At 55.4% G+C, this 138,759-nt stretch overlaps 6 protein-coding genes and 1 long non-coding RNA gene across 11 annotated transcripts; 5 read left to right on the top strand and 2 right to left on the bottom strand.

Moving 5' to 3' along the window:
* Positions 1-5,360: 5,360 nt before the first annotated feature.
* On the bottom strand, positions 5,361-19,170 carry LOC123347454 (alpha-1B-glycoprotein-like). Its single transcript, XM_044984869.1, has 5 exons — positions 19,075-19,170; positions 18,934-18,972; positions 14,138-14,431; positions 6,374-6,673; positions 5,361-5,395 (listed from the first exon to the last, which is right to left on the bottom strand). Exons 1-5 carry the CDS (start codon positions 19,103-19,105, stop codon positions 5,361-5,363), a joined length of 699 nt encoding a protein of 232 aa, XP_044840804.1. The 5' UTR covers positions 19,106-19,170.
* A 20,274-nt stretch (positions 19,171-39,444) lies between these two features.
* Positions 39,445-54,385, top strand: LOC123348979 (alpha-1B-glycoprotein-like). 3 transcript variants are annotated; one of them, XM_044986705.1, is made up of 10 exons: positions 39,450-39,588; positions 39,714-39,746; positions 40,660-40,959; positions 42,782-43,111; positions 43,853-44,155; positions 46,111-46,431; positions 47,140-47,460; positions 48,674-48,994; positions 50,233-50,337; positions 53,933-54,385. In XM_044986705.1, the coding sequence occupies exons 1-10, from the start codon at positions 39,558-39,560 to the stop codon at positions 54,028-54,030; spliced, it is 2,163 nt and encodes a 720-aa protein (XP_044842640.1). In that variant the 5' UTR covers positions 39,450-39,557; the 3' UTR covers positions 54,031-54,385. The 3 variants fall into 3 exon arrangements, with proteins under 3 accessions (XP_044842643.1, XP_044842641.1, XP_044842640.1); XM_044986708.1 differs by lacking the exon at positions 48,674-48,994 and having other exon boundaries at positions 39,445-39,588; XM_044986706.1 differs by lacking the exon at positions 47,140-47,460 and having other exon boundaries at positions 39,448-39,588.
* Positions 54,386-58,129: 3,744 nt separating this feature from the next.
* On the top strand, positions 58,130-66,785 carry LOC123347304 (alpha-1B-glycoprotein-like). Its single transcript, XM_044984723.1, has 6 exons — positions 58,130-58,167; positions 61,899-61,937; positions 62,530-62,829; positions 64,564-64,884; positions 65,387-65,488; positions 66,307-66,785. Exons 1-6 carry the CDS (start codon positions 58,137-58,139, stop codon positions 66,474-66,476), a joined length of 963 nt encoding a protein of 320 aa, XP_044840658.1. The 5' UTR covers positions 58,130-58,136; the 3' UTR covers positions 66,477-66,785.
* Positions 66,786-85,397: 18,612 nt separating this feature from the next.
* On the top strand, positions 85,398-92,999 carry LTB4R2 (leukotriene B4 receptor 2). 2 transcript variants are annotated; one of them, XR_006573111.1, is made up of 3 exons: positions 85,398-85,715; positions 88,571-90,652; positions 92,895-92,999. XR_006573111.1 is itself a non-coding variant. In XM_044985091.1 (2 exons), the coding sequence occupies exon 2, from the start codon at positions 88,605-88,607 to the stop codon at positions 89,718-89,720; it is 1,116 nt and encodes a 371-aa protein (XP_044841026.1). In that variant the 5' UTR covers positions 87,017-87,130; positions 88,571-88,604; the 3' UTR covers positions 89,721-90,760. The 2 variants fall into 2 exon arrangements, 1 of the variants encoding a protein (XP_044841026.1); XM_044985091.1 differs by lacking the exons at positions 85,398-85,715; positions 92,895-92,999 and adding an exon at positions 87,017-87,130 and having other exon boundaries at positions 88,571-90,760.
* On the top strand, positions 92,712-96,945 carry LTB4R (leukotriene B4 receptor). Its single transcript, XM_044985092.1, has 2 exons — positions 92,712-93,085; positions 95,335-96,945. The coding sequence occupies exon 2, from the start codon at positions 95,352-95,354 to the stop codon at positions 96,396-96,398; it is 1,047 nt and encodes a 348-aa protein (XP_044841027.1). The 5' UTR covers positions 92,712-93,085; positions 95,335-95,351; the 3' UTR covers positions 96,399-96,945.
* Positions 96,946-98,060: 1,115 nt separating this feature from the next.
* ADCY4 (adenylate cyclase 4) lies at positions 98,061-126,633 on the bottom strand. Of its 2 annotated transcripts, none has more exons than XM_044986479.1 (25): positions 126,439-126,633; positions 124,432-124,629; positions 123,581-123,742; positions 123,022-123,171; positions 121,520-121,662; positions 121,214-121,325; positions 118,388-118,515; positions 118,093-118,251; positions 117,306-117,438; positions 116,810-116,992; positions 115,789-115,832; positions 113,139-113,225; positions 112,680-112,749; positions 112,398-112,495; positions 111,893-111,977; positions 111,579-111,713; positions 109,803-109,907; positions 109,471-109,655; positions 108,049-108,133; positions 107,356-107,514; positions 103,142-103,288; positions 102,833-102,940; positions 102,456-102,570; positions 101,748-101,872; positions 98,061-100,149 (listed from the first exon to the last, which is right to left on the bottom strand). In XM_044986479.1, exons 1-25 carry the CDS (start codon positions 126,592-126,594, stop codon positions 99,997-99,999), a joined length of 3,225 nt encoding a protein of 1,074 aa, XP_044842414.1. In that variant the 5' UTR covers positions 126,595-126,633; the 3' UTR covers positions 98,061-99,996. The 2 variants fall into 2 exon arrangements, with proteins under 2 accessions (XP_044842414.1, XP_044842413.1); XM_044986478.1 differs by having other exon boundaries at positions 98,062-100,149; positions 111,579-111,716.
* A 5,750-nt stretch (positions 126,634-132,383) lies between these two features.
* On the top strand, positions 132,384-138,450 carry LOC123348581. Its single transcript, XR_006573216.1, has 3 exons — positions 132,384-132,428; positions 132,537-132,627; positions 138,266-138,450. It is a non-coding gene; the product is annotated as an uncharacterized LOC123348581 (long non-coding RNA).
* The last annotated feature ends 309 nt before the right edge of the window (positions 138,451-138,759 follow it).

The following is a 138,759-nucleotide window of genomic DNA, read 5'->3' as shown; positions in this document are numbered from 1 at the left end:
CTAGAACAGCTTCCCCCCTAGTAGCTTTTTCAACCTTCTGAAATAAAAAGTTGTCTGCAATGCAGTCCAAGAACTTATTGGATAGTCTGTGCCCCGCGGTGTTATTTTCCCAACATATATCTGGATAGTTGAAGTCCCCCATCACCACCAAAGCTTGGGCTTTGGATGATTTTGTTAGTTGTTCAAAGAAAGCCTCATCCACCTCTTCCACCTGGTTAGGTGGCCTGTAGTAGACTCCTAGCACGACATCACCCTTGTTTTTTACCCCTTTAGCCTAACCCAGAGACTCTCAACACTTCTGTCTCCTATGTCCATCTCCACCTCAGTCCATTTTTAATATATAAGGCAACACCTCCTTCCTTTTTCCCCGTCCATCCTTCCTGAGCAAGCTGTACCCATCCACACCAACATTCCAATCATGTGTATTATCCCACCAAGTTTCAGTGATGCCAACAATGTCATAGTTGTATTTATTCATTAGCGCTTCCAGTTCTTCCTGCTTATTACCCATACTGCTCGCATTCGTATATAGGCATCTAAGATACTGGTTTGATCTTGCCTCCCAGTTTTGCCCTGACCCTCCTTTCTCTCTGCCATTATAGCTCACGCTCACTCCTATTTTCGACCCATCTCCCAGGTCTCCATGTTCCCCACTTACCTGTGAGACCAATGCATGACCTAGGGGTTACAGTGGATGAGAAGCTGGATATGAGTCAACAGGGTGCCCTTGTTGCCAAGAAGGCTAACGGCATTTTGGGCTGTATAAGTAGGGGCACTGCCAGCAGATCGAGGGACGTGATCATTCCCCTCTATTCGGCATTGGTGAGGCCTCATCTGGAGTCCTGTGTCCAGTTTTGGGCCCCACACTACAAGAAGGATGTGGATAAATTGGAGAGAGTCCAGCGGAGGGCAACAAAAATGATTAGGGGGCTGGAGCACATGACTTATGAGGAGAGACTGAGGGAACTGGGATTGTTGAGTCTGCAGAAGAGAAGAATGAGGGGGGATTTGATAGCTGCTTTCAACTGCCTGAAAGGGGGTTCCAAGGAGGATGGAGCTAGACTGTTCTCAGATGACAGACCAAGGAATAATGCTCTCAGGTTGCAGTGGGGGAGGTTTAGGTTGGATATTAGGAAAAACTTTTTCACTAGGAGGGTGGTGAAGCACTGGAATGGGTTACCTAGGGAGGCGGTGGAATCTCCTTCCTTATGGAGGTTTTTAAGGTCAGGCTTGACAAAGCCCTGGCTGAGATGATTTAGTTGGGGATTGGTCTTGCTTTGAGCAGGGGGTTGGACTAGATACCTCCTGAGGTCCCTTCCAACCCTGAGATTCTATGATTCTATGATCTCTGGCTTCAGTTCTGAGTCTCTGGACCTTCCAAGTTCAAACAGCTGAAAAGACGCAATTTCTTCTTGTCAGGGATTTTTATTCCCTTCCCCCAGAGTTCAAGAGGCTGGGACGAGTTCACGTGCACATCTCCTCTTCGTGGTGTGGGGACACAATCAATAAAGTGTCCCGTCCTCTCATGTTCCACAACAGTATCCCTGGTGTCTAGGGGCCTCCTTTTGCTGGGCAGGAAATAACCCCTCCTGTGGCAAAGTCGTATTTCACACTTGGCCATGCCTCTTTCCAGACTGTGTGGGCGTTTACAGTTTCAGAGGAAACACTTAAATATCACCTTATAACCACAGTTGCCAACTTTCACGTGGTAAATAAGCCCCCCAACTTTCGTAATAAGCCCAAAATCCAGCTAATCCCATTTCAAAACAAAGCCAAGACAAGCCAGTCCCTAAGAACTCTGAGTAGATCTGCCCCCGGCGTGCAGGCTGGGACTGTGGTGGGCCCGCAATGCACCCCTGAGTCTCTCCCCTCTTGCCTCTCCTTGCCCCTGCTTGCCAGGAGCTGATTAAAAAAAGAAAAGAAGCAACAAGCTACAAGCAAAGAAATAGCCAAGAAGCAACTCACAAGCCAAGAAGGAAAAAATAGGCCCAATTTCTCTGTTTTTTTGCAGGTTTGGCATGTCTGGTGCTGAGCTGCTGGTGGTTCTGCCATGGGGACAGGTGGGTTTCAATAGCAACCAGGCTTCTTGCCAGAGAGCACAACAAAACCAGCTGCAGGTGATGTGGTAAATGCGTTGCCCACATGAGAGGAGCCCAGGCAGCCGTGGTGACAGAAGCTATTAATAGATCACTGTGAGCAGCTATAAACAAGGTTGGAAGCTCTTGGTGACAGAGCGAGGAAGGAGTCCCCGAAAAAGCCCAAGAGAATAACACGCCTTTCCCCCAACCAGGGATAGAACCCAGGAGTCCTGGTTCCCAGCCCCCCTGCTCTAACTCAGTAAACTCCCACACCCCTCCCAGAGCTGGATGAACACCCTCTTCCCAGCCCCCACCCTTGCTTCAACTACTAGACTCCATTCCCTTCCCAGAGCTTGGGCCACAACCCAGGAGTCCTGGCTGCCAGCCCTGCCTGCTCTAGCCCTGTAGACCTCCTTTCTGTCACAGAACTGGAAACAGATCCTAAGTGTCTGGCCCCCTGCTCTAATCCCTGGGCATGCAGCCTCTGAAGAACCCTTTCACCCATGGAAGGACGCAGCTGGGAGCATGGAGAATTCTTGGCCCTTGGCGTTCACCAAATAAATGGACTGCACCGTGAAACGGAGAGACTGAGAACAGCTGGCAGCCTTTTATTGATCCAAAATCCCCTCCCCGATCCTGCCTGGGAGCGTCCTGCAGACCCTGGGAACACAAACGCAAGAAGCAATGAGCATTCTCTGCCCCATCACCCAGTGCACTTCAGCTACTGCTCTCCTGCCCCCAAGTTGGGACCTCGTAAACACCCCCCAGCTAAACAGGGTTGGCTAGACCCACGCTCACAGGCAAAAAATTGAAGAGAGGAGGGCGTGGGAGGACTCACTAGGGGCGCTCTCTTCAAGTCTGTTCCGGCCCCAATTCCCGCATGCAGCTCTAGGGGGCGCTGTGGTGCAGGGAGCAGTATGGGGCCCTCAGGAGAGGTGCTGTCCTAGTTGGAGTCAGTAGTGACTCCAGTACCCCACTGACGTGCTAGTTGGCGCTATGCTGCAGGGAGTGTGTTGGGGGCTCGGTGTGGGGTGCCGTCCTGGTTGAATCCTTCCTGACTGTAATACCCCAGTGTGCTGCTGGGGGCACTTCACCATGCAAAACCACCTTCTCCACCACTCATGGTCATTCTGGATCCCCTGGCATTTTTCATTCATAGCTTTCGTCTCCCAACAATTCCTCCTGCAGGTTCCAGTGCATGCAAAAGTCTCCCTGTCCCCACCTCATGCACAGCTGTTGCATGGTCCTGCTCCGATTCCTGGCCTTGGATCTGCCCTTTGGCCTCTGACTCCAGTTCTGACCCTTGCCTCCAATTCCTGATGGCTGCTCTAACCACTGGCCACAACTGCCCTTGTCTCAGACTCTGGCATTAGGATTGCCTGCAGCTCAGAGGGCTGGTGATGTCTCACAAGTCACAGACTTCCCCTGTAAACCCACTGCTCTGAGCTGAAAATGGGGTGGGGGTGGACTTTTGAGCCCTCTAAAGGTTTATTTTCTTGGGAACAGTCCATGCATCAGAGCTGCCGCATTTCAGATATCTTTTCAGAAGCTGGTTTACCTGCTTGTTCCTCCCTCTTGGGACACAGAGAGAGACCAAAGAGCACAAACAACACCCCTCCCCCCATCATTTGAAAGTATTTTCTTTCCCCATTGGTCCTTCTGGTCAGGTGCCAACTAGGTTACTGATTAATCTGGCCAGGAGGGATTTGATATTATTGCATACATAAAGGTTGTTACCCTTCCCTTTATATTTATGACACTAGGATTGTCTGCAGGTGAGAGAGTTGGTTATTTCGCACAGGTCCCAGACTTCCCCTGTAAACCCACTGCTCTGAGCTGAAATTCTGGAGGGGTGCCCAGCGGCGGGTGGGGAGAGGGGACATTTGAGACCCTAAAGGGTTATTTTCTTGGGAACAGTCCATGCATCAGAGCTGCTGCCTTAACCAGTTACCTGAGTGCTACAAGCAGCAGTGGGAGATGAGGAAGATGAGGCCATTGATGATGAAGAAGGAGCCACCCACCACTAGGAACCGAAGCAGGAAAACTTTATCCGCTGCAGAGACGGTAGAGAAAAGAATTCCTCTGTGAAATGATGCAACAAATCTTGTATTTGGTTATCTGCTGCCCCCTAAAGGAGGGATTGAGACTCTTTCTCTCTCTCAATGTGTGTGTGCAGGTGCAGGTATGTGCTGCCCCCTGGTGGAGGAAATGTGGCCAGCTCTCCAGGTGCGTGACTGCAGCAAAGAGTCTTGTGGCACCTTATAGACTAACAGACATATTGGAGCATGAGCTTTCGTGGGTGAATACCCACTTCGTCAGATGCACCATGACTCACTCTGTCGTGTGGATGGCCATTCAGAATATACAAGTATTAACGCTGCTGCAGTGACTTCAGTTGTTATACAAGGGCAGGGGTCCGTGCTGTGGGATCAGTGGGTGCCGCCGGGTTCTGCCCCTGATACTGCACATTTCCCCAATACGCTCATTGTGTTCTCTGCTCTCCCTTTGCATCATGTGACATTGTGGGGAAGTCTTTATCTTGGTAGATAGGAAGCAGGAGTTTCCTCACCTGTCACATTGATGTTCACAGCCTGGCTTCTGGGGGACTGGACCCACTTCCGGCACACTTTCTCCTCATACCCGCAGGTGAATTTCCCAGTGCTGTCGGGACCAGCCCGGGGGATGCTGAGCACAGAGACATTCATAGAGCCAGGCCCTGGTCCCGTGGTGTTGATCTGAGATGGTGTGTTCCCAGGGATGAACTCAACTCCATCCTTGTAGAAGTGGAACCTTCGCTCACCGGCGTCCCTGGGGGCCGTGCAGGTGATCAGCAGCGGGAACCCTTCCTTAATCACTCCAGATGGGGGATCCAGGCTCAGTGTCGGTTGGGAAGGAGGATCTGAGGGGAGCAGCAAAAGGAAGGGGTTAGCAGAGGCAGGTCTCATGTGGCGTGGGACACCAGGCTAGTGGAGGAGATTAAAGAGGTGAAATGGTTTTTATTCAGAGGGACTTTGGGGTCTCTGGAACCCAAGAGACTGGAAGTAAATTTAAATCCCTTCTGAGTCAGTGTCTTTCCATTGCCACCAGCATTGCCCAACTCCCTGGTGTCCATGGAGACCTTCATCGATGGGAAAGCATTGAGCACATACATAAGGCCCACTCCCTGTGGCCAGGATGACTCTCAGTTGGAAGGTCCTATTGGATTCTGCAGTGAGCTGGACTAGCCAATGAAGGTGGCCAAGTTAGACAGACCTGTCTTTGGTATTATTGGAGACCATATCGCTAGACATTGGCCAGCATATAGATCAGCAATGTTGCTGGAAATTGGCAAGTCATGTTGTCACTTGGGTGCCAATCTTGGGCTGCTGGTTTTGGCTATTGTCCCTTTTGTCAGCCATATTGTTGGCTGTTGGGTTGCTATGTTGGCAGTTGCATTTCCATGATACTCCACTCACATTTTGATCATTGGCCATATTGAAAGGCCATGCTAGGCAGCCATATCGTTGGTTGTTTGGCAATCATGTTGGCAGTTGGGTTGCCATGTTGAGTGGTTTGGGCCTGCTCATTGGCCATATGGAGAGGCTGTTAGGTGAGGCTGTTAGGTGGTCATGTTGTCTATTTTGGGCCCAATTTGATACCGCGAGAGATTCATCAGAGAATGGAAGGAGTGGGGAAAAAATCACAGATCAGGAAAGAATTCTTACCAGGTTCTGGAGAGGAAAGAGGAGAAACTCTGGAGACAGGCTAATGAACAGAAATTAGTTCTGCAGGGTCAATTTCACCCCAACAACATGATCTCACCCTCTACGGCTATGGAGATAGGCTTACTCTGCTGGATGGGACATGCCCCCAGCTTAGTAACATTCACTCCTACAGCTGGTCAGAAGAATTCCAACTAAACAGGTGTTTCATTGGAATTTGCCAATTTGTCGCAGTTGAAATGTTTCATGCAGATGGTTGGATTTCAACCAAGTTCTGATGGAACCCGAGCCAAGTTCCATCAGAACCACCTGGCTTCCTTCCCGCTTGCTCACCCAGCATGGGCTCCAGCTTCTTGGTAAATGAGAAGCTGAAGCCTTGGAAGATTTAGCTCCCAGGGCTTCCGGGCTCACCCGGTGGATGGCCCCAGAGTCGCGACTCCATTCCCTTCAAGAGAGAACTTTGAAATTCTTGGCTTTTGTTCCAAACTGGAATGAAACCAGATTTTGAACTATGGAGATCCTCAGTGAAATGGGATCAGCTTACCCAACCCATCATCCAGCTCCATCGAAGAGCAGCATGAATGGGGGACTCACCCAGCACTGAAACAGAGACCGGTTGGCTTCCCACCGACAGTATGTCTTGCCCATCCTGTGCTGTCCAGTATTTGCATGTATATGGTCCAGCATCAGCCATGTGAAGTGCAAGGAAGACCAGTTTGTCTCCCCCGCTTGGGCCAGGGCCATACGTGGACATCTCCTCACTTCTTTCATTGTAAAATCTGTATCCTGTCACCTTTCCGACTTTGGGATCTATGCAGCTGAGTGTTGCCTGTTCCCCCAGCAGGTACTCGAGGCAGGGGGGGTCCAGAGAGAGTGAGGGGGGTGGTGGTCGGTCTGGAATAGGAGCAGAGGGGTTAGTGTAAAGAGAGTGACTCAAAGTGATACCCGATTCATTAGTACAAACAACCCCACACTTTGGTTCCCACCCCCTAGCCAGTGAACTATCCCCAGGACCGCCCAGAGGGGGGGCAAGTGGGGCAATTGCCCCAGGTCCCGCAGGGGCCCTGCAAGCCGCTCCGGGTTTTCGGCAGCACTTCGGCGGCGGGCCCTTCCCTCATTCTGGGTCTTTGGCAGCGGGTCCTTCAGTGCAGCCGAAGACTCGGAGTGAGTGAAGGACCCACCGCTGAAGTGCTGCCGAAGCCTCAGAGCGCCGCCCGGGGCTAGCGGCAGGGGGAGAGAGAGAGAAAAAAAGAAGCCACAATGGGCAGCACTTAGGCTGCTCTACCACCCCTGCTTCATTCTTTAGCGGCTGGTCCGTCCCTCCCTCTGAATCCTGTGGGTGGCCCTGGCTATCCCCTAAGAAACAGATCTTGAGATGGCTCAACAGGAGCTGATTCCTCTCCAAGGGATGTATCTCAAGAGGAGCGGCGATGTGGGGAGCATGAAGTTGTCTCTGAAAAATGTTCATCCCCAGTTCCCATTACCAGAGCGCTCTGTCTGGAGATACAGTTAGTTAACAGATAAAACACCACTAGGTGGCGCTCACGAACATGTAGCATGGTTCTTGGTAGAACATTTTCCACTGAATGGATTTTTTTTCCATTGGAAAATGGGGTTGTTGTTTTTTATGTAAATGGGAAAGAAAATAATTTCCAATGATTTTGTTTCAGTTTCTGAAATTATTACATAATAAGGAAAAAACTGGAAATAAAACCTGAGGGTTTTCCCCGAAAAATGAAAAAAATCAGAATTAAAAACATGCAACATTTTGAAAAATGTGTGTTTCAAAACCATTGAGTTTTCCTCCACATTTTCTTAACTCTCACCACTTTGTTATCATTTTCCATTGGGCAAAAGATGGGAAAAAGTTTTCCAGACACAAATGAATACTCTCGTTTATAAGTATGGAGCAAGAATAATAGAATCATAGGACTGGAAGGGACCTCGAGAAGTCATCTAGTCCAGTCCCCTGCACTCATGGCAGGATGAAGTATTATTTAGACTATTCCTGACAGATGTTTGTCTAACCTGCTTTTAAAAATCTCCAATGATGGAGATTCCACAACCTCCCTAGGCAATTTATTCCAGTGTTTCACCACTCTGACAGGTAGGAAGTTTTTCTTAATGTCCAACCTAAACCTCCCTTGCTGCAATTTAAGCCCATTGCTTCTTGTCCTATCCTCAGAGGTTAAGAAAACCAATTTTTCTCCCTCCTTCTTGTAACAACCTTTTATATACTTGAAAACTGTTCTCATGTCCCTCTCAATCTTCTCTTTTCCAGACTAAACAAACCCAGTTTTTTCAATCTTTCCTCATAGGTCATATTTTCTAGACCTTTAAGCATTTAGTCGCTCTTCTTTGGACTCTGTCCAATTTGTCCACATCCTTCCTGAAATATGGCACCCAAAACTGGACACAATACTCCAGCTGAGGCCTAATCAGCATGAAGTAGAGTGGAAGAATTACTTCTCATGTCTTGCTTACAACACTCCTCCTAATACATCCCAGAATGATGTTCGCTTTTTTTGCAACAGTGTTACATTGTTGACTCATATTTATCTTGTGATCCACTATGACCCCCAGATCCCTTTCCTCAGCACTCCTTCCTAGGCAGTCATTTCCCATTTTGTATGTGTGCAACTGATTGTTTCTTCCTAAATTGGATACTTTGCATTTGAATTTTAATCCTGCCCTCCAAAGCACTTGCAACCCCTCCCAGCTTGGTATCATCTGCAGACTTTATAAGTGTATCCTCTGTGCCATTATCGAAATAATTGATGAAGACATTGAACAGAACCGGACCCAGAGCTGACCCCTGCGGGACCCCAATTGTTATGTTCTTTCAGTGTGCTTGTGAACCACTGATAACTACCCTCTGGGAACGGTTTTCCAACCAGATTTGCACCACCTTATAGTAGCGCCATCTAGGTTGTATTTCCCTAGTTTTTTTATGAGATCGTCATGCAAGACAATATCAAAAACCTTACTAAAGTAGATGTGGTATATCTTGACCGCTTCCCTCCATCCACAAGGCTTGTTATCCTGTCAGGTTGACACGATTTGTTCTTGACAAATCCATGCTAACTCTTACTTATCACCTTATTATCTTTTAGATATTGGCAAATTGCTTAATTATTTGCTCCATTATTTTTCCGGGTACAGAAGTTAAACTGACTGGTCTATAATTCCCTGGGTTCCCCTTTTTCTAGATGGGGACTATATTTGCCCTTTTCCAGTCTTCTGGAATCTCTCCCATCTTCCATGACTTTTCAAAGATAATCACTAATGGCTCAGATATCTCCTCAGTCAGCTCCTTGAGGATTCTAGGATGCATTTCATCAGGCTCTGGTTAGCTCAAGACATCAAACTTGTTTAAGTAATTTTTAATTTGTTCTTTCCCTCTTCTGATCCTACCTCATTTTCACTGGCATTCACTATGTTAGATATCCAATCAGCACCAACCTTCTTGGAGAAAACTGAAACAAAGAAGTCATGAAGCACCTCTGCTATTTCCCCATTTTCTGTTATTGTTTTTCTCCCCTGATTGAGTAACAGGCCTACCCTGTCCTTAGTCTTCCTCTTGCTTCTAATGTATTTGTAGAATGATTTCTTGTTACCCTTTATGTCTCTAGCAGGTTTGATCTCGTTTTGTGCCTTGGCCTTCTAATTTTGTCCCTACATACTTGGGTTATTTGTTTATGTTCATCCTTTGTAATTTGACCTAATTTCCACTTTTTGTAGGACATTTTTTTAAATTATTTTTAGATCATTGAAGATCTCCTGGTTAAGCCAGAGTGGTCTCTTGCCATGCTTCCTGTCTTTCCTACGCAGTGGGATAATTTGCTCTTGTGCCCTTCATAAGGTCTCTTTGAAAAACTGCTAAGTGTCTTCAATTGCGTTTCCCCTTAGATTTGCTTCCCATGGAACCTTACCTACCAACTCCCTGAGTTTGCTAACGTCTGCCTTCTTGAAACCTATTGTCATTATTTTGCTGTTCTCCCTTCTATCATTCCTTAGAATCATTAACTCTATCGTTCATGATCATTTCACCCAAGCTGCCTTCCACTTTCAAATTCTCAATCAGTTCCTCCCTATCTGTCAAAATCAAGTTTAGAACAGCCTCTCCCTTAGCATCTTTCTCCACCTTCTGGAACAAAAAGTTGTCACCAATTCATTCCAAGAACTTACTAGACAATCTGTGTCCTGCTGTGTTATTTTCCCAACATATGTCTGAGTAGTTGAAGACCCCCATCATCACCAAGTCCTGTGCTTTGGATGATTTTGTTAGTTGTTTAAAGAAAGCCTCATCCACCTCTTCTTCCCGGTTAGGTGGTCTGTAGTAGACCCCTACCATGACATCACCCTTGTTTTTTACCCCTTTTATTCTTACCCAGAGCCTTTCAACAAGTCTGTCTCCTATTTCCATCTCAACCTCAGTCCAAGTGTGTGCATTTTTAATATATAAGGCCAAACCTCCTCCCTTTTTTCCCTGCCTGTCCATCCTGAGCAAGCTGTACCCTTCTATACCAATATTCCAGTCATGTGTATTATCCCACCAGGTCTCTGTGATGCCAACTATGTCATAGTTGGGTTTGTTTACTAGCATTTTGAGCTCATCCTGCTTCTTCCTCATACTTCTTGCATTAGTATACAGACATCTAAGATACTGATTTGATTCTTCCCCCAGTTCTGTCTTGTATCTCCTTTATCCCTGCTATAACAGCCCATGCTCCCACCTAAATCTGAACCTTCTCCCAGGTCTCCTTGTCCTTGACTTACCTGTGGGTTTTGGTCACCTGCTTCCTTCGAACCTAGTTTAAAGCCCTCCTCACTAGGTTAGCCAATCTGTACCCAAATATGCTCTTTCCCATCTCTGCAATACCATCCTCGCAGCCAGGCATTCACCTCCAGGATGCATCTGTCTCTACCTCACAGTATCATTAGTGCCCATATGGATGAGTAGCATGGGGTAGTAGTCAGAGGGCCAGATGATCCTCGACAATTCCTCCATAAGATTTCAGTTACAGGCCCCTGGCAGGCAGCATACCTCTCGGGATGCCATGTGGGGGCAACAGATGGGTGCCTCCATCCCCCTCAGAAGAGAGTCACCAACCACCACTACCCTACATTTCCTCCTGGGAGTGGTGGCTGCGATTCTCCTAGCCTTGGGGGTACATGGCTTCTCCTCCTCCTCCTTTGGGGGTGATTCCTCATCGCTCATTGCCAGGGCAGCATATCGATTTTCCATCACCATGGTGGGTGGGTTGGGAGTAGGGGTGGAGCACTGCCTGCTGCCAGAAGTAACCAACAGCCAGTGTCCTCCCTGTGACAGAACCATATCCTCCTCCCCCGGTGGTGTGACAGCAGTCGTCTGTAGCTGGAGAGTTTCCTAAGCCTTGGATGGCTCCATATGAATTCCTCATGGGCACGGATGCTCCTCAGCCTAGCCACCTCCTCCTGTACCTCTTCCACCTGCTTCCTGAGAGATTCCACCATCAGGCAACTTTCATAGAATCACAGAATGTCAGGGTTGGAAGGGACCTCAGGAGGTATCTAGTCCAACCTGTGCTCAAAGCAGGACCAATCCCCAGAAAGATTTTTGCTCCAGGTTCCCTAAATGGCCCCCTCGAGGATTGAACTGACAACCCTGGGTTTAGCAGGCCAATGCTCAAACCATTGAACTATCCCTCCCCCCTCCTCACTCTGGATGCTCCTCCCAGCCTGGGTTTCTGTGAGTGGGAAATGCAGGCCACAGTCACTGCAAATCCACATCAGGATCTGGGTAGAGGCATCCATGGTCAGGTTGTCTGTCTGGATGCAGGTGGAGGAGACAGGAGCAGCATTGGCAGTGGCGATGAGGCCCTTCCTAACCATAGCGACTATATTGCAACTCCCTCCTACAAACTCCCCTGAGCACTAGCTCCCCTTGGTCGCTTAGCCTCCGGCTTTTAAGGCTTCTCTCCTAGGTCAGCCCTACCCCCTCGTTAGTCACACGGAGGGGGGAGGTGATCACAAGGTTGATTGAGGCTGATCAAACATGATCAAGGATGATCCAGGGAACAAAGGCTCAAACAGGCCCCAGACACACACAATCCCACCTGACCCAGTAACTGAAATAACCTGAAACACACAAGCAGTCAAACAAACTCACTCACCCCAAGGTTAGTACTCGCACTTCGTTCATTCAGCTGGGGGATCTCCTTCTCTCCCTCTCAAACTGCCCTGTTCGCGGTCCCCTGTTTGCTAGCTGAGGTGGTAGGTGTGGGAATATTGTTTATTGAACCAATTGTCTGTTAGTGGAAGAGACAAAGCAGAGCTCTGTGTAGCTTGAAAGCTTGTCTCTTTCACCAACAGAAGTTGATCCAAGAAACAATATTACTTCACCCACCTTGTCTCTCCAGTGTCCTGAGACCAACACTGCTCCAACCACACTGGTACAGCTATTGAAATGAAACATTTCACAGAATCCTCTAAATGTTGGGCTGGAAGGAAACTCAAGAAGTCATCAAATGCAACCTCCTGTGCTGTGACAGGACCAAGTAAACCTAGACTATCCCAGGTGGATGTTTGTCCATCCTGTTCTTCAAAACCTGTAGTGATGGGGATTCCACAACTATCCCTGGAAGCCGATTCCAGAGCTTAGATCCTCTTTGAGTTAGAAACTTTTTCCTACTGTTTAACCTCAATTTCCCTTGCTGCAGATTAAGCCCGTTACTTCTTGTCCTTCCTTCTCTGGACATGGAGAACAATTGATCCCCATCTTCTTTCGCACATCCCATAATATATCTACAGATTGTTATCTGTTTTGCAGATATTTCCAGCCCATTCCCTCCAGTCCTCTTTTCTGAAGACTAAACATGCCCAGTTATTTTTTAAACCTTTCCTCTTAGATTTGATTTTTCTAGACCTTTCATCATTTTTGTTGCTTTCCTCTGGACTCTTTCCAATTTGTCCACAACTATCCTACAATGTGGTGTCTAGAACTGGAGCAGTACTCCAGCTGAGGCCTCACCAGTGCTGAGCAGACCAAGACAATTACCTCCTGTCTTACATACGACCCTCCTTTAATGATATTTTCCCACCCCATAATGGTATAAGGCTTTTTCTCAACTGCATCACACTCTTGACTCATCTTCAATGCGTGATCCACTATGTCCCCCAGATCCTTTTCAGCAGTACTACCATCTAGGCAGTTATTCCCCATTCTGTAGTTGTGCATTTGATTTTTTTCCTTTCCTGATGACTATCTAAGTGTTGCACTTTGCACTTGTCTTTATCGAATTTCATCTTGTGTATTTCAGGGCAATTCTCCAATTTCTCAAGGTCCTTTTTAAATATAACTTCATCAACCTACAATAAAGTTCTGTCTGCTTCCTCTTGAAACTTCTTGAGATTGGGACGTTCCCACAGGGTGTTTTGATTTCGACAAAACCAGATACTTCGATAAAAACATCTCTGGTTGAAACTTTCCAGCCAGCCCTGTGAATAGCTTAGTCTTGTACATAGGAACATAAAAACAGCCATACTGGGCCAGACCAAAGGTCCATCTAGCCCAGTATCCTGTCTTCCAACAGTGGCCAGTGCCAGGTGCCCCAGAGAGAATGAACAGAACAGGTAATCATCAAGTGATCCATCCCCTGTTGCCCATTCCCAGCTTCTGGCAAACACAGGCTAGGGACACCATCCCTGCCCATCCTGGCTAACAGCCATTGATGGACCTATCCTCCAGGAACTAGTTCTTTTTTTAACCTGTTATAGTCTTGGTCTTCACAACATCCTTTGGCAAAGAATTCCACAGGTTGACTGTGTGCTGTATGAAAAAATACTTCCCTTTTTTTGTTGTAAACCTGCTGCCTATTAATGTCATTTGGTGACCCCTAGTTCTTGTGTTATGAGAAGGAGAAAACAACACGTCCTTATTTATTTTCTCCACACCAGTCATGATTTTATAGACCTCTATCATATCCCCCCTTAGTCATCTCTGTTCCAAGCTGAAAAGTCCCAGTCTTATTAATCGATCCTCATACGGAAGCTGCCCCATACCCATAATCATCACCTTTTAACATCTCCTCACTGAAATCTCTCCTTACCCCCATTCATAGACTCATTATAACGTCAGAAGGGACCATCTGTGATCATCTACCCTGACTTCCTGTAGTATAAAGCAGGCCAGAGTGTTCCACCCAATCATTCGTCCATTGAGCCCATATCTTGTGGTTGAGGTAGAGCATGAAATACTCTTCCAAGCCCCAGTGACAACTGAAATGCTAACACATAGTCTATAAGAGCAAGGCTCTAACCACTGAGCGATGGGGCCACTGTAGCTGGAAGACTCTCCACCTGATAACATGGACTCACCGTAGACATTTAGAGTGATAGGATCACTCAGTTTGGATGGGATCTTCTGCCCAGGTGGCCAGTATTTACAGCGGTAGGACCCGGAGTCATGCACATTTAGACTAGGCAGATTGTAGGTATGGGGAAGCTGACTTTGGGTCTCTGGAGAGTCCACTTCAGCTTCATCCCTTAGAAACTGGAACTGCATGGCCTGGTGCCCTTTGGGTGTTAAGCATGTGAAGGTAACAGAATCGCCAACACGGTAGGTGGAATATTCTGGGCTCACAGTCAGCAATGGCTTCAGGGAAGCTTCATCTGGAAGCAGAAAGTGGTTTAATAATATTTCCTAGCGATTTTCATCAGTCAGTCTCCAAGCATGAGGGCGGTCTCATTATCCCCACTTTACAGATGGGGGAACTGAGGTACAGGGTGTGGAAATGACTTGTCCCAGGTCATGCAGCTGGCCAGGACAGCTCTAGGCCACAATACCCACAAATGAATAAAAGCTGCAGCAAGTAGCATGTGACAGAGGTTAGACACCTGCTGCCACCCCTACCACCAGGCCATCCCAAACTTGCAATCTATGGAGTCATCCCAGCCCACTCCCTAACCCGCCCAGGAACCGAACTTCTTCAGCTGACCCCAGGGCACAGTCCCATAGCAACAGCGGGATTCCCACCTGGATCGGACTCCAGGTCCCCAGTGCAGTATCTCATCTCAGACACTTTGCAGATGTTTCAGGAGAAGCTGCATGGGACCTTGCAGATGTGGAATAATCTCTCCTCCTGATCGCTAAGAGTTACTGATTGGCCTAAGCCCTGAAGCATGAAGTTTAATATCCCTTCCAGTGTTTTTTGTTAGCATTATTCTAACTCTGGCTATTCTTATTAAACATACAACCCCCTCTTTGCATCTTGCTAAACTTGTGTTCTCAGCCATGTCTTGTGGTAGTGAGTTCCAAAGCCCAGTGATCTGTTGTGCGGAAAAAAAAATATTTCTTTTGGCTGGTTTTGAATTTGCTGCTTTTCAATTTCACTCTTTTTATTGCATTATGGGTGTTTGAAAAATGGATTTTTTTGGTTGGAAAAGTCAAAAAGAAAATGTTTTGCGTTGGACTGAACATTTCTGAAATATGTGGCACACCGAAAAGTAACAACAGCAAAAAATCATTTAGCATTGAAGGAACCATTTAGCTTAGACAAAATCAAAATGTCTCATTTTAACTTAGAGCATTTTTACACATTTCTGGCATTTAAAAAAAATTAACGTGGAGGGAAATTTCTTTCATTTAGAAAATACCAAAAGAAATGAAACATTCTTTCATTTAGAAAATACCAAAACTCTCCATTTTGTTTCATTTCCCTAAATGAAAAATGGGATGAAATTGACACACAGTTGCGAAATGTTTTGACATCACTGTATCTGCCTTTCTGGATGAAATAAAATGTTGTATGTGGCAAATGTTTGTGCAGCCCGAGTTGTTATAGAATTGTAGGACTGGAAGGGACCTCAAAGGGTTTTCTTATCCAGTCTCCTGCGCTCAAGACAAGACTAAATATCAGCTAGAATTATGAGATAGGCAGAACAGAAGCTCCCAGCGGAAGAGAAAATTCCAGTCTCCTTCTTTACAATTTGATATGTCTCATTCTCAAACGCACAGCTGCTTCCAAAGGCTCAGGAAAATAAGGTCAGTGGAGCCGCAAGGGTGTACTGAGCAATGGCTGGAACAGGGAACGTGCAAAAGCTCTGGGGTCATGGTGAGTCATCTTTTAAACCATGAGCTCCTCCTGCGACTCCGTGGCCAAAAGGACTAACGTGATCTTTGGAGGCATAAACGGGAATCGTGGAAGGGACTAAAGAGGTTAGTTAGCCCCTGTAGTTGAGACTGGGGCGACGGCTGCTGGAATCCTGCATCCAGTTCTGGTGTCCCCAATTCAGGAAGGATGGTGATAAATTGGAGAGGGGTCAGAGAAGAGTTACGAGAATGATTAAAGGATTAGAATGAGAGACTCAATGAGCTCAATCTATTAGTTTACCAAAGAGCAGGATAATGGGTGAGGTGATTACAGACATCAGCACCTACGGGGGGACCAAAAATGTGATAACGGAGTGTTCACTCTACAGCAGGGATGGGCAAACTTTTTGGCCTGAGGGCTGCATCAGGTTTCGTAAATTCTATGGATGCCCGGTTAGGGGAGGGGGTCGTGGCCCAGCCCCCACCTCCTATCTGCCCAGGACTCCTGCCCCATCCAACCCCTGCTGTTCCCTGATGGCCCCTCTGGGACCCCTGCCCCATCCACACACACTCCTGCTCCCTGTCCCCTGACCACCCCTGGACCTCCACCACCTCATCCAGCCCCTCCTCTCATTCCTGATGCCTCCCCCAGGACCCTTGCCCCATCCAACCACCCCTTCTCCCTGTCCCCTGATTGCCCCAGAACCCCTGCCCCTGACTGCCCCCTGCCACCCCATCCAATCCCCCCTCCTTTCTGACTGCCCCCCTGGAACCCCTGCCCCCATTCAACCCCCTGTTCCCCCCCGACCCCTATCCACACCCCTGCCCCCTGACCACCACCCCAAACTCCCCTGCCTTCTATCCAACCTCCCCGTTCCCTGCCCCTAGGGTGATCAGATGTCCTGATTTTATAGGGACAGTCCCAATTTTTCGGTCTTTTTCTTATATAGGGTCCTATTACCCCCACCCCCTGTCCCGCGCTGCCTGGAGCACTGGTGGCTGGCAGAGCTACAGCCAGGCCACGACGCCGACGCCGATGCCACCATGCAGCACAGAGACCGGGTCAGGCCAGGCTCTGCAGCTGCGCTGCCCCAGGAGCTCACAACCCCACCGCCCAGAGCATTGCGCCAGCAGCGGAGCGAGCTGAGGCTGCGGGAGACGGGGAACAGTGGTGGAGGGGCCGGAGGTAGCCTCCCAGCCCAGGAGCTCGGGGACCAGGCAGGATGGTCCTGCAGGCCGGATGTGGCCCACGGGCCACATAGTTTGCCCACCTCTGGTCTAGAGGACTAAGGTCTAAGAAGATCTAATGACATTAATCCTGATAAACCCAAATGCTCTCGAAATCCACATACAGGTCCCTCCCCACTTTGAACCTTGTTAACTCTTGGCCTTTGCGACATCCTGTGGGCAGGAGAGCCGCAGTCTAACCACAAGTTTTATGTGCGTGTGTTTGAGGGGGAAAGGCCCTGCCCCACTCCTGCGGCCCCTTTCTCTCAGGGCAGGGCAGGGCTAAGGAAGGAATTCCTGTCTTGTGCAGTGCACCAGATTTGTCAATACTAGTCCTGGCCATGACTAGGAACAATGAGGAAGCTGAGTAGCGAGTGCAATGCACAAATGAGCTTTCCTCCAGGACTGTAGACCGGGGGCGGGTGGGAGCAGAAGTCTATTCATAAACCATTTTAAACGTTTCCTTTGCAGCCGTGCTAGCAGCCCCTGAGGAACAGACCGTCTCCTTCCCAGGACAGGCGTCAGCTGGGTAAGCTGTCCGTACGCCAACCTGCTAACATACAGAGAACTCCCAAAACTGAGCCATTACGTGACTCACTCTTCAGCCGTTGAGCATGCTTGTGTGTGGGGAAATCACAGCTACTCATTGCATGGCGGGGTGGAGAGGGTGTTCGGGGGCAAGCCAGTTTTCCCAGCATGTGAGAATTTGTGACACTTCAACATTTTTGTCCAGTCCCAAATTGTGAAGAAAATTCAAAATCTCTCAAAGTGGGTGAACCTAAAATCTGAGCAACAATCCAGCGGGGGGGGTCAATGGACATGATGGTTTTGAGAGGCCCACATTTGGTTCTCCAACACTTTCATAGTGCAAATTTACTAACATTTCCAAGAAAAGAGGTTCACCTTGGAAAAATGAAAGTTTCCGGTTCAGCCATGTCAAAACTACTTTCACCCGAAATCTCAAAACTTGTTTAACCATTTTTCCCACAAAACTCTTGCTTTCAGCAAAGTGGCATTTCTCAATTAAAAAACAAAACAAAACAAAATGTCACTGGAGAATTCCTGACTATATCTAATTGTGAGACCCTCCAACTCCCTTCCCCCAGTGGCCATCATGCAAGTCTAGACTGCAGCAGGTATAGGAGACACACTAGAAGGGTAAGAGGCAAATAAGACTGTGGAACTCATTGCCACGGGAGGGGACTCCAGCTCTAACTATAAGAGGGGCTGAGACCCTCTGACCCGTGTCCCTCAGGTGCCATCCTGTGAGTCTGCACTGACGCAGACAGTTTGATTTCTCATACGACACTTTGAAAGAGCAAGAGGCAAAGGAGACTGTGGAACTCAATGCCACAGGATGGAGCAGATCTGCGTGTGATAGGACCAGAGACCCTTCAACTCATTTCCCTCAGAGGCCACCTCCTGAGTGTGGACAAAGTGGACAGTTGGCTTCCACAGGAGACGCTTTGGAAGGGGAGTGCGCACGTGAGCCTGTGGAACTCATTGCCACCAGATGGGGTTGAGATAAAGGACTTAACAGGATTCAGAGGGGGCTGGGATGTTTATCTGACTGCCACAAGCTACCAGAATTTATGCCAATGCAAATGTTGCCAGGGGTGTGAAACCTCAAGCTTCAAGCCTTAACCCAGTCTCTACCCACTAAGGATCAAGGTGAGAGATTCGAGTGCGGGTCAGATTACCCCATGCCTTTGGGCACTGGCTGCTGTCAGAGACAGGCTAGTGGAGTCAACAGACCTTGGTTCCTATGCTCCTATGGGGCCCCTTGAGCCATCCACAGGGTGGACATGGGCTTGGGGTAGAAAACCCCTCCTTTCCCTCTAGGAGAGAGCGTTACCTGCGGGGGCCGCCGGCCGGGGGAGGATCTGGAGACAGGCTGAAAGAGAGAAGAGAGGGGATGAGGGCTCCGGATGTGGGACCGAGGGACACAATGAGCTCAGGACAGACAGGCGGGGTGAGGCCGAGGGAGGTCACTTACCCAGCACGGGCAGAAGGAGAGTTAGCGCCATGCAGAGCTGGTGGCTCAGGGGCTGGGAGCTGGGTTCTTAGTTCTGCCACCGGTGCCGTCTCCAAGCTGCAAATTAGAGACTCGTCCCCTCTGCACATCCCCTGTGGCAGGAAATGCAGATGCTAGGCCACACCGCCAGTTTCCCCTCGGAAATGTCAAAACCCTGGGCAGGCCAGCTGGGGATGATGCACCATCTCCCACGAAGCCTTGCCGTGAAGCAATGGACTCTTCTGGTCTTAGAGGCTGGAACCAGCTTTGATTCCCCCCCCGCCCCAGACCAGACGTGGTGCACCCTAATCTCCCCCACACACCCACCAAATTCAGTCAGAATCCATCAAGGTGGGGCTGGATTAGAAAAAGGAACAGATCCCATATCTCATTCCCTGAGCCAGCCAGTCCCCCGCCCTGGGGCTGGATCAGAGCCGGCACCCCCTACAGGGCAAAGGCCCTGTGTCCCATACCCCACATCCACATGCCACCCACTCCCCCCAGTTGGAATCCCAGTTTCCCATGCTCTAACCAGTAGAGCACACTCCCTTCTCAGAGCCAGGGCAGTTTATTGATTTAAACACCAAATCCTTTTAAGCTCAAGTATAAATCAACCCTAGAACAATATCGGCAGAGTTCAGCTGCCTTCCAGAGCTGCTGGGTATTTTGTTAGGAGTTATAGCTGTAATAGTCTTGTCTTTCACATAGACGTGTTCCACCCTATTTGGACTGCTGCTTTGCTCCTGGGCTCAAAATGAGGTCCTGTGGCAAGGAGTCCCACCGGCTAATGCTGCATTGTGCGTTTTTTTAAATGTGACTATTTCTGTGTGTTGGTGCAGACTCAGCCGGGAGATGAGGACAGCAAGTGTCAAAGCATCTGCCAGTGTGAGGAGAGGAAGGACGTGTTTTTGTTTAAGGGATTGGAGCTGGGCTCTGATGACCTCGATTCATCTGCTGCTCTGCCATAAACTTCTGGTGCGACCATGGGAAAAGCTAGTGTTGTCAAAGTGCCTAAATCCCCCATGGAATCCAGTGGGAGTGGGGTGCTTAGCTTCTTTATGCTCCTGTTACTCTCTCTGACTCAGTTTCCCCATTTATCAACTGTGCTCTAGCTCATGAAAGAGAAAGTTAATGGGGGGACTTGATCCAAGTTTGTAAGTACTGTGACAGACCCAGACCAGTGGGGTACAGGAGCCAGAGGAGAGGAAGTGTGTGAGAGGAGCTGGGAATGAGAGGCACAAGGAGCTGAGAGTGAGAGGGTGTTCTACTGGAGGACTAAGGAGTACAAGTGTTATCAGACACCAGGAGGAAGGTCCTGTGGTGAGAATAAAGAAGGTGTTTGGAGGAGGCCATGGGGAAGTAGCCCAGGGAGTTGTAGCTGTCGTGCAGCTGTACCAGGAGGCACTCTAGACAGCTGCAGTCCACAGGGCCCTGGGCTGGAACCCGGAGTAGAGGGCGGGCCCGGGTTCCCCCCAAACCTCCCAACTCCTGATCAGACACAGGAGAAGTTGACCCAGACTGTGGGGAAGATCACTGAGGTGAGCAAATCTGCCAATAAGCGCAGGACCCACCAAGGTAGAGGAGGAACTTTGTCACAGTACCTAGATGGAGACCAAATATGTGAGAATGGGCTCTGCAATCTAGCTCAGAAATGTCTGACATGAGCCAATGGCTGGAAGTTGAATCTTGACAAATTTGGACCGGAAATAATGTGTACATTTGTAAGACTGAGGGTAATTAATCAGTGGAACAATTTCTCCAGGGGTGTGGTGGAGTCTCCGTCACTGGCTGTGTTTCAATGAAGACTGGATATTCTTCTTCACGATCAACTCTAGGCTGAAGCAGGAATTCATTCAGAGCAGTCCTATGGCCCATGTTATACAGGAAGTCAGATGGGACGGCCGCTGTGGTCTCTTCTGGACTCAGAAGCCATGAATTGATGGAAATACACATCACGTTGAGAAGGTCGCACATCCCTTGTCTGAGTGGGGATCTGTGAGGGCAAATCTCCTAAATATTTGGGAGTCATCCAGTATCTTCAGTGACGGAGACCATATCAAGACCTGGGTGGAAAGCTCAAGGAGTGGAGAACATTGCGTAGATATGATCAGCACTCAAAGCGATGGGCTTTCTAGTCTCGGAGATGAGTGGGCCATTTTGGAAAACAAGTTGGTGATGGACCTGGGATTGTGGGCAGCTCCCTTCAGTTGATGCCATGTGACTCAGGAGTTAGTTGTATGACCTTCTCAAGCGCCCTGTTGGGACCTCACCTCTCTACGGGCAGGGCTTCCTCCAGACTTGGGATTTGCAGTCCACCTGCAATTTCTGGTGGTCTCAGGTCTCGTCTGAGCTCATATCCTGCAGCGCGCACTTTCCCAGAGGAAGGAACGTCAGCGAACCTTCCCCATGATGTTGGAATGAGATCTTTGGCCCACACCAGGGGCCAAATCACATTGACAAAGTCGATGCAATAACCTCCAAGATTCTGTGTTCGTCACCTCCTCTTCACCTAGAAGGGTGGCAGGGTACCCCAACTGGAGGGCTTTGTCCTATCACATCTCCTCTTAGCACCATCGGCTCCAGTCCCAACCCACTTTGGCAGTAACCAAGAGTCATTCCCCCACTTCCCCGGCAGCTCCTTGGATGAACTGAATTTGCTGGCTCTTGGCCCAGTTCGATGGCTGCCCATATGGCACAAGTGCCTGACACTCACCAGCTGCCTTCCGTGACTGCTGGTTAGAATGAGCAATGGACAATGTCCTTCCTAGAGTGAACACAAGGACATCAGGTCAGTGGTCCAGCTAGCCCAGTATCCTGTCTTCCAACACTGGCTGTTCCCAGATGCTTCACAGGGAAGAGTCAGAACAGGGCAATCATTGAGTGATCCATCCTTTGTTGTCCAGTCCCAGCTTCTGCCAGTCGAAGGTTTAGGGACACCCAGAGCATGGGGTTGCATCTCTGACCATCTGGGCCAATAGCCATTGATGGACCTACTCTCCATGAACTTCTCTAATTCTTTTTTGAACCCAGTTATATTTTTGGCCTTCACAATATTCCTGGGCATCGTGTTCCATGGGTTATGTTCTTACCATATCCCTCCTAGAAGGGAAGTCCTTCCAGGGTGGGTGGGACTGTGTTTTTCGGTGGAGGGTAGATTCAGTTATTCATGGCCTTCCCCACCCCACGCCCCCATGGCCCCATCTCTACCAGAGGTTCCCCATTTCTCAATCCCTGTAACTCCTTCCAGCCAATGGAAAGTCTCCCCCAAGTCCCATCTGGATGTAGAGCATGAAGCTGAAGATGCAAAGGAGGAGGATGCATCAGAAGCTTGGATGACCCCCAAGATCCCAGATGGGAGATGTCATCTTGCTGGGCTCTTGTGGCTTTCGCCTTCCTAGTGTCAGTCAATCATTCCTTCCAGGAGCTCTGGCTTCCAATGGACCCTGAACGCTCATCGGGAAGTTAGAGAAGGAGAGTATAAAGGGAAGGGAAGAGAAACACAGAGTGGAGATAGTGTCGATCTAAAGGGAAGGACAATGGGTACGTCTATCCATGGTGGCACATCTTAGAGCCCAGGTCAACTGACTCAGTCTCACAGAGCTCGCGCTACAGGGCTAGACACTCCCACTTGGGCTCCAAAACCCGGCAAAGGGGGGTGGGTCTCCAAGCCTGACTAGGACCGTCTACACTGCTATTTTAGCCCTGTAGTGCAGACCCAGATCGAGGCTCTAAGACCTACTTCCATGGGCAGTGTAGACGTACCCAGCGAGGTATTATCCTGCTCTCCCATCTGTCCCTGTCTCACTCTCCCATCAGTCCCTGCCCCACTCTCCTGTCAGTCTCCGCTCTACTCCACCCCACTCTCCAATCAGTTCCCACCCTCCTTTCCCATATGTCCCCACCCTGCTCTCCTGTCAGTCTCCGCTCTGCTCCGCCCCACTCTCCCATCTGTCCTGTCCTGCTCTCCCATCTGTCCCCGCCCCACTTATTACCCAATAATAATCATCTATAAATGAATTTTAGGGACCTAGATGTTTTGAGAATCCCACTGGGCCCCTAAATGGTATGAAATACCATGACGTCCTTAATTTATATGCCATCCCATGAGCCATAATAAAATATTGAATCTACCCTTCTCCTCCCTATCTGTCTCCCATCACTCTTGTATGTGGGACCCACCCAACCTTTAATGCATTCATGCTCACAGCCCACCCCCCCCATGAGATTGGGCAGGGCTACTCCCCTCCATTTTTCAAGGGGGGAAAGTGAGGCACAGGATGTCTGTGGTAGAACAGGGAATTGAACTGGGTTCTCCCACTCCTAGGTGAGCATCCTAATGCCTGGTGCATTCTTCCCTGTTAGTTAAAATACTAAAGATGTTTATCCCAGGCTCTGAGTGACCCACTCACATTCACCACAGAATAAATGTCATTCAATTAAATCCCAGCCCTGAGAAATCCTCAGTGCCTTGGGAGCTCAGCTGGCCACTGACCCCTTTCATCATCTGGGAAGCAGACCTTCAGCTTTCTCCAGAGACCCTTCCCGTCTTTTGCAACATGGCCAAAAAGCCAGCAAATTCGTGCAATTTCAGACCAATGGGGAAAGCTAGAGTCTGAAGCGATCCCTCAGGGGATCAGTCTCAGGATCAGCTGGAAACGGCACGGGCCAAGGGACTTACTGGCCGCCACTTCAGCAGCTCCCATTGGCCCGGAGCAGCAATCCGCGGCCAGTGGGAGCCGCAATTGGCCGGCCCTGCAGACAGGGCAGGTAAACACACCAGCCCGGCCCGCCAGTGGCTTTCCCTACACAAGTGGCGACCCCTGTTTAAGAAACCCTGCCCTAGGGGATGATAATGTAGTTGCTCTGGTTCTCAGCCCCTTGAAGACACCCCCCTGGAGTGGTTCCCCTCTATTAGCTCCAACTGGATTCTCCAGGGAGCCAACGGGCAAAGGAAGGTCCGTAAATAAACCACCTGGTTTTCAGTGGTCTTGGGCCTTTCCCCAACGCACAGAGCCCCTGGGCCGCGAAGGGTCACCGAGCCTCAGGGTGCGGTTGCGAGGACCTGGCCCGCGGGGCCCCCCTAAGCCGGGCAGCTTGTTCTGAGCTGAAGTTGTGATGAACAGAGAACCAGAAGGAAATCCTGTGGGTGAGGGGTTGAAAGAGGGCTCCTGTTGGAGGGGATGAGGGTGTGTGTGTGTGTGTGTGTGTGTGTGTGTGTGTGTGTGTGTGTGTGTGTGTGTGTGTGTGTCACCGCTGCCCCCTGCTGGACAGGCTGATCCCTGCTCTGTGTGTGTGTGTGTGTGTGTGTGTGCAGCGATCAGGTGTGTCACTGCTGCCCCCTGCTGGACAGGGTGAGACCCCCTGTGTGTGTGTGTGTGTGTGTGTGTGTGTGTGTGTGTGTGTGTGTGAGAGAGAGAGACTGCTGCCCCCTGCTGGACAAGGTGAGACACCACCACTCCATGTGTGTGTGACTGCTGCTCTCTGCTGGACAGGCTGAGCCCTGCTCTGTGTGTGTGTGTGTGTGTGTGTGTGTGTGTGTGTGTGTGTGTGTGTGTCTGTCACTGCTGCCCTCTGCTGGACAGGCTGAGCCCTGCTCTGTGTGTGTGTGTGTGTGTGTGTCACTGCTGCCCTCTGCTGGAGTGGCTGGTACCCTAGCGGGAGATGATGGTGAGGACACTGCTCCCCCGCCTTCCCCCGTTGTGTCTCAGGGCCGGGGGTGGCAGCTCTGAGTGAATTATCGGGGTGCGAGCTCCATGGCAGTTTATCTGCTGGGGGCTATTTTACACCAGCAGGGACCGGCCTTCCCTGGTTACAGGGCCATGGGCGAACTCTTCCACTGCCCCAGCTTCTACCTCGGCTCTGCCAGCCCCCAAAATGAGCATTGACCCCCTTTCACCCTCTGTTTTCCAGCCCCCCCATGGACCCTGTCTCTCCAGAGCACCCCCTGGGTGCGGGTCCCACCAGACCTGGGATCTGGTTCTTCTGGTTCTTCTTAGAGAACTGATGCCAGGGAGCTGCCCTCAGCCCTGCCCAGCTGCCCGGGGGTCACCAGATAGGGGGGCAGTTGCCCCCCAACCAACCGGGAGTTGCCCCCATCCAGACTTTTCATAGCTTCCCCAGGCTGTCCCCCACACTCAGACTCATCCTCCCCCCAGCTTTTTGTGCCCAAACTGGCTTGGGTCTGTCTACCCAGGCTGTGCCCCCAGCTGCATGCCCCATGGGGCGGACGGGGGACCAGGGCACCTGATCACTGCTTGTCCCGCCTGACATCAGGGCCCCCTGTGGCACCAGGTGCTGTGGAAGCCCCCTTCACCCTAGACCAGGGGCTCCATTGTGCCTGGCACTGCACAGACACCCCCCTGCCCTAGCTTGGGGTCCCCCGTTGTGCCGGGCTCTGCACAAACCCGCCCCGAATTAAAAAACAATGGAGAAGGAGGGAGCTGTCATTGGAACAAGAAGCAGACCAAGAGGGTGGATTGGGGGGAACACCCAGATTTTCTTGGGGTGCATGGAGGGGGAGCAGGAAACTCCCCATTTCTGGGTTTTAACCTCTCCTTGGTGGGGAGATTTCTTGTGGCAAAGCCTGCTAGCCTTTCCCTTCATCCTCCCAACTCCCTGTTTTCCAGCCTCTCCCCCACCCCCGAGATCCTGGCCCACAGCGATGTCCTGTCGTGAGTGTGACTTGGGGTGGCTGCAGTACCGGGGTTCAGATTTTTTAGGGATGGGCAAGACCCTCTGAACAGGGGCAGCTGCCAGCGACAGCTGTTGGTAGTTGAGGCGCAGGAGTGGGCACCTGCCGGGACTGGGTACTGGAAGCTGGGCGAAGGCTCCCATCTGGGCTCCATCCAGAGGGGCACCTCCATGTCCTCCTTGGGGAATGTCTGTCCATCAAATGTGGGGTGGGGAACCCCGGCTGGCCCCAACCTCATTCTTCTGAGTGCTGTGCCCATTGGGCAACTAGCCGTGTGGGATCTGCCTCCCCCGCCCAGCGGATACTGGGCGGGGTGGTGAATGTTTGTTGGGATTTTGCTCCCCCGTCTCCCCTTCTCTTCCCCTGCTGACGGGACACTGCTGGGGAGAAGCTTGCAGCCCTGGGGGCCCCAGTTGGGAGTTGACAGGGTACTGCTGTGGGAAAGCTCACAGCCCAGGGGAATCTAGTTGGGGGTTGACAGGGTACTGCTGCGGGGAATCTCACAGCCCTGGGTGTCCCCAGGCTGGGCACTGCTTTGGGGAAGCTCACAGCATTGGGGGCCCTGGTTGGTGGCTGACAGGGCACTGCTGTGGAGAAGCTCACAGCCTCGGGGGTTATTCCCTCCTGCAGGGGGCAGCAGGAACACATACACCAGACCTCGTTCCCCAGCCTGGGCAGTACAAGTCAATGAGTGTTTCGCTCTCTCTCCAGCTCTCCGCTGTCCCTGGCTTTGGAAGCTGACCCTGGGAGCAGCTTTCATCAGCATCAGCATCATCATCATCATCCCCTGCTGCCGCCTGCAGAGACAAGGGAACTGACTTGCAGCCACCATCCGCTTGAGGTTTTGCCTTTGCCACTTGCAATTATCCAGGGCATGGTGGGGCCCCCGGCAGAACCTGTTCACACCCAAGTTCCTCTAACTCAGGGGTCCCCAACGCGGTGCCCATGGGCACCATGGCGCCCGCGGGGGCATCTAAATTTCTGCGACATTTCAGCGGCAATGACGCCGCTTGCTGCCGACAAGCGACGTCATCGAGACGCGTCGCCGCCGAAATGCCACAGAAATTCGGCGCATTTCGGCAGATGCTCCACCGCCACCACGGTCCATCGGCTGGCGCCCGCCAGACAAAAAGGTTGGGGACCACTGCTCTAACTGGTTCTCAGCCACACCAGGCTCCTTCTGGGAGTGCATCCAGGTGTGCGAGCCTTGAGAAAAAGACTAGGCGCCTTTCTACCTTGCCTTGCACCACCCTGGAGCTGCCTGCTGAGAAGCAGCTGCTTCTGGGGTGGGGCGCAGCTGCTGTTTAGTAGCCACCCAGTGCCACCGGCCGGGGCTAGACTGCCTAGCACTGAAATGCAGCTGGCTCTGGAGCAGGGCGTGGCAGCTGTTAACAGCCCACGTTTCCACACTGCTTGCCCCAGGCTTAGGGCAGGATCTGAGGTGCTGAGCCCGTGCCCTACTCCCTGCAGCACAGCGCCCCCTAGCACAGTGCTGGGGGATTGCGGTCAGCACTGAGTCACAGGGGAGAACACCCCCTACTGAGACCCCCACCTCACTCCTTGCAGCACAGAGCCCCCATTGGATCAGTTTCACCCCCTTCACCACCCAGGGAGGTCTCCCAGCCAAACGCTGACCCTGGCAGACTGGCTCCACTACAGCTGTGATCACAAGCAGGCTAGGACGGACACAGGCTAGGGGCCAGCCTGGGGGTTTGTCATTTATGGAATCCAAAGAAAATCCCAGGATGGGGACCCGGGGCAAAAAAAATAAATAATTGCAGTGCCTGATCACCTGCCCCGCCCTGTGCCTCAGTTTCCCCACCAGTCACAAGGAGCTGATGAATCCCGCCTCCCAGGGTGGAGGTTGTGATGCTTTACAAGTGGGGCTGGGCTGTTCTGCTCAAGTTCCCGCCCAGCCCTGCTCCAGAGCCAGCTGCATTTCAGTGATTAGCCTGCCTGCAGCCAATCAAGGCAGGCTAATCAGGGCACCTGGGTTTAAAAAGGAGCTCACTCCAGTCAGGCGAGGAGGAGCCAGAGGAGAGGAAGTGCGTGTGAGGAGCTGGGAGCAAGAGGCGCAAGGAGCTGAGAGTGAGAGGGTGTGCTGCTGCTGGAGGACTGAGGAGAACAAGCATTATCAGGCACCAGGGGGAAGGTCCTGTGGTGAGGATAAAGAAGGTGTTTGGAGGAGGCCATGGGGAAGTAGCCCAGGGAGGTGTAGCTGTCATGCAGCTGTTACAGGAGGCACTATAGACAGCTGCAATCCGCAGGGCCCTGGGCAGGAACCTGGAGTAGAGGGTGGGCCCGGGTTCCCCCCAAACCTCCCAACTCCTGATCAGACACAGGAGAAGTTGACCCAGACTGTGGGGAAGATCACTGAGGTGAGCAAATCTGCCAATAAGCGCAGGACCCGCCAAGGTAGAGGAGGAACTTTGTCACAAAGGACACAGCCGAGCTCGTCCCCAGGAATGCCTTGTCTGAGATCAACACCATGGAGCCCGGCATCAGCTCTGTGAATGTCTCTCTGCTCAGCATCCCGCGGGCCGGTCCCAGCAACACTGGGAAATTCACCTGCAGGTAAGGGGAGAACGTGGGTGGGAGGTGGATCCCGTCCCCCAGGGCTCTGAATGTCACAGGTAATGCCATACTGTTGTAGCCATGTTGCTCCCTGGATATTAGAGAGACAAGGTGGTTGAGGTGGTATCATATATTGGCAGGGGCAGCTCTAGACATTTTGCAGCCCCAAGCACGGAGTGTCCAGCGGACCCTCCGCAGGCAAGCCAAAGAAGACACCCTGCCTGCTGCCTTAGTGGCGACCGGCAGAGCGCCCCCCGCGGCTTGCCGCCCCAGGCATGTGCTTGGAGCACTGGTGCCTGGAGCCGCCCCTGTATATTGGACCCACGTCTGATGGCGGAGGTTCAAGTTTTCATGCTTACGCTGAGCTCTTCTTCAAGGCCGAGAAAGGGGCTGAGCATGTCACAGCTAAATACAAGGTTGACCGACTTGTTTAGCAGCGTAAGTAGTTAGCTCATAGCCTAAGGGGCCATCAAGGTGAAGTGATACCACCAACACAACAGGTGAGGTCCCCCGAGAATTGTAGGGTGCAATTTTCAGAGCCAGCCACAAGATCTGCCCCCCCACACATTCCTGGTGATATATCCGGACATTGGGCATCAAAATCCAGTAGGGGTTTGGGGAAACCCGTCTTTAAAATCCCCCCAAATTCTCCCTTTCCCCTGTGCTGGGCTACAAAAGAGAAGCAGTGATAGGTGGAGGCTGAGCAGGGCTCATTCCCTCCAGCAGGGGGCAGCAGGGACACTCATGCACATACAGAGCCAGTCGCATTCCCCAGCCAGTTCATTATTGTTAAATTAGAAGAAAGGAAGAAAAGGAATAAAGGAGGAAAGGAGGAGAGATGAAAAAGAGAAGGAAGGAAAAAGGGGGAAGAGAGAAGGAAAAAGAGGAAGAAAAGGAGAGGGAAAAACAAGGGAAGAAAGTAAAGGAGAAGAATGAGTGATGAGAAAGGGGGAAAGAAGAACGAAATGGAGAGGAAGAAGAAAAGAAAGAAAGGTGGAAAGAAGAGAGAAGGGAAGAACAGAAGAGGGGGAGGGAAAGAAAGGAAAGTGCCCATCTTGGTTCCTCAACTCTGATTCACTACGGTCCTGGACAGCTGGATAAATGTGATTTTTTTATTTATTTCTATTACTGTAGTACCTAGGAGCTGTAGTCCTGAACCAGCCCCCCGATGTGCCAGGTGCTGTACAAACAGAACTAATTCCTTCTGTTCTCATTAGTAATTAATTCCCCCCCCTTTTGCCTCAGTCTCCTTTTCTGAGCGGTTTTCCTTTGCCCCTTGGGTGCCTAAACACCTTCAGCTGCTTTACAAGGCCACTGATGGAAGTCTGAACCCAACACCCACCCTAAGGGAATTTGGTGGTAGAAGTGGGATTCCAACCCACATCCCTAGCGCCTGCTGGAGTGCCCTAGGTTCTCCTTCATCCCCCCCCTTCTCTTGATTCATCTTCAGCTGTGAGTGGTGTCCCAAAATCCCCCCCTCCGCTCCCATTCCCACCCCCAGTGCGTCTCTTCTCCAGCTTCTGCCCCAGGCTGGCGGGCCTCACCTGCACAGCCAGCGGACTCACGCTGGCTGGTTTCTTCCATGACTCAGACAGGTGTTGGTGTCTGGTTAGACGACAAACCACAAGGGATGGTGGGTTGAGTGGGAAACCACAGGGAGCCGACCGCAGATGTTAGATTTCAGTTCCTCTGCACATTACGTGTCTCTAGGCTGGGAGATAAAACCCACAGTGATGCCACTAGAGTTTGTTCCAGTGTCTAAATAACATACCCTGAGTTTGTCTAGTAGGTGGCAGCAAACATGAAGGCACACAGCACAGCTCAGCCCCTCCAGCAGGGGGAAGCAGGGACACATACACACACATACAAAACAGATCCCCTGCCTTCCAGCAGGGGGCAGCAGGGAAACACACACACACACACACACACACACACCCCAGGTCCCAGCCCCTCCAGCAGCTGCACAATAATTTTGCTGATTTTCCTCAACTTTCTGACAGCCCCAACACCAGAGCCAGTTCCGCTGAACAAAGCAAACCCTGCTCTCATCCCTGGCCACTAGCACCATGGCTCTGTGCTACAGCTGGTTCCCTGTTCCCGGTCTCAGAACAATCTGGGGCACTTCTCTTTTCTGGAGGGACTTCTCTTTTCTGGTTCCGTTTGGTTTTCTTTAGAAAAAGAAATTCACAGGCAGCACAACCCCCTTGGTCATCAACTGCCAGAAAATGAATTAAAATAACCCCACTCCCCATCCACTGTGCTGATGCACCAGTAAGATCACGGGGGTGAGGACTGGACTGTCAGGAAGCAGTGACATGGAGACTGAAAACCTTCTGTTTGCAGGCATCGTCCTTGTTCCAGTGGTGCCGGTGTGCCCCAGATCAGAGCAGGGCCTCGCTGTGCTAGCACCATCTATTCACCTCCAGAGAGACAGCCCCTGCCCCAAAGCCCTGACAGTTTAAAGACACAACAGAGGTGATGGCTGGGAGGGAAACTGAGGCACAGGGAGGGTTATGTGCTGAAGGTTCCCCGGCAGAGCCGGGGATATAATCCGTGAGTTGCTTACTGTACATGTGCTGGTCAGGGCTTGTTCCATCCAGCAGGGGGCGGCAGGGATGGGGATACACACACACACAGAGAGAACAGGGCTCATCCCCTCCAGCAGGGGGCAGCAATCACACTGACCTTTTCAGGATAGTTTTCTCCCTTTGCCTGACTTCTGAGTTACGGTGACCAGTTCTGTAATAGCTTACATTGGACGAACCCTTGTTAGTAATAAAAGCTGTCACTGCCCCCACCATGTATCTCTAATATCCTGGGCCCAACATAAGACTGGCCAGACTGGGTCAGACCAAAGGTCCATCTAGCCCAGTATCCTGTCTTCACACAGTGGCCAGTGCCAGGTGCCCCAGAGGGAACGAACAGAACAGGGAATCATGAAGTGATCCATCCCCTGTCGCCAATTCCCAGCTTCTAGCTAACAGAGGCCAGGGACACTATTCCTGCCCATCCTGGCTAATAGCCATCGATGGACCTATCCTCCATGAACCTATCTAGCTACAGCAACACTTCTTAATTACATGTTTTCCCTGCGTCTTCCACGTCCCCTGCCTCTGGTGCAAATAATAAACTGGACTGCAATTTTCAGCAATCCCCCCCCACACACACACACACTTTTTGCATTTAAAATTGGTTTTGAAGGAAATTCCAAACTGATTTTTTATTCTCCCCAACTTCTCAATTTGTCAAAAAACTTCATTATTCGGCTCAAGCCAAAATGAATCTCCCCCTTCCCTGATTTTGTCAGAGCTGCCGCCAAATGGAAGAGAGAAGGAACGCCCTCTCTGAGATTGTGGCTAGGTGCTCTCGCTCTCTCTCTCTTTCATGGGTGATGCTCCACGGTGAGGAGCGGATGATCGTGTTCGACAATCCCAGAGGGTTCTGGAATGATAGAGGTCTGTAAAATCATGCCTGGTGTGGAGAAAGTAAATAAGGAAGTGTTATATACTCCTTCTTCTAACACAAGAACTAGGGGTCACCAAATGAAATTAATAGGCAGCAGGTTTCAAACAAACACAAGGAAGTATCTCTTCACAAAACGCACAGTCAAGCTTTAGAACTCTTTGCCAGAGGATGTTGAGAAAGCCAAGACTATAACAGAGTTCAAAAAGGAACTAGATATATTCATGGAGGATAGGTCCATCAATGGCTATTAGCCAGGATGGGCCGGGATGATGTCCCTAGCCTCTATTTGTCAGAAGCTGGGAATGGGAGACAGGGGTTGGATCATTTGATGATTGTCTGTTCTGTTCTGTTCATTCCCTCTGGGGCACCTGGCATTGGCCACTGTAGGAAGACAGGATACTGGGCTAGATGAACCTTTCGTCTAACCCAGAATGGCCGTTCTTATGTTCTTATGTCAGCAACCCTACGTGATAACAGTCTTCAAATATGTTATAAAGAGGTTTAGTACCTGTTAGTAAATAGTAATACTTTGAGTTCTTTCTTTCAGTATCACGATGAAGGAGGGTTAGTGAGTGAGAGACTGTTGCAATGAGCCATAAATCCAGTGTCTCTACTGAGTCCATGAATGTGGGTGTCTAGCAAAGTCATGAATTGAAGCTCCTGGGCTCATCCTTTGAAGGCACTTCCTTTCTTCTCAGTCCTGGTTCTGAACAGAAACCTGACCGATGCCTTCAAAAGAGGAGCTTAAATTCCTAATTTAGCTCAGCCTTTTCTGTATGAGCTGTGGGAGGGAAGATGGCTCAGTGATTAGAGCAGCCCCCTTAACGGGCGCTTCAAAAGCATGACGGAACCCAACCCCCACTGAAATGGAAATTACCATGCATTTTTAACTGTGAGGGTAATTAACCACTGGACCAATCTCCCAGGAGCCATGGTGGATGCTCCACCACTGGCAATTTTTAACTGGAGATGAGATCTTTTTTCTAAAAGTTCCGCTCTAGGTATTATTTCAGGGGTGTTCTCTGGCAAGGCTGATAGAGGAGGTCACATCAGATGATCACAGCGATCCCTTCTGACCTTGGAATCTATGAAGCCATGAAATCCACAGGAGGTCGGCACCTACCTGTCTTTAGGCATCTAAATAGCTTTGAAAATCATAGTCTCCATTTCTCAGAGGTATTTAGACACCTCAAGAGGGCATCTAGGTCCCTAGTGGGGTTTTCAAAAGGGCCTGAGCCATGTAGGCAGCTAACGCCAATTGTTGGTTCTTTGTGCAACTGTTATAGGGGAGGGAGTCAGGGGAGCCAGAACCGGGGGCAGGGCCCCATCACTGTTATAAGTGGGAGGACTCTGCCCTCCCCCTCTTTACCGGCTCTCCTAGCCCCATGGAGAGCATCGGTGAGTCAGCCACTGGTTGTTCACCCTGCAGTTTCAGCCCTCCTTCCTCAGTATTTGCCGTCCCCTGCCCTTAGCTAGAGATCTAACTAAGAGGTGGAGCTGAAGCGTGGTATAGACTCCAGTGTTGTCACTTTTTCTTTGCAGGATACTAGGAGATCCAAGCCTGAAGAAGAACCTCCAAAGCTCTTTAGCATGAATCTTTCCAATCTGTCTGTGATGCCAAGGCCCAATCAATCATCCCTGCCCCCTGCCTCAGTTTCCTTATCTGACAAATGGTGTTCAGAATCTCCATCTTCCATGCGGGGTGTTGTGAAGCTTAACATATTTGCTTTGAATATTCTGCAGGCTCTTCCCTGGTCATGTGCAGCACCACGAATGCAACACAAAATATATTTTAGCCTGCTTTTGTAATCTTCCATGTCACATCATTGACATTGGTTCCTCTGCTGACGTGGGAACCGCTTCTAAACAGAAAGAAAGAAAGAAAGAAAACTGACCTTCCTTCTCCTTTTCCTGATCCAATCTGCCTCTTGTTTCCAAGCTGCATGAATTCCTGTAAACTCCCCTCCCTTCCTCCTTCATAATTAAATTTTACTCCAATCCACTTCAGTCTCTGTCGCATTGATGGACCTGGTATCTGTGTGCTCTCTCACATGGTTTGTGTCATATCCTCTGCATTGCCAGCAGATGGGGTGATTCTCTCTCCACTTTGACCAACAAATTCTTTCCCACATAGATTCATAGAGTCCAAGGCCAGAAGGAACCATTGTGGTCACCTAGTCTCACCTCCTGGATAACACAGACCATGCGGCTTTCTCAAAATAATTCCTAGAGTGGATATTTTTCTAAAAGATCCAATCAGTCAAGTCCAGTGAGCTCCTCAGTCATCTGTTTTAAAACTCTTGGCTGCAAGTTATCTGAACTTGCTGATTTAAAAATATCTAACTTTAATAGCTTCTGTTTAGCACCCTCCAGAGATACTAGTGGAAAGGAAAGAGTGTCATCATCATCAGAGGAGGAGACTACATCATCTGTATATATACAGAACAGAAATATTTATTGAACACTTCAGCCTTTTCTGCATTATTATTGATAATTCTACCATTTCAATCTAGTAATGGCCAAATAACATTGTCAGGATTCTTTTTGTTGCTAATATAGTTAAAAACCTCCTTCTTATTGTCCTTAACACTGCTGGCCATAGATTTCTCCTTGTGTTCCTTTTGCTTCTCTTATCAATTTTCTATAATTCCTAGCTTCTGTTTTATATTTATTACTATCAATTTCCCTTTCCTCCATTCCTAATATAGATACCTTCACTTTCCCTCTAAACCAGGTCAGGTTTTTAACCAATATGGCCTTCTTGTAGATTGACTGGGTATCTGATCCATTAACTTCAGTGCAGCTAGTGTCAATCAGCCATAGCGACATTGGAGTTCATGGGCCAGATCCCAGCTGGTGCCAATGAGCTATTCCTCAGATGTTGACTGTGATAGTTGATTGTCAAAAATTCTCTATTGTCATGTGTTCACATCAGCTAGAGGTACTAGTCCTTGATCACAGAAGGATTATTGGGAGCCAGGGCTCCTGGGTTCTAGCCTGGGAAGGGAAGTGGGGCCCAGTGGGTTACAGCAAGTGGCTAGGATCCAGGATTCCTGGATTTTATCCTGGCTCTCAGAGGGGAGTGTATATGACATAATACACCCCTGTATCCATGCCCTACACATTATTGTAATAATCTTCGTACAAAGCATGCCTTGTAAGGTGTCATTTGAAAACTCATAATTTGCTGGTCATTATTGTCCTGATAAACTATGCGTGGCACTGCTGTATGTGACATTACAAGATTAACACATGCTCCAAACCCCAGCCCTGCCCAGGCAGGTCTGTGACAACCAAAGGAAGGAACGTGTGCTTGCCTTAATTTGCATTTAAGCAGTAAACAGAATCATCAAGCAGGGAAGTGTCATAAACATACAGCTAAAGGTAGCATAAAATCCCTCTTTACCCTGTAAAGGGTTAATTCCTCTTTTACCTGTGAGGGGTTAAGAAGCTCAGATAACCTGGTTGGCACCTGACCAAAAGGACCAATAAGGGGAGAAGATACTTTCAAATCTGTGGGAGAAGGTTTTTGTTTGTGTCTTTGTGTTGTTCTCTTCGAGTCAGCAAGGAACCAGGGCAGGAAAAATAAGCTCCATCAGCATATCTGGACTAAGCATCTAGTATTGCAGAAACGGTAAGTAATAGCAAAGAAATGTGTTAGGTTATCTTTTGTTTTAGCTTGTGAATTTTCCCTGTGTTAAGAGGGAGGTTTGTAACTTTAAAGTTTTGCCTAAAGGGGAAATCCTCTGTGTTTTGAATCTTTTTGTTACCCTGTAAAGTTATCTTCCATCCTGATTTTACAGAAGTGTTTAGAGTTTAGTGCAGGGGTCAGCAACCTTTCAGAAGCGGTGTGCCGAGTCTTCATTTATTCACTCTAATTTAAGGTTTCGCGTGCCAGTAATACATTTTAACATTTTTAGAAGGTCTCTTTCTGTAAGTCTATAATATATAACTAAACTATTGCTGTATGTAAAGTAAATAAGGCTTTTAAAATGTTTAAGAAGCTTCATTTAAAATTAAATTAAAATGCAGAGTCCCTCCGGACCAGTGGCCAGGGCCCTGACAGTGTGAGTGCCACTAAAAATCAGCTTGCGTGCCGCCTTCGGCACCCGTGCACACCTGGTTTAGTGTTTAGAGTGGGGAAGGAACTCTGAGAGGAGGGGAAACAAAGGAAGTTCAAATCAGTGAAAAAAACCAGCAGGGAACATCCTTTCACAGAGACTCTTTGGCTCCTGGGTCTCAGCTGGAAACATTGTTCAAGAGAGGGAGTGAAACTATCAAAAGGAAGGACAAACACCCCAAGACACCCCCCCTTTCTCCCCCTGTCCACCTCATCGTCTGGACCGGAGAAGACAAAGGAAACAGCTGTTGGACTCTGGGGGAGGGATCCTGATGTCAGCTGCTGGAGCACAGGGTGAGAACGTTTGTTTTGCAACTTTGATAGTTTCTTAAGCAGATACTAGGAAGCATTTTATCTTTATTTTTCTTGGAACAATTTCTGATTTTGATGCTTCATCACTCGTAGTCTCTTGAAAGTCATGGGGGAGGGATAGCTCAGTGGTTTGAGCATTGGCTTGCTAAAGCCAGGGTTATGAGTTCAATCCTTGAGGAGGCCATTTGGGGAACTGGGGTAAAAATCAGGGGATTGGTCCTGTTTTGAGCAGGGGGTTGGACTAGAAGACCTCCTGAGGTCCCTTCCAACCCTAATATTCTCTGATTCTTTGTAGTTAATAATCTTGTTTTAATGTTTTATCTAATCCTGGGCAGGACAAGACATACATTTCTGGGGGAAGATCTGGGACTAGGGGATGTGCTGGGGTCACCCTGCCAGTATAACCCAGGCTGATGAGACAGAATGTGGCTTGCATGCTGGAAGGCGGTTTGTGAGTGAGCCTGGTGGGAGTATTTCAGGCATTGTACGGCACCAGAGGTTGCAAGGCAGGGGAGACTCAACCCTCCAGTGGTCTGTAACAGTGGGTTCTAGTGGGTTAGAGCAGAGGGGCTGTGTGTGAGGACTCTTAGCTTCTATAGACAACTCTGGGAAGGGAGTGAGGTCTGGTGGCTAGAGCAGGAGATTCAATCTGTTCATCTTATCAAGAAGAGAGAAAGGTGACGGATAGGGGCGCATGAGGACATTCACTGGGAGAAAATACTGGTTACTAAAGGGCTCTTTAATCTACAGGGGAAAGAAACAACAGCTGGAATCATAGAATATCAGGGTTGGAAGGGACCTCAGGAGGTATCTAGTCCAACCCCCTGCTCAAAGCAGGACGAACCCCAACGAAATCATCCCAGCCAGGGCTTTGTCAAGCCTGACCTTAAAAACCTCCCCCCTCATTCGTCTCTTCTGCAGACTAAACAATCCCAGTTCCCTCAGCCTCTCCTCATAAGTCATGTGCTCCAGCCCCCTAATCATTTGTGTTGCCCCTCGCTGGACTCTTTCCAATTTTTCCACATCCTTTTTGTAGTGTGGGGCCCAAAACTGGACACAGTACTCCAGATGAGGCCTCACCAATGTCTAATAGAGCGGAATGATCACATCTCTTGATCTGCTGACAATGCTCCTACTTATACAGCCCAAAATGCTGTTAGCCTTCTTGGCAACAGGGGCAGAGTGTTGACTCATATCCAGTTTCTCATCCACTGTAATCCTATGTCCTTTTCTGCAGAACTGCTGCCTAGCCATTCAGTCCCTAGTCTCTAGCAGTGCATGGGATTGTCCTGTCCTAAGTGCAGGACTTTGCACTTGTCCTTGTTGAACCTCATCAGGTTTCTTTGGCCCAATCCTCTAATTTGTCTAGGTCCCTCTGTATCCTATCCCTACCCTCCACAGTATTTACCGCTCCTCTCAGTTTAGTGTCATCTGCAAACTTGCTGAGGGTGCAATCCATGACATCCTCCAGATCATTAATGAAGATATTGGACAAAACCGACCCTTGGGGCACTCCACTTGATACCAGCTGCCAACTAGACATGGAGCCATCGATCACTACCAGTTGAGCCCTATGATTTGGCCAGCTTTCTATCCATCTTGTAGTCCATTCATCCAGCCCATACTTCTTTAACTTGCTGGCAAGAATACTGTGGGAGACCATATCAAAAGCTTTGCTAAAGTCAAGGAATAACATGTCCACTGCTTTCCCCTCATCCACAGAGCCAGTTATCTCATCATAGAAAGCAATTAAGTTTGGCTGATCACTTTCCTCTCCTCTAAGTGCTTCAGAATTGATTCCTTGAGGACATGCTCCATGATTTTTCCAGGGACTGAGGTGAGGCTGACTGGCCTCTAGGTCCCCAGATCCTCCTCCTTCCCTTTTTTAAAGATGGGCACAACATTAGCCTTTTTCCAGTCATCCGGGACCTCCCCCGATCGCCAAGAGTTTTCAAAGATAATGGCCAATGGCTCTGCAATCACATCAGCCAACTCCTTTAGCACCCTCGGATGCAGCACATCCAGCCCCATGGACTTGTGCTCGTCCAGCTTTTCTAAATAGCTGGAACCAGATAAATACAAATTGGAAATAAGGCACTGCTTAGGGAGATCAGCCATTAGAACACACTCCCCAGGGAAGAGGTCAATTCTCTGTCTCCTGATGTCTTCTGATCTGGATCGGATCATTACTGGTAAGGGGCCCGGGTGCTGCAGAGATGGAAATGGGACATTTTCCTGCTCTATCTCGGAGAGAGATTACTGTGTGTAGTCCCATGGTGGGAGTTCACCCAGGAACTAAGAACAGGTTGTAACAACTCCAGAGACATACACCCTCCCCCTCCCCCTCCCCCCCCACCCAGGAGATGCTCCCAAATATTGGTTCAAACTTTATTTTCCCAAGATGAACCTATGAAGAAAGGGCAGTGGGTAAATAGCCTGGTTTTCAACAGGCTCAGGGCTTAGCTGGTTCTGCTCCAGCAAACAGAAAGGAGCTCCGGTCCACAGAGGGCCCCAATCCAGGTCCCAGCAGAGAGGCCAAGCCAAGGATCTGAGGGCTGGAAAGACCGACGCCGGCCAGAGCCAGGGTGGGGATGGGTGGGTTGGTCTCCAGTGAGCCTATTAGCATGTCTGGAGGTTCTTTTGTTGCTTTGATATGTTTTCCCAGTAGTGCTTCCCCCTCAGGACTCAGTGGGCTTGGTTAGAAAGTGCTGTGTGGTCACTGGAAACCACAAGCAATTGTGTTGTTTATAGACTCTGAGGGGAAGGCAAAGCAAACTGGTATAGACAGAGGAACTCGCCGGAGAAGTCCCAGTGAAGGCAGGAGACTGCAGCCAGGAAAATCCCCACACAGGAGGATGAGAGATGTGCATCTCCACCCAAGAGAGGTGACGGCTGAGGAGCTGGGAGCCTAGCACAGGGACCCTTGCTGGATCGCAGAATGGGAAATAGAAGCGCAGGAGCTCCGATCTGAGAGGGAGGGGGCAGCAGGAAAAGGTGTGTGGATGGTCCACAGAACAAGGGCCGGTGGCATTTGTGGCCAGGGAGGCGGATAGCTGGGCTGTGGCGGGGAAGAGCCCAAGATTGTGGTCGCGTCACGTTTCCTGTGGTGAGTGGCAGCCCATGACTTCTCAGAGATCATGGGATGGAGGGAGGGCGGGCCAAGGATGAGCAATGCATCATGTCACGGGATTGTCCATCTTGTGGGACGGACAAAGCAGAAGGGTCAGTTACCCTTCCGGAGGGAGCCCCGGCTGGTGCCTGACCTCAGAACCCAGCTCCCAGCCCCAGAGGGACCAGTTCAGCATGGTGCTAACTCTCCTTCTGCCTGTGCTGGGTGAGTGACGTCCCTTTCTGTCTCTCTGTCTGTCTGTCTTCTCCTGTTACCCACCTCCCCCATTCTCCCCAGCATCCCATCTCTTGTGTTCCTGGAGGTCTCATCAACTCTTCTCTCTCTTTCAGCCTCTCTCCTTCCCCGGCCGGTGTTCCCTGCAGGTAATGCTGAGATGCCACTGCTGGGGGTGGGAATATCCTGTCAGCTGGGGTGGGGTATTTCCCCTCATTGAATCTGTAGAAAGTGGAAGTGCAGGTAGCGGGTATCTGAGTCCGGAGGTCTCGAACTCCCTCTTTCCTCCTTATGCCCAGCCAGCCCCAGTTCATTCCGACCTAACACTGTGCCCATCCCAGAGTGGGTGAGATGAGTTGGGTGGGTCTCAGGTCCCAGCAGAGAGGCCCCGGACAGGCTACGAAAGACAACTGCCCCTCTGCCCTCTGCAGGGGTGGGAGCCATACATTGGCGTGGTGGGGGGGTTGTGTACATGGGTGGAGAGGAACTCAGGGCTAATGATGATAAGCTCAGTTCTGGGAACAGCTGAGCCAGCACCTTTCCCTGGTGGATGAAACTGCACATGGTTAATGCTTCCGCTCAGAGAGGCAATGGCCAGACCCACATCTGTTTGGAGTTCCCAACTCCTCTTTCTCTTGTACCCCCTTCGCTGCATGGGGCAACCCTGAGGGGAGCTGATGCGGGGATGGCCCCCCTCCACCTTGCCAAGGGGGAGAGATTGTGCAGTGTTCACCTCAGCCCTGTCACACGCAGGGCAGCTGCCCCGTCTCACAGTGATGGGCTCAGGCTCTGGGCAGACTCAGGAAGGTCACAGCAAGTCACCATCTTGAGATTTCCTCCTTCGCCATGAGTGCTGGAAGCTGACTATAACCAACGCTGAGATTCTGCTTGAATCCCATGACTCTGAAAGCCAAAGCCCTAAGGGAAGGGCTGTGACACCTGAGCCTCCAGCTGATCCTTCCCATGTTGGAGGGGTGGATGCAGGGCAAATGTGAGGGTTTCTATTTGCGGCCGGGTCTGTGTTGGTTTTGAGTTGATGCTAATGGAACCTTGGTTCCCCAGCTAAACACCCAGCTCCAGTCTTCTCCGTGCATCCCCAGAAGGATGAATACCTGCTCGGAGACACCGTGGGCCTCACATGCACTGCCCCCCCTGCGAGGGATCAGGTGTCGTCATTCCAATACTACAGCAACATGGCATGGGCTGTTTCAGCCAGAGCGTCCTCCAGGCGGGAACACACCTACAACCTCAACATCACGGAGTCACGGAGTGCGGGTTTGTACAGCTGTAGCTATTACACAGGCAAGTCTGGTCATTTCGTCCCGTCCTATGAGAGCAACCGAATCAACATCAGAGTCAAAGGTGAGATAGGTCTATCTATCTCTCTATCTATCCCCAACCACCCCCTATCTATCTATCTATCTATCCCCAACCACCCCATCTATCTATCTATCTCTCTATCTATCTACAGTAACTCCTCTTAACCTTGTTTCATTGTTACGTCGATGATCTATTAGAGAATTTAAAGTCACACACTGCTCCCTTATAACACTGTTTGGCAGCCGCCTGCTTTGTCCACTGCTTGCAGGAAGAGCAGCCATTGCAGCTGGTCTGGGCTTGGAACCAGGGTGGGTCGGCATCCCCATGACCAGCTCCCCTAGGTTCCCTGTGCAGCAGCCCCCTAACAGGCTATCAATTGCCGGCAGTTCAGGTGTCCCTCCCACCACTCCTCTGTGCTGCTCCTGCCCCTCTGCCTTGGAGCTGCTTCCGGGAGCCTCCTGCTTGCTGGGGGTGGGGTGGGGTGAGAGGGGTGCTGATGTCAGGGTGTCCTGTTCCTGTGCCCCCCCTCACAAACACACACACACACACACACACACACACACCACCCGTCACTTTGGAAAGTGGAGGGACTGGTGCACTCCAGTGGGATAGCCCGGGTTCATCATCACGTTCAGTTTCCACCGGGAATGTTTGCAGCCACTGCCATGTGTCTATTGTGTCTCCTCCCTCCATCCCTGCTGCCTTGTAGAGGGTGAGGCTACATTAACAACAATGTGTTAACCCTTGAGGGCTAAGCCAAGTGCTAGTTCATCATTTAGAAGCAAGGCATTCCCTGGGAAATATCCCACCCTCTGACTCCATCATCTCAACCAAGCTTCACAATCAGCATTGTGTGTGTGTGTGTGTGTGTGTGTAATGTCTTTTGTCTGGTGAAAGAAAATTCCCTGGAACCTAACCTCCCCCCCACCATTTACATTAATTCTTATGGGGAAATTTGATTTGCTTAACATCATTTCACTTAAAGTAGCATTTTTCAGGAACATAATTACAATATCTATCTATCTATCTATCCCCATACTCTCCCTTTCTCTCCTTCTCTCCATACACCCCCTCTATCTCTGTACACCACAATGTAGCTATTTAAATATCAAGTGACCCCCCCTTCTCCATTAGGGGCTCCCACCATTCCAGTTGTTGTTGTGAATGCTTTACACACACACAACACACACACTTATCTTTTGAAGGTCAATGACTGTCAAAGTGATGCCGTTATGGAGGAGGGTCTGACTGTCAGGAGCAGGTAATCTATGCCATGGTTTATCTGCCATGGGTTATTTCCCAGCCATTCACTTCCAAATCATGGCCAGCCAACATGGCTGTCTGACTGGCAACTGTATGGCTGCCCAATAGCAGGCAAACATGCCTATCCAATATGGCACTCACATTCAGCAAAATGGCCAGTAAATATGGCCAGTCAACTGGCAACAACTTTTCTGCCCAACATGGCACCCCAAATACTAACATGCCAATCCAAAATGGCTGCTCACATTGGACAAAATGAACATGGCTGCCCAACTGGCAACAACATGGCCATCCAACATTCCTACCCAACTGAAAAGAGCCTGATTGCTCTAGGGTAGCTGCCAAAATGGCCACCAGTCTGGTTGCCCAATGAAAACGAAGACCCACATGGTTCTAGGAGCATGGCTGTCCAACACGGTAACCCAATGGTTAGCAACACCCCAAGGTAGTTTTTTGGGAAGGAATTCCCAATTCCAGCTCCAACAGCTTGTCCAAAGTCCTGGAGGAAGGGAAGACGCAACCGTTCCATTCTCCGAACCACATTTCCTCTTTCCTCCATCTTCTGCCCTGGCTGACCCCCACCTTTTCCTGCCCCCTTCAGACCCCCCTCCAGAGCCGACGCTGAGTGTGGATCCCCCATCTGGCGTGGTGAGCGAAGGGCACCCCCTACACATCACCTGCAAGGCCCCCGGGGACGCCAGACAGCTGAGGTTTCACTTCTACCAAGATGGAGCCAAGATCGTCCCTGGGGACGTTGGGTCTGAGATCAGCACTGCGGCGCCAAGGACCAGCTCTATGACAGTCTCTGTGCTCAGAATCCCGCAGGCTGACACCAACAGCACCGGGGAATACACCTGCCGGTACGAGGCGAAAGAGAGCGGGAGATGGATCCTGTCCACCAGGAGCCAGGCTGTGACTGTTACCTTGAAAGGTGAGGCTGCCCTGGAGAATAAAATCCACTTCTACATACAATCACCACTTCCTACAGCATGGGCACAGACACACCCAAAAACACACCCACACCCACACCCACACTCGAGACCAACAATTCAGTAAGGCAACAAAGCATTCGGCTCTCAAACACTGACACCCAGAGTGGCCACCCCTTCCCCACCCCACCCTCTGCTGCCCCCTAGTGCCCATTATACAGTACAGCCGCCCCTTCCCCGCCCCCACCCTCTGCTGCCCCCTAGTGCCCATTATACAGTACAGCCGCCCCTTCCCCGCCCCCACCCTCTGCTGCCCCCTAGTGCCCATTATACAGTACAGCCGCCCCTTCCCCGCCCCCACCCTCTGCTGCCCCTAGTGCCCATTATACTGTCCAGCCGCCCCTCCCCGCTCCCACCCTCTGCTGCCCCCTAGTGCCCATTATACAGTATATCCGCCTCTTTCCACCCCCCCCCCCTGCTGCCCCCTGGTACGCATTATACAGTATAGCCACCCCTTCCCCACCCCCACCCTCTGCTGCCCCCTAGTGCCCATTATACAGTACAGCCGCCCCTTTCCCACCCCACCCTCTGCTGCCCCCTAGTGCCCATTATACAGTACAGCCGCCCCTTCCCCACCCCCACCCTCTGCTGCCCCCTAGTGCCCATTATACAGTATAGCTTCTGCTTTTCACGCTCAGCACTGTGGTTCCCCTGCTAATCTCTCGCTGTTGCTGCTCCCTCAGATCCTCCCCCACGGCCAGTGCTGACTGTGGATCCCCCTTCAGGAGGGGTGAACGAAGGGTTCCCCCTGCTCATCACCTGCACAGCCCCTGGGGATGCCGGCGAATGGAGGTTTCACTTCTACAAAGACGGAGCAAAGATTATCCCCAAGGAGCCCAGCACCAGCTCTAGGAATGTCTCTGTGTTCAGCATCCCACGGGCTGGTCTCAGCAATGCCGGGGAATTCACCTGCGGGTACGAGGAGAATGTGAATGGGAGGTGGGTCCCATCCCCTAGGAGCTTGCCTGTGAACGTCACCGTGAAGGGTGAGTATCAGGGTCCCCACCCCGAACCCTGAGGTACAGACATGGGGACCCGCATGAAAGACCCCCTAAGCTTATATTCTACCAGCCTAGATTTAAAACTTCCCCGAGGCACAAATTCCTTTCCTTGTCCTTGGACGGTATTGCTGGTACCACCAAGTGATTTATACAAAAATTCAGGGAAGGGTCACTTCGAGTCGCTATCCCCCCCAAATATCCCCCATGCCCCTTCACCCCTTTTCCTGGGGAGGCTTGAGAATAAGATACCAACTAATTGCTTTAGCAATGTGAATACGGACCCGTCCCTTATTTTCAGGACACTAAAATCAATAATGACAGGTTTCAGAGTAGCAGCCGTGTTAGTCTGTATCTGCAAAAAGAACAGGAGTCCTTGTGGTCCAATGAAGTGGGCCGAAGCCCACGAAAGCTTGTGCTCAAATAAATGTGTTAGTCTGTAAGGTGCCACAAGGACTCCTGTTCTTTCTGTAAAATCAATAAGATTTTTAAAAGAAGAAATGTATTAAAAAAAAAGTAAAAGAATTACAAAATCAGGATGGAAGGTAACGTTACAGGGTAATAGAAGGATTTAAGACAAAGAGGACTCCCCTCTGGACTCAGCTTCACAATTACAAAAACAGGACTGAAACTACCTCTTTAGCATAGGGAAATTTCAGAGTCCACATAACGCATTTTCTTGTCTTACTTCCAATTTTTGTAATTTTAGATGGACCATTTCAGGTATGTTTTCAGGAGATTTTGTACCTGCCTGGTCTCTCTCTCTGTCCAGAGAGGGAACAACCAAAGAGAGCCACAAACAACTCCCCCTCCCCCAGATTTAAAAGTATCTTCTTTCCTCATTGGTCCTTCTGGACAGGTGCCATCTAGGTTATTTGAGCTTCTTAACCCCTTACAGGTAAAGTGATTCAGTACAGCTGCCCAGAAGGATTTTATGCTACCCTTCTCTTTGTGTTTATGACAGCGAGGATGCCCTAAAGCAGGGTTCCCCAATGTGGTGCCCACGGGTGCCATGGCGCTCACGGGGGCATCTAAATACTCCTGCGTCCTGGCCAGCGGTCGAGCATCTGCCGAATTTCCAGCGGAGACGCCTTTGGATGACGACGCTTGCTGCCGACAAGTGCCGTCATCCAGAGGCGTCGCCACCGAATTTTGGTGGCATTTTGGTGGATGCTCGACCGCCACCACGGTCCTTCGTCTGGCGCCCGCCAGATGAAAAAGGTTGGGGGCCACTGCCCTGAAGTCTCAAATTCAATGCAAGATATATTCAGTGCTTCCTGAAATAGGGGACAGTGGACACGCATGCAGGGGCGGCTCTAGCAATTTCGCTGCCCCAAGCATGGCGGCACGCCACAGGGGGCACTCTGCCGGTCGCAGGTCCCACGGCTCCGGTTGACCTCCCACAGGTGTGCCTGCGGATGCTCCACCGAAGCCACGGGACCAGCAGACCCTCCGCAGGCACGCCTGCGGGAGGTCCACCGGAGCCGCCTGCCGCCCTCCCGGCGACCAGCAGAGCACCCCCCGCGGCATGCCGCCCCAAGCACGTGCTTGGTGTGCTGGGGCCTGAAGCCGCCCCTGCACGCACGGGCACCTGTGCACACACTCAGCTGTCTTTTGAAGGAGAATGATTGTTGAGGTGATGCAGAGGTGTAATAAATGCCCCCCCAACAAAAGTGCCATTCCTTCTGCTGTCCCATAGTACCTATTATAAAGTAGAGCTGACGCTTCTCTGCCCACACCTTCAGTTACCCATTTTACCGAATAAGCACCACCTCCCCACCCTCACCCCCTGCTGCCCCCTAGTGCCCATTATACAGTATAGCCGCCCCTTCCCCACCCCACCCCCTGCTGCCCCCTAGTGCCCATTATACAGTATAGCGGACTTTTACCAATTTCCCCAATATGGATCTACTGTTGACCCATCCTCTTTGCCCTCCCCTCAGATCCCCTTCCCTTGCCTGTGCTGAGCATGGATCCCCCGTCTGGAGTGGTGAGCAAAGGGCTCCCCTTAGTCATCACCTGCACGGCCCCCGGAGATGCACGAGAGTGGAGGTTTCACTTCTACAAGGATGGAGCCGAGATTATCCCCGGGGACATGGTGTCGGAGATCAGCACCATAGAGTCCAGCACTGACTCTCTGATGCTCACTTTCCCACGGGCTGGTCCTGAGAGCACTGGGAAATTCACCTGCAGTTACGAGGAAAACGTGAGCGGGAGGTGGATCCCGTCCCCCAGGAGCCAGGCTGTGAATGTCACCATGAAGGGTGAGGCTGCCTCCAAACCTCCAAATGCCCTCGGAGATATACTGCGTAGTCCTGCGGTGGGGAGAACAGGGAAACTCACACACCTGGCTGTTTCTGAAGGAAAACGATTGTGGACACGATGCAGCTGTATAATAAATGGCTGATTAACTCAGCTCCCACTCCTTATGCTGCCCCAGTGCCTAAGTATAGTGACCCCTCCCCCACCCCCACCCTCTGCTGCCCCCTAGTGCCCATTGTACAGTACAGCCGCCCCTTCCCCGCCCCCACCTTCTGCTGCCCCCTAGTACCTATTATACAGTACAGCCGCCCCTTCCCCACTCCACCCTCTGCTGCCCCTAGTGCCCATTATACAGCACAGCCGCCCCTTCCACACCCCCACCCTCTGCTGCCCCCTAGTGCCCATTATACAGTACAGCCGCCCCTTCCCCACCCCCACCCTCTGCTGCCCCCTAGTGCCCATTATAGAGCAGAGCCGCCTCTTCCCCACTCCCACCCTCTGCTGCCCCCTAGTGCCTATTATACAGTACAGCCGCCCCTCCCCCACCCCCACCCTCTGCTGCCCCCTAGTGCCCATTATACAGTACAGCCGCCCCTTCCCCACCCCCACCCTCTGCTGCCCCCTAGTGCCCATTATACAATATAGCAGATTTTTACCAATTTCCCCAATTTGGATCTCCTGCTGACCCATCCTCTTTGCCCTCCCCTCAGATCCCCCTCCCCAACCAGTACTGAGCATGGATCCCTCATCCGGAGTGGTGAGTGAAGGGCTCCCCCTGCTCATCACCTGCATGGCCCCCGGAGATGCACGAGAGTGGAGGTTTCACTTCTACAAGGATGGAGCCGAGATTATCCCCGGGGACATGGTATCAGAGATCAGCACCACAGAGTCCAGCACTGACTCTATGATGCTCACTTTCCCACGGGCTGGTCCTGAGAGCACTGGGGAATTCACCTGCAGTTACGAGGAAAACGTGAGCGGGAGGTGGATCCCGTCCCCCAGGAGCCAGGCTGTGAATGTCACCATGAAGGGTGAGGCTGCCCCCAAACCTCCAAATGCCCTCGGAGATATACTGCATAGTCCTGCGGTGGGGAGAACAGGGAAACTCACACACCTGGCTGTTTCTGAAGGAAAACGATTGTGGACACGATGCAGCTGTATAATGAATGGCTGATTAACTCAGCTCCCATTCCTTATGCTGCCCCAGTGCCTAAGTATAGCGACCCCTTCCCCACCCCCACCCTCTGCTGCCCCCTAGTGCCCATTATACAGTACAACCACCCCTTCCCCACCCCCACCCTCTGCTGCCCCCTAGTGCCCATTATACAGTACAGCCTCCCCTCCCCCACCCCACCCTCTGCTGCCCCCTAGTGCCCATTGTACAGTACAGCCACCCCTTCCCCACCCCCACCCTCTGCTGCCCCCTAGTGCCCATTGTACAGTACAGCCGCCCCTTCCCCACCCCCACCCTCTGCTGCCCCTAGTGCCCATTATACAGCACAGCCACCCCTTCCCCACCCCCACCCTCTGCTGCCCCCTAGTGCCCATTGTACAGTACAGCCGCCCCTTCCCCACCCCCACCCTCTGCTGCCCCTAGTGCCCATTATACAGTACAGCCGCCCCTCCCCCACCCCCACCCTCTGCTGCCCCTAGTGCCCATTATACAGTACAACCACCCCTTCCCTGCCCCCACCCTCTGCTGCCCCCTAATGCCCATTATAGAGTACAGCCGCTCCTTCCCCACCCCACCCTCTGCTGCCCCCTAGTGCCCATTATACAGTACAGCCGCCCCTTCCCCACCCCCGCCCTCTGCTGCCCCTAGTGCCCATTATACAGTACAGCCGCCCCTCTCCCACCCCCACCCTCTGCTGCCCCCTAGTGCCCATTATAGAGTACAGCCGCTCCTTCCCCACCCCACCCTCTGCTGCCCCCTAGTGCCCATTATACAGTACAACCGCCCCTTCCCCACCCCACCCTCTGCTGCCCCCTAGTGCCCATTATACAGTACAGCCGCCCCTTCCCCACCCCACCCTCTGCTGCCCCCTAGTGCCCATTATACAGTACAGCCGCTCCTTCCCTGCCCCAGCCTCTGCTGCCCCCTAGTGCCCATTATACAGTACAGCCGCCCCTTCCCCACCCCCACCCTCTGCTGCCCCCTAGTGCCCATTATACAATATAGCAGATTTTTACCAATTTCCCCAATCTGGATCTCCTGCTGACCCATCCTCTTTGCCCTCCCCTCAGATCCCCCTCCCCAACCAGTACTGAGCATGGATCCCCCATCCGGAGTGGTGAGTGAAGGGCTCCCCTTGCTCATCACCTGCATGGCCCCTGGTGACATCAGTGAGTGGAGGTTTCACTTTTACAAGGATGGAGCCAAGATTATCCCCAGGGACATGGTGTCGGAGATCAGCACCACAGAGCCCAGCACTGACTCTATGATGCTCACTTTCCCACGGGCTGGTCCTGAGAGCACTGGGGAATTCACCTGCAGTTATGAGGAAAACGTGAGCGGGAGGTGGATCCCGTCCCCCAGGAGCCAGGCTGTGAATGTCACCATGAAGGGTGAGGCTGCCCCCAAACCTCCAAATACCCTCAGAGATATACTGCGTAGTTCTGCGGTGGGGAGAACAGGGAACTCACACACCTGGCTGTTTCTGAAAGAAGACGATTGTGGACACGATGCAGCTGTATAATGAATGGCTGATTAACTCAGCTCCCACTCCCTATGCTGCCCCAGTGCCTAAGTATAGCGACCCCTTCCCCACCTCCACCCTCTGCTGCCCCCTAGTGCCCATTATACAGTACAACCGCCCCTTCCCCGCCCCCACCCTCTGCTGCCCCCTAGTGCCCATTATACAGTACAGCCGCCCCTCTCCCACCTCCACCCTCTGCTGCCCCCTAGTGCCCACTATACAGTATAGCCGCCCCTTCCCCACCCCCACCCTCTGCTGCCCCCTAGTGTCCATTATACAGTATAGCCGCCCCTCCCCCGCCTCCATCCTCTGCTGCCCCCTAGTGCCCATTATACAGTACAGCCGCCCCTTCCCCACCCCCACCCTCTGCTGCCCCCTAGTGCCCATTATACAGTACAGCCCCCCCTCCCCCGCCTCCACCCTCTGCTGCCCCCTAGTGCCCATTATACAGTACAGACGCCCCTTCCCCGCCCCCACCCTCTGCTGTCCCCTAGTGCCCATTATACAGTACAGCCGCCCCTTCCCCACCCTCTGCTGCCCCCTAGTGCCCATTATACAGTACAGCCGCCCCTTCCCCACCCCCACCCTCTGCTGCCCCCTAGTGCCCATTATACAGTACAGCCGCCCCTTCCTCTCCCATTCCCTCCCCCTCTGCTGCCCCTAGTGCCCATCATACAGTATAGATAACGAGGAGAATGTGAATGGAAGGTGGATCCCATCCCCCAGGATCTGGCCTGTGAACATCACCATGAAGGGTGAGGCCCCCCAAATGCCCCTTACAGCCCCCCAAAATAAAGCCACCTCAGGGTCATACCAGCAGCCCCCTGCTACCTTCAAAGCGAGACCTCGGCTGCAAACTTGAACGGGGACAATAGGTAGGCCCATCCCCCCCCCCATTGCAGTATCCCTGATTGACCCACGGGTGGCAGCATTTCACCATGGCTGATACCGAAAGCATCTGGCAGGCAGAAAATCTTCCCTTAAAGGGTAGGGCACCCATAGGTCCCTGCCCTGGCTGGGGTATAGTGGAGGTAGCAGATCCCTATTCACTGTTCTGTCCCTATGGTTCCTGGTTATTAACAGCTCCCCTTTTTCTCCTTCTCTTAGCTATCGGGTCTCTGCCCATCCCCCTGGTGGCTGGGTGCGCTGGTGCTGCCGTGGGTCTGGTTCTGCTGCTGCTTCTCGTCTGTCTCTTCAAGAGGATGAAGAAAGGTGTGTGGGGAGGGAAAGAGGGGGATGGGGAATGGGACCCAGGCATCCAAGATGGCAGAACAGGGCCCTCACCCTCATGGGGCACCACAGCTCTCAGTCCCTGTCAGGGAGAGACTGAGTTGGAGAATGAGATCCAGGCGTCCAGGATGACCATTCAATTCTCCAAATCCTAGGAGATTCTGGAGCACTCTCTCCTCTCCCCTCCCCTCCCACCTCCAAGATTAATTTAGGATCGCAACTGGAAATAACTTTGGGTAATTGGCTAGAGCAGGACTGCCTTGTACAAGATCAAGGATGATTTAGTAATACAGGACTCCAGTGCAAAGGACGGTGGGTAATTTGGAGTAAAGGACTCTGGGGAGTTTACAGGAGGGAGACTCTGCTTCATAGACTCATAGACTGTGACTACTGAGCCCTGTGTCCCACCAACCTGGGGTATCTCTCCGTGAGGTTCCCCTCTGGTGTTATCTGGACTGGTGATCTGCTAGGTCACTCCAATCCTTGACTCTGGGAAACAGCCTTACCCTGCTCTGCTGTGGGAACCCCCACTCCTGGGCGGTTCACGCACAGCCTCTGGCATGTAAGCTGCTCCTTGGATTGTGTGACCGAATGACACTAGCCAATATCTCCGGTCCCAGACACAACCCTAGGAACCTCCGTCTTTCAGTGTCCAGTTATGCCCGCCGGACACTGAAAGCCTATATAAGTTTGTCAATTTAACAAAGAAATTGATATGTACCAGGCTTGTTAACCCAAGGGGAGTCTCTGACATGCTTCAAACCAAACGCACTGCTTCAGGTAGAATAAACAAACAGATTTATTAACTATAAAGGTAGATTTTAAGTAATTATAAGTCAAAGCACAACAAGTTAGATTTGGTCAAATGAAATAAAAGCAAAACGCATTCTAATCTGGTCTTAACATTTTCAGTGCCCTTACAAACTTAATGCTTCTCACCACAGGCTGGCTGGCTGCCGTTCAGCCAGGCTCTCCCCTTTGATCAGTGCTTCAGTCGCTTGGCGGTGGGGTCTGTAGATGTAGGTGGAAGAGAGAGGAAGAGCAGGGCAAACGTCTCTCCCTTTTATCATGTCCTTTCTTCCCTCTTGGCTTTGTCCCCCACTTCAGAGTCAGGTGAGCATTACCTCATCGCAGTCCTAAACTGACCAAAGGAAAGGGGGAGACTCACTCGAGAGTCCAACAGACCTTTTGCTGTTGCCTAGGCCAGCGTCCTTTGTTCCTGTGAGGCTGGGCTGGGTTTGCCCATACATGCCTTGATGAGGTGTGAACTGCCCCTCTGCTCTTAGAGAGCTTTGCCTGGGCTTGTTTTAAGCCATGAAGACACATTTTCAGCCTCATAACTATATACATGAAATTATAACCTGTAACATTACTATAACGTTACTCTAACAGCAATTACTATAATATCACTATAACAACCATGCTCCGTGCATCATGAGCTTTCCAAAGACACCCAACATAAGAAACTTTGCATTGGATACCACACAATCATTTTACAAAGATCAACATGGGGGTGCAGGGTGTTCCCATGAGGTACCGAATGTCACACTCTCTCACACTCTGATGCTGTTGTCAAGCCACAAACCTCTGATAGGCACTACACTTACACAGCCATCCACAGGCAGGGACATGCCCAACTGAGGTACATGAATGATCTCCCAGGCATTCATGAAACATCAAAAGGGAGGCTCCAGCCAATTCCCCCCAGCTCCCCAACCTTGCACCCCAGAACTGCACCATCTTTCACTGGTCAGAAGCCTGGCCAGGGTAAGCTCATTACCTAGTTCACCACTTCGTCAACAGAAGTGGACATGCACCAGCCTTTGTAACCTGAGCTGAGATTCCCCAAGCACTTGAACCAAAACACGCTGTTTTAGGTAAAATATAGAACAGATGATTAACGACAGAAAGATTTGAAGTGATTATAGGGAGCAAGCACAGAGATCAAAGTTGGTTCCTTAAGAAATAAAAATAAGTTCACAGTCTAAGTTCTACAAACTAAACAGGATTTGAATCAAGCCGTGTCTCCCCCTGAGAGATGATACAAGCAGGTTACAGATCCTCAATACACAGGCTAGGACTCTTCTCCAGCCTGGGACCTCCTTCTCCCAGTTCAAAGTCTTTGTCCTCCAAACGTGTTGCCAGGTGTTGAGTTGTGGGGGGAGTGAGGCCAAGTGAAGATGTCACTTCCCCTCTTTTATACTTTCTTGCTAAGATCTTTGCTGTGCAGTGGGGATCAGGTGGTCCCCATTGGTCAAGCAGTCGCCGGTGTATACAGTCTATGGATAGTGGATTCTTTCCTTGATGGGTGTTGATGAGTCACTAATGCTCCCTGGCTACTCCACTGTTATACCAGAAAGGCTGGTTGTGGGTGTTCCCAACCTCACAACATATTTCAGTAACATATACAGCAATACTTCATAACTTCCCATACAATGACAGCACACGCAATCCAACAGGATATTAATGTTCAACAGATGAAGACTTTAAAATGATACCTCACAAGGCAAACTTTGTACCAAACATACCATCCTTGTATGAGAGTGGTGAACATGGGGGTTCCACGGTGCTACTTTGAGGTACAGAGCATCACCCCATCCCCCTTAGTTCACTGCAGTTTTAGTCACTGATTCATGCGGAGGCAGTGGGCCCACGATCCTCTTTAGGTTTTGACCATACAGCTCCCAAGTGTTGCTAAGCTCCCCCATGAGCGCTTGTAAAGCTCTGTGTATCTTTTAACCCTTTGGGGATCAGTCTGGTCATTTCAGATGTTAGCCAGTGTGCCTCCTCTGGGATGCTAGAAAGCGTCTCTTTGTATCTGTTCAGTATTGATAACCCTTCTGCTTTTCCAACTGGTGTTAACTCAATGCAGATAGTAATGTTTTCTAGAGTGTAGGTAACTTGGCATTTAGCCAGCAATGCCATGAGATAGTGTGCCTCAGTTTCCCCTTCCATGCAGCAGACCAGGTTTATTATGGTTTCTCTGCTGTGACACCCCCCCTGCCCTGCTCCTTGCAGCACAATGCCACCGTGGGCTCAGCACTGACTGGCAGAAGAGAGCACCTCCTGGTGTGGTGAACCCTGCCTGACTCCCTGCAGCACAGCGCCCCCTAGCATCATACTTGGGCACTGGGCTCAGCACTAACTGTCAGAGCAGAGCCCCCTGCGCCCCACTCCCTGCAGCACAGCGCCCCCTAGCACCGCACTGCCGCACTGCTTAGCACTGTCAGGGGAGAGCCTCCCTGCACTGCTCCCTGCATCACAGCACCCCCTAGTGTCATGCTGGTGCATTGCAGTCCGTGCTGATTAAGTTGCAAGAATGACCCTTACTGAGCCGCCCTAGTGACACATAGGGGTACTGCAGAGAGCACTTTTTCCCAGGGGAGTGTGCCCCCTATTGAGCTACCCACAATGCCCCTTCCTGGCTTCCTTGCTTTGCTATCCCTTGTTGGTCTCCCTTCTAAGTGCACCCCACCCTTTCCCCTTCTGAGCCAGAGCCCTAACGTGGAACAGAAACACACTATGAAATGCCCCTGGTACGGTAGCGAAGTGACTGATTTGCTTTTCTCATTGGTAGGTTCCAAGTGGGCGTGGAGGAGGAGAGCCCAGAACGATGGCTCCATCAGCAGTTACTCACCTATGTCTCTGGCAATGATCAACCCAGACACTCTGTAACCTCCAGCGGAAATTACACCCCCCTCAGCCCCTTGCCTCCCTGTCCCCCGCAACATCATAGGACCTACGAAGATCCGTGAAGCTTACCACACTCACTGTGCTTATCCTCCCACGGTCTCCTTCACGCCGGTGGGCACACACCGGGTCTCCAGCCGAAAACATCCCTGGCAAAACGAGATGTGATGGTGTCTCTTTGCCTGCTGCAGAGAGACTGGGACAGTTTGAAAGGAAGGAAGAAATTTCGACTCTCCTAACTTCTCAGCAAATCTCCCCTTTACCAGGAACATTCAAACTGATGAAAATCTCTGTAAATTTCCTGTCTCCTGTTGGTCATTAAACCGCCCTTTTAACCTCCTATGGTCTTTCTGCTCCCCCTCCCCCATGATTCTATAAAATGAGACGTGTCAGGCTGGAAGGGACCTGGAGACGTCATGAAGTCCAGCCCCGTGCACTGAGGTAGGACCATGTAGATCATCTCCAGCAGGTGTTTGTCCCACCTGGTCTGCAAAACCTCGAGTGATGGGGCTTCCACAACCTCCCTCGGAAGCCGATTACAGAGCTTAACTGCGCTTACAGGGAGAACTTTTCCCTGATCTCTAACCTCAATCTCTCTTGCTGCAGATGCTTCTCTAACTTCAGTGGAAATGAGGAACAATTGGTCCCTGTCTTCTTTGTAACCGCCCTTCACATATTGGAAGATTGTTCTCAGGTCCCCTTAGTCTTCTTTTCTCAAGACTAAAAAAGCCAGTTTTTTTTTTAAAAACCTTTCCTCATAGATCAGGTTTTCAAAACCTTTGATCATTTTTGTTGCTCTCCTTTGGACTCTCTTGAATTTGTTCACATCTTTCCTAAAATCCCAGAATTGGGCACAGTTCTCCAGCTGACGTCTCACCAATGCTGAGTAGAGTAGGAGAATGACCTTCCGTGTGTTACATACAAGACTCCTGTTAATACACCCCAGAATGATATTCGCCTTTTTCACAGCTGCATCGTGTTGGGGACTCATCTGCAATTTGTGATCCACCCTAACCCCGGATCCCCCTCAGCAGTACGACCCTCCTAGCCAGTTCGTCCTCAGTTTGCAGCCAGGGCCGGCTCTAACTTTTTTGCCGCCCCAAGCAAAGAAAAAGAGCGCCGCCCCACTGTAACACCCCCCACCACCACCGCACCGCGGAACCCGCCCCGAGCGCCATGCCATGCCGCCAAAACCCCCGCCCCCCTTAGCGCCGCGCCGCCGAAACCCCGGCCCACCCCGAGCGCCACACCGCCAAAGCCCTCGCTCTCCCAAGCACCATGCTGCCTGAAACCCCCGCCCCCCCAAGCACCGTGCCGCCCAAGCCCCCACCCCACCGAGCGCCACACCACCCAAGCCCCCGCCCCCCCAAGCTCCATGCCGCCCAAGCCCCCGCCCCACCGAGCGCCGCACCGCCTGAAACCCCCGCCCCCCCAAGCGCCAAGCCGCCCAAGCCCCCGCCCCACTGAGCGCCACACCACCCAAGCCCCCGCCCCCCAAGCGCCAAGCCGCCCAAGCCCCCACCCCACCGAGCGCCACACCACCCAAGCCCCCGCCCCCAAGCTCCGTGCCGCCCAAGCCCCCACCCCACCGAGCGCCGCACCGCCTGAAACCCCCGCCCCCCCAAGCGCCAAGCCGCCCAAGCCCCCGCCCCACTGGCGCCCCCAGCGCCAAGCCGCCCAAGCCCCCGCCCCACCGAGCGCCACACCACCCAAGCCCCCGCCCCCCAAGCGCCGCACCGCCCGAAGCCCCCGCCCCCCGAGCGCCGCACCGCCTGAAACCCCACCCCCCGAGCGCCAAGCCGCCCAAGCCCCCACCCCCCCGAGTGCCACTCTGCCCAAACCCCCGCCCTCCAAGCGCTGCACCGCCCAAAGCCCCACCCCCCCGAGCGCCACCCAAGACCCTGCCCCCCCGAGCGCCACTTGCCCAAAACAAAAACAAACAAACAAAACCCTCCAGCACCGCCCCACCGAACCAAACAAACATAAAAAAAACCCGAGCACCGCCCCGCCCCAAGGTGCCGCCCCACGCACGTGCTTGGTCGGCTGGTGCCTGGAGCCAGCCCTGTTTGCAGCCGTGCCTTTGATTTTCCTTTCCTAAGTGAAATTATTTGCACTTCAGGTATCAGGGGGTAGCCATGTTAGTCTGTATCCACAAAAACGGCGAGGAGGCCGGTGGCACCTCCTCGTTGTCTTTGCACTTGTCTCTATTTAATTTCATCCTGTTGATTTCAGGTCAATTCCCCCAACTCCTCAAGGTCGTTTTGAATTCTAACCCTGCCCTCCAAAGTGCTTGCAACCCCTCCCAGCTTGGTGTCCTCCGCAAAGTTTATAAGCCTATTCTCCACTCTCCAAGTCATGCATGAAAAGATTGACTAGTGCCAGACCACGACTGAGCCCTGTGGGACACCATACGTTCGCCATCTCGCTTTAATGGCAAACCATTGCTAACTGCTCTTTGAGGATGGTCTTTCAGCCAGTTGTGCACCCAGCTTATAATAATTTCACCCTAGTTTGCTTATGAGAATGTCGTGTGGGACTGTCGAACACCTGAGTAAAATCAAAATACATTTGTCTACTGCTTCCCCCTATCCACAAAGCCAGTAACCCTGCCAAAAGCAGGCAATGAGGTTGCTTTGGCATGATTTGTTCTTGACAAACCCATGCTGGCTCTTTCTTACAATCTTCTTATCCTCTAGGTGCTCACAGATTGATTGTTTAATAATTTGTTCCTGTATCTTTCCAGTATCAAAGTTAGACTTACTTGTTTATAATAATCAAGGTCTTCCTTCTTTCCCTTTTTAAAGATAACTGCCATGTTTGCCCTTCTCCAGCTATCTGGAATATCACCCATGCTCCATGACTTCTCTAAGATAATCGCTGACGGTTCTGAGATTGTTTCAGCTAATTCCTTACGTACCCTAGGATGATTTCGTCAGGCACTGCCAACTTGGATACATCTAATGTCTCTAAATATTCTTTAACTTGTTCTTTCTCTATTTCCTTTGCTGTGGTTATTTCTTCCCCACTGTGGTGTATCATTGGCCCTGTACTGCTGACCCAGAAGGGAGATTTTCCTTAGAACTCCTGTCCCTGCTGAGCCGGGCTGTGGCCGGCCGTGTGCACCCACCACTATCCCCACCATCAAGGAAAAGCCCCCTTGCCCTGAATCTATGAGGCTGTGGGCTCAGAGAGCGGCAGCCCCCAATGAGCTGAAGTCAGTTCCTCTGGATATCAGGACTCCTGGGTTCTCGCCCCAGCTCTGGGCATGGCATGGGGGGACTCCTGGGTTCCTCTCCCAGTTCCAAGAAGGGGTATGATTCCTATCAGTCGGGAAGACATGCAACCAACATTTTCAAAGGTGACTTGTGAGTCCTTGGGATCTGGCAAGGCCCCAGTCCTCCAAGGGCAGCTTCCCAGCTAGTCAGACAGAATCTCTAGGCACTCTTGAAATTTCTGGCCTCTGGTCTTTATCGTGAGATCACCAGCATCTACCACCCCAGAGCCCACAGCCAGTTGCTGCCCATAAAAGCGTCAATCCAAGGCTGAGATGGCCAAAGGGATACAGACACCCAATTCACATCCTCGTTCATGGTCATTCAAACCCCTGAGCCCTCAGCATAAACAGGCAAGTTTGAGCTGCTTAGAAAATCAGGGAGAAAAATTTCAATGCAAATGGGGGGAATCGTTTATTTTCTTATATGTCGGCCACCGCGAACATCTGACTCCCAGTGGAGACTGTATAAAGGCTGGTGCATCGCCCACCCTTGCCTGCACCGTGCCTCAGTTTCCCCACACAGCTGGAGAAGGCCCTTGGGTTAGATAACACCGCGTTGAGCTGAGCTGGCCCAGGGCCATGTTGCTTTTGCAAGATGCTGAAGGGGGGAAAATGCAGGGAGGAGGCCTCGGTTTGTGGTCAGCAACTGCTGTCACATTTCCCAAGAGCCCGGCATGTGACCATCGCTGGGATGCGGAGGAAGCAGAGGCTGGGTGTCACGTCCACACCGGGGTTCAGCTGACAGGAAGGGAGCCAGTCTCCGCCCTGGGCAGAGACGGGGCTGGCAGCTCAGGACCCAGCTCTCAGCTCACTCAGCATGGAGCTAACGCTCCTTCTGCCACTGCTGGGTAAGTAGCCTCCCTGGGCCCACTTCCTCTCTTGGGCTGTCTCCTGTCCTCCTTGCTTTCCTGTTTCTCTTTCCTTGCTTGCTTGCTCACCATCCTTCTCTCTGGCTTTTACTTTCCATCACTTTTCTTACTTTTCTTTCGACGGCTTTTCTCTGTTTCTTCCCTTTTCTTTCTAGTTCTTTAATTTCTTTCTCTTGCTGTGGCTTTTCTTTCTAGCTTGCTTTTCGGATTCCTCTTCGCTACATTGCTTGCTTGCTTTCCTGATTTTTCTTTCTCTCTCTTTGGTTTCTTGACTGCTGCCTTCCTTCCATGCTCTTTTCTTGCGTGTTGGTTTTCTTGCATTCTCTTTGCTGTCTTGCTTGCATTCCATCCTCCTCTTTACTCTCTCCTGCTTTTCTTCCTTGCTTGCTTGTTTTCCTGCTTTCTTGTTCTGTCTCTTTTCTATCTTGCCTGCTTGCTCTTTCTGTCTCTTTCCTTGCTTGCTTGCGTTTTCTTGCTTTCCTTCTCATCTGAGCGGTACTGTCCTGTGACACTACAACCCCATCTTCTCCATAGAGATAGTGTTATGATATGATTAGGGCATAACTATGATGTATTTTATACACGAGAGGTCATGCGAGGTATCATTGGATAGGTTATGGTTTACTGAATATGATTATCCTGTTTGTGTGCATGTATCGTCTTCATAGCTGAAGTTATTACTATTGTCCATGCACCAATTACAACTGTGTTTACACCTGGGGACGCCCACTAGGCAGAACGCACTCAGTCTGGATGTCTCGCTGGGAGGGGCTGTTAGAGAAAACAACAGGTCTTAGACGATGCTTCCCACCCACTGAGAGCTCTGGGAGCTCTGCAAGCAGCCTCTGAGTTGTGGCCGCAGGGTCATGTAACCAAGTCACCCGGTACTGGACTCCATGATAATACCAGTGTTTTTCCACTGACTGGGGAGCGGGGTGAGGACAAAGGATTCCCGCCATATGCAAAAACTATTTAAGGCAGGGGAGTGACATCGTCGTGGCTCATTCTTCACTGCCTCCCCGCCCAAGGAAGCAGACTGTTGAACACACCTGAGAAACAAAAAGACTGAACTAGGGGAGAAGGGCTGATGACTCCAGGCTAGAGGGTTCTCTAGACTGTGAAAGGAATAACTGGAGCTTAAAGCTGAAAGCAAGTGCAGCTTGGCTTCAAGAATCTCTGCAATCTGCCGAAAACAACATTGAGGGTGAAAATTTGCTGCTCATATCGAATTTTGTTAGTACATTAAGCTTACGTTGCGTTTTTTTATTTGCTAGGTAATCTGCTTTGATCTGTTTGCTATCCCCTATAATCACTTCAAATCTCTCTTGTAGTTAATAAACTTGTTTTGTTTTGTCTAAAGCCAGTGTGTGTGTGTGTGTGTGTGGAAATTATAACCTGGGGCACAAAGCTGTGCAGGTCCCGCTCCACACTGAGGGAGGGAGCGAATTTCATGAGCTTATGCTGTAGAGCAGGGGTCGGCAACCTACAGCACGCATGCCACCTTTGGCACGCGAGCCGATTTTGCCTGGCATGCAGCTGCCAGCTGGGGTCCCAGCCAGCTGAGTGAACGGAACCCCAGGCCGGCAGGAGGCTGAGCGGGGCCGGCGGCCAGGACCCCAGACCGGCAGTAGGTGCACCCCCCGGCTTCCCCCTCACTGCACTCGGGTTCTGCGGCTCCCAGGAGTGGGAGCCGCCGGGGCGCAGGGCCCTGAGCCTGCTGCAGGAGGGGCAGCAGCGGCGGCTCACAATCCCTGGAGCCGCAGAGCTGAACGTGGCAAGGGAGAAGCCGGGGGGTGCATGGGGACCACTGCCCATATGCATCCTCTGCAGGAGCCCCCGGCGGGGGGGGCCACTGGGCTGCAGCCAGGGCAGGAGCGCCCCCCGGCTCCCTCCTCACCACATTCGGGTTCTGCGGCTCCCAGAAGTGTGAGCCACCGGCGCCGCTGCCTCTCCCATAGCTCCCCCACCCCGGCGCCTCAGCTCTCCACATAGAGTTTTGCCTCCACGTGGAGCCAGCATCTCACCAGCATGGGCCTGGCAAGGGGAGTCCCGGGGGGCAGTCAGGGAGCAGGGGGAGGGTTGGATGGGTTGGGAGTTCTGGGGTCCTGTCAGGGGGTGGGGAGTGGTTGGATGGGGCGTGGGAGTGCCCGGGAGTCTGTCTGGGGGCAGAGGTGTTCATAAGGGTTGGGTCAGTCAGGGGACAGGTAGGGGGTAGGGTCCTGGGGGGCAGTTAGGGTGGGGAGGGTCTCAGGAGGGGGCAGTCAGGGAACAAGGAGCAGGGAGGCTTAGGTAGGGGGTGGGGTTCTGGGGGGCAGTTAGGGGCAGGGGTCCCAGGAGGGGGCAGTCAGAGGACAAGGAGCGGGGGGGGTTGGGGGTTCTGATGGGGGCAGTCGGGGTGGGAAGTGGGAGGGAGTGGATGGGGGCTAGGGCAGGGCTCTCCCCTCTTTTTTGATTGGTGAAATATGGTAACCCTAGGTGAGGGGGGAGCCAGGGGGCGCATGGGGGCTGGCGCCCACATACATCCACTGCAGCCTGCAGGAGCCCCGGGGGAGGCACCGGGCCACAGCCTGGGCAGGAGGGGTGGGAGGGCGCAGCTGCTCCCCGCTAGCAGTGCCACTGCCGCCTTTGCAGGGCTGCTGCCCCCCTGCACCGCGCCGGCTCCTCCATGGCTGGGGCTCGCTGCTGCCGCAAGCGGGACGCTCTGGCTCTCCGGTGCCTCCGGACGGCAGCTCCTCCCTGCCGAGCTGCTGCAGCGGCCCAAGCCCGGCAAAGCCAGTGAGGGGACTCGGGGTGGGGGCTGCCGGGGTGGAGTGAGGAGGGCTCGCAGGAGGGCTGTGCACCCACCAGGGGAGTTCAGGGGCGGGGAGGGGGGAACCTGGTCTGGGGAGCAGCCCCTGGGCATGGCTGGCCCCTGGGGTCTATAAAGGCTCGTTGGGATTTGCCCCTCAATGAACTGATGTGCGGGGGGGGGAAGGGCGCAAGGTGGAAGTTTTGCCTGGGGCGCAAAATATCCCTGCACCGGCCCTGCCCCAGGGGGTGCGCGCACCCCAGGTTAAGACCCACTGCTCTGAACTGATAAGATCTGCATTTTAATTTAATTTTAAATGCAGCTTCTTACACATTTGAAAAAATCGTGTTTACTTTGCATATGACAATAGTTTATAGACGTATAGAGAGAGACCTTCTAAAAACGCTGCCATGTAGGACCGGCCCGCGAACCCTTCAATGAGAGTGACTGCATGAAGACTCGGCACAGCGCTGCTGAAAGGTTGCCCACCCCTGCTGTAGAGTCCTCTGGGCAGCGGAGGATGGTACAAAGTTGGGCTCACCCTCTAGGGGGGCGGGGTGCACTTGAGTCCTGGGCAATTCCTTAGCTGAGCCCTCCCATGCAGAGCTGATTTCAGCATCTGTGTGTAGCTGCAGCTGGGTGCGTCCCTCCCTGTATGTGTGCTGGTAAAGTGAGTCTGAAGCCTGAGGCGGGGCTTGGCCGGCTTGCCTCAGCAATACAGTGTAAAGGGAGCCCGGGCTTGTGGGTCGGGTGGGCTCAGTGGTACCCCAGTTCCAAGTGGCCCCCCGAGGGGGTGGGGAGCCCATCACATATCCCACTCCCCGTTCTCCCTCTGCCCCCCTGCCTTGCTCCTGGCAGTCCTGACTCCCATCACGCTCCTCCCTCCCCAGATCTCTGACTCATCCTCTCTTCTATCTTTCAGCCGCTCTCCAGATTCTCCCCAGGCCAGTGCTCCCTGCAGGTAATGCCAACTCTTGTGCTCTCTGAGATGACTCATTTTGGGGTGGGGTTGTCTCTAGAGGAGAATTCGCCGGTGCTGGGGCTTGGAATCCCACGGGGTTGGGTCTGTGGGGATCTCCTGTTAGTCCCCCCTTGGACACACCAAGCTCCGGCTTTGTCCAGCCCAGCACCAATGCCAGCCCCACCCCAGAGTGGCCCATAGGTGAGACAAGTTCTTGGGGTCTCAGCCCAGGGAGTCCAGAGGCTGGATGGGTACCCTGCTGCCCCCCAGTGGGGAGGGGAGGGTACATCAGCGGGTCACAATGTGCTTTTGGGGGGGTATCGTCCCTTGAAGTCTTGAAAGGCCAGTTTAGGAACATGCCTCATCATTGCAGAAGATTCTCCTCCTACCCGACCCTCATCCACCTCTTCTCCTGCCCCCACCCCCCAGTTCTGTGCCTGTATGCTCCAGGGGGGCAGGTCCTAATTCTTTGGCCTGGTCTGGTGGTAGCCCATGTCGGAGGGTTGGATGTGGGGCATCTGTGGGCTTTTCTCTTGGCTGCTGCTTCTGCCTTCCTTCCCAACCAATGCCAATGGAAGCTTTTCTTTCCCAGGTGCCCCTGTGGCCCCATCCCTGTCCCTGAACCCCCAGAAGCAGGAGTACTTCCCCGGAGACACTGTTGAAATCAAGTGCTCTGCTCCTCCTTCGGTGGATAGAGTTGAAGGATTCCAGTACTACAGCGATATCGGAAAGGCCATCTCAGTCCCAGCTTCATCCAGGAAAAGCCACACTTACAGCATAAACCTCGCCGGGCCTAAGGATGGGGGGTCATACCAGTGCGACTACTGGATAGGCCAAGCCGGTGCTTGGAACAGGTCCAGCAGGAGTGATGCTGTCCTCATCAGAGTAAAAGGTGAGCTCTGCACTGGCTCTACCATTCCTTAGGGTCAGAGGTGAACACTTCCAAGATGCATAAAGACATAAGCGGACAAAAGTATGGCAAGGAACCAACCAATGACACAGTCCCTCAACATGCCATTCAGTTCCCAACTACAGCTGCCCAACAGGGCTAATCCCCAGTGAATACAGCCACACAGAATGGCTGACCAACTGCCAACAACATGGCCACCCAACATGGCTGCCCAGCTACCAACAACATGGCTGCCCCATTACAAACAACATGGCCACCCATCATGGCTGTCCAGCTGCCAACTATATGGCCCTCCAGTATGGTTTCCCCACTACTGACAACATGGCCATCCAATATTGGTCACCTACCACACTGGAATTCCGAGCCTGGACAAGAGCTCCTAGGCACTATGATAATTCAAATAAATAATAATTGCTACCCAACTGCTGACAACAACCTACTGCCACTAACACGGGCAGCCAACACAGCTGCAAAACTGATATCAAACATCTCAGCTTTCAGAAATATGGCTTCCAAACTACTGACTACCCGCCCCCCCGCCCCGCCCCTGGCCATGACTGCCAAAAATATAGTCTACCAACATGTCTGACCAACTGACAACACAATCTCCAGGCTTCCAGAAACATGACTCATTGACATGCTTACCCAAAAGCTAGGAACACCCTCAGCCACTGTACAAATACTATGCCAAATTATGGAAATCAGGCTGCCAGCAATAGTCACCAAACATGCCCTTCACTTCCCACATAAGGGTAACCAAAATGGCTGCCAAACTATCAACAAAATGGCAACCCAATATGGCTATCCAACTACAAACAACATGGCCACACACTATGGCGATCCAACAGACACAGTCAACAACATGACATCCGAAATGCCTTCCCAACTAACAGGGTCACTGAACATGGCTGACAAAAAGCTGACAAAATGGCCGCCCCACTTGGCCGCTCAACATGGCTGCCCAATGGCCAACAACATGAGACTCATCATGACTATCCAACAGCCAGCAATATAGCATGCCTACCATACAGCCAACAACATGGCACCCAACATGACTACTTGACTGTCAATAGCATGGAGATCCAGCATATGCCCCACACTCAGGACAACCAGTAACCTTACATAATACATAATACATAATACATAAAGCACAGAAAAGGTTGTTACAAGGAGGAGGGAGAAGAATTGTTCTTCTTAACCTCTGAGGATAGGAGAAGAAGCAATGGGCTTAAATTGCAGCAAGGGCGGTTTAGGTTGGACATTAGGAAAAACATCCTAATTGTCAGGGTGGTTAAGCACTGGAATAAATTGCCTCGGGAGGTTGTGGAATCTCCATCATTGGAGATTTTTAAGAGCAGGTTGGACAAACACCTGTCAGGGACAGTCTAGATAATACTTTGTCCTGCCATGAGTGCAGGGGACTGGACAAGATGACCTCTCGAGGTCCCTTCCAGTCCTATGAGTCTATGATATCTACATTCCCAGAACCTGTTCCCCAACATGACAAACTAATGGCTAACAACACTCACCTTGTAGAATCTAGAGGAAGGAGTAAACCCCAGGCTCTCACTCGCAGCTACACAAAGGTCCTCATGTAGGGAGGCACGAGGTACCAGTTTGAATCTTACCAGCGTTGAGTTTTGGGCAACATCTCTGCATTCCCCCCATGTAAACCCCCCACCCCCGATTCATTCTTGTTGCCTCTCCTACACTCAGACTTCCCTCCCTGGCCGGCGCTGAGTGTGGATCCTCCATCCGGAGCGGTGAGCGAAGGGCTCCCCCTGCTCATCACCTGCAAGGGCCCCAGCAGTGCTGGCGAGCGGAGGTTTCACTTCTACAAGGAAGGAGCTGAGCTCGTCCCCGGGGACGTGGGGTCTGTGGTCAGCACAAAAGAGACCAGGACTGGATCTATGATGCTCAGCATCCCACGAGCTGGTCTCAACAGCACCGGGGAATTCACCTGTGCGTACGAGGAGAACGTGAGCGGGAGGTGGATTCTGTCCCTAAGGAGCTTGGCTGTGAATGTTACCGTGACAGGTGAAGTTGCCCCAGACTCACCAGTCTAAGATATACTTAATGCTTCCTGCAGGGGGAAGAAGTCACAAATGTACACACACACACATACACACACACACACACACACTGAGCAGGACTCATCCACTCCAGCAGGGCTCAGCAGACACACACAAACATACACTGAGCCGGGCTCATCCCTTCCAACAGGGGCCAGCAATCTCACACACACACACACACACACACACACACACACACACTGAGCAGGACTCATCAGCTCCAGCAGGGCTCAGCAGACACACACAAACATACACTGAGTAGGGCTCATTCCCTCCAGCAAGGGGGCAGCAGGAACACACACACACAGAAACATTGTGCACATCCCCTACAGGAGGGGGCAGCAGTGATGCGCACACACACACACACATATATATATTGTGCTGGTCTCATTCCCTCCAGCAGGGGGAAGCATAGACACACACTCCTGCCAGTGTAATATTTCTTAGCAATTTGTTCCTTTTTGCAGCCCACAGCTATTACTGGGCCCGGGACCTCGCTGTGGGTGGGTCCTTCTTCACCATCAATGGCTTCATCTTCCTCATCTCCCACCTCTGCATGAAGGGCAAAGGTAATTGCACATTTCCCTCCCCCCTCCCTGCTTTCGCAGGACCTTGGAGTAGCTTAAACAGATGGATCCTGAAATTTCTCCTCCTGAGTCTTACCTGGCAAAGCAGCTGCTGCTGCAGGCAACACTGACCCAAGTATCTGTCACCATCTACACCGTTATATCTCCTCTTCTGACCCCTGAGCTCCACCTCCTGAAATGCAGCCGCCTCTGGGGAGGGGCACCTGGGGAACCGCCACCCAGTAACATTGCCTAGGAATTCCCAAGGCTGAAAGGCAGCTGCTTCTCGGGTGGGACGTGGCAACAGCTGGCGGGCAGCCGCAGCGTAATGCCACAGAGGGATCGCTCCTCCAGATGCAGCCATCTCTGGGGTGGCCTGCGGCAGCTGGACGCAGATGGTAGAGCACTGCAGGCCAGAGAGAAATGTGAATGCAGACTCCCAGGTAAGCTGCAGCAGCTCCACATCTCATCCACAGCTCCAGCATGATCACTGATGGGACAGCACCCCCTGAAGGGTCACGCATCCCTCTAGCTGCAGCACAGCGCCCCCTAGTGCTACACAGGGGCATTGGCGATAGCACCGATAATGAGGGCAGAGCGCCCCCTACAGAGCCCCTTCCCTGCTGCCCACAACACAGCGCCCACTATTGAGATCCCTGCCCTGCTCCCTGCAGAACAGCACCCCCTACTGTGACCCCACAGTCAGCCCCTACTGGCTTCCTCACTTTCCTTGCTCCAAAAAGATACCCCCTCAAAACATGCCCTAAGCCTCTTTCTTTCTTTGTGATCTGAGCATTGCCATGTGCTTTTCTCATTCTCAGGTTCCAAGGAGGAGCACACAAGCAGCTCAGATCCAGTTCAATCAGATTATTACTCTGTCCCGGTTCAGCTGGTCACTGGTCAGTCTGGTCATTCTGCGACAGCCAAGGCAAACCACATCTCCAGCCCCATGCCCCAGTCCCGTGGGAATGAGTACATGGAAGAGATCTGAAGGCTCAGATACTGACTGTGAATATTCCTCCCCTGCTCACAGATGGCTGGCCAGCTCCACAGCTCAACTGGCTTTAAGGGAGAATGTTCTGCTCCTGAAATACTACAGACAAACTGTGTGTCACTTTCTCTGCTACAAAACTGGGAGAAACCAGATGGGTGTGTTTTGAAGAAAGAAAGAAAGAAAGAAAGAAAGAAAGATTATATTCTCATTTCTCCTCAGATCTTCCTTCTCTATGTATATTCAAAGCTGTATGAATCCCTGTAAATTCCCCCATCTCCAGCTTTTAATTAAACCTTTTTTTAGCCCCTTCTGGTCTCTGACTCTTGTTTCCTTTCACTGTGGTTATTTTGTCCCCCACACGGTGTGTTTCATAGGCTCTGCACTGCTGAAACACAAGAGTGATTCTCCTTCGGACCACAGACTGCAACTCTTTCCCCTGTTGAGTGGGCCTGAGGCCAGCAGTTTCCACCAATTGCTGAGCCACCCAGTAGAGCAGAAAACAGCCACCTAGCCCTGAAGTTAGAGGGTGAGAGAGAGAGAGAGGCAGCCCATGAGGGGTAGGGGCCGGTCACTGCAGCAGGCCTGCTACAGTCCCCATCATTTCAGTGATACTCAGGGTCCCAATCCTGCCCCCGAATGTGACACTGAACTCCCTTTCGCCCCTCCGTCTCCTCATCCATGTCATTCATTCATTCACCCCCCCTCCTCTGTCTCCCATATGTGCCGGGCTGGGACATACATGGGGAGCTGACACTGTCAGGGCCTGTCTGGTGCATCCCTGGCTCGGGGAGGGGAGTGGGGTCTAGTGGTTAGGATGGAGACGCTGGGAGCCAGGACTCCTGGGTTCTGTTTGATGTTCTCCTCTCTCTGGAGTTCTCCCATCTCTCTCTCTCTCTCTCTCTCTCTCTCTCTCTCTCTCTCAAGCCGCCCCATCTTCCCTTCGTTCCCAGCCCTGAATTCCCATCCTCTCCCTTCCCTTCTCTTACAGCCGCCCTGCAGAGTCTCCCTGGGCCGGTGTCCCCTGCACATCATGCCGACTTCTCGCCTTGCTGAGATGCCCCATTTGGGGTGAGGCTGGCTGGGGCGAGGGACCCGCTGCTGCTCCCACAGTGGGGTTTGGGGGCCCAGCAACGGGGTGTCTGTTAGAGGGTTTTCCCTTCCCCCTCCCACTTTCCTGGTTCTTGGCACGCAGACAGCAAGCAGCAAAGGACCAGAAGTCCCAAGCGCAGACACTGCGATGTTTATTGGGGTTAGTTTCCAAGCAAGCCTATTCCGAAGCCCTTCCCACCAGCCGGGTTTATCTCTATACGCGGATAGAGTCTGTTCCCCAGTGTTCCCTTCCCAGCTGTGATGTCGCAGAGAGTTTACCTGACGTCCCCACCAGGGCCGGCTCCAGGCACCAGATGACCAAGCACATGCTTGGGGCGGCACCTTGGGGCAGGGCAGCGCTCGGGTTTTTTGGGGGTTTTTTTGGTTCCTCAGGGCAGCGCTGGAGGGTTTTTGTGTTTCTGCGGCCCGGCGCTCAGGGGGGTGGGGCTTTGGGCGGGGCGGCGCTTGGGCAGCGTGGGACACTCGGGGGGTGGGGCTTCGGGGGGCGAGGGCTTGGCACGGCACTGGGGAGGCGGGGGGATTGGTGCGGCGCAGCACTCTGAGGGGGCGGGGCTTCGGGCAGCGTGATGCTTGGGGGTGGGGCTTCGGCGGCATGGCACTCGCGGGGGGGGTAGGGCAAGACAGCGCTCTTCTTTTTTGCTTGGAGCGGCACAAAAGTTAGAGCCGACCCTGGTCCCCACTCCCAGCTCTGACACCGCAGAGCATTTACCCCACGTCCCCCTTCCTGGCTCCAATGCCGCAAAGCGTTTACCCCAAGTCTCCCTTCCCGGTTCCGACACTGCAGAGCGTTTACCCCACGTCCCTCTATCCAGCTCTGACACCACAGAGCGTTTACCCTGTGTCAAGGTTCCTCCCCCACTCTGAACTTTAGGGTACAGATGTGGGGACCTGCATGGACACTTCTAAGCTTAATTACTAGCTTAGATCTGGTAACACTGCCACCATCCAAAAATTTCAGTGTCTGGATCACTTTCTGTCCCCACAAAACCTTCCCCTCCCTGGGCAGCCTTGAGAGGCTTTTTCACGAAGTTCCTGGTGAACATCGACCCAACCCCTTGGATCTTAACACAAGGAGAATTTAACCATCCCCCCTCCCATCCCCCATCAATTCCTGGTGAGTCCAGATCCAATCCCCTTGGATCTTAACACAAGGAAAAAATCAATCAGGTTCTTAAAAAGAAAGCTTTTAATTAAAGAAAGAAAGGTAAAAATTATCTCTGTAAAATCAGGATGGAAAGTACTTTACAGGGTAATCAGATTCATATAGCCAGAGGAACCCCCTCTAGCCTTAGGTTCAAAGTTACAGCAAACAGAGGTAAAATCCTCTCAGCAAAAAGGAACATTTACAAGTTGAGAAAACAAAAATAAGACTAACACGCCTGGCCTGGCTATTACTTACAAGTTTGAAACATGAGAGACTGATTCAGAAAGATTTGTAGAGCCTGGATTGATGGCTGGTCCCTCTTAGTCCCAAGAGCGAACAACCCCCAAACAAAGAGCACAAACAAAAGACTTCCCTCCACCAACATCTGAAAGTATCTTGTCCCCTTATTGGTCCTCTGGTCAGGTGTCAGCCAGGTTTACTGAGCTTCTTAACCCTTTACAGGTAAAAGAGACATTAACCCTACATGATTCCAATTTCCCTTCCCCCACTTCCTGTTTGAGCCCAGTTTATATAGTAATAGTCTCAGCTAGACCGTAACCCATCATTGTACTGAAATGTAACTAACCAATCCTAACACATTGTGAGATAATACTCTAACCCATTATATCCCCCTACCCTAATTAACTTACACCCAGCGAAATTAATTACACAGCAGACAGAAACAATTAGGGACCCAGACAGCTTAACAATAGAAAAGTGGGGGCCATAAAGATAAAACAGAGAGAAATGAGGGTTTCACAACCACAACCGCTGGTAAGTGATTTCTTGCCAGACCGGATGCTGTCAAACTAAGTTCTCTTTAACCATCTTAAGATGTTTATCTGGTGGTGATGGGTCCTATCAGGACAGGATCGTCTTCCTAACAGCCCAATCCCACCGTATTTCAGTGTGACTGGTTTGGGATGGGAGGATGTGACCGTTCGCTTCCCAGCTTATGGCTGCCCCTGCTGCTTAGCCAAAGGCCTTAGCCTAACAACCAGGCCTCAGACTGTCCTAGTGAGCGAAGGCCCAGACACAGGCAGACTGTGATTTTAATTCTTAGTTCTTTGTAACTAGCTAAGTGATAAAAATACACCTACGTTTTTAAAGTACAGGCCTTCGCAGGCAGGCCTGCAGATCTATATCCTAATACTTCCCCACTTCCTTTTTCTTTTGGGCTCCTCCTGCTCAGGTATCTCTGGAAAAGCATAGGACATATGGCGACACATTTCCTGACAGGGCCAGGCACCAAGGTGGAATGTGTCAATGCTCCATCTTTCCCACTGTCCCTTGTGCAGTACAATGCCCTGCCCCGTCTCTCGTACAGTCATACCACACCTATTCCAATTAGTGCTCCAGACTTCCCATTACAGCGGGCCCCAGAAGGCTGGGTCCGGGTTGTCTAGTGCACTGGGCGGGAGGGCTTACTACATTGGGTATAGGTTATAATTAGTGGCCGTTCTTTAGAGGGTTGTGCCCCTCTTGACTGTTTTCATCTACAATATAACACAAGTATACTTATGTAAGCAGAGTCAGGAGGAGCTCTACCCTGACATCTGGTGGTGAATTATGGCAAGTATGGAAAAGAATTTCAGGGGCTGATCGTGTTTGCATAGGCACACCCACCCCGCCTGGCATAGCCCACGGCAGCCTGGGATGGTTGCTTTGGCAGCTGTGGGATCCCCAGTTTCTTTGTTGTTGGGGTGGGAGGAGTGGAGTGTTGTCACCCTGATTGTGTGGATGAGGACCTGTGAAACTGCTTTGTGACAGGGAGTCTCACCATCAATTGAGTGACACTCGCTAGACAAGGGAGTGAGCTCCTTGTGTGAGCCAGGAGCACTAATTGTACTTTCTTCACCCTCTGCTGTTGAATACCAGAGCTGATTTTTGATTCCCTTAAGAATCTAAGTTACAGGTTACTGAGCTGAAATCACTAAAAAGCTGTGCTAATTAGTGGGGGAGCTTGAAGCTATATTGTAGAACAGAGCAGCTGGTGGAGCAGAGCAGATTGTGGGACAGTTGGAGTGCTCGCGGAGCTGAGCAGTTTGTGGGGATGGCTGGAGCAGATCACAGGACAGCTGGTGGAGCAGACCAGCTGGCAAAGTGGAGCAGTTTGTGGGACGGTTGGAGCGGCCCATGGAGAGAGCGGAGCTGAGCAGTTTGCGGGGGTGGCTGGAGTGGATCACGGGACAGCTGGTGGAGCAGAGCAGCTGGCAGAGCAAAGCGGAGCTGAGCAGTTCGTAGGGAAGGTGGGAGCAGAATCCCACGGAGAGGCAGGGCAGTCGGCCCCGGACCATGTAAGGAGCCCCTTTCTACCCAGGCTGGCAGAGGGAAAACCCCTCCAGATAGACTCTTCAACTCTGGAGCTGCAACTGACACAGGACAGAGACTTTTGGTCTGTGGGACTTTTTGGACTGTAGGTGATTTTGGGGTTGTGGGACTCAAGAGCCCAGGGAAAAGGACACTGCCTAGTTGAGGTGTTTTCCCAATTTAATGCTATGCTGTTTCTCTCATGTTATTAAACATTTTCTGCTACCCCAAGATTCTGTGCTTGCGAGCGGGGAAATATTGCCTCTTTGATTTTCCCAGGTCACTGGGTGGGGGCTCGAGCTGGTTTCCATTATGTTGTAGGGAAGGGACCTCTATTTACTGAACCCAGCCCTTGCTGCTATCAATTCGGCCTGGCAGAAGGGTTACACTTAACAGTACACCAGCCGCTATGAAGTGGAATGTGTCTCTTTTAAAACAATCTCTGAGGCCTGGTCTACACTACGATTTAGCAGCGTTAAATTGAATTAACCCTGCACCCCTCCACACACTTTTGTCGATATGATAATCCACAGCAACACCAAGAGTCCTGACCACTGTAGTACAGTCCAACATCCTGGCCACCACCAAAAACACCACTTCTACTCCTTCAACAGGGTTAAAATTTGAACACCATTTTGCAGACCCCCCACCGCACAACATGGCTGGTATCAGGGACGATCCCTGCTAGCCAAATGCGAACAGCCCAGTGCCAATCCCTCCCCCCACCGCTTGGCTAACTGCATCCCAAGTCCTCAGGGCAAATTAATCATTAAAAAATGCTTGCTTTTCAACCATGTTTTATATTTACAAAGGTACACGCACCAGAGGTCCCTTCTCTGGCTTCATGGTCCAGGATACCGCCTTGGGAGGGATGGGAGGGTATTTCAGTCAGGGTGAGAAAAAGATCCTGGCTGTTGGGGAGAACGGTGTGCTGTGTGCTCTTCTCAACCTCCTCCTCTTCCTCATCTTCCCCATCCACAAAATCCTCAGGCATGGCGACTGAGAGTACCCTATCATCAGAGTCCATGGATGGGGTGGGGTAGTGCAGGGGTGGCTCTAGGATTTGCACCACCCCAAGCAGGGCGGCACACTGCGGGGGGCGCTCTGGCGGTCGCCGGTCCCGCGGCTCCCATGGACCTCCTGCAGACATGCCTGCGGATGCTCCACCGGAGCCATGGGACCAGCGGACCCTCTGCAGGCACATCTGTGGGAGGTCCACCAGAGCTGCCTGCCGCCCTCCCGCGGGACGATGCCCCAAGTGCGCACTTGGCGCGCTGGGGTCTAGAGCCGGCCCTGGGGTAGTGGTGGCAGCCCTCCCTAGAATTGCCTGCAGCTCAGCATAGAAGTGGCATGTCTGAGGCTCTGTCCCGGAGCGTTCGTTTGATTCTTTGGCTTTCTGGTACACTTGTCTCAGCTCCTTATGTTTCACGTGGCATGGTGTTGAGTCCCTGTTGTGGCCTCTGTCCATCATGGCCTTGGAGATTTTTTCAAATGTTTTGGCATTCCGTCTTTTGGAACGGAGTTCTGATAGCACAGATTCATCTCCCCACACAGCGATCAGATCCAATACCTCCCGTACGGTCCATGCTGGAGCTCTTTTTCGATTCTGGGACTGCATGGTCACCTGTGCTGATCAGCTCTCCACGCTGGGCAAACAGGAAATGAAATTCAAAAGTTTGCAGGGCTTTTCCTGTCTACGTGGCCAGTGCATCCGAGTTCAGATTGCTGTCTAGAGTGGTGCACTGTGGGATAGCTCCCGAAGGGCAATACCGTCAAATTTCATCCACACTAACCCTAATTCAAACCAGCAATGTCGATTTCAGTGATTATAGGTTACTAAGGTTGAAAGGGACCTCAGGAGAGCATCTAGTCCAACCCCCTGCTCAAAGCAGGGCCAATCCCCAAATGCCCCCCCTCAAGGATTGAACTCACAACCCTGGGTTTAGCAGGCTAATGCTCAAACCACTGAGCTACTCCCCTTGTCGGGGAGGAGTACAGAAATCGATTTTAAGAGCCCTTTATGTCGACAAAAGTGGCTTCGTTGTGTGGAGGGGTGCAGGGTTAATTCAATTTAACGCTGCTAAATTGGACCTAAACTCGTAGTGTAGACCAGGCCTCAGAGATTGTTTTAAAAGAGACACATTCCACTTCCACCAGAGTTCTGATTACTTTCCACTTTCATCTCCTGCTCTAAAACACACACAGATCTGAAAAAGAAAACACAACCTATTGTGGCTCCTTTCGGAGCCCTAATAGGATTTTAATTAAGTAGCCTGTTTTGTTTGCATTGCTTTTACCCCTTCTGCGATATACACTGCACATGTTCTGGGAAAATGCACACTCCCTCCACAGTACAACTCTACAACATTCTATTAGCCACATCAACTTTCACACAAGGTGTAACAGACTCCCCTGCGCCCAGAGTTCTCATGCACCCCCACCAAAGCGACGGTCCAATCACCCAGAGCCACCCCAAGGTTCCCCTTTTCCTTCTCTTCTCCTGTGCACACACAAAAAGATCCAGAATGTCTCCCCCATCCCCTGGCCCTTGCCGCCTCCCACCACAGCCACCACTTTCGTCTTTATTTAAAAACATATTAAACTTTATAAAGCATCGAGGTACTTTAAGAGTTAAATGCTAGATATCAAAACCAAACAACACTAGTTACCTGTGTCTGGTAAAAAGTGTCCATCGGGTTTGCAACTTTGAATGAAAGATTCAAATGGCTTTTTAGTGGTATTATTTAAAAACCAAACCAAACCAATTCATCTTAAACCTACAAAACAAGAGTTTTACAAACCAGGAGTGTTGATTTAGGTCCTTAAAACCTGACATATTTACACACACACACACAGATACATACATATTCTTTTTCTTAACATTCCTTGCACGGCTATTATTATTTTTTACACCGCTGTACCCCGATTACACTCCCATCTTGTGTAATCAGAGACAGTCACGTTCAGATCCAACAGAAACCCCTGACATTCCTTTAGTGATTTTGATTAACTCGTCCAATAGTCAAATAATATAGACCAGAGTATCTGGCTGCCTGCAGCAACCCTTTACAGACCATTTCTTTTGGGAAAAGGACCCATTTTCCTTCAGAATAGCTGCAAAGGCTTCCGGGGACAAAAACACAGTGGTGGTGGTGGTAGCCACTTTACGTGACCCCCTTGTATACGTAACCCTTCTGCCAGGCCGAGCTGGCAGCAGCAAGGGCCGGGTTCAGTACATAGGGGTTCCCTGTCAACAATACAATGCAAAACCCCACCCAGTGACCTGGGAAAATTACACACACCTCCTTGGGTGCCTCAAAGAGGCCATACTTCCCCTCTCGCAAGCACAGAGTCTCAGTGTAGCAAAAAATCTTTAAAAACAGGAGGTAATCAACTCAGCATTAAATTGGGAAAACACCATAACCAGGGTTCATAAACACAAACCATGAACTAGAAGACCCACCCCCAAGCAGATTGGGCCGTGTCCTTTCCCTTTGGTTCTTGAGTCCAGCAACCCAAAAGTCACCTCTCCCACAGTTTCTGACCCTGGTCAGTACAGCCTCCTCCCCCGAGTTCAGAAGTCCATCTGCAGAGTTTACCTCCCAGCCTGGGTAGGAGGGGGGAGTTATGGGGGCACCATACATGCTCCACTGCTTGGGTCAACAGCCAATTGCCACACCTCTCTGGGTGGTTCTGCAGTAGTCTTCACCTCCAGTCATCCTGCCAGTCCACACCCCCAACTTAACACAGCTCTCAGCTCTTCAGTGATTTCAGCTGTTGCTAGGGGAGCCTTGGTATTGGGACACATAGAACCACTGGCCCAAAGTCAATGTAATACTTAAACCTAGATATCAGTGATCTCAGCTCTAGAGCATATAATAAGATACCTAATTAAGTCTTTTATTACATCATGAAAAGAACAAAAAATCAAAATAGCACATAAACCCAAACCCATACTAACCATCTCAACACACTGGGTTTTGGAACCCATGTCCCTTGCCCAGTGAGTGCTACAAGTTGAGGGCGAGTCCCTCTGTCATAAAATGCCAAGTACAGTTCTACCGTCCTTGATTCACATAACCAGGATAACAACATTTTATTATTACTCCTCCCCCGATAACAAAGAACTGGGGATCCCACAGCAGCCAAAGTGACCATTTGGGCAAACAGTCCATCATGCTAGGCGGGGTGGATGTCCCCCATGCAAACGAGGTCAGCCCCTGAAGTCCCTTCCCACAGCTCACCACCAGATGTCAGGGCAGAGCTCATCCTGACTCTGCTTACATATCATTTAACTACCAAGCTTTCACCCAATGGGACTGCACAGAGTTGCACATATAGTTACATTTACATAACTGGATTTTATCATCAAACCAAAAACTTCCTTTTTCTACCACCGCAACTGTGACTCTTTAACATCTTCACAGCTGTTACCTTTTAACAGTTCCACAACTCCCAACCATTTACTTCCCTCCAAATTCCACCCACACTCTGTAGTATTAATTTCTGCAAACAACTGCCTTTTACCCTGGGCTGCCTTTATCTCGGGATTGTTCAGAAGTGCAGTAAAAAACTTTTATCTCCATGGTGTCCCCTGGATCTTTTACTCTAACAATTTCGGCTATCCTCATACTTTTTCCAAAAAACACAAACATTTCACATGAATATCAATAGGACCCTCCATTAAAACTTCAGAAAAACCAAAAGTGTGAGAGAGGAAGGTGGGGTGGAAAGCAACCTATTAACCCTGTGAAGTTATTTTAAAGTACAGGCTAACAGCAGCAAATTAAGCAAACTGAGGCGGAGGAGGAGAAGAAAAGGATCTAGTTAGCTCTGAGCACAGGGTAGGGATCCCTAAGTTTAAAAGTTGGGATCCCTTGGCCACAGGTTTGTATCCTGGTTCTGGGAAAAGAGTGGGGGTTGTTACCCGCTCCTGCAAACCCTGCCGTTTTTCATTTCAAAAGTTTTTTTTTTCCTCCACTCCCCTAGGACCAAGTCCCAGCTCCTGTCTCTTGGGGTTTGGAGTCAAAAGCAGAGTTAACAGACCAGCTTGTTGTGCCAAATCATCTTTAACTACCCCTAACTCTAATTTACAATCCTCCAGTAGCCTTCGCTGGAGTAGCACCAGACTTGAAAGATTACTGGCAGCTTCCCATAATGCTGCCTTTACTCCAAATCTCTTACAAGCAGATTTAAGTGCCTCCTTTCCCTGGAAGGCATCCTGTCCCCCTGGGCACAGACCTCCTTCCGTCACCCATTTACCAAGGAGGGTGGGCTCTTCAGCCAGCCCCCATCCCTCTGGGTCCCCTAACACTGCTCCCATTTCCTTCTTACTTCTTACCCCAGGTTGACACACGCACCTGAAATGGGCCCTGATTCTTCTGTATCCACTTATCCAAAAAGACTATTCCCCAGCTCGCCAGGACCCGCAACTACCATCATGAGAGACTGCCATAATCCCCGCCAAGCAGCTCCAGGGAGGGGAATTTACCGGGCTGCTACTCACCTGTCCAGCATGATGCACCAAGATGTTAGAAGGTTTTCCCTTCACCCTCCCCCTTCCCTGGGTCTTGGCACGCAGACAGCAAGCAGCAAAGGACCAGAAGTCCCAAGTGCAGACACTGCGATGTTTATTGGGGTTAGTTTCCAAGCAAGCCTATTCTGAAGCCCTTCCCACCAGCCGGGCTTATCTCTATACGCCGATAGAGTCTGTTCCCCAGTGTTCCCTTCCCAGCTCCGACGCCGCAGAGCGTTTACCCCACGTCCCTCTATCCAGCTCTGACGCCACAGAGCGTTTACCCCGTGTCCCCCTTCCCAGCGAATTCCCAGTGAATATCAAGAGAGGGGAAATTAATTCTACAGCAGATAGAAACAATTAGAGACCCAGACAGCTTAACAATAGAAAAGTGGGGGCCATAAAGATAAAACAGAGAGAAATGAGGGTTTCACAACCACAACCGCTGGTAAGTGATTTCTTGCCAGACCGGATGCTGTCAAACTAAGTTCTCTTTAACCATCTTCAGATGTTTCTTTATCTGGTGGTGATGGGCCCTATCAGGGCAGGATCGTCTTCCTAACAGCCCAACCCCACCGTATTTCAGTGTGGCTGGTTTGGGATGGGAGGATGTGACCCTTCGCTTCCCAGCTTATGGCTGCCCCTGCTGCTTAGCCACAGGCCTTAGCCTAAGAACCAGGCCCCAGACTGTCCTAGTGAGCGAAGGCCCAGACACAGGCAGACTGTGATTTTGATTCTTTGTTTTTATACCCCTGTCACTAGCTAAGTGATAAAAATACACCTAAGTTCTTAAAGTCCAGGCCTTCGCAGGCAGGCCTGAATATTTATATTCTAACAGTGTCAATGGGGAATTCCCGTCACTCCCGCTTGGAAGGATCAAACTCCCTCGTCCAAAGAAGACCCTCTGTTGGACAACCAAGGTGCTCGTGGATAGAGGTCAAGAATGTGGGGGAAAATCATAGAACTGGAAGGGACCTCAAGAGGTCATCTAGTCCTGTCCCCTGCACTCAAGGCAGGACTCCAGGCCGAGCTGGCCGTGGCCGGCTTCTACATCTGTACTACAAGGCGATGCAGCCAGGGGGGATGTCCCCTCCAGGGTCAGTGCCTCTGTCCAGGTGCTGGTGCTGGATGAGTGGCTGTCAGTTCCTCCTCCTCCTTGATATTGGCTGGGGGGCGCTGTGTGGCAGGGAGCCCTCCCCTGGCAGTTGGCGCTGACCCCAATGCCCCAGCATGGTGCTAGGGGGTGTTGTCACAGTCTCTGAGCCCCCCGTCTCCATGATCTGATCAGGGAACGTCTCCGTAGGATTCCAGCCATCTGCAGGGCCCTCCGTCTCTTTGTCCATCACCTCTCTCTGCCCCTCCCCATCCTGGTGCAGTCTAATCACGCCGTTTATCACCTTCTAGTGGCTTCACATGGAACCCATCCAGCAACCCGGGAACACACACACACACACACCAAGTATTGATACAGAGGTCTATGAATACTCTTGCAGGCCCATGGTGCGTCAAACATCTCAATTACGTTTTCCTGCTTCCAATGTCCGGCTCAGCAGAATGCAGGCGACGTTTACAAAGTGGGTATCTTGGATTCAAAGATACGCCAGCCTGCCTCACGTCTGTCACGCCGTCCCCTGGGACGGTTAACAGCCCTGCAGTGACTCACATCCCACAGCCCTGAAATGCAGCCGCCTCTGGGGATGGGGCGTTCTGGAGAGGGTGGCCACATGCCAGGCGCCCCCTTGTGGGAAGAGATGTTTCTGCAGGAACCTCCCTCTCTCCTCTCGTTTCTCACCATCCCTGCCCTCAGGCTGGGTCGGTAGTCCGACGTAATTCCAAGTAGTGTCCCAAATGCAAGCCCCGGTAGGTCATATCCATCTCCAGTGCACTGGCGCCCACAGAGATCTTATTCTGCTCAGCAGACACCTTTTCTATGGGCACCACCCGATCCCTCTGAGGTGTGACTCTTGTATTCAGGGCTGACTTAGTCCCAGGTTCTCCAGCTCCCCCGGGCAAGCCACCCTGGTACAGGCGTGGCAGCTGCTTAATAGACACGCAGCAGCACAGCACAGGGATCGGTCACCCAGTGCCGAAATGCAGTCACCTCTGGGGTGGAGCGTAACAGCTGGTAACATCCGTCATCATGACGACAGAAAAAGAGATTGGGAAAGGAATCTTGGGTCCTTCAGAGGCGCATGGGGAAGCGGCATTCGCTGTAGAAGACCGGTGCTGGCGGGGCTGGAGTTCGGCGTGGAAAATGGGATTGACAGGCCAATAAAACCAGGCACCGTGGGTAATTTGAGTAACAATGGAATCAGCATGGACTCTGGGGGGAAGCGCCCCCGCTGAGCCCCACAGCTCGGCGCCCCCTATGGCCACAGTGGGGTCAGTACCAACTCTGAAGGAGGAGACCTTCCCCTGCTGCCTGCAGGACAGTGCCCCCTAATGCAATGCTGGGGCCTTAGGGTCAATGCTGACCATGGGGAGAGAGCGCCCCCTCCTGAGCATGCCATGCATCACAGCGCAGCCTCTCCCCAGCTCTGGCAGGACAGTGGGGACGAGGGGATTAGAACTGTGGGGGCTGGGAGACAGGACTCCTGTGAAAACCAGGAGCACCAGCGCCAGAGCCAGAGCACCCATGGAGTTGGCACATGTGATGGCAGGGGAGTGGGCACTAGTCTGTTAGAGCTGGGGACTGGGCACCAGGACTCCTGGGTTCCATCCCCAGATCTGAGAGGGGAGTGGGGACTAGACTTCCCTCCCTGGCCAGCGCTGAGTGTGGATCCTCCGTCCGGAGCGGTGAGCGAAAGGCTCCCCCTGCTCATCACCTGCACGGCCCCCAGCAGTGCTGGCGAGCGGAGGTTTCACTTCTACAAGGGAGGAGCTGAGCTCGTCCCCGGGGACGTGGGGTCTGAGGTCAGCACCGCAGAGACCAGGACTGGCTCTATGATGCTCAGCATCCTGCAAGCTGATCCCAACAGCGCCGGGGAATTCACCTGTGCGTACGAGGAGACCATGAACGGGAGGTGGAGCCTGGCTGTGAATGTTACCGTGACAGGTGAAGTTGCCCCAGACTCACCGGTCTAAGATATACTTAATGCTTCCTGCAGGGGGCAGAAGTCACAAATGTACACACACACACACACACACACACACTGAGCAGGGCTCATCCCTTCCAGCAGGGGGCAGTAGCTGGACACACACACGCGCACACACACAGCAGAGCTCATTCACTGCAGCAGGGGTAAGCAAGAATACACACATGCACGCGCCAGGGCCGCCCAGAGGGGGGGGCAAGAGGGGCAATTTGCCCCAGGCCCCGAGCCCCACAGGGGCCCCCAAGAGAGTTTTTCGGGGCCCCTGGAGCAGGGTCCCTCACTCGCTCCGGGGGGCCCGGAAAACTCTTGCGGTGCCGGGCGCAGGAGCTTCTGCCGCTCCCGGTCTTCGCCGGCGGCGGGGGGGCCGAAATGCAGCTCGGTCTTCGGCGGTAATTCGGCGGTGGGGGGGCCCTTCCTTTCCGGGACCCGCCGCCGAAGTGCCCCGAATATCCGGGGCGCCCCCCCCCCCCCGCCGCCGAATTACTGCCGAAGACCGGGCTGCGCTTCGGCGGCGGGTCCCGCTTCGGCGGCAATTCGGCGGTGGGGGGTCCCGCCGTGGGTCTTCGGGGCACTTTGGCGGCGGGTCCTGGAACGGAAGGGCCCCCTGCTGCCGAAGACCCCGAGCCCCCGGAATCCTCTGGGCAGCCCTGGCACGCGCGTGCACACACACACACACACATTGTGCACAGCCCCTACAGGAGGGGGCAGCACTGATGCGTACACACACACACACACACACACACACATATGTATTGTGCTGGTCTCATTCCCTCCAGCAGGGGGGAGCAGGGACACACACTCCTGCCAGTGTAATATTTCTTAGCAATTTCCTCCTTTTTGCAGCCCACAGCTATTACTGGGTCCGGGACCTCGCTGTGGGTGGGTCCTTCTTCACCATCAATGGCCTCATCTTCCTCATCTTCCACCTCTGCAGGGTCTCCCTGATTACAGGTAATACGCCTCTATCCCGATATAACACGAATTTGGCTAGAACGCAGTAAAGCAGCGCTCCGGGGGGCGGCGCTGTGCACTCCGGCAGAGCAAAGCAAGTTCGGTATAACGTGGTTTCACCTATAACGCAGTCAGATTTTTTGGCTCCCGAGGACAGCGTTATTGCGGGGTAGAGGTGTCTCTCATATTGCCCCACCCCTGCCCCACCTCTTCCCACCCCCTTTACCGGGTGTGCCGCTTCCTTGCTCCTCTCCTTACCCCCCAGCCTCCTGCATGCCACGGAGCAGCTGATGACAGCAGTTGGGAGGCGCGGGAAGGGAGAGGGAGGCGACGATCTGCGAGGTGTGCTGGCGGGTGGGAGGCGCTTAGGGAGTTGAGGGGGAGCTGTAGGGGGGCTGCCAGTGGGTGCTCAGCACCCACCATTTTTTCCCCATGGGTGCTCCAGCCCCAGAGCAACCATGGAGTCGGCGCCTATGCTGGCAGCGGAGTGGGGACTAGTGAGTTAGAGCTGGGGGGCTGGGCACCAGGATTCCTGGGTTCCATCCCCAGATCTGGGAGGGAGGTGGGGATTAGTGGGTTAGAGCAGGGGAGGATGGAAGTCAGGACTCCTGGCTTCTAGTCCCCTCGCTGGGCAGGTCACTGGCCATGGCTATGCCTCAGTTTCCCCTCTGCAGGCTTGTGGTGGTGTCATTTCACATGGGCAAAAGTCTCAGCCACCCTCCCATAATGGCAGAGTCCGGGGAAGGGTAAACACTGTTCTTATTATCCTGCAAACCCCTTGTTCGGCACGACTAGCTCATCACTTTAGTGGTATCGGCACCATCTTGCTGCCAGTGCACTGATGTTATCTACGGCTTCCTCTCTGCTTGTTGGCGTAGCGGTTTCACTCATTTCCCCCAACCTGTTTTCCGTCATCGCTGATGACACTTTCCCCCCCATGGTGCGGTGACCCAAAGACCTCATGATGCCAGCTGACAGAGGGATCCCCTGGGTTCACCAAAGAACCTCACGTAAGTTATCTAGTGAAGGCCTGTGCCGCATTGGTCATTGTAACCATTGCGACACACGTGTATGGAAAACATGGAGAGAGTTATGTAGCTATGCTGAATATGATGTTCTCTGGGTCACTCAAAAGTAATCCGCATGTTCAGTGGCCAGCACATCCCGCGCCGCTTCCAGCAGCTCCCATTGGCCCGGAGCAGTGATCTGCGGCCAGAGGGAGCTGCGATTGGCCGGACCTGCGGACCTGGCAGGTAAACAAACCATCCCGGCCCGCCAGGGGCTTTCCCTACACTAGCAGAGACCCCTGTTTGAGAAACCCTGATCTATCCCAACAGGGCACTGTGTTATGCTATGTTACTAATAAAGCCAAAAGCCATTATTGGCTAGTGCGTGCCATTGTTGCTGTTTTAATAATTTTGTGCATGTTGTATTGCTGCTAATGTAAAAAACCAATGGTGACCCTGGCCACCGGATCGGAGGGAGGGTGGAAACCTAAATGGTGACCCCTCCCAACAAAATGTTGCTTCGGGATCAAGGGGGGGACTGTCACACCCCAGGGCCCCTCCCCATAGGCAGGGCCGCCCAGAGGATTCAGGGGGTCTTCGGCAGTGGGAGTCCTTTTGCTCCAGGTCTTCAGGGCACTTTGGCAGCGGGTCCCGGAACAAGTGAAGGACCCGCCGCTGAACTTCCGCTGAAGACCCGGAGCGGAAGGAGCCCTCGCCGCTGAATTGTCGCCGAAGACCCGGAGCGGAAGGAACCCTCGCCGCTGGATTGTCGCCAAAGACCCAGAGCGGAAGGAGCCCTCGCCGCTGGATTGTCGCCAAAGACCCAGAGCGGAAGGAGCCCTCGCCGCTGGATTGTCGCCGAAGACCCGGAGCGGAAGGAGCCCTTGCCGCTGGATTGTCGCCGAAGACCCAGAATGGAAGGAGCCCTCGCCGCTGGATTGTCGCCGAAGACCCAGAATGGAAGGAGCCCTCGCTGCTGGATTGTCGCCGAAGACCCAGAATGGAAGGAGCCCTCGCTGCTGGATTGTCGCTGAAGACCCGGAGCGGAAGGAGCTCTGGGTTTTCAGCAGCGGGTCCTTCACTAGATCCAGGTGTGTTTGGCGGCAATGAAGGACCTGCTGCCAAAGACCCGCCAAAAACTCTCATGGGGGCCCCTGAAAACTCTCATGGGGGCCCCTGCGGGGCCCAGGGCCTGGGGCAAATTGCCCCACTTGCCCCCCCAGGCGGCCCTGCCCGTAGGGAGTCGCCCAGGAAGGTAAAGCAGCACCGTATATTGCTAACGCAGTGGCAAGCGGAGGTTTAAAGGGGCGTAAGAGGAGAGTGAACGTTTCCTTTGTAGGTCCGAGAGGCCGAAGGAAAAGCAAAGAAGGGGTAAACTCAAGCCCGCAGCAGGCGAACGCAGCCCAAAAATAAAACGCTGGCGGCCGCCCAAGGTCACTGCCCACAGCCAAGAAAAACGAGGGCCTCATAAAAACAAAAAATAATTCTCAGCTAAACAGACCCAAAGCTGTAAAAAACCCAAACCTGTAAAGTCCCAAACCAAAAAATAAAACACCCCAGTCTCCGAAGCTGGAATGTTCTGGAAAACCAGGGAGGCCGCAGCAAGCCGTAAACAAAGCACCAGGACAGAGGGCCCCAAACAAAAACACCCCCCGAAATGCCCCAAACTTAAAACCCTCCTAAAAGCTAAAGCCCCTTGGCGAACCCGGCAGAGTCTCAAAGGCCCTGGGCCCCGTCCGCCTTCCCCTTCTTTTCTCCTAACCTGGCCAAGCCTGGGGAGTGCGTCTGGAAGTGCCGAGTGGGTTAGGGCCTGGGGCATTAACGCTGCCTCTCCTGCCCCAGTAACGTACGAACAGCCCCAGCTCTCCGCCGGCACTTTCTCGTTTTATCAATAACGCTTGAACACGTACAGCCCTGGCGCGGGTCCCGTCATCTCCGCCCCAAAACAAGCCCGCGGCGCCAGCCTAAGCAACTGACCGTCCAGGCAGATTAGGAACAAAAATTGTCCCACTGGCTTCTATTGCAGCTCCGGGAGGGGAGTAGGGACCAGTGGTTAGAGCAGAGGGCTGGGAGCCAGGACCCCTGGGTTCCAATCTGATTCTGAGGCATCCCACACTTCAGTGCAGGGCCTGAGCTTGGTGAGCTCACAAGGCCCCTCCCAGCCCTACATTTCTATTCATCTGTAAACGTGGGGCAGGGTTGTCCTCAGCCTACCCAAGCAAACCAGGGTGAGGGAGGTGAGTGAACCTACGGGAAGTGACGGAGCTGAGTCAGTGCTGGCCCCAGGGCAGCACTAGGGGGCGCTGTGCTGCTGGACGTTGGGTGGGAGGCTCAGGAGGGGGCGCTTTCCCCTCGGCCCCAGGGGATGCATGATGCAGGGAGCAGGCGGGTGACTCAGCACCCTGGGGGCCTCTTTCCCAGCCTTCCTGCTGCAATCACACAACTCAACAGGAAGCCAGGACTCCTGGGTTCTCCCCCCAGCTCTGAGAGGGGCGGAAAAGGGGTCTAGTGAGTTAGAGCTGGGGTCCAGGGCTGGAAGCCAGGACACCTGGATTCTACTGCCGGTTGGGGGGAGTGGGGTCTAGTGGTTAGAGCAGGGGGGGCTGGGAGCCAGGACACCTGGGTTCTACTGCCGGTTTGGGGGGGAGTGGGGACTAGTGGTTAGAGCAGGGGGGGTTGGGAGCCAGGACACCTGAGTTCTACTGCCAGTTCGGGGGGAGGGGGAGTGGGGTCTAGTGGTTAGAGCAGGGGGGGCTGGGAGCCAGGACACCTGGGTTGTACTGCCGGTTCGGGGGGGGGAGTGGGGTCTAGTGGTTAGAGCAGGGTGGGCTGGGAGCCAGGACACCTGGGTTCTACTGCCGGTTCTGTGGGGGGAGTGGGGTCTAGTGGTTAGAGCAGGGGGGTTGGGAGCCAGGACACCTGAGTTCTACTGCCAGTTCGGGGGGAGGGGGAGTGGGGTCTAGTGGTTAGAGCAGGGGGGGCTGGGAGCCAGGACACCTGGGTTCTACTGCCAGTTCTGTGGGGTCTAGTGGTTAGAGCAGGGGGGGCTGGGAGCCAGGACACCTGGGTTCTAATGCCAGTTCGGGGGGGGGGAGTGGGGTCTAGTGGTTAGAGCAGGGCGGGCTGGGAGCCAGGACACCTGGGTTCTACTGCCGGTTCTGTGGGGGGAGTGGGGTCTAGTGGTTAGAGCAGGGGGGCTGGGAGCCAGGACTCCTGGGTTCTAATGCCAGTTCGGGGGGGGCGGGGAGTGGGGTCTAGTGGTTAGAGCAGGGCGGGCTGGGAGCCAGGACATCTGGGTTCTACTGCCGGTTCAGGGGGAGTGGGGTCTAGTGGTTAGAGCAGGGGGGGGGGCTGGGAGCCAGGACACCTGGGTTCTACTGCCGGTTTGGGGGGGAGTGGGGTCTAGTGGTTAGAGCAGGGGGGGGCTGGGAGCCAGGACACCTGGGTTCTACTGCCGGTTCAGGGCGGGAGTGGGGTCTAGTGGTTAGAGCAGGGTGGGGGCTGGGAGCCAGGACACCTGGGTTCTACTGCCGGTTCAGGGCGGGAGTGGGGTCTAGTGGTTAGAGCAGGGTGGGGGCTGGGAGTCAGGACGCCTGGGTTCTCTCCCCAGCTCTGAGAGGGGAGGAAAAGGGGTGTAGTGAGTTAAAGCTGGAGTTTGGGGCTGGCAGCCAGGACTCCTGGGTTCTCTCCCCAGCTCAGGGCGTGGTGCAGATTTTAAGGATTAGGTCAGGCCAGCAGGAATCCAGGATTTCCTTCTATCTCCAGTCTCAGCATGCCTGGCAGGGGGGTTGACAAGGGAACAGACATTCCCTGAAGCACCCAACCCGGGCTGAGGACTGAGGCGGGCGTGGGTGGAATAGCCAGGTGCGGAGTCTCGTTCTGGAACATCCGTGGGCCCTACAGTCTACGGGCAGGCCAGGGACTCTCCCGCCGGAGCGTCCTCGGTTCCCCAGAGAAGGAGTCTCAGCTTAACAGTTACAGACGCAAATGTTCCCCGGTGGCCTTATTACAAGGGGCCTCCCTTCTCTCTTCATCTCTGTGCAACAAGATCAGGGGTTGCTGAGGGCTCCAAACAGTGGCAGGAAACACCCCTGGTGAATGTAGGTGAGTCCTGCTCATTACTACTAGCAGTAATATCGGGAGGAGGGCTGGGGTGGGGGTGCTAGGAAAACAATCCCTTATTTTTGAAATACCACGTTGGCAGAGAGGCCTGAGATCTCTGAGAGAAACCTCTTTAATAGGATCATTTCCCATGAGCTGGGGAGGGGAGCACAGGGCTGGGCTAGCAGGGGCTGCGGGTCGGGAGTGAGGGGCACCGGCAGGATGGCGGGGGCATGGCTGGGCTAGCAGGGCTGCGGGTCGGGCGTGAGGGGCACCGGCAGGATGTGGGGGCAGGGCTGGGCTAGTGGAGGCTGCGGGTCGGGAGTGAGGGGCACCAGCAGGATGGCGGGGGCAGGGCTGGGCTAGCAGGGGCTGCGGGTCGGGAGTGAGGGGCACCGGCAGGATAGTGGGGGCAGGGCTGGGCTAGCAGGGGCTGCGAGTCGGGAGTGAGGGGCACCGGCAGGGCTGTGGGGAGCAGGGCTGGGCTAGCAGGGGCTGTGGGTCGGGAGTGAGGGGCACTGGCAGGATGGGGGTGGCAGGGCTTTGCTAGGAGGGGCTGCGGGTCGGGAGTGAGGGGCACCGGCAGGATGGCGGGGGCAGGGCTGGGCTAGCAGGGGCTGTGGGTCGGGAGTGAGGGGCACAGGCAGGATGGCGGGGGCAGGGCTGGGCTAGCAGGGGGCTGCGTGTCGGGAGTGAGGGGCACCGGCAGGATGGGGGGGCAGGGCTGGGCTAGCGGGGGCTGCGGGTCAGCAGTGAGGGGCACCGGCAGGATGGCGGGGGCAGGGCTGGGCTAGCAGGGGCTGTGGGTCGGGAGTGAGGGGCACTGGCAGGATGGGGGGGCAGGGCTGGGCTAGCAGGGGCTGCGGGTCGGGAGTGAGGGGCACCGGCAGGATGGGGGTGGCAGGGCTGGGCTAGCAGGGGGCTGCGGGTCAGGAGTGAGGGGCACCGGCAGGATGGCGGGGGCAGGGCTGGGCTAGCAGGGCTGTGGGTCGGGCGTGAGGGGCAGAGGCGTGTGGAAGCTCTCGGAGCCGTCCAGTTTTTCTCTCGCAGAGGGCTCCGGGGACCTTATCAGCCCCCAGCACCCATCCTGCGCTGTCATCTTTTCCCTGCGGGTGTCGGGAACGGGGCGGGGAGAGGAGGAATGACAGAGTCTCCAGAAACCACTTCTTCCAGCCCTGGGCACTTCGAGGTGTGTCCCCACCCGACCCTTCCCTCCCCGGGCGCCTACGGGATCGGCTGGGGGGATCCTGCCAACCCGCCTGGCTGCTCCTCCGCCCAGCCCCGTGCTGTGGGGCCCCATTACTCAGCGGCTCCAGTCCAGACGTGCCGAGCTTCCAGCCAGCCCCCACCCGGCCATGGAGGGACTGGGTTAGGAGAGGACAGGACACGCCCGCCTGGATTGGAGGCCACCCAGTGGGGTACGTTGGGTTGGGAGTGAGGGGCACCGGCAGAGCTGGGCTGGCAGGGGGCTGCGGGTCATGAGTGAGGGGCACTGGCAGAGTTGGGGGGGGAGCCCAGGGCTGGGATAGAAGGGGGCTGCATGGCAGGATTGAGGGGCATTGGCAGATCTGTGGGTCTTTCTTTCTTTCTTTCTGGAAAATGCACTTTCTGTTTCTAATCTATCTTCCCGTACAAACCTCCTGTGTTCTTCCATCTATCCATCAATCTATCCCAGTGGTTCCCAAGCTGGGGTTCAGGAACCCCTGGGGGTTTGTGAAATGTTACAGGGGGTTCTCGGACAAAAATTCCCTAATGGCGGCCAGAGCTGTCCCTAGGGACCCCAGGCAGCATGGGGCCAGCAGCCCGGAGCCCCTGGACTTCCAAGAGCTATGCAGATCAAAGCGAGCATATCTATCACACTGAGGAGATTAAAACTTCAAGACTCCTTAGAAGAAATGGAAAGGGAGGTGGATATTTTTTGCTGTTTTAAAAATTAAATAGGCAGCGAGTGTTGTTTTAAAAATTATGATAAAGACCAAGTTTAAGGTTTGTTTTAACATACATTGGTTGCCTGGACTGCTCAAGACCTGAATGCTTGGGTAGGAGGAACTCTTTGAGTTGGCTTCTTAAATCCCTTCCTGCTGTTTCACATCTGAGGGCTGGTCTACACTACGGGGGAAAATCGATCTAAGAGACGCAACTTCAGCTATGTGAATAACGTAGCTGAAGTCGAAGTATCTTATATCGAATTACCTACTGTCCTCACGGCGCGGGATCGATGTCCGCAGCTCCCCATGTCGACTCTGCTACCGCCGTTCGGGTTGGTGGAGTTCCAGAGTCGACAGGAGCGCGTTCGGGGATCGATATATCGCGTCTACGCCGATACGGCGGGTAGTGAAGACGTACCCTGACACTCCCTGATGAAACACAGGAGCCTTGTCTTGTAACAGGCTTATTCAAAGTGATTCAAGCTACGAAAGGGAGATCTTGGAAGAGTGTTGCCGTTTTCGTAATGTAATAAAAATGCTGTCATGATAAATAATAATTAATAATAAATACTGTGTAATAAGCATGTCATAAAAACAAATGTTATATTTCCAAGCTCACTGCTTTTATAATTTATACTCAGGTAAAGGAGAAAATCCCTGGAAATATTCACTTTCAGGAAGGGGTTCGTGAGACTTGACATGTTAGTGAAAGGGGTTCACAGGTTGTTAAAGTTTGGGAACCACTGGTCTATCCCCATAAATACCTGTCTCTCTGTCTTGCCATCCATCCATCCCCATACACTCTCTCACTCTCTCTCCCCATACATCCCTTCTATCTAATCTATCTATCTACCTATCTATCTATCACTAGATGTCACCCCCTCTGTTATATCTCAGCCCTTCTAACCTCATCTCCTCCCTCCCCCACAGGGAAACCTGTCCTGGTCCCGCGCCCGATGCCACCATGAACAGCTGCCTGCACACCTCCAGCAACGTCACCCTCCTGACGTCCTCGGTCTCCAGTGTGACCGGGATAGTTTTCCTCCTCCTGGCCGCTCTGATCGGGCTGCCGGGCAACCTCTTCGTGGTGTGGAGCATCCTGTGGAAGATGAAGCCCAGCTGCCGTTCGGTCACCTGCCTGCTGGTCCTCAACCTGGCCATGGCCGATGGGGCCGTCCTCCTGCTCACGCCCTTCTTCATCCTCTTCCTCACTTTCAAGACCTGGCTCTTTGGCCCCATCGTCTGCAAAGGCGTCTACTACCTCTGCTGTGTCAACATGTATGCCAGCATCTTCATCATCACGCTCATGAGCGTGGACCGGTGCTTGGCCGTCAGCCGGCCCTACCTCTCCCAAGCCATCCGCAAGAAGCGCCTGGTGGTCAAGATCTTGGCCGCCATCTGGGCAGTGGCCATCTTGTTGGCCGTCCCGGCCTTCGTGTATCGCCAGCTCCTGTCAGACCCGTCCGGGCGGTGGCAGATCTGCGAGCCGTGCCACGCCACACCGGGCCTGGCTGTCTTCCACTTCACCATGGAGACGGTGGTGGCCTTTGTGGTGCCCTTTGCAGTCATTGTGGGCTGCTACTCCGCCATCTTGGTGCGGCTGCGGGGGCGGCGGTGGCACCGCCGGGGAGCACGGACGGGGAAGCTCATCGCCGCCGTGGTGCTTTGCTTCGCCGCCCTCTGGGTGCCTTACCATGTGGTCAACGTGCTGCAGGTGGCCTCCAACATGGCCTCGGAGAGGGCGGCGGAGAGCCTGGGCCACGCGTGGAAGGCTGGCCGGGCGGGGGCCACCGCCCTGGCCTTCCTCAGCAGCAGCATTAACCCCGTCCTCTATGTCTTCGCCGCCGGGGATCTGATCAAGACCTCAGGGGCCAAGTTCATTGCCCAGTTCTTCGAGGGGGCCTCCGGGGAGGTGCACAAGAAGTCGCCCTCCCAGAGGGACCTAGACAAGGACACAGTGGCAGGAGAGGGCGTGGAGCTAAGGCAGCTTCAGGCAGGTGGGGAGGGGGCCAAGCAGGACGGGGCCATGCACCAGCTGACACCCCCTGGACAGGGTCCATACCAAGCTGCATCCCCTTAGCCCTCACTGATGCAGTACCACTGCCCTTGTGGGTGCTTTCCCTTTAAGGGTGGAGTTTCTCTCTGCCAGACATGGTTTCTCATGGATACTTGCTCTTTAAGAGCAGCGTTTTACTGTCAGACTCACGCTCATGGACACTTTCTCTTTAAGAGCAGGTCCTCATGGACACCTCCCCTTTAATTTGCTCTTAAAGAAGAGTTTCTCACTGCCAAACATTTCTCACTGCCAGATTCTGGGCCTTGTGGATTCTTCCCCTTTAAGAGCAGAGTTTCTCACTGCCAGACTTTGGTCCTCCTGGACACTACCCCTTGAATTTGCTCTTAAAGAGGAATTTTTCATTGCCAAACATTTCTCTCTGCCAGATTCTGGTCCTCATAGGTGTTTCCCCTTTAATTTGCTCTTAAAGGGGAATTTCTTACTGCCAAACACTGCTGCCTTACCTTCTTGTGCCCCTCCTATGTCACGGGACACGCCCTTCACAGGTGCAGTTTATCCCTGCCAGACTCCATCCAGCATGGAGACTTGCCCTTTAAGGGTGGAATTTCTCACTGCCAGACTTTGATCCTCAGGGAAACGTCCCCCTTAAGGATACCATTTCTCACTGCCAGAGTCCAAATTTCAGGGTCACTTCCCCTTCAAAGGGCATTTAAAGGGGAAGGTCTTCATGCTGGACTCCCATTCCCATGCTGTATTAATGGGAGCACACTGCTGCCCCCTTGTGGGCATTTCGATTCCAGGTCCTAGACTAGAAAGACAGGAACTGCCCTGCTCCCAGGGCCCACGCCGCTGGCCCTTGCCCCATGGACTCATGCGGTTACCAGCTGTAGGTGCCGTGAATACAGAGCAGCACCCGTTCTGCCCAATAACCGCCTCATCCCACTGGCAGTGCAGAAGACAGGCCAGGCCAGCTCCTCACCTGATGTAATACAAAGGTTGTTATTTGGGTAGCACTACCCAGTCAATGTTCCTGGGGTCTCTCCCAGCTCTGAGAGGGCAGTGGGGGGGTCTAGTGGTTAGAGCAGTGGGGGCTGGGAGCCAGGATTCCTGGGTTCTATCCCCGGCTCGGGGAGGGGAGTGGGTTAGAATACTGGGGAGGTTGGGCATCAGGACTCCTCGGTTCCATCCCTGGCTCTGCCCCTGATCTGCCATGAGTCCTTAGGCAAGAAACATCCTCTCTCTGTGCCTCAGTTTCTCCTCCCATCCCTTGTCTATTTAGTGTGTAAATAAGGCAGAGGTTGGCTGTCGTTCTGAGTCTGAGCAACACCCGACACAAAGGAGGGCCCCCGATCTCGGCCAGGGTCTGTGCAGCACCTGACACAACAGGGAGGCCTGATCTGACTCAGGTTTCTGCTGATAGTACTAAAAATACCATCCTTTGAATTCACGGCCTGATACCATCTTGTCTCTGAACCGCAAGGCAACAAGATCTTTGCTCAGAAACACCCGCATGAGGCGATGGGTTGAGGGTTACATACCATCAGACTCATTTTTTGGTCAGTAGCTCTGCAGATATATCAGTCGTTGGTGTAACAACAGCCCATGACTATGATACATGGAACTAGTTGCAATAAACCACTTCACAGGTGTGGAAAATTCATCTGACACCCAGAGTTCCTGTTCAACCTCAGGAAGTCGTGAAAAGCTTTCAAACGTTTATTAGTTGGGTTGGGTCAATGAAAGGGGGATTCGGTCCCTGCCTCTGGGAGAGGAGCGGGGGTCTAGTGGGTTGGGGGGGGGGGGGAACTGGAAGCCAGGACTCTATTGTGGCTCAGGGAGCTCTAGTGGTTAGAGCTTGGGGGACTGGGAACCAGGACTCCTGGGTTCTATCCTGGCTTGCTTGTGGAGTTCGGGGTGGGGGAGGCTGGGCGTCAGGACTCTGGGGTCCAATCTGCTTTTGAGGCATCACAAACTTGAATGCAGGGGCTGGATTTGGTGACCTCTCAAGAGCCCTCCCCGCACCACATTTCTACGCTTTTAGAAGTGTGCAGGGCTGGGCTTTCCTCAGCCCACACCAGCACACCGGGTGAAGTAGGTCACTGAGAGCTAAGGGAAGTGACAGAGCTGATGCAGCTGAAGAAGTGGGTTTTAACCCACAAAAGCTTATGCCCCCAAAAATCTGTTAGTCTTTAAGGTGCCACCGGATGCCTCGTTGAGCTGATTCAGAGCTCACAGTCAGTGTTAACCCCAGTGCGTTGCTAGGGGGTGCTGTGCTGCAGGGAGCAGGCTTGGGGGCTCAATAGGGGGCGCTTTCCCCCACAATCAGTGTGGCTCTAGGGGGCACTGTGCTGCGGGGAGTGGGGGCTCAGTAGGGGGCGCTCTCCCCTGGCAGTCAGTGCTGACCCCTGTGTGGCACTAGGGGGCACTGTGCTGCGGGGAGTGGGGAATCAGTACGGGGCGCTCTCCCCTGGCAGTCAGTGCTGACCCCTGTGCGGCAGTAGGGGGTGCTGTGCTGCGGGGAGTGGGGGGGGCTAAGTACGGGGCGCTCTCCCCTGGCAGTCAGTGCTGACCCCTGTGCGGCACCAGGGGGCGCTGTGCTGTGGGGAGTGGGGGCGCAGTAGGGGGCGCTCTCCCCTGGCAGTCAGTGCTGATCCCTGTGCGGCACTAGGGGGTGCTGTGCTGTGGGGAGTGGGGGGGGCTCAGTAGGGGGCGCTCTCCCCTGGCAGTCAGTGCTGACCCCTGTGGGGCACTAGGGGGCGCTGTGCTGTGGGGAGTGGGGGATCAGTACGGGGCGCTCTCCCCTGGCAGTCAGTGCTGACCCCTGTGCGGCACCAGGGGGCGCTGTGCTGTGCTGTGCTGCGAGGAGGGGGCTCTCCCCCCACAGTCGTTGCAGGGTGTGTGACTCAACACAAGACATGATCATCATGTGGGGACCTGTTCTCCAGCATCAGGGCTGGGGTCACTTCACTCCCCGATCCAGTTCAGGGCTCCGGGGAGGTGTGGGGGGGAGGGGGATGGAGGTTTCCAGCTTCCCTTTCGCCTCCCTCTCAATGGGCTCCACTCTGGGGAAGTGAGGAGGGGAAGCAGAGCAGGACACCTGGGTCCCAAGAAGCCTGGTCCCTTCTCCCCTCCACTTAGGGTGACCCCACGTCCTGCTAGTGGGGGGCTTTGGCCTCTACAACCGTCCCCTCCCAACCCTGAAAACAAAGTGTCCTCATTTTCCCCACTTGATTTTAGGTCACCTCCCCCGGGCCACCCAGGTCTCAGCGGGGCGGATCTGCCTGTGGGTTACCCAACACTGCTGAAGCTTCCGCTGGATGCTTGTACCCGCTGACTCAGCCCCCTCGGAGCAGCCAGACGGCTGGGGTGGCTCTGGGAGACGCCCGACAGCTGACGCGGCTGGAGGAAGAAGGTCCTAAGGATTAACCGTAAGCATCAGTTCATGCCAAGCTGTGGGGATGACCAGGCTGGGCGAACTGGATTCTGTGCGTCAGGAGTGAGGGGCACCGGCAGAGCTGGGGGGGCCCAAGGCTGGGCCAGCAGGGGCTGCGGGTCAGGAGTGAGGGGCACCTGCCAGAACTGGGGGGGAGCCCAGGGCTGGGCCAGCACGGGTCAGGAGTGAGGGGCACCTGCCAGAGCTGGGGGGGCAGGGCTGGGATGGCAGGGGGCTGCGGGTCAGGAGTGAGGGGCACCGGCAGGGCTGGGGGGGGCAGGGCTGGGCTATCAGGGGGCTGTGGGTCGGGAGTGAGGGGCACAGGCAGAGCGGGGTGGGCAGGGCTGGGCTAGCAGGGAGCTGAGGGTCGGGAGTGAGGGGCACTGGCAGGGCTGGGGGGGGCAGGGCTGGGCTAGCAGGGAGCTGAGGGTCAGGAGTGAGGGGCACTGGCAGGGCTGGGGGGGCAGGGCTGGGCTAGCAGGGGGCTGTGGGTCGGCAGTGAGGGGCACTGGCAGAGCGGGGGGGGCAGGGCTGGGCTAGCAGGGGGCTGTGGGTCGGGAGTGAAGGGCACGGGCAGAGCGGGGGGGGGCAGGGCTGGGCTAGCAGGGGGCTGAGGGTCAGGAGTGAGGGGCACTGGCAGGGCTGTGGGGGCAGCGCTGGGCTAGCAGGGGCTGTGGGTCGGCAGTGAGGGGCACTGGCAGAGCGGGGGGGCAGGGCTGGGCTAGCCAGTGTCTGCGGTTCGGGACTGAGGGGCACTGGCAGAGCTGGGGTGGGGGGGCAGGGCTGGGTTAGCAGGTGGCTGCGGGTCAGCGGCAGAGCTGGGGGGTGTATGTGGGGGAACCACATCATCTAAGTCAGTGAGGGTGGAGGGCAGCCAGGTCACTGGGTCCTGTGGTGCTGCCAAACTCCTGCCAGCCCCATTGCCCTCCAGTGCCCTGGCCGGCTCTTTCACTGGGAGGTGTCTCCCTCTCCCCCCTTCCTGCATCTTCCCCCCTTTTGCTGTGAAATGACGGGTGGAGTTAGCACCAAACGGTGCAAGCGCAGGGAGGAAGTTGCCCCATCAGCAACCCACATTGTCCACAGGAAACCATACACCTCTTCCCGCCATGAGAGCCACCCCTCCATCCCCCCGCCACTGCCAGAGCCAAGGGAACTCAGGGTGGGTAGGTAGATAGAGGGGGTGGACGGGGATAGATAGATAGATAGATAGATAGATAGATAGATAGATAGATAGATAGATAGATAGATGAGGGGTGTATAGGGGGATAAATAGACGAGTGGGGTGGATGGAGGGGTGTGGATGGAGGTGGATAGATGTACATGAGGATGGATAGGCAACGGGGCGGGTGGATGTGGAGCTAGACGGGGTTATGTGGCAATTGATACGTATGGAGTAGATGGCAGAATGGATGGATGTGCGTAGGGATGGCTAGACAGAGGGAAGTGGGGAGCTGGATGGATGTGGGGGGGATGGATAGAAAGAGGCATGTGGAGGGAAGGAAAGGTGTGTATGGGAGGCTACAGAGGTATGTATGGAGATGGATACATATGGCTGGGATGGAGTGATGTATGTGGCAGTTGGAAGGGGTGCTTATGGGGCTGGATAGGCAGGAGTGCTTATGGGGCTGGATACAGCAGCACGAGGCATGAAGGGTGTGTATGGGCTGGCTAGACAGAGGAGTGTGGGAAAATTGAGGGGTGTTTATGGGGATGGATAGACAGAGGAATTGGGGGGGATGGAGGGGTGTAGGTGGGGGATGGATAGACAGAGGAGTGGGGGGGATGAAGGGGTGTATAGGTGGATGCAGGGGTGCATATGGCGATGAATAGACATAGGAGTGGGGGGAATGGAGGGGTGTAGGTGGGGGATTGAGGGGTGTGAATGGGGATGGCTAGACAGAGGAGCGTGGGGAGATTGGGGTATGGAGGGGTGCATATGGGGATGGATAGCCAGAAGAGCGGGGGGACGAAGGGGTGTATAGGTGAACGGAGGGGTGTGAATGGCGATGGATAGAGGAGTGGGGGGATAGAGCGGTGTATGTGGGTGGGATGGAGGGGTGCTTATGGGGATGGATAGACAGAGGAGTGGAGGGAGATGGAGGGGTGTGTATGGAGGGATGGGGGGGTGCGTATGGGTAGAGCGATGCAGAGGATGGAGGGCTGTATTTGGGATTATGGAAACTGAGGCAGAAGAAGCACTATAGAGTCCTTACTGTAGTTCTCACTAACCCTCCTGTCCTCCAGACCCTGCTCTCGCCCCAATGACCAACGCCACCTTCAACGCCACCGCCCAGTCGGGCACGCTGCCCCCGTTGCCTGGCGCCAAGCTGGGGCTGACCGTGCTCTCCTTGGCCTTCATCCTGGGCTTCCCAGGCAACGTCTTCGTGGTGTGGAGCGCTCTCTGGCGTGTCCAGAAGCGCACGATCACCTGCCTCCTCATCCTCCACCTGGCCCTGGCCGACTGCGCCGTGCTGCTCACTTCCCCTTTCTTCCTTCGGCTCCTGAGCGTCGGGCAGTGGGAGTTCGGCTCCGTGGTCTGCCAGCTGTGCCACTACGTCTGCGGTGTCAGCATGTACGCCAGCATCTCCCTCATCACCCTCATGAGCCTGGACCGCTGCTTAGCTGTCACTAAGCCCTTCATCTCCCAGAAGATCCGGACTGCCATGGTGGTCAGGTCCTTGGTCTTGGCCATCTGGATGGTCTCTTTCCTCCTTGCCGTGCCGGTCATTTTCTACCGCAAGCTGGTGCTTAAGGGCAGGCACCTTCTCTGCGACCTGTCCCATCCCACCATTGGCCACCTTGTTTTCCACAACCTTTTTGAGACCTTGACCGGCTTTGTGCTGCCCTTTACTGCCATCATTTGGAGCTACTGCGTCATCGGGCGCAGGCTGCAGGACACCCGCTTCCGGAGAAAGCGCCGCACCAACCGGCTCATTGTGCTGATCGTGGCCGCCTTCGCCCTCTTCTGGCTGCCCTACCACATGGTGAACATCCTAGACGTGGCTGGGGCACTGAGCCACTCCAAGAGACTCATCATGGCCGGGAAGATGGCCCGGCCCACCCTGACGGCCCTGGCTTTCTTCAGCAGCAGCGTCAACCCCATCCTCTATGCCTTCAGCGGTGGTGCCTTGATCAAGTCGGCTGGCATAGGCTTCATGGCCAAGCTCTTTGAGGGGACGGCCTCAGAAATGTCCAGCACGCGGCAGGGGACGGGGCGGACCACCCAGCGACGCGAGGAGGCCAAGTTGGAGATGGTGCAGGATGGGAACCCAGAGAGCATCACCCTTTCCACCAACCCGCTGGAGTAGCCCTCGGCCATGTGGGACAGGCACTCCGACAATCCCACCGCATCCACCAACACCCTGGACTAGCACTAGGGCACGTGGGACAGGAGCTGCAACAATCCCACCTCATCCACCAACACCCTGGGTTTGCCCTGGGGCCATGTGGGATGGGAACTCCCAAAAATCTCACCGCATCCATCAACACCCTGGGTTTGCCCTGTGTCCGTGTGGACAAGAATAGGAAAAATCTTCCTGGGAGGCCCAGAAGATGATGGTGCAAGGCCCCAGCTGACTCCTTCATGGAGTGATGGTGAAACTATCAAGAATTTGCTGGGACAGTGCTCGCGTGCTTCTTATTTGGAGGTTGTCCTGGTCTGAACAACCTGCCCGCAACACCCATTTTCCCTTCCTCACTGGCTGTGACTTTGTGGGGACAAACCCAGGCTCCAATATCTCCACCGTGACACCACCAGGGACTGGCCCGGCTACACGAGGAGAATAATTAGACTTTGTGTAAATGTGGAAAAGGGACTCAAGCCTGAATGGGGATGAGTGCAGGCGCTGCCATTGGTCTGTGGAGAGGAAGTGGCCTGTGTGCTCAGCGGGCGGGGGAGTGAAAGTGGGAGGGGTAGAGAGCGGTTGAGGGACAGAGGCAGGTGGTGGGGGAAGAGACGGTGAGAAACAGGGGGAGGGATGGCGGGAACGTTGAGCGGCTGAGGCTGGGCGAGTCCGTGTCTTCAGGAAGTGCTTGAGGCTGCACTGACCCCACCCGAGAGCAGGGCCCCCGTTGTGCCAGGCGCTGCACAAACCCACGGTGAGACAGCCCCTGCGGCTAGGCACTTGCAGTCCAAATGGGCAAAGACAGGATTATTACCCCTAGTTTGCAAACGGGGAAACTGAGGCATGTGGGAGGTGCAGCGACTTGTCAAAGGTGATACTGGGAGTCTGTGGCAGAGCAAGGAACAGCATGTGGGCGTCTAGGGACCCAGTCCAGGGGCCTGAACCACAGGACCATCCTTCCCCAACTCTATTGTCACAGCCAGACACAAAGGGAATCTGGGATTTCACCAGGGAGCTTTCCTGTCTCCCATCTGAGCTGCAGGGTTGGCTGCTCCCAGTGGCCAGCTAGGGCACTACAAGCCGTCGGTCCACAGTGAGGCGACTAGGAGCAGCTATTTTAAGCTCGGGCACCTGCTTAGAACCAGCGTAGTAAGTATGCGAGTCAGCCCCACTAGGGGGCGCCAGGCCGGCTCAGAGCCAGCCCCGACTGGGCGGGGGGACGACCAGCTGGCTTAGCGGGTGGGGAATGGGACACATGGCCTGTCCCCGCTAGGGGGCGCTGGCTCCAACCCAGCCCCTCAGCGGGCAAATTCACCCTCTGTCTTATTTTGCTTAATTAAAGGACAGTTTCTGTGTAGCCTGTTACCAGGGCTGGCCCAGGGAAGCTGTGAATCCTTCACGCCTGCCGTAGCCTTCTCGTTGGTTCCGCTGGTCTCAGCCCTCAGCCCCACTAGCCCCTGCTGCTGCCACCTGCTGGAGGAAATGAGCCCTGCTGTGTGATGTGTGTGTGTGTCCTGCTGCAGGGGATCAGACCTGCACTCTCTGTGTGTGTGTGTCCCTGCCACCCCCTGCTTGGGGGGGAGGGGGACCTGCTCAGTGTGTGTGCGGCGAGTAACAAATAGCCACAGAGACGCCGTTTACAAATCAGTAATGCTGCGTATTCCTACGTGACCTTAAATAGAATAATTACAGCCACAAACAACGACGTGAAAAGACCATTACCAAAGTCAGTTTTGCACAGGCCCCTGAATTTGGGCATTTCCTCCCTTGGGCATGCTCAGCTTTGTAACCTTAATAATATTCTTTTAATGTAGCTTGTGCGGGTGATTTCCTGGGTTTTTACAAAAGCGAACTCGAAAAAAAAAAAAAACCACAGAGAAATCCCCTCATGTGGCATCATACTGACAGCCACATGGCTCCTCAGCAGGGCTGAAATCACTGGATCCACCACACAGAGCTGCAGAATAACTGGTAGCAGTAGTAGGTTGTCATCCTCTATGTGGTCCTGCACTCGAGGGGAACAAGCGTCGGTTGCACAGCTGTTTGCTCCCGTGCCCGTGCCTCGTCTGCACTCAATCTCCCCACCCCAGCACCTCCTGGCTCCCAGCCCCCTCACCCCGATCTCCCACTTTCCATTTCTCTCCCTGGCTTCCAATCCAGGCTCCTTGTCCAGCCAGACCCAGTGTCCTCTGAGGTCAGACGAAATGATCTATTGCCCTCTTCTGGCCTAAAACTTCCCCACCCCAGCAGCTCCCAGCCCCACTGTCCCTTCTTAGCTCCCGGCCTCCTTCCCCAGACAGCCCCAGGCCCCTTTTCTCAGCTCCTCGTGCCATACTCTGCCCACCTCCAAGCGGTGCCCCCTCCCCTCCCCTCCCAGACTCCTCATTCCCCTTCCCTAACTCCCCCACCCAATTTTCTCCCCTCTTCATTCAAATCAGGCAGCTTCCGTCTCCTGGGCCTGGCAGGGGGGCACTGGGAGCAGAAGTGAGACAGGAGCCCTTGTCCTCAGCATCATCCTGGCCCAGAGCTGCAACTGCAGGGAAAGCCCTGCTGACCCTCGGCTATGGAGCGACTTCAGTGGCTCTTAGCTGCCAAATTCCCAAGTTCCTGCTCGGAAGCAAGGGGCACTGGGGCTGCTGACAGAAAAGCTCGCCGGCAAACCAGTGGGGTTTTCACTAGCCTCGCTCTCCGAAACAGCTGGACTTATTCGGCTCAAACTTTCCAGGAAAAAAAAAGTCAGTCTGAGGCAGACACCTGGCGTGGGAACTGTCAGCCCGAGTTCAGCAAGATTATCAGGAAACAGGGGCTTATAATGGGAGCTGCCCGGGAATCAGTAGGCTGATGAATGGCCCTGCCTATATTAAAACTATAGAGAAGTCCCCCTATACACACACACACACACACACACACACTCACACACACCCCCTCCCTACTCTGCACACACAATCCTCCCTTCAACACGCCCCCCAGGCTCTGGCACACCCTGGGGAAGGATGATCTTCCCGGGGAAGCCAGTTCTGGTCTCTCCGGAAGCTGCGGTTTCCTGCCACTGATCTTGGGTAACAGGAAGTACATACACACCCGGGGCTGAGACCACAGCACGCCCGGGGTCTGGAGGCTGGGGGGTGGGCGGCCTTCAAGGAAGAGGGATTAAAGGGGGAGGGGGGGACTCTCCTTAGCTGGCTCCCCCAGCCCCTCACGGAGGGGGATCAGGTTATTCCGAGCTCTCCCTGTACCCCCGTATTGTCTCGCCCATCCTGACTCACCCAGCTCTTCAGGGGTGTCATTCCCCTCTGCACCCCACCCACCTCAAACCAGCCCCCTTCCATGCCTCCTGCAGGTGGGGTTCATCGCCCTCTGAGCCGCCCCCCCAAATCGCCCCCAGCCCTTCCCATTGTGAAAGACTGAGTCCAGGCATCAAGTCATGACATGAGTGGATGAATGCAAAGCCGTCAGTCTCCTGTGCCAGCTCCCCCGAGTGGTGGAGAGGAAGTACTGCAGCGGGACGGAAGGAGACCAGCCCTCTGTGCTGTGTCCATTTGTCCGGGGGTGCGGGGAGCTCTCAGCTGAGCATGGCGGCCTGCAGGCCACCGCGGGACAGGTCGGTGCAGACGTAGTAGGTCCGTAACTGGCCTTTGCCCTTGACCTTGATAACCCCGCGGAGGTAGCAGGTGTAACCCAGGGTCTCCAGGGCCCTGGCTGTCTCCTCTGTGACCTGGGGGGAGGGAGTAAAGGAGAGAAGGGAGAAAATTAACCTTGTAATTTCAGCAGCCCTCCAGGCTCCCTGGTTGGGGGGATTCTGGTGCTGCAAGCGTCCCACAGCGATGCCATGGTCCCTGAGTAGTCGTGACAGGTAGGGCCCAAGTGAGGTGGGGGACCACACTTCCACCCTGCTCCCCCCACTTTCTTCCCTCCAGTGTGAGCTGTGAGCTCCCCCACTGCATGCCCAGCGAGGGACCCAGGTGCTGTGAGCTACCCCACAACAGTGTTGCCAACTCCACATAGCAGGAAGTCACCAGACAAACCCTGAAAAGTCGCTAGATGTAGCTGTTTAAGCACTGAAAGGAGTAAAAAATGTCACTGAACAGAATTTCCAGAGAATTCAAGAGAGAATTACACACACACAGAAACACACACACACACACACACACACACACACACACACAGAGGCGAGTATAGTCACAAAATCATTCACAAGCAGCTCAATAGTGTTAATCAAATCCATTCCGTGCTCTTCTTACTACGTTCTGCTGCGCACCAGAAGCAGCTACACCTACACCAGTACACTGCCATCCTCAGGAGGGCGCCCTCTGCTCACTGGGAAGGAAACTGCAGCCCTCTGCTCACTGGGAAGGACGCTCTGTACATGGCAGCCCAGGTCGGCTGGGGTAGGTTCATTTCAGCTGAGCCTCGTCTTGCCAGCCTGGGTCTGAGCTGACAGGTTAGTGAACGGGAGAGCCCAGAACCAGGGGGGAGAGGACATTCGCCTGACCTGAACTCAGCGCTGCACGGAGCCAAGAAAGTAGATTTAAAAACAAAAGTCTGCTACGCAGACCCCTTCCCCCCACTGCCAGGGTTTCATTTCTGGAAACAGCTGGGCTGCTAGCCCCAGGCCACGCCAGGGGAAGGAGTAAAGAGGAACCAGAATCAAGCTAGTTCCACTTTTGATCCTGTAATAAGGGCTTCATCCCTGAAAGCAACGGTGCTGCCCCGTCCCATTGGGGCACCGGGCCCCATCTCATTCCACCCCATCTTCCATCCATGTGGCTCTCCTCACTGGCTAACCTGCCTCCCTCAATCCTGCTCACTTCATTAGCCGTCTTCCTCTGCACCCCAGGGTGTGCTACCTGCCACAGAGCAGCGAGAAAGAACACATTTGGGTATAAACAGGGCCTGGCTAATGTGCTGCTCTCACCAAAGTGCACCTGGCTTTAGCAAAGTATTTAATTAGCCTCCACAAACTTCTTTTCCTCGCCTGCAGATTAGAGTGATCTCAGCCCAAGAAGCCCTGGAATGCGACTCCTTCCGAGGACGTGCTCAGTTGAGACCTGATGACATTGACTTGGGGTGCAGCAGAACGTAGTAAGAAGAGCACGGAATGGATTTGATTAACACTATCGAGCTGCTTGTGAATGATTTGTTGACTATACACAATGGTGACGTCTTTCTGTGAATGCCACTGCAGTTGGCAGTGAAAGTCACTAGATTTGTCACTGGTCACGTTGACACTTATTTTCTCGCTAGGGAAACCAAAACGTCACTAAATCTGGTGACAAAGTCGCTAAGTTGGCGACACGGCATCATTCCTCATACCTGGATCTTCCCCAGCACCCCGGTGCTCTCCATGCGACTCGCCACATTTACCGTGTTTCCCCAAATGTCATACTGGGGTTTCTGGGCTCCGATCACACCAGCCACCACGGGGCCATGGTTTATACCTGGACAGGGGGTGGGAAGGTGGGAGAGAGGTAGGAGGATGGGGGACACAGCTAGTAAGATTTGTGCAGGGCGAGACCATGTGAACATTTCATAAGGGCCTCAAAAATTACCTGCCATGACATAGTCTTTTGGAACAGCCCTGAAATCCTAGCACCGAACATCAACGTCCCAGCTCGGCACCCCCAGAATTCCAGCACCCAGTGTTGAAATCCTGACACCCAAATACCAAACACATTCCCCCAAATCCCTACACTGCTCCCCCCCAATCCTAATCACATATCCCCAAAACAGTCATCTGAACAGGGTCAGCACTGGTCATTGCACATGTGGTCAAGTGGGTGGGGTCATCACTGGAAATGGGGGAAGCAGGGCCAGTCGGGTGAGGTCAACGTTTGCCATAGTTGGTGTGCCCAACCCACAAGGTCAACGTTGGCCATTGGCCATGGCCAACCAGCAGGCCCAAGATTGGCTGTCAGCCATGGTCAACCAGCACGGTCAACAATGCTGGCCACATCCAATGGACAGCAAAGGTTGCAGAGCCTGGGGGTGATTGTTCCTGCATCTAGGTTGGAGGGAACTCACCCACACGGAGTTTGAAGTTGTTGAAGGAGTGTTTGTTGATGATATCCAGCTTGGCTATCAGGGCCACCGCGAACTCCACCATGATGCCCAGGTGGGTGTAGCTCCTCTCGGCATCCTGAAGGGTAAACCCCACCACCACCACAATGGGAGAGGAGGAAAATCCACCAATCACAACCTGGGAACCAATGTCTAACCCCACCCACAACCAGTGAGAAAGCAGCCAACCCACGATCAGGGCATATCTCCAGGAGATGAGCAAGGGTCTGAGATAGATGGGACACAGGGTAAGCTCAGGAGCTGTCACCCAGCCCCAAGGGGTTCTGGGAAACTGGGGAACACTTGGCGGGAGCTCCAGCAAGGAGAGAGAAAGGAGGTACCTGCTGGTTGTCCTGGCCAGAGGTGGCATTTAATCCCGTAGCTGCCATGTAGGTGCTGCCAATGGTCTTGATCTTCTCCACACCACTGAATTTTGGCTTTGACAGCAGCTGCAGAATTAGAAATAACCAAGTCATTGGTCCATTCAGCCCCATCTCACTCCCCCTACCTCCCCTGGATTGGATCCTCAGCCCAACCAGCTCTATCAAGACAGCAGCCCTCTGCCGCAGATCGGCCCCATGACCCATTAACGATGTGCTGAGATGCTGCCCGCTTTCCAGTGCCCAGATCTCATCTGAACCCCCTCAAACCTCATCAAAATCCGCAATGATCTCATTGAGCAGCCGCAGACACTCCAGCCCTTCGTGGTTGACGTTGGACTCGGAATAGAACTCCTTGAAGTCGGGGATGGAGGCGAAGAGGACACAGACACAGTCATAGGACTGATGGTAAAGGTCCTGGATGGGAGAGAGAGACAGCGCATCACTTTCTGATAACTTCACACAGGACGGGGACATGGCAAATAGACGCAAATCAAACCCCAGCTAAAACCCACCTACCACAGCCAACCCTGCCACCAATCAAACCCAGCCACCCCCAACCAACACAGACCTCACCAAACCTGTCCAACCACCACAATCAGTACAGCCAATATAGCCCACCAACTCCAACCATCATCCCCAGCCGATACACCCACCCAGCCAACCCAACCACCACAATCAATACAGAGGGGTAGCCGTGTTAGTCTGGATCTGTAAAAGCAGCAAAGAATCCTGTGGCACCTTATAGACTAACAGACGTTTTGGAGCATGAGCTTTCGTGGGTGAATACCTACTTCTTCGGATGCAAGTAGTGGAAATTTCCAGGGGCAGGTGTATATATGCAAGCAAGAAGCAAGCTAGAGATAACAAGGTTAGTTCAATCAGGGAGGATGAGGCCCTGTTCTAGCAGTTGAGGTGTGAAAACCAAGGGAGGAGAAACTAGTTCTGTAGTTGGCAAGCCATTCACAGTCTTTGTTTAATCCTGAGCTGATGGTGTCAAATTTGCAGATGAACTGAAGCTCAGCAGTTTCCTAGACACCACGGTGCAAATAAGTGATGGTCACATTAACACCACCCTATACCGAAAACCTACCGACCGCTATGCCTACCTTCATGCCTCCAGCTTCCATCCCGGGTACACCACAAGATCCATTGTCTACAGCCAAGCACTGAGGTACAACCGCATCTGCTCTAACCCCACAGACAGAGACCAACACCTACAAAATCTCCACCAAGCATTCCCAAAACTACAGTACCCGCACGAGAAAATAAGGAAACAGATCAACAGAGCCAGACGTGTACCCAGAAGCCTCCTACTGCAAGACAAACCCAAGAAAGAAACCAACAGGACTCCACTGGCCATCACATACAGTCCCCAGCTAAAACCCCTCCAACGCATCATCAGGGATCTACAACCCATCCTGGACAATGATCCCACACTTTCACAGGCCTTGGGTGGCAGGCCAGTCCTCGCCCACAGACAACCTGCCAACCTGAAGCGTATTCTCACCAGTAACTGCACACCGCACCATAGTAACTCTAGATCAGGAACCAATCCATGCAACAAACCTCGATGCCAACTCTGCCCACATATCTACACCAGCGACACCATCACAGGACCTAACCAGATCAGCCACACCATCATCGGTTCATTCACCTGCACATCCACCAATGTAATATGCGCCATCATATGCCAGCAATGCCCCTCTGCTATGTACATCAGCCAAACTGGACAGTCTCTACGGAAAAGGATAAATGGACACAAATCGGATATTAGGAATGGCAATATACAAAAACTTGTAGGAGAACACTTCAACCTCCCTAGCCACACAATAGCAGATCTTAAGGTGGCCATCCTGCAGCAAAAAAACTTCAGGACCAGACTTCAAAGAGAAACTGCTGAGCTTCAGTTCATCTGCAAATTTGACACCATCAGCTCAGGATTAAACAAAGACTGTGAATGGCTTGCCAACTACAGAACCAGTTTCTCCTCCCTTGGTTTTCACACCTCAACTGCTAGAACAGGGCCTCATCCTCCCTGATTGAACTAACCTCGTTATCTCTAGCTTGCTTCTTGCTTGCATATATACACCTGCCCCTGGAAATTTCCACTACTTGCATCCGACGAAGTGGGTATTCACCCACGAAAGCTCATGCTGCAAAATGTCTGTTAGTCTATAAGGTGCCACAGGATTCTTTGCTGCTTTTACAATCAATACAGACACCCGAGCCAGCCAGATCCCACCACAATCAGCCAACTCCAAACAGCACAGCCATACAAACCCAACCACTCCCAAACCACACTCCCACAGTCCAGTAGAGTCCCCACCTCCAACCAACACAGCTATCCAAACCCCACCAACGTATTGATCAGCACAGCCAATCAAAGCCAAACATCCCCAACTAACACAGCCATCACACACCTACCCAACCAGCCCAGTCAACACAACCCACCACAGTCAGCCAACTTCAGCAATACACCCCTCATCACAGCCAGCCAAACCCAAACACCCCCAACCATAGCCAACCACCCCAACTAACACAGGCATCACCGCAGCCAACCAGACCAAAACATTCTCAAACAACATAGCAGTCATGAAACCCATTCAACTAACCCAAACACAGCCCACCCCAGTCAGCCAGCAGAGCCCACTCCAGCGAACCAGCTCCGGCAAACACATCTACCACCACAACCAATCAAACCCAAACACCCCCAACCAACACAGTGCACCAAAGCCAACCAAACGTCAGTGAAACCCAACCAGCCCCCAACCAACACAACCCACCAAACCCAGACAACCCACCCATCACTAAACCCAGCAACCAACCAACCAGCCCCAGCTCCAACACAACCCAAAGCAAAACCCCACCAGACCACCATGATTTATCCCAACTACCATAGCTTCCTGAACCCATCCGTCACCTCGCACGAAACAAAACCCAACACAACCAATATTATGACCCACCGAACCCAACCACTTCCCCATTCCACAACATCGCCCCAGAAAGTTTCCACTACACCATCACACACAGACCCCACAAGAGCAACTTAACAGTAGCTGTTGAGATGCTCAAACCAGCCAATGTGATTCGGTAGCTCAAACTCATTCAAGTTAGACCAGATGCAGAGAAGGGCTGCAGGGATGATCGGGGGAATGGAGAGCCAGCCTGACAAGAGGAAAAAGAGGCTGACTGCTCTCTGTAAATACGTCGGGGGAAACACCAGAGAGGGGGAAGAGCTCATGAAACTAGAGGACAATGCTGGCACGAGAACAAATGGGATAAACTAACCAGGGAGCAACGGAGGCTGGAGAAGATAAGAAGGTTGCTGACTATCGGACAAAGGAGGTTCTGGAACAGCCTCTAATAGGAGTGGTGGTGGTGAGAAAACCCTACAGTAGTGTGAGGATGGTGCTCGATAGGGAAGACGGGGCTCTCTGAGGTAGCAGGACCCGCCTTTGGTGACCCAGGAGGCCTTTTCCCGTCCTACAGTCCTAAATCCAAATGATTTCAATGGGAACTGAGTGTCCATATCTTGGCAATCTTAGTAAACTTATATGGACACACGCCATGTCAGGATCTCAGGAATGAGACCCAGGCATCCAGGAGAGTTCTCCTACGGACCCTGCTGTTCTCAGCAACACAGGTGAGGGAGTAACATGGGGAATGGGACCCAGAGATCTGGGACCCGCAGTTCTCAGCCCCACAGGGGGAGCAGGATGGAGAATGGGACCCAGACATTCACAGTGACATCCCTATGAGACCCACAGCTCTCAGCCCCAGGGAGACAGGACCAGGATCGGGAAGGCAGAGGTCACAGATTCTTTCCCCCCTCAATGCATAATTGGCCAGATGCATTCCAGGGTATTTTTCACCTTCCTCTGAAGTACCAGGGATTGGCCACAGTTGCAGATGGGACATTGGATGGGGTGGACCAGGGCTCTGAGGTGGTTCAGAGAACCATCTGTCTAGATGCCTGGCTGGTCAGTCTGGAGCACATGCTCTGGGTCACCAGATTTGTGGTAGAGAAGGAACCTCCACCCAGGTCAGATTGGCAAGGATCTGGGGCGAGTTTCCACCTTCCTCTGAGGCATGGGGTGTGGGACGCCTGCTGGGATCACCTGGGCTTGTGTCACCGAATAAATTCCTGGCGTTGCAGGGTCCTCGGGCATCAGCAGCACCTCAGTCTCTCCAGTGGCCACAACAGTTTAGCCTCCCAAGGACTGAAACGCTTTGGTCTAACCCAAGCTGGGCTCAGTAGAGAAGTACCTGGGTGAAGATCCATGGCTTGTGCTCCACGGGAAGTCAGACTAGCTAACCTAGCAATCCCTTCTGGCCTTAAACTTGGGGAAATTCTATGAATCGTCAGCCCACTTCCTTCTGGCTGCAGTCCCCATCTTGGCCACCGGGTGGCAGCATTGGCGAGTTGAATGGTGGCAGTCCGAAATTCCCCCGTTAAAGGGGAGGCACACAGCCAGGCTGACCTCGTTACGCCGGTTCTGGCCGATGAATTGCTGAGCCACGTCGGCCGGGAGCACATTCTCCAGCAGGACACGGTTCAGGTTCTCCATGGTCTCGATCTCCTCGCGCTCCTTCTTGAACTTCTTCTTCCACAAGAAGTCAAGACGGCAATAATACTCGTTCTTCAAGAGAGACACAGAGGGGCTCGGCCCATCAGGACCCCCCAGTCCTGGAGAGGGACGGTTCTCACCCTAGTGGGCCCTGCACTTCCCAGCATCCAGTAGGAGCGACTGGGATGGGACCCAGGCATACAGGATAGCATGCAGATCCCAGCACCTGGCGGGAGAGCCTGGGACAAGGAATGGGATCCAGGCCCCTGGGATGGAAGTGTGGGGCACTGCAGCTGCCAGCACCCAGGGAGAGAGTGGGACCCACGTGTCTGGGACAGCAGCACAGGACACTTTCTTCTAGGTCGCTTGCACCAATCACAACAGACTGGGATGGGACATTGGACCCAGGTGTCCTGGATAGCAGTACAAGGTGCTCACCCCCAGGGGCACCGCAGCAGGACGGACTAGGATGGAGAAGGGAACCCAGGGGAGGTCCCCAGTGGGTCCTGCAGCTCTCAGCCCCACACGGGGAGGAACTGGGAGGGGGAATGGGACCCAGGTATCTGGGATGGCAGCGTCCCACCCCTAGGGGGCCCTGTGACTCACTTGTCTAGCCAGGGCCAGCAGGGTGAAGAAGAAGACAAAGAAGGAAACGGCTCCCATCAGCTTGGGTTCCTTCAGGACCCCCGGCCTGCGGACAGGAGAGAGACCAGGCAGCAGAGAGAGGGTTGCCAGCTTCCTAATTGCTGAGTGCCCCATGTCCCGCCTCTTCCCCCGAGGCCCTGCCCCCTGCTCGCTCCCCTCTCCCCTCCACTTCCTCCACCGCCTCCCCTCCCTGGGCTCCCTCTGCTGCGGAGCTGCAGGCTGACGCGGAGCCGGCCTGCCTGCCTGCTCGCAAGACACAGGGGGCGGCTCTGGCTGAGCAGGGGCTGGCACGGGTTGATGACCTGGTGCCTCCCCTCCCTGCCGCCCGCCAGGGCTAACCGGACTTGTAGCGTCCGGTCCGTACATCTTTCCGGTAGAAAACCGGGCACGAGGTAACCCTAAGCGCAGAGCAGACCTGGGCCCGGCTCGGACCTGCTTAGCAGGACTGTGTTGTGTTTGAGTGGGAGACTTCTGGGTTCTGCTGGGGCAGGGGCTAAGCAGGGGGCGCTCTACCCTGGCGGTCAGTGCTGGCCCCGGTGTGACACTAGGGGGCGCTGTGCTGCAGGGAGCAGGGGGGTGGCGCCTCAGTAGAGGGCACTGACCCCGCACAGTCAGTGCTGGCACTAGGGGGCGCTGTGCTGCAGGGGCTCAGCAGGGGGTGCTCTCCCCCCACAGTCAGTGCTGGCACTAGGGGGCGCTGTGCTGCAGAGACCCAGGCAGGGGCTCAGCAGGGGGTGCTCTCCCCGCACAGGCAGTGCTGGCACTAGGGGGCGCTGTGCTGCAGAGAGCTAGCAGAGGGTTAATAGGGGGCGCTCTCCCCCCACGGTCAGTGCTGGCACTAGGGGGTGCTGTGCTGCAGAGACCCAGGCAGGGGCTCAGCAGGGGGTGCTCTCCCCGCACACTCAGTGCTGGCACTAGGGGGCGCTGTGCTGCAGGGGCTCAGCAGGGGGTGCTCTCCCCCCACAGTCAGTGCTGGCACTAGGGGGCGCTGTGCTGCAGAGACCGAGGCAGGGGCTCAGCAGGGGGCGCTCTCCCCGCACACTCAGTGCTGGCACTAGGGGGCGCTGTGCTGCAGGGGCTCAGCAGGGGGTGCTCTCCCCCCACAGTCAGTGCTGGCACTAGGGGGCGCTGTGCTGCAGAGACGGAGGCAGGGGCTCAGCAGGGGGCGCTCTCCCCGCACACTCAGTGCTGGCACTAGGGGGCGCTGTGCTGCAGAGACGGAGGCAGGGGCTCAGCAGGGGGCGCTCTCCCCGCACACTCAGTGCTGGCACTAGGGGGCGCTGTGCTGCAGGGACCCAGGCAGGGGCTCAGCAGGGGGCGCTCTCCCCCCACAGTCAGTGCTGTCCCTAGGGGGCGCTGCAGGGGCACCGCCCCAGCGGTTACCTGAGCATGGTCTGGTTGGGGTAGAGGTGCCCGACGTAGCAGTCGGAGAGCCAGGCATGGCTGTGGAGGAAGAGGACATTGTAGATCACCAGGCAAAGCGTCAGCATCAGGAGCTTGAGTTCAAAATTCATGTGGAGGAAGAGTGAGCAGGAGAGGAGTCCCAGGATGCAACAGTAAACGTAGTACTGGGGAGGCAAGGGGGAGGGGCATGGGGGGAAGGGGTGGGGCATAGGGAAAGGGGGCAGGGCAAGGGAGAAAGGGGATGGTGAGTTAAAGACCTTCCCAAGTCCACCTTCAACACCAACAGCCTCCTCCTGGAGCGCGAAGCTTACCGGAATGCTGAATAAGGAATCGGTCGAGGGAGATTCTCGTGTGGCGTTCACTGGCACCGTGGGATTATGGGATGGTGGAGGACACCAGGGCGTGGGTATGAAGAACTGCTCAAAGAGGAGGATGGTAATCGTAAGCAGCAAGAGGGATACAGCTGGGGACAGAACCCAGGAGTCCTGGCTCCCAGCCCCCTCTGCTCCAACCACTAGACCCCACTCCCCTCCCAGAGCTGGGGATAGAACCCAGGAGTCCTGGCTCCCAGCCCCCCCATCTAACCACTAGACCAGAGGTGGGCAAACTATGGCCCACAGGCCAGATCCAGCCCACGGGACCCTCCTGCCCGGCCCCTGAGCTCCTGCCCCGGGAGGCTACCCCCGGCCCCTCCCCTGCTGTTCCCCCTCCCCCGCAATGCTCTGGGCGGCGGGGCTGTGAGCTCCTGGGGCAGCGCAGCTGCAGAACCTGGCCTGCCCCGGTGCTCTGTGCTGCATGGTGGCGGGGCTGACTCCAGCCAGGCGGCACGGCTGCCTGTCCCGGCGCTCTGTGCTGCGCAGTGGTGTGGCTGGCTCCAGCCAGGCGGCACGGCTGCCTGTCCTGGTGCTCTGTGCTGCGCAGTGGTGTGGCTGGCTCCAGCCAGGCGGCACGGCTGCCTGTCCTGGTGCTCTGCGCTGCGCGGTGGTGTGGCTGGCTCCAGCCGGGCGGGGCGGCTGCCTGTCCTGGTGCTCTGTGCTGCGCGGTGGTGTGGCTGGCTCCAGCCGGGCGGGGCGGCTGCCTGTCCTGGTGCTCTGTGCTGCGCAGTGGTGTGGCTGGCTCCAGCCGGGCGGGGCGGCTGCCTGTCCTGGTGCTCTGGTGGTAGCGTGGCTAGAGCCACTGATGCTCCAGGCAGCGCGGTAAGGGGGCAAGGAGTGGGGGGGGGCTGGACAGAGGGCAGGGGAGTGGTCAGGGGCGGGGGTGTGGATAGGGGTGGGGGTGGTCAGAGGGCGGAGGAAGGAGGGGGGCTTGGATGGGGCAGCGGGGGGCAGTCGGGGCAGGGGTTCCAGGGGCGGTCAGGGAGAAGGGGGGGTTGGATGGGGCAGGGGTGTGGATAGGGGTGGGGGTGGTCAGGAGGGAGAGGGGGATTGGATGGGGGCAGGGGTCCGGGGGGAGGCAGTCAGGAAGGGCGGGGGGTTGGATGGGGGCAGTCAGGGGCAGGGGTTCCGGGGGCGGTCAGGGAGAAGGGGGGGTTGGATGGGGCAGAGGTCCCGGGGGGGCAGTCAGGAAGGAGAGGGGGAATTGGCTGGAGTGGCGGGGAGTCCGGGGGCTGTCAGGGAACAGGGGGGAGGTTGGATGGGGCAGGAGTCCCGGGGGGGGGGCCTCAGGGGGTGAGAAGCAGGAGGGGTCGGATAGGGGGTGGGGGCCGGGGAGAGAACCCAGGAGTCCTGGAGCCCAGCCCCTCGGCTCTACGAGACCCCGCTCCCCTCCCAGGGCCGGGGAGAGAACCCAGGAGTCCTGGAGCCCAGCCCCTCGGCTCTACGAGACCCCGCTCCCCTCCCAGGGCCGGGGAGAGAACCCAGGAGTCCTGGAGCCCAGCCTCTCGGCTCTACGAGACCCTGCTCCCCTCCCAGGACCGGGGAGAGAACCCAGGAGTCCTGGAGCCCAGCCCCTCGGCTCTACGAGACCCCGCTCCCCTCCCAGGGCTGGGGAGAGGACCCAGGAGTCCTGGAGCCCAGCCCCTCGGCTCTACGAGACCCCGCTCCCCTCCCAGGGCCGGGGAGAGGACGCCCCCTCCCTTGGTTACTCACCAAGTTGAACATGGCCATGGTGAGGACGACCAGGATGGTGGTGACGCCCAGGGTGACCCGGAGCCAGGGCTGGGTGCAGACGGCCGTGGAGAGGGAGGGGACCCAGTACAGCATCTTGGGGCCTTTCTGGAAGCACTTCTGGGACAGCAGCAGATGGGAGGGTGGGGGTGGGGGGAGAGCGGGGGTTAGTTTGCCCCCAGCCAGGGGCTGCAGGGACGAGAGTGTCCCCTAGCTGGGGCATGTTGGGGGTGGGGGGAAGGGCAACTCTGGAGCTGTGAGCTTCCCCACAGCAGTGCCCTGCCCCGCTCACTTACCACCAGGTTCCCAGCGAAGCAGATGAAGAGGAGAAGGGTGAAGAGGAAGAAGGAGATGCCGTAGGAGATCCCTAGCGCTGGGGTCCTGGAGGAGAACGGAGGACAAACTAGAAATAATAGGGACCCCCGGGCTGGGCTAGCAGGGGGCTGCGGGTCGGGAGTGAGGGGCACCGGCAGGACTGGGTTGGCAGGGGCTGCGGGTCGGGAGTGAGGGGCACCGGCAGGGCTGGGCTAGCAGGGGGCTGTGGGTCGGGAGTGAGGGGCACTGGCAGGGCTGGGCTAGCAGGGGGCTGCGGGTCGGGAGTGAGGGGCACCGGCAGGGCTGGGCTGGCAGGGGCTGCGGGTCGGGAGTGAGGGGCACCGGCAGGGCTGGGTTGGCAGGGGCTGCGGGTCGGGAGTGAGGGGCACCGGCAGGGCTGGGCTAGCAGGGGGCTGCGGGTCGGGAGTGAGGGGCACCAGCAGAGCTGTGGGGGGGGGGGGATCCCAACCCCTCTCTCATCCTCACTTGTGGGCCACCAGCATCTGGATGAGGAAGCCGGCGAGGAAGACCAGGAAGGTGCAGGCCGTGTAGTACTTGAAGGCGGGCAGGGCCGAGAGTCGATACTAGGCGGTGAGAGAGCGAGAGCTGCCGTGAGGGACCGCGGCCACCAGGGGGCCCCGTGCAGCACAGCGTCCCCAGGCACCCGTCACACCCAGAAACTGTTTACAGGGGGTTGGTGCCCTGTCGCCCTGGGGGCTGCGAGCTTCCCCCAGCAGTGCCCCCTCGCCCACCGGGAGCCCAGCTCACCTCCTTCTCCATGAGTTTCTCCTTGAAGTACAGGGTGATGCGGTTAAAATCCTCCGACTTCTTCCACTGCCTGAAGCGGGGGAGAGAGGGGAGTGGGTGGGATCTGGGACCCCCCCAACACACGTACCCCGGCCCCACTGCCCAACCCCCAGCTCTGCCCCCCTCCTCTTCCTCGCTGCTCCTCTCCTGCCTCCCCCCACACACCCGGCCCCCTGGGCCTTTCCCCTGCCCCGATTCCTCACCCCCCGTGTCCTGCCCCCATGGCACGTTCACTTACATCCCGCCTGCTCCCTGGGACCCCTCCCTCCTTCTCCCCCATCCTCTTCCCCAGTACCCCAGACCCCCGTTCCCCAGCCCCTCTTCTGCATTTCCTCCCAGACCCTCCTCCCTCTCCCCTCACACCCTTTTCTCCCCATCTACCCCCCAGCCCCCCCTCCGCCCCCCACCCCAGGACCCTACTTCTGGGAGTTGAGCTGTTCCAACACCTGGAAGAATTTCTCATCCACCCCATCGAGCTCCTCATCCGGCCCCTTGGGGGAGCGAACCCTGAAAATGGAACGGGGGGTGAGGTGTGGGGGAGGGGAGAGAGCACCCTATAAGGCAGGGCCCTGCGGCTAAAACCCAGAGCCTGAGCCCGGAACCTCCCCCCCCCCCGCGCTGCAGGGTGAAGCCAGGAGCCGCGGGGTTGGAGGTGGGAGCAGCTGGGCTGAATTCCAGACCCCCAGCCCCACGGGGCAGAAGCCCTGAGCCCACGGGCAGAGTTGGGGAGACACGGGGGTGTTGCCCCGTCCCAGGCTACAGTGCAAGAGCAGGGCAGTCCCGGGGCAGCTCCACACCCCTGGTCCCCCACCTCCTCCTCCCGCTCCCTGGCCCGGTCGGAGGCGGGAAGCCGGAGCCGGGCAGTGTGGGGCAGCAGGTGCCATGGGGCAGGCGGCCGCGTTCCCTCGGCTCCCGCTGCTGCTGCTGCTGCTGCTGCTGCTGGGCTTTGAAGCTGCTCCTCAGCTCCCAGCCCCCGTTGCTCCCGCAGCCCGTAAGAGCCGCCTGGGTGGGGAACCCGGCTCCCCGCCTGGCAGAGCCCTCGGGGCACAGGGACCCCAGGGGAGCCCTCCCGGCACGCAGCCCCGAGGTACCTCCCTGCACCCGGAGCGACCCCCCTGCAATCACACAGCCCCGAGCGACCCCCTCCCTGCACCCGGAGCTCCCCCCCACCCACACAGCCCCGAGCGACCCCCTCCCTGCACCCGGAGCTCCCCCCCACCCACACAGCCCCGAGCGACCCCCTCCCTGCACCCGGAGCTACCCCCTCCCTGCACCCAGAGCGACCCCCTCCCTGCACCCGGAGCTCCCCCCCACCCACACAGCCCCGAGCAACCCCCTCCCTGCATCCTGTGCGAACCCCCACCCACACAGCCCAGAGCGACCCCCTCCCTGCACCCGGAGCTCCCCCCACCCACACAGCCCCGAGCGACCCCCTCCCTGCACCTGGAGCGACCCCCCCCCCACACAGCCCCGAGCGACCCCCTCCCTGCACCCTCCCTGCACCCTGAGCGACCCCCCTGCAATCACACAGCCCCGAGCGACCCCCTCCCTGCACCCGGAGTTACCCCCACCACACACAGCCCCGAGCGACCCCCTCCCTGCACCCGGAGCTCCCCCCCACACACAGCCCCGAGCGACCCCCTCCCTGCACCCGGAGCTCCCCCCACCACACACAGCCCCGAGCGACCCCCTCCCTGCACCCGGACCCTGAGCGACCCCCTCCCTGCACCCGGAGCAACCCCCCACCCACAGAGCCCCGAGCGACCCCCTCCCTGCACCCGGAGCTCCCCCCCCCCCACACAGCCCCAAACGACCCCCTCCCTGCACCCAGAGCTACCCCCCACCCACACAGCCCCGAGCGACCCCCTCCCTGCACCCGGAGCTACCCCCTCCCTGCACCCGGAGCTCCCCCCCCCCCACAGCCCCGAGCGACCCCCTCCCTGCACCCGGAGCGACCCCCTCCCTGCACCCGGAGCAACCCCCCACCCACACAGCCCCGAACGACCCCCTCCCTGCACCTGGAGCGACCCCCCACCCACCCAGCCCCGAGCGACCCCCTCCCTGCACCCGGAGCTACCCCCCACCCACACAGCCCCGAGCGACCCCCTCCCTGCACCCTGAGCGACCCCCCACCCACACAGCCCCGAGCGACCCCCTCCCTGCACCCGGAGCTACCCCCCACCCACACAGCCCCGAGCGACCCCCTCCCTGCACCCGGAGCTACCCCCCACCCACACAGCCCCGAGCGACCCCCTCCCTGCACTCTGAGCTGTTTTCAAACTTTCTGAGCTGAGCCCCCACCTTTCAGATATAATTTCTGGTTGCTCCCCCCACCCCCACCCCAGGGTGGCGTGCTGAGGTGGGTCGGGGGTGGAGGTGGCGCTGCCCCCTGGACCCCACCAGGGAGCTGGCTGGAGCCCCACTGGCCCCTGCCCCCCCCAACAGAAATCAAACTACCCCTATGCCTGAGCCCCCCACCCCAGAGTCCCCCCTCCCCCACTGGGCCCTGGGTTTCCATAACATGTTGGGGGGGCGCAGAACGCTGAGAACTGCTGCTTAGGGGGCAGTGACCCTAGGAGGCAGTAGTGGGGGGGTGCCCCAATACGACCATAGGGGACCAGTGAAAGGGGAACCCCCAAACGCAGCCTACTACCCCCAAAATCACCTCCCACACTGACCCCCCAAAATCCCCATTGTGCCCCCAGCATAAACCCCTTAATACCTCCCCCACACTGCCCCAATTCGCCAGCTTCCCCCAGCCTGACACCCCAAAATCACCCCCACACTGACCCCAAATTCCTCATTTCCCCACAGCCTGACCCCCAAAGTAACCCGCACACTGACCCCCCAATCCCCTCCGAACCCCAGACACCCTCAACCCACCCCCATCACCCCCATTTCTACCCCTGGGAACCAAGACCCCAAATCCACCCAGGCGGGGGAAGCCGAATGGGCATCACAATTTGGGGTTCACTGATTCAGAGGGGGAGGGGTCTGCGGGCCCGGCAAGGAGCCCATCCCTCATTGCCTCCCCCAAGGATGTTCCTGCCCCCCGACATTGTAACCTTACCGCTCCACTGTCTTGGACTGGTTCAGGGACCCCAGGGAGCTCTCCTGTGGGGAGAAAAGGGAGGAGGGGGTCAGATTTATGGGGTGTTGTGCTGCCCTGACTGGGGGACTCAGGGAAAGGCCACTTGTGGGTGGCGGCGCTACCCCTTTAAAGCTTGGCACGGGTCAGTCTCTACTACGCCCCCTAGTGGTGTGTGAAGGAACTGAGAACTGGGGCTCCGTTGGTTAAATAGTGTGTGCGGGGGGCTCGGCAGGGGGGCGCCGTGCTGCAGGGAGCATTGGGGGAGGGCTGTGTGGGGGGCGCCGTGCTGCAGGGAGTGTGTGGGGGGCTTGGCAGGGGGTGCCGTGCTGCAGGGACTGTGGGGCGAGGGCTCTGTGGGGGGCACTGCGCTGCAGGGACTGTGGGGGGAGGGCTCGGTGGGGGGCGCCGTGCTGCAGGGAGAGTTGTGGGAGGGCTCTGTGGGGGGCGCCGTGCTGCAGGGAGTGTGTGGGGGGCTTGGCAGGGGGTGCCGTGCTGCAGGGACTGTGGGGGGAGGACTCGGTGGGGGGCGCCGTGCTGCAGGGACTGTGGGGGGAGGGCTCTGTGGGGGGCGCAGCACTGCAGGGAGTGTGGGGGGCGCTATCCAGGGGGTGCCGTGCCGCAGGGACTGTGGGGGGAGGGCTCGCCGGGGGGCGCCGTGCTGCAGGGACTGTGGGGGGAGGGCTCGCCGGGGGGCGCAGTGCTGCAGGGAGTGGCACCGAGGGGCTCGCCGGGGGGCGCAGTGCTGCAGAGAGTAGGGCTGGGGTGTGGACGGGGCTCGGCAGGGGGGCGCCGTGCTGCAGGGACTGTGGGGGGAGGGCTCGGTGGGGGGCGCCGTGCTGCAGGGACTGTGGGGCGAGGGCTCGGTGGGGGGCGCCGTGCTGCAGGGAGTGGCACCGAGGGGCTCGCCGGGGGGCGCCGTGCCGCAGAGAATAGGGCTGGGATGCGAAGGGGGCTCGGCAGGGCTCACGCCGTGTCAAATGTCTCCCCCTGCTGGACACACCGAATAGTTGTTCCTGGTGAATCCTGGCTGATCAGCTGGGATGGTGTCGAGGTGCTTGAGGTTGGCAAAGGGCTTGGCGGCCCCCCAGGACTCCAGGTAGCGGGTCATACGGACCGACGCCCTCATCTTCGGGCCCTCCCCAGGCACCGGGGACAGGGTGTTGCTGCAGCTTTCCGCTCCCACCTGGTGCCATGGAGAACAACCGAACAGCCAGAGAGAGTGAGACACTCACCCCCATCCCATTTCCTGCCCCCCTTGAACCAACCAGTCCCCCATCTGGCACCCTCCAGAGGGGACAGGCCCGGTGTCCCATTCCCTGCCCCCCTGAGCCAGCCCATCCTCCATCCTAGGGGCTGGATGGGAACCAGCGCCCCCTAGAGGGGAAAGGCAAGGCCCCCTATCCCATCTCCCCACCACCACCACCACTATTAACCCTTTGCACGCTGAACCTTTGCAGCAGCACCAGTTAAGTGTCCTGTCGGCACCACAAACTCACCCAAGGATCAATGACCAGGAAAGTCTTTACTTTGTTCTCCTTCAGGAAGGGGTCACGCTGCCAGCGACAGGTTTCCTCCACAGCATAGACCCCTCCCAGGTGAGACAAGGTGGCCTCTGTTATATGCACCCTCCTGTGGAAGAGAAGCCATGCAATTCCTCTGTGCACCAGCAGGGGGCAGCACGCCACACCAATGTGCAATTCCTCTGTGCACCACTAGGGGGCAGCACACCTCACCAATGTGCAATTCCTCTGTGCACCACTAGGAGGCACCGCGCCACACCAATGTGCAATTCCTCTGTGCACCAGCAGGGAGCAGCCCTCCAGATATACACATATGTGGGCTCTGATGTTCCAAGCTGATGCCCCGTTTCTCCTGGGGAGACTTTGAAAATTCCAGGCATAATTCCTTCTTTCCCCTCCCCCCCCGCGCCACCCTGCAGAGACACAGGATAGTCCTTCCATCACCAAGAGAGGGCAGCAGCACAAAGGCATATAATTCCTCCCCGTGCCACCTGGGGGCAGTGCCACATGGATATGCAGTTGCTCCAGGAACCATTAGGTGTCAGCACAACATAACACAACACACTACATGGACTTTCTCCATTCCTCATAAGGGGGCAGCACAACACAACACACACAGATATGCAGTTCCTCCATTCACCATAAGGGGCAGCATTACATGCTCTATGGAGCACCTCCATGCACCCTCCGGTGGTGGCACAACACACACAAATACACGAGTTGCATCATGCACCACTGGGGGCACCCCACACCCCTCTCTCACCCTGGCACTCCTCCAGCCTCCATGTGGTTAGCCAGCGTCACATCGTGGGACCAGACATCGTACTGCCACTTCTGGAGCCCTATGACCCCGCACAGCACGTTCCCCGAGTGCACCCCGACCCTCATGTTGATGTCCACACCGGTGGCATCCCGTAGCTTCCTGTGGGAGGACAAGAGGTGAGGGATGCAGCCCATTAGAGCAGGCTCTGAAGCCCGTCATGGCAACCCAAGGCTGGGCCACCTGCGTTGAGTACTCCCAGAGATGTGGATCTCCCTTGGCAGCCATCCGCACTCACTTGATAGCCTGGCACATGTCCAGTCCCATCTTGACACAGTTGCGCGCGTGGTTGGGGAGCGAGACCGGCAGGCCCGAGACGCAGTAGTAGCAGTCACCCAAGATCTTGATGCGCATGCACTCATTGTCCTAGAGAGAGGGAGAGGGAAGAGAGGGTCTGTCCTTCGTGGCAAGGCCATTCTGGTCCTCTCCTCCCATAGCCAGAGTTCAAGGCGAGAAGCGACCATAGGATAACCCAGTCTGACCTCCTATACCCAGGAATTTTCACCCAGTTCCCCCTGTAGTGACCCAATCACTTGGGTTTGACCAAAACAGAGTGACCTCCAGCCTGGATCTGAAGTCTTCAAGAGCTGGGGAAGCCCCTCACCACCTCCCTTGGGAGTTTGTTCCATTGGTTAATCACCTCCACTCTTAGACATTCAGACCTTATTTCCACTTTGAATTTCTCCATCACTAACTTCCAGCCAGGGGTTCTTGTTCCTTCTCTGGTAGATTAAACAGGCTTTTAGTGCCCAGCATTTTCTCCCCAGGGAGGTCCTTGCACATCTCTCAGTCTTCTTGTTGACAAGCTCATCAGAACGAGCTCTCTAAGTCTCAGGCATTTTCTCCAGCCCCCAAATTATTTTTGTGGCTCTTCTCTACCCCTGCTCCAAGCCAGGGCCGGCTCCAGGCACCAGCAAAACAAGCAGGTGCTTGGGGCAGCACATTTCTAGGGGCGGCATTCTGGCGCCGGCCATCATAGGTGCCGACTCCGGGGCATGGAGAATAAGTGCCCCCGCCGCCCCAGCTCGCCGCCCCAGCTCACCTCCGCCTGATCCCCAGAGCGCGCCGCTGCCACTTCTCTTCTCCCCGCTCCCTCTCAGGCTTGCTGTGCGCGAAACAGCTGTTTTGCGCAGCAAGTCTGGGAGGGAGGGGAAGCCGAGCCGCAGGCACTTGGGGAGGCGGCAGTGGTGGAGCGGAGGTGAGCTGGAGCAGGGAGTGGTTCCTCTACCCCTCCTTACTTCCTGCACCCCCCCACCCTAGCTCATCTCCGCTCCGCCTGCTCCCCTGAACGCGCCGCTGCTCTGCGTTTCAGCCCTCCCTTGCCTGACAGGGAGTGGGGAGGAGCCGAGCGGCGGCACACCGGGGGGAGCAGGAGGAGCGGAAGTGAGCTAGGGTGGGAGGTCGTGGGGGCCCCCAGGAAGCAATGGGGAGGGAAATGCTGCACGCCCGGGGGAGGAGGCGGGGCTGGGGATTTGGGGAAGGGGTGGAGTTGGGGAGGGGCCGGGGGGGCATGAAAAAAAGGGGAGAGGTGGCCAAAAATTTTTTTGCTTGGGGCAGCAAAAATCCTAGAGCCGGCCCTGCTCCAAGCTCCCAATGTCCTTTGTAAGAGGTGGCACCAGAACTGGACGCGGTGTCCCAGTGGCGCTCTCCCCAGTGAGGCAAAAATCACTTCCATTCCCCTGCTTGCCGCTCTGCTGCTATACGTCCAAGGATTGTGTTAATAGGCAGCAGGTTTAAAACAAATAAAAGGAAGTTCTTCTTCACGCAGCGCACAGTCAACTTGTGGAACTCCTTACCTGAGGAGGTTGTGAAGGCTAGGACTATAACAATGTTTAAAAGGGGACTGGATAAATTCATGGTGGCTAAGTCCATAAATGGCTATTAGCCAGGATGGGTAAGAATGGTGTCCCTAGCCTCTGTTCGTCAGAGGATGGAGATGGATGGCAGGAGAGAGATCACTTGATCATTGCCTGTTAGGTTCACTCCCTCAGGGGCACCTGGCATTGGCCACTGTCGGTAGACAGATACTGGGCTAGATGGACCTTTGGTCTGACCCAGTACGGCCTTTCTTATGTTCTTATGTGTTCGCCCGTTTTGCCCCAGCATTGCACTGGGAGCTCATGTTGAGTTGCTGGTCTGCTCCACCAGCGCTCACGAGAGAGAGAGAGAGAAACGCCAGGTGAGGGAGGTGTTATTGACATTCAGGACCAAAGTTGGCATGAGAACAAATGGATCTAAAGTGTCCACCAACAAGGTTAGGCTTGAAATTAGATGAAGGTTTCTTACCATCAGAGGAATGAAGTTCTGGAAGAGCCTCCCAAGGGGAGTAGTGGGGGCAAAAAACCTAACTTGGTTCAAGACTGAGCTGGATAAGTTTCTGGAGGGGACGGTCTGACGAGGTTGCGTCCGATGGCACATGGCCTCATCCATGTCGGCTACTAGCAATATCTCTAATGTCCAGAGACGGGGAGGGCTCTGAGCCACTACAGAGACGTGCAGGAGGTCAGACTAGATGATCACAATAGTCCCTTCTGCCTTCAGAGCTATGAGTCTATGACAGAGATATGAAATCCCTCCCTCCTCCGACCTCTGGCCGATCCTTGGAGATCTGGGCTTCGGGCAGGGGAGAGGGGGTCCCCTGGAGGCCCCCAGGAGAAAGTAGGAAGTCTTTGGGCTGGAGGGTGCATGGGGTCCCTAAAGGGTCTCAGTCCGAGACAGTGGGTCTCTGTAAGGCAGGAGTCCCCATCTCCCCTGAAGGGAGAGAGAGGAAGGGTTCCCATGCGGGTGCAAGGGCACCCTGTGGAGTGAAAGGGGGTAGAGATGGCACAGAAGGGGGCTGATCTCTGGGACGGTGTAGGAGATGGATCCCTGGGGAGTTCGGGAGGTGTCTCTGGAGGTCCCTGGGGTTCCCACAGGATGCAGGAGGGGGTCCCCAGTGGGGTGGAGGGGTCCCAGGGAGGTGCCAGGGGCAGGGGCCTCCTGATGAGGGGAGCAGAGATGTAGGGAGCTTCTGGGAGGCTGGAGGGTTTTTTTGGGGGAGGGAGGGGAGATCCAGCTGTCTTACCTTGGCGATCTGGTCAAACTTGCCGAAAAGCTCGTTAAGCATCAGGACCAGCTCTTTTGGGGAGCACTCGCTGGCCAGCCTTGTGAACCCCACGATGTCGGCATACAGGATGCTGTGGGGGCGGTTAGGAAGAGGGGAGACAGCGCAGGGGTGAGAGTCGGGGAGACACCCCCTAACCCTGCTCCACCGCCCTGGCAGCCCTCAGCAAATGGGGTGCTTATAAAGGGGGCACATGGGTTCACAACACTCACCCCCCCGCTCCCTGCTGCCCCCTCGCGGCGTGGGGTGGGGATGGGGGTTCGGTACCTGACGTTCTTGTGGTGCTTGACGTAGAGATTGTGGAAATTGTTGGCACTTTCCTGCCGCCCCCCGTCGCGCAGCCGCTCGATGATCTCGGCCTTCATCTCCATGGCGATGTACGCGGGCAGGATGGAGAGGAGGAGGTGCTCCTGCGGGGAAAGGGAGGGTGTAGAGAGTGAATGAGAGGCGTCGGGGTGGGTGGGGATGGATGGATGGATGGATGAATGGACAGACGGACGGATGGGTGTTTATGAGGATGGGTGGATATGGGGATGGGGTTGGATGGATAAATGGGTGTGTATATGGATGGATGGATGGATGGATGGATGGATGGACGGATGGGTGTTTATGGGGATGGATGGATATGGGGATGGGTTGGATGGATAGATGGGTGTGTATATGGATGGATGGATGGATGGAATGGGTGGGAGGGAAGGAAAGGTATGGGTGGATGGACGAATGAGCATGGGGATGGGGAGGGATGGATGGGAGGGCGGGTGAGTGGATATGGGGAGGGAGGGATGTGTATGGGCTGGACGAGGGAGGGAGGGAGGGGTGCGTATGGCGATTAGATAGAAAGATGTGTATGGTGATGGATGGATGGACGGAAGGAAAGCGATGGGGGGTGGGTGCATGGAAGGGGTGGGGAAGGAGGGCAGTATATGGCTGCTGGAAGTATGGATGCACAGATTAGGGGTGGTGGTGGATAATCAGCTGAACATGAACTTCCAGTGCCACCCTGTGGCCAAAAGAGCTAATGCAACCCTGGGATTCATAAACAGGGGAATCTCGAGTAGGAGCAGAGAGGTAATTTTACCTCGGGATTTGGCCCTGGTGCTACCGTTCCTGGGATCCCGTGTCCAGTTCCCACCATTCAAGGAGGATGGTGATAAGTCAGAGGGGCCTCAGAGAAGAGCCACAGGAATGATTCAAAGGTTGGAGAACCTGCCTTTGAGTGATAGACGCAAGGAGCTCAATCTATTGAGTTTAACGAATAGAAGGTTCAGGGGTGAAACGGTTACGGTCTGTCAGTACCTACGCGGGGAACAAACACTTAATAACAGGCTCTCCAGACTAGCAGACAAAAGGTCTCACACGACCCAATGTCTGGATGTTGGAGCTAGATAAATTGGGAGGGGAAATAAGGCGTAGATTTTAAAAGGTAAGAGTAATTAACCACTGGAACAACTGACCCAGGGGCACGGTGCACTTCTGTCAGTGACCATGTTTAGATCAACATGGGATTTTTTTTCTCTGTGATCTGCTCTAGGAATTATTTGGGGGCAGGGCTCTGGCCAAGTTCAGATGAGATGGTCACCTTCTGGCCTTGCCAGGTGTGACTCTATCAGTCTGGAGATGGGATGGCTGAAGGGGAGAGAGGGACAGGCTGAGTCTGGCATATCGGTGGATGGATGGAGGGGTTATGTGGAAATCAGATGGATGGAAGGACCGAGTGGGTATGCGGAGGTGAGACAAATGGACAAATATCCAGATGTCCCCCTCCTCACCTGGTGCCGTTTCTCAGACTCCAGCTTGACTCGGGACTGGATGAGTTTGAAGGTCTCCTGGAAGGTCTCCTGCAAAGCCACCTCCATCAGGTGCTTGTGATAGGCTCCCACCAGGTTGCCACAGATGAAGATCACCGCGTTGGCCAGCAGCTGTGGGGGGCGGGGGTAGAGAGGAGGATGAGATGGGGCTCAGAGGGGGGCATGAAAGGGGAGATGGCATTGGGGAATCTCTGGGGCAACGGGGGGGTGGACAGATGGGCGAGGCGATGGATGGGGGGGCAGTCTCTACAGGACAATTGGGGGGGATAGGGGATAGGACGCAGCTAGGGAAAGGGGTCAATATGGGGAGACAGGGAAACTAGGAGGAGGGAGGAGGGAGACAAGGAGGGTTCTGGGAAATGCGGGACATCAATCGGGCACGGGGTAGGTAGGAACAGGGATAAGGGTCAGCCGGGGGCAGTGAAGGGAATCAAGGCAAGGGGGCAGCAGGGCAGAGAGGGATGGTGTTGCCGTGGGGGAACAAAGGACCCCAGGGGGGCAGCAGGTAGGGGGCTCTCACCTGCACAGCCAGGTCAGCCCGGGACTCCCGCCCGGCTGACAGGTAGACCCCCAAAACGATGATGTGGGAGAGGGAGGAGGCGAGGCCAGCGACCACGGCATCCCGCATGCACACGGGCAGCATGGTGTACACGGTGAAGATGATGAAGAGGAAGAATGAGACCTAGAGGGGGAGCCAGGCCAGGCAGGACTCAGCATGGAGAATTATTTCCATATAACGGCCCCTTCCCGCCCCCACCCTCTGCTGCCCCCTGGTGCCCATTATACAGTACAGCCGCCCTTTCCCCACCCCCACCCTCTGCTGCCCCCTAGTGCCCATTATACAGTACAGCCGCCCCTTCCCGCCCCCACCCTCTGCTGCCCCCTGGTGCCCATTATACAGTACAGCCGCCCCTCCCCCACCCCACCCTCTGCTGCCCCCTAGTGCCCATTATACAGTACAGCCGCCCCTCCCCCACCCCCACCCTCTGCTGCCCCCTATTTGCCATTATACAGCACATCCGCTCCGCCTCCGCCCCCACCCTCTGCTGCCCCCTAGTGCCCATTATACAGTACAGCTGCCCCTTCCCCAGCCCCACCCTCTGCTGCCCCCTAGTGCCCATTATACAGTACAGCCGCCCCTCCCCCACCCCCACCCTCTGCTGCCCCTAGTGCCCATTATACAGTACAGCCGCCTCTCCCCCACCCCCACCCTGTGCTGCCCCCTAGTGCCCGTTATACAGTATAGCCGCCCCTTCCCCACCCCCACCCTCTGCTGCCCCCTAGTGCCCATTATACAGTACAGCCACCCTACCCCCACCCTCTGCTGCCCCCTGGTGCCCATTATACAGTACAGCCGCCTGCAAGTCTCACCTGGTCCCAGGCACTGACCACCCCGCTGGTGAATACAAAGATGTAGCCCATGGCTAGGAGACAAGCCCAGATGACGGCCGAGAAGACCCTTGTGCACTCCTGGAAGATGCTCTCGATGCAGACCAGGATGAGGATGAGGGAGAAAACAGCCAGGGCCACGAATAGGGTGATGAGGAAGCTCAGGTTGGAGGAGAATTCCTGATGGTCAGAAACATGGCGGAGTGAAAGTCCAATCACTGCAACGCCCTTTGAGGCACCCAGCCGCAGGGTGCGCAGCTGCAGCCTTTGGCCACTGGGTGGCGATGTTGATCTCTTAACTCTTTGGGGAGCAGCTAAGGCTCTCTGGGGGCTGGCCAGGTTTAACCAGCCTGACCCGGTCATCCGGCTCCCTCTCCCCGAGTCCCCCTCATCCTCTGCCTCCCCTGGCTTCCACAAGCTCGGAGGATGGACTGGGGCAGGAGGTGTTGGGGGTCAGGGCATGGGGGAGTGGGGCAGGAGGTGTGGTTGGTGGTCAGGGGATGGGGGAGTGGGGTGGGAGGTGTGGTTCGGGGTTGGGGCATGGGGGAGTGGGGCGGGAGGTGTTGGGGGTCAAGCGATGGGGGAGTGGGGTGGGAGGTGTGGTTGGGGGTCAGGGCATGGGGGAGGGGGGGGGGGAGGTGTGGTTGGGGGTCAGGGCATGGGGCAGTGGGGGTGAGAGGTGTGGTTCAGGGTCAGGGCATGGGGGAGTGGGGCGGGAGGTGTGGTTGGGGGTCAGGGATGGGGGAGTGGGGCGGGAGGTGTGGTTCGGGGTCATGGGATGGGGGAGTGGGGTGGGAGGTGTGGTTGGGGGTCAGGGCATGGGGGAGTGGGGGTGGGAGGTGTGGTTCGGTGTCAGGGCATGGGGGAGTGGGGTGGGAGGTGTGGTTGGGGGTCAGGGATGGGAGAGTGGGGGCGGGAGGTGTGGTTGGGGGTCAGGGGATGGGGGAGTGGGGTGGGAGGTGTGGTTGGGGGTCAGGGATGGGGGAGTGGGGGGTGGGAGGTGTGGTTCGGGGTCAGGGGATGGGGGAGTGGGGCGGGAGGTGTGGTTGGGGGTCAGGGCATGGGGGAGTGGGGATGGGAGGTGTGGTTGGGGGTCAGGGCATGCGGGAGTGGGGGGGCGGGAGGTGTGGTTGGGGGTCGGGGATGGGGGAGTGGGGCGGGAGGTGTGGTTGGGGGTCAGGGGTTGGGGGAGTGGGGCAGGAGGTGTGGTTGGGGGTCAGGGATGGGGGAGTGGGGGTGGGGGGTGTGGTTGGGGGTCGGGGATGGGGGAGACGAGGTGTGGAAGGGATGGGGATGGTGGAGGACGGCTCAGAGGTCTGAGGACAGCAGGGGGCCGGGTCATGGGCAGGGGACAGTGTTGGGATGGGTTGGGGGTTAGGGACAGTGGGGGGATGGGGTGAGGGGTGTGGGGCCAGGGGACCACCGGGGCTTAGATTGGAGAAAGGGTTGGTGGGAGGGGTCGGGGGGGAGCAGGGAGAACATGGTGGGGGCAGCGGGGGAAGGAGGATAGAGGGGAGGGGCTGTGGGGAGACAGTGGGGGACGGATGGGGGTAGCTGGAGGGAGGGGGCAGGAGCAACATGTCCCAGAGAGGCAGCAAAGGGGAGGGGGTCATGAATGGGGCCCGGTAGCTGTCATAAGACCCCTGGCAGTAGATTCCACTATGGGTCACTAGGGGGCAGTGCCCCCGTCCTTTCCCAGTGCCCCTGTTCCTGCTCCCTCCCGCACAGAGCCCTCCCCCACCACACCAGCCCCCAGCTCTCCAGGGCCTTCCCCACAAGCCAGCCCCCCAACCCCTCCCCACACAGCAGCCCCCCAACCCCTCCCCAGACCCCTCCCCACATGCCAGCCCCCCAGCACCCCTGGGCCCCTCCCCACACACCAGCCCCCCCAGCACCCCTGGGCCCCTCCTCTCCCAGTGCCCTCCCCACAGACCAGCCCCCAGGCCCCTCCCCACACAGCAGCCCCCCAGCCCCTCCCCGGGCGCTCACCCTCCCGCTGGCCAGGTGGAGGGTGAGCAGGGCCAGGCAGGTGCCCAGCACGATGAGCAGCAGCAGCAGCAGCAGCGGGTACAGCTGGCTCAGGCTGTAATAGGTCTCGTAGAACAGGGCTTCCCGCTGGGCTGGGGGGCGCCGGCGACAGCCCATCCTGTCCTGGGGGGACCCCCCTTCCCCAGCCCCCGGGCACCCCCCAGACACCCCTCTGGGACCCCCTTCCCCAGCCCCCGGGCACCCCCCAGACACCCCTCTGGGACCCCCTTCCCCAGCCCCCGGGCACCCCCCAGACACCCCTCTGGGACCCCCTTCCCCAGCCCCCAGGCACCCCCCAGACACCCCTCTGGGACCCCCTTCCCCAGCCCCCGGGCACCCCCCAGACACCCCTCTGGGACCCCCTTCCCCAGCCCCCGGGCACCCCCCAGACACCCCTCTGGGACCCCCTTCCCCAGCCCCCGGGCACCCCCCAGACACCCCTCTGGGACACCCACCCTCACTGCTGCTCGGGGACCCCCCTTCACATCCCCCAAGGGATCACCCCTTAACTGGCCCTTCCCTCCCTCTTGGGTTCCCCCACCCCCTTTGCCTCCCTCGGGGATCCCCTTTGGGGTCCCCCCTCTTCACCCCTTCCCCGGCTCCCCCGCCCAGGAGTGAAAGGGTTAACTGGCTCCCCTCCCCCTATCTGGGGCCAATGTCCCCCTTTAGGGACTACTCGGAAAGTCCTGACGGCAAAGGGGGAGGGGCCCCTCCCAGGGAACTTTGGGGGTGCAGAAGGGGGGGATCTTCAGGAGATTCGGGGGGGGGGGCTCTTCGCCAGGCTGGGGAAGGAAAGGGAAAAGTTCATGTCAAGCCTGACCCGCAGCCCGAACCCCACAGATCCCAGCCCAGCCCGGGGCTCCCTCCCCGCAAGCTCTGCCAGTGCCCCTCACTCCCGACCCGCACCCCCTGCCAGCCCAGCCCTGCCGGTGCCCCTCACTCCCAACCCGCAGCCCCTGCTAGCCCAGCCCTGCCAGTGCCCCTCACTCCTGACCCACAGCACCTGCCAGCCCAGCCCTGCCGGTGCCCCTCACTCCCGACCCGCAGCCCCTGCCAGCCCAGCCCTGCCGGTGCCCCTCACTCCCGACCCGCAGCCCCTGCCAGCCCAGCCCTGCTGGTGCCCCTCACTCCCGACCTGCAGCCCCTGCCACCCCAGCCCTGCCGGTGCCCCTCACTCCCAACCTGCAGCCCCTGCCACCCCAGCCCTGCCCCACCCCAGTCCTGCCGGTGCTCCTCACTCCCGACCTGCAGCCCCCTACTCGCCCCGCCCTGCCCCCCCAGCCCTGCCGGTGCCCCTCACTCCTGACCCGCAGCCCCTAATAGCCCAGCCCTGGGCTCCCCCTGCTCAGCCTTTGCCCCCCCATGTCTCTCTCTGAAGCCCTAGGAGACAGGCAGGTATCCCCATGTTCGCTCTACGCACCCCTCTATCTAGGTGTCCATCCCACACCCGGCTGTCCGGCTGTCCGGCTGTCTGTCTAAGAGGCAGGATGGCCCAGTGGTTAGAAGGCAGTGACCTGGCTTCAGTTCCCAGCTCCGCCCCCCGTGCCTCAGTTTCCCCACCTGCACAATGGAGACCGTTGGGCCCTCGGGAGGCTGCCCCGATGGGGTTGGGGTTAAGCGTGAGGGTGCATAGGGACAGGGCACCCCAGCCCCCCTACTTAAGGAGACATCCCCCCATGGATCCCACCCCCACCCTCGCCCCTATGGGGCACCCCGGCCCGGATCTCCTGCCCCCTCACCTGGCGGCTCCAGCTCGGGGAAGACCGAGATTGTAGCTTCTCCGCCCTGGTGCCTGGCCGCAGCGGGCGGGCGGGATCCCCTCCCCCCATCCCTCCGCCTTAACGCTTTCACGGCCGGGGCGGAGAGGCCGGCATGGGGAAAGGGACCCAGGCGTCCGGGTCAGCTGAGGAAGACACCGGCATGGGGAAGGGGACCCAGGCGTCCGGAAGGGAGCCCCCAGAACTTCCTCAGATGTCCCGGGGGTGAAAGGAAGATCGGGAAGGGGACCCAGGCGTCCGGGTTCTCTGGGGAAGAAACCAGGAGGGGGGAGGGGCCCCGAGAGTCCGGGAGGGGCCCCATCGCTCTCGGCTCCCGGCAGGAATTGGACCCAGGAGTCCGGGGTGGCAGGGTTCACCCCACCTTCGCTTGGGGAGGCTCGCTGTGACCCGGGCTCCGTGGGGTTAACTGACCGGGGGAGGGGCGGAAATCATCTGCCCCTCCCCCCCCCCCAACCGGCTGTTCCTTGCAGGACCAAGAGTCAGGTAAGGGGGCGGGGGGGGGGCTAGTCCCAGCGACCTGCCCCGCCCTGCTGGTGCCCCTCACTCCCGACCCGCAGCCCCTGCTAGCCCAGCCCTGGGTCCAGCTGGGTGCCTGGTGGAGGGCAGGGAATATGCCCAGAATCTCACACACACACACACACACACACACACACACACACACACACACACACACACACACACACACACACACACACACACACACGTGGAAGGACACACAACATCCACACTCAAAGCTGGACCCAAACACAGGTCACCTGCCCCACTCACAGCCCCCCACAGATCAAACCTGGAGTCAAGTTCAGCAAATGAAGCTTCCTTCCCGGAGCCGGGGACCCCAGACAGCTGCCCTGCGAACTCTAGGGTGGGGTCTAGTGGTCAGAGCAGAGGGGCGGGGAGCCGGGACTCCTGGGTTCTAGCCCCAGCTCTGGAAGGAGAGTGGGAACTAGTGGTTGGAGGGTGGGCACAGGAGACTGTGTCACACTCAGGGCCGGCTCCAGACCCCAGCGCGCCAAGCGTGCGCTTGGGGCGGTGTCCCGTGGGAGGGCGGCAGGCGCCTCCGGTGGAGCTCCCGCAGGCCTGACTGCGGAGGGGCCACTGGTCCCGCGACTCTGGTGGAGCATCCACAGGCATGTCTGCAGGAGGTCCACCGGAGCTGCGGGACCGGTAACCGGCAGAGCGCCCCCCGTGCCGTGCCGCCCTGCTTGGGGCAGCGGAAATCCTAGAGCCGCCCCTGGTCACACTGGTCCAGTTCCTAGTGCTCTAAGTGCCTCTGTTTCCCTTTATGGATTATGGGGATAAAAGGCCTTAGGGGAACCAGAAACCAAAATCTCATTAAACTAAATGGGAGCCTGGTGCCTAAACCCCTTGGGCCCCACAGCCCCTCCGGCCCAAATGGGGCTGGGAGATTGGCCAATGGGAAGAGTCACCATGGGAAGAGAAAGTGTTGGGGTGGGTCGTGTCAGCTAATGACCTACAGCCTGAATCCCCAGGGGGACATCAGCCCCCCGCTAGCCCCGCTCCGCCGGTGCCCCTCACTCCCGACCCGCAGCCCCCCGCTAGCCCAGCTCCGCCGGTGCCCCTCACTCCCGACCCGCAGCCCCCCGCTAGCCCAGCTCCGCCGGTGCCCCTCACTCCCGACCCGCAGCCCCCCGCTAGCCCAGCTCCGCCGGTGCCCCTCACTCCCGACGCGCAGCCCCCCGCTAGTCCCGCTCCGCCGGTGCCCCTCACTCCCGACCCGCAGCCCCCCGCTAGCCCCGCTCCGCCGGTGCCCCTCACTCCCGACGCACAGCCCCCTGCTAGCCCAGCTCCGCCGGTGCCCCTCACTCCCGACCCGCAGTTCCCCACTAGCCCAGCTCCGCCGGTGCCCCTCACTCCCGACCCGCAGCCCCCCGCTAGCCCAGCTCCGCCGGTGCCCCTCACTCCCGACGCGCAGGCCCCCGCTAGCCCAGCTCCGCCGGTGCCCCTCACTCCCGACGCGCAGCCCATCCCAGCCGGAGTCTCCCATCCTCCAGCAAGCTGGCGGAGGCCCAGCAGACTCATTTGTCTCTCTGCGGCTCGGAGCAGATTAGCCCATTCAGAGCGATCGGCTCCCCACTTAGGGGAGCAGCCACTGGGCTACAACGGTTTCCTGGAAACTCACCGTCCCGTTGGGAATCCACTAATGGAGTCCAGTTCGTGACTAGGCAAAGCGCCTCTTCCCCATTTAACCCCCAGGGGGCGTCTTTGTTCACCCAGGCCCAGCCCCCTACATGGGGACAAGGCCACTGTACTGGGGGGACCAACTGGCTGGGTAAACTGGTCAGGAGTGGGGCCTGGTGGTTAGAGCAGGGGAGCTGGGAGCCAGGACTCCTGGGTTCTATCCCTGGCTCTGGGAGAAGAGTGGGTTAGAGCAGGGGGGCTGGGAGCCAGGACTTCTGGGTTCTATCCCTGGCTCTGGTGGTTAGAGTGGGGGAAGGGGAGCTGGGCACCAGAACTCCTGGGTTCTCGCTCTGGAAGGGGAGTGGGGTCTAGTGGTTAGAGCAGAGGAGCTGGGAGCCAGGACGCCTGGGTTCTCTCCCTGGCTCTGGGAGGAGAGTGGGGTAGAGCAGGGGGGTTGGGTGCCAGGACTCCTGGGTTCTAGTCCCATTACTGAGCAGGGTGCTGGGTTCAGAAATTCCAGCCCAGGTCTGATGGGCAGAATGAGGAAGGTCCTGGGGAGGAGCAGAGGCTGAGAGGAAGCTGATCTGGACCTGAAAAGCTGGTTGGGCTGGTTCCTCTTAGCTCAGCGCCCGCCCGGGGCAATCCCCCTTCCCTCCTGCCCCCTCCCAGCTCGTCCTTGTATCCCCTTTTACAGAGGGATCGGGGTCCCCCATAGAGGGCAGGTCCCCAGGACCCCCTCCCCCACTGGCCCTCATCTGCCATGGCCACTCTCCCTAGTTCCGTCCCTGGCCCCCTGGGAATCATGGCCAGTGTCTGCCAAGCCGCTGGAGCTGGTAATGAGCTGCCAGCCGGGTCAGTAGTGAGGGGCACTGGCAGAGCTGGGGGGCAGGGCTGGGCTAGCAGGGGCTGCGGGTCGGGAGTGAGGGGCACTGGCAGAGCTGGGGGGCAGGGCTGGGCTAGCAGGGGCTGCAGGTTGGGAGTGAGGGGCACCGGCAGAGCTGGACTAGCAGGGGGCTGCGGGTCGGGAGTGAGGGGCACCGGCAGAGCTGGACTAGCAGGGGGCTGCGGGTCGGGAGTGAGGGGCACCGGCAGAGCTGGACTAGCAGGGGGCTGCGGGTCGGGAGTGAGGGGCACCGGCAGAGCCGGACTAGCAGGGGGCTGTGGAGCGGGACTGAGGGTCCCACCCGGTCCCTGATTCCCCTGCCAGTTTCCCGTACGTCACAGGAAGGGCCTGGCTGGCCGATAAGCGCCCGCGCCCCGAGCTGGCGCAGACCCATGGCTCCAGATTTCCTTCCTGCTGCTGAGCCCTGCACCGGCTGCTCCCTGACCCCCGGGCCCCGCCAAGGAGCAGGGCAGAGCTCGCCTTCGGCAGAGCAGGGCGGGGCCAGGCGGGGAGGATCCCTCCAGCCTCCTTGGCCTTCGCTCCTGTTCTCCCCCATCTCCGCCGCGGGGCCGTAATGCTGCCTGGGGAGGCAAGAGGGGATTAGCAGAGCTGCTGAGCCCCCTCCCCCAGCTCCGCTCCAGATGTGCCCAGTACCCAGCGGTGAACGGCTGCTGGGGTCCCAGATAGCTCTGTCCCCAGCTGCGCCTCACCAGCTGGGAAGGGGGCTGGGGGGCAGATCTGGGAAGGGGGCGTGACCCAGCTGGGCCTGATCTCTCCTCCCTCCCGCCCCCATCCCTGCCAGGCTGGGGGGGGGGTTCCAGGAACGGAGACGCCCGAGGCCCCACCTGGCAGGTGGAAACATCACATCCCCCAACCCCCATCTCTGCTCCCCCCTGTGGCCCCACCAGGGTGGACTCAGCACCTGATGGGCCCCAGATGGTGACTCCCCTTTTCCACCCTCCTCCCCAGCTGGTGTGGCGGGCGGTCCAAGCGCTGAGACGGCAGGTCCCCCACTCCTGAGTGTACGGCCCTGAGGTTTCCTGCCTTGCATCCCCGCTCACAGCCACGCCTGGAACCCCCCTCCCAGGCAGATCCTCCCACTTCCAGCTGGGCCCTGACAGTGCAGCTCCTACTCCTGCTCCCTGGGGCTGGTGAGTGGGGGCAGGGGGGCATCAGGGGCCCTGATCTTGGTCAGGGGAGGGGGTCACCAGCTGGCTGGATCAGGAGCCTGAACTAACTCCTCTCGGGGGCTCTGCCAGGGGAGATCATCGGGGGACGGGAAGCCCGGCCTCACTCCAGACCCTACATGGCTTTCGTGAACAGAGAGATAAGACGAAATCGAGGAAGCAGGTGTGGAGGGTTCCTGATCCGGGAGGGTGGTGACGGCGGCTCATTGTAACTGCAACCTGCCCTAAAAAATGCAAGAGCCCCTGTCCCGGAGCCAGCCAGTTCCACACCCTGGGGGCAGGTCAAAGCCGGCGCCCCCTGCAGGGGAAAGACCCAGGAGTGCTGGCTTCTCTACACTGAGCCTGAGTGCCAGGCCGCATCTACACCCACCCACTTTAGCAAGGTTAATGACCTGTGACGAAGTGGGGGGTTTTCTTAGTGTTTTGCAGGAACGCTGTGTGTGCCTCAGTTTCCCCACGTGCTGTGTGTGTAACGAGGGGGTGGGAGAGGCGGTTTGTTGTTGCAGAGGACCCGGGGTGACCTCGCCTAGCGGTCAGGACCCCGGACAATGTCTGGGAGATTGGGTACCCCAGCAACTGGTGACCGGGAGGCTCAGGCCAGCTTGGAAGGCAGCCGGTCCTGGCTAGTGGGAGACAATGGGCTGAGGACAGAGGACCCCAGTGACCTGACTAGCTGGTTCCAGCCAGTGACTTTGCTAATGCTTCGTACGTAGCCTGTTCTAAAACTAGGCAAAGCTCTAGATGAGTTGCTGGCCCCCCTGGAAGAGCTCTGTGCACCCCAGGGGTACACTTACCCCTGGCTGAGAACCACTGGTACAGGATGATCGGCAGGAAGGAGGGGGCAGCTGGACTGGGGAGAGACAGGGCAGCCAGAGCCCCCCGGGACATGGGGGAGAGCGAGATGAACTGGGCTGAGGGCCCGGAGAGTTTCCTGTGCTGGGTTCAGGCATTTGCTAAACCTCCTGCTTTACGCTGGCTGAGAGTCGCTCCAGGCTAGGGATCAGGGTTGCATCAATCCCTTCGGGCGTGGAGCCCCGGGGGTTTGGGGGGGGGACAGTGCAGAGACTTTGCTGACGAAGTCTGAATGGACCCCGAGGCAGATAGGAAAAGATCCCGGGGTGTACGAGCAACCCCCTGGAGGTCCGCACCCAGCTGGGGGAAGTATCTCTGCAAGGGGGGGCACTAGCAAGACCCATGCGGGGGGGGGCATGAATGTCAGAGCAGGCAGACCCCCTCCGTGGGACCTGAGATGTAATTACTGCGGCAAATGGACCCCAGGCGGTGCCATACCCACAGACACAGGGACTCTTCGCCCAGGAGCCCCTCGAAGGGTTAACGTGGCCAAGGGAAGGCAGCCTGTCAGGCAGCTCAGAGAGGGGCCTTGTGTCTATCCCTTGGGAGAAGCAGCCACCCAGCCAGGGTCTGGTTGCAGAGCTGGCCGGGGAGGGAGGAGAGCCAGAGGGGCGTCCGCCCCAGCCCAGCAGTATTCTCCCGGGCGCAGGCCCCTGTGAACCCCAGTGGGAGCAGAAGGTGGGGGTCAGCAGGGAGACAGTCATGGGGTGGAGAGATTCTGGGAGCAAGAAACCCATGTCGATGTGGGACAACCCCAGCGGCTGCTGAGGGGCCGTGTCACTGGGGGGAAGGCTCCCAGATAGAAAGCCATTCGCCCTGCCTATGGCTCAGGTCCCTGTGCAGACACAGGGAGGACTGGGGAGGGCTCCGCCGGCAGGGGGAGCGCAGGGCGCAGCCCAGTGGGGCAATCGCCCCCTCATCCCCCCAAGAAGCAGGTGGGAGGGAAATCCAGGGGCAATGGGACACGGCTGCTGAGGTGACGCTGGCACGGCCAAAGTGGTGGGCCGGGGCCAGGGAGTGCCCATTGCAAACCTAACCCTGAGGCGGGTGCTCAGATCCCCGGGTTAAAGTGCCTGTAGCGAGGATACAGCTACGGGGGGCGCCCCAAGGGGCTGGGGAGCGCAATCAGGGGAGGTGCTGATAGGGGCTGGGTTGGAGGACTGGCTGGACGGCACCTTTTCTGGGGCACCAGCGATCGACCTCACAGGGGAGGTAACACCTCCAACAAGGGGGAGTGGGGGTACGTCCACACGACGAAACTGGGTCACATTTATAGAAGTCAGTTTTTTAGAAATCGTTTGTATGCAGTCGATTGTGCGTGTCCCCACACAAAATGCTCTAAGTGCATTAAGTCGGCGGACTGCGTCCGCAGTACCAAGGCTAGCGCTGGCTTCCGGAGCGTTGCGCTGTGGGTAGCTGCGGGTCGCTATCCCACCGTTCCCGCAGTCTCTATGCCCCGTCCAGGATGCTGTGCGTGGGGGGCCCCCAGGAAAAGAAGTCATCGTTCTGGGTGAGTGTGGGACAGGGGCACGTGGTGCCCGGAACAAGGTGCTGCTAGAACAGGAGACTGACAGGGCTGAGCAGAATGGGGAGAGCCAGGATCCATGGTGAACCAGGCAGATCCTGGGAGCCAGGAATCAAAACTGACTAGAGCCTAGGACCCAAGGATGGAGGGTAGAAATGAGGAACTGGAACTGGCCAGAGCCTAGGAATCAGGGATAGGGGCCAGCGGAGTCCCTGGGCTGTGGGGTGAGAGCCCTGGGCAGGTCCCAGGAGTGACTTGACCATGAGTCCCCCCTAGGAAGTGGGGTACAGAGGTGGATTTCAGGAACTTGAATACAGAAAGCAGCCCTCCCTTTGCTTGGACCGGTGTAACCCCGCACCTGCTGTTTGCGTCTCAGGGTGAGTCTAGGGCCTCCCTGGTCCATGATGGGAAGGCCCAGGGCATTGTCTCCCATGGCCCCGCTGATGGGTCAGCACCCAGAGGGTTCACCAGAGTCTCCAAATACATGTGCTGGGTCAAGAAAACTCTGCACAAGCTGAGGCTTAGAGGGGAGTATCCATCTCCTGTAGTGTGACTGGAGCAATAGATGGGTATTGCAGAGGGACAGCTGACTGGCTGCCTTGGTATTGCGGATGAATGGATGGATGGATGGACATTGCAGAAGGGTGGATGGATGGATGGATGCTGGATATTGCAGAAGGGTGGACAGATGGATGGATGGACATTGCAGAAGGGAGGATGGATGGATGGATGGATGATGGACATTGCAGAAGGGAGGATGGATGGATGGATGGATGGATGATGGACATTGCAGAAGGGAGGATGGATGATGGACATTGCAGAAGGAAGGATGGATGTATGGATGGATGGATGGATGATGGACATTGCAGAAGGGAGGATGGATGAATGGATGGATGATGGACATTGCAGAAGGGAGGATGGATGGATGGATGGATGGATGGATGATGGACATTGCAGAAGGGAGGATGGATGGATGGATGGATGATGGACATTGCAGAAGGGAGGATGGATGGATGATGGACATTGCAGAAGGGAGGATGGATGGATGGATGGATGATGGACATTGCAGAAGGGAGGATGGATGGATGGATGGATGTGGTAGATAAGAAGACAGACAGCTGGATATTGAGAGGAAAGATGGACAGAAAGCTACTGATGTTCCAGAGAAATGAACAAACAGCAAGTTGAACCTGCTGTGAGATCTCCTCCCAGTCAGAACTGTCCTTGTCCCATCACCCATCTGCCCCACAGTGTTTGCTGGTTCATTGCACGCTCTGCCTTGTATGACCTCAAAGAAAGTTACACACTGAACGTGTCACCTTCCCAGGCACTGAATGAACTGGCCAAGCCTCGAGCTAGGAGCCATCGCTGCGGCGGCCAGGCTGAACCATGCGAGAGAGGGCGGATGGGCTTGTGCGTAAGGCACTGCCAATGGGGCACAGTGCCCCCGTGTTCCATTCCCTGCTCTGTCACTTGGCCTGGGCTTTGCAAATAGGTTGAGGCATTAGATGCCTAAATCCCATTGGGTTGAGTGAAGGGCCCAAATCCCTTGGGTGTCTGTGAAAATCCAGCTTCCGTTGGGCTTGTTTCCCCATCAGTACAAGAGGGATGAAAATCCATTGTGTGTTTGTCTCGGCTATGAATTGTGTGAGCTCTTTGGGGTAGGGACTGGCTCTCACAATGGGGCCCTGAGCTCGGTCGGGGGCTGGGCAGCGCCCAGCTCCAGTCTCGGTTAGGGCCTCTAGTTGCTCTGTGTTGAAAATATGGCTAATACAAATCACCATATCCTACGCTCTGTGGCCCTGGTGCCCTGGAGGTGACAGAACCAGAGAGAGAAATAAAACAGGAAAATTAACATTGTACAGGGCTCCTGGGTTCTATCCCAGCTCGGGGAGGGAAGTGGGGTCTAGTGGTTAGAGCCAGGACTCGTGTGTTCTCTTCTCAGTACTGGACAACATTTTTCTCTTGATTGTCAGTGGCTTTTCTTTATATCCAGGATGCTGGTCTGCACTGCTGGGTCAAACAAAGAGCCCTCTGGACTCTGTGTGATTCCTCTGTGTAGCTGAGAGTGAAAGGGATTGAGAAGTATCACAGCCGAGCTGTTGGAGTGCCCTAAACAATGGTTGCTGGCAGCCAGGACTCCTGGGTTCCGTCCCAGATCTGGGAGGGGAGCAGGGTCTATTGCTTAGAGCAGGGGGGCTGAGAGCCAGGACTCCTGGGTTCTGTCCCAGATCTGGGAGGGGAATTGGGTCTAGTAGGTTGGAGCAGGGGGGCTGGGAGCCAGGACTCCTGGGTTCTGTCCCAGATCTGGGAGGGGAATTGGGTCTAGTAGGTTGGAGCAGGGGGGCTGGGAGCCAGGACTCCTGGGTTCTATCCCAGATCTGGGAGACGGAGAGGGTCCAGTGGGTTAGAGCAGAAAGGTCTCAATCCCTACTGTGTCCATATGATGGGGGCTGGGGTGGGGCAGTGTCTCCTCCCCTTTCCAGCATTCAGGGGGCAGATGGGCAAATAGCTCCAGTCAGCCTGGTTACAGGCCGACCCAGGCTCCCTACCCCCCACAAGCAAGCAGAGGCTGCTGCATCAGGGGTGTTATTGCCTCCCATGTAGTACGTGGAGCGTGGGAACAAAATCTCCATGAGGAACCGGCGTGAAACACTGAGGCTGGTGCAAATCAGGCTACGGGGGAATTTTGAATGACGGGGCCCTGCAGGGGCACTGGCTCCCAGCTGGCCCCAGGGCAGGGGACTGGCTGGCTCAGGGTGTCAAGGCTGGAAGCAAGGAGGGCATCAGCGAGGTGCTCAGTGGGGTCTATGCAGCCTTACCCACCGGCTGGGCAGCGCAGGGTGTCTTGGGGACTGAGCGGGTCGTCATGCTGCCGGAGGGCCAGCAGCTGGCGCCAAAATAAACCCTGGAGAATGGCTGCCCCAACCTGTCCACAGCCCTGAGGGATGTCCCATCCTGAGGGGCTGAGCCGGGGGGCTGGACCCCTTTGAGCCCCTCGCTGCACCCCAGAGGTCCCCCTGTTCTGGGGTCACCCCATTAAGAGCCCCCCAGAGATCTCCCATTTTGGGGGTTGTCCCATTGAAAGCCTCCCCCCTCCAAAGATCTTCCTGTTTTAGGGGTCACACCATTGGGGGCCCCATCTCTGGCTCCCGCAGCCCATCCCCCAGTGCTGAGCCCCCTGGCTCTCTTAGCCTGAATTTGGAAGGCTCCCTTCTGAGCCCTCCAAATCCTCCTCCCCCTTGACACCCCCAACTCCTCCCTAGGGGTCATCGTTCCCTGCTTACTTATACCCCCGGCTCCCCATGTCCCTCTCTGGGAGGAGTCACCCCAATTTCAGACCCTCACCCTCCATTCTCAGATCCCTCCCCAAAATCCTGGCTCCGGGGTGTCGCCCCATTCGTGTGCCCCCTTATTTCCCCAGATCCTCCCCCGCTCTGAGTGGGGATTCCAGGAAACTTTGAAGATTCCCGAGCCTGCCAGCGATGCTGTGGGAACGTGACCAAGCCTTTCAACAGAAGCGAGCAGCAGAAGTACTCAATCCATTACCTGAGCAGGCGCTCAGCCCGAATGAGCATCGAAAGTAGCGTCTTCTGAAAAGCAACAAAGCAAAACCATTATCAATAAAATACTTTTAATGGTTTTACATCCATACAATGTTGCAAATGGTTTTAAACATACAAAATACAGAGATTTTCCTACCATGACTGACAAAACGGTAAAACAGTGACACGGGCTCTACCCACATCTGCAGACTCCAGAGGCGCACGGAGGAAGCCGTGGGGGGCACCTGAGAAAACCGAGCCCATGACGTGGATCCGATAAAAAACTTTGTGAAGTGAAATTTATATTCATGAGTAAGGCTAAAATTTTGTCATGGATATTTTTAGTAAAAGTCATGGCTAATTAAGAAAAATG

Source organism: Mauremys mutica, chromosome 13 (assembly GCF_020497125.1).
Source record: "Mauremys mutica isolate MM-2020 ecotype Southern chromosome 13, ASM2049712v1, whole genome shotgun sequence".
NCBI lineage: Eukaryota > Metazoa > Chordata > Testudines > Geoemydidae > Mauremys > Mauremys mutica.
Note: the sequence above shows the minus strand (reverse complement) of the source record. Positions and strands in the feature narration are given on the sequence as shown.

Coding starts and splice junctions, on each gene's coding strand:
- LOC123347454 (XM_044984869.1), bottom strand. CDS start 19,105: ATGGCGCTAACTCTCCTTCTGCCCGTGCTGG. Junction 14,432..18,933: donor CCGGCCGGCGGCCCCCGCAG/GTAACGCTCTCT, acceptor TTCTGCTTCCAG/ATGAAGCTTCCCTGAAGCCA. Junction 6,674..14,137: donor TATCACTCTAAATGTCTACG/GTGAGTCCATGT, acceptor CTCCTATTCCAG/ACCGACCACCACCCCCCTCA.
- LOC123348979 (XM_044986705.1), top strand. CDS start 39,558: ATGGTGCTAACTCTCCTTCTGCCTGTGCTGG. Junction 43,112..43,852: donor TGTGACTGTTACCTTGAAAG/GTGAGGCTGCCC, acceptor CTGCTCCCTCAG/ATCCTCCCCCACGGCCAGTG. Junction 48,995..50,232: donor TGTGAATGTCACCATGAAGG/GTGAGGCTGCCC, acceptor TCCTTCTCTTAG/CTATCGGGTCTCTGCCCATC.
- LOC123347304 (XM_044984723.1), top strand. CDS start 58,137: ATGGAGCTAACGCTCCTTCTGCCACTGCTGG. Junction 61,938..62,529: donor CAGGCCAGTGCTCCCTGCAG/GTAATGCCAACT, acceptor TTTCTTTCCCAG/GTGCCCCTGTGGCCCCATCC. Junction 64,885..65,386: donor TGTGAATGTTACCGTGACAG/GTGAAGTTGCCC, acceptor TCCTTTTTGCAG/CCCACAGCTATTACTGGGCC.
- LTB4R2 (XM_044985091.1), top strand. CDS start 88,605: ATGAACAGCTGCCTGCACACCTCCAGCAACGTCACCCTCCTGACGTCC.
- LTB4R (XM_044985092.1), top strand. CDS start 95,352: ATGACCAACGCCACCTTCAACGCCACCGCCCAGTCGGGCACGCTGCCC.
- ADCY4 (XM_044986478.1), bottom strand. CDS start 126,594: ATGGGCTGTCGCCGGCGCCCCCCAGCCCAGCGGGAAGCCCTGTTCTAC. Junction 118,516..121,213: donor AGTTTGACCAGATCGCCAAG/GTAAGACAGCTG, acceptor CCCTCTCTCTAG/GACAATGAGTGCATGCGCAT. Junction 117,439..118,092: donor GAGGCTGGAGGAGTGCCAGG/GTGAGAGAGGGG, acceptor TCTCTTCCACAG/GAGGGTGCATATAACAGAGG.